Source organism: Schistocerca piceifrons, chromosome 1, assembly GCF_021461385.2.
Source record: "Schistocerca piceifrons isolate TAMUIC-IGC-003096 chromosome 1, iqSchPice1.1, whole genome shotgun sequence".
Lineage (NCBI taxonomy): Eukaryota > Metazoa > Arthropoda > Insecta > Orthoptera > Acrididae > Schistocerca > Schistocerca piceifrons.
Genome location: NC_060138.1, coordinates 999,809,255 through 999,953,433, shown reverse-complemented (window position 1 = coordinate 999,953,433; position 144,179 = coordinate 999,809,255). Strand labels below are relative to the sequence as shown.

The following is a 144,179-nucleotide window of genomic DNA, read 5'->3' as shown; positions in this document are numbered from 1 at the left end:
TCACAGTTCACGGTTCGTCATCGAATCCTGAGTCCCCACGTGTTACTTCTCATGCGGTAGTATCGCCATTTTTAACAGGACAACGCTCGTCCACACAGTGTACGAGTTTCTATGAACTGTATGCGTAATGCTGAGGTATTCCTGTGGTCAGCAGTTTCCCCAGATCCCTCCCCCATAAAACCTGTTTGGGACCAGTACACACGTCAACTCTGTCCCAGCGCCGGTATCAAGGATATGAAGGACCAGTTACAACCGCTGTGGGCCAGCTTTCCTCAGGAGAGGAAACAACGGCTGTATGATATCATTTCCAAACGAATAAGTGCACATACCCAGGTCAGAGCGGGTGCAACGTCACACTCATAAGTGAGTTAGCACTGCCAAGTTCTTTGTATATTTGACTCGATATTTTAATCACTAGAATAACATCAAATACCCCCTCACCCCGTGAAGTTTCATTTTATTTCAGCCTCCTCTTCTGGATGTTTCACGTTTTTTTGTCGGCAGTGTATTACTAACTGTTTCAGTATTGTAATGTCACAGCAAAGAATTGCTTAAAAGCCCATTGCCCTGAATTAGCTTGCACGACCAAATACTTCCTCTGTATTTATAGATTGATTCTAAAATAATTCTTTGGAATAAGGGAAAAAGAAGGAAGTTTAGGATTAAATTTCGCATCGACAACTATGCCACTAGAGACTAAACTCAAGCTCTATTTGGGGAAGGAAACCTACTATGTCCTCTTCAAACAAAACCAGCTAGGCATATGACTGTAGGGATTTAGGGGAACCACGGAAAACCTAAGTAATCGTGATGACCGGATGGCGATCTGAACCACCATCCTCCGGAATGCGACTGTAGAGTACTAACCACTGTGATACTAGCTCGATGCTTTTGAGTTCACATGTTTGTACTTTGAAGTATCCTGATGATGACATGGTTTGGAGCGTAACGTACGCTTCTCGTACTGCGTGCTAGCAAAAGTCGTAAAGTTGCATTGCATTGCCGACTTCTAGACACCGAGAGGCAAACTATCTGATCAAAAGTATCTGGACACCTGTTAGTGAACATTAATACGGAGTGTGTCCTTCCTTCACCTTTATGACGACTTTAGCTCTGCGGGGAACACTTCCAGCGAGGTACACTATGTGATCAAAAGTATCCGGACATACGTTTTTCATATTGGGTGCATTGTCTGCCACCTACTGCTAGGTACTCCATACCAGCAGCCTCAGTAATCATTAGACATTGTGATAGAGCCGAATCGGGCGCTCCGCTGAACTCACGGGCTTCGAACGTGGTCAGGTGATTGGGTGTCACTTCATACGTCCGTACGCGAGATTTCCACGCTCCTAAACATACCTAGATCCACTACTTCCGATGTGACAGTGAAGTGGAAACGTGAAAGGACACTTAAAGCACAAAAGCGTACAGGCCGACCTCGTCTGTCGACTGACAGAGATCGCCGACAGTTGAAGAGGGTGGTAATGTGTAATAGGCAGACATCTACACAGACCATCACACAGGAATTCCGAACTGCATTATGATCCGCTGCAAGTACTATGACAGTTAGGCGGGAGGTGAAAAACTTGGATTTCATGATCGAGCGGCTGTTCATAAGCCACACATCATTCCGGTAAATGCCAAATGACGCCTCACTTGGTGTAAGAAGCGTGAACATTGGACGATTAAACAGTGGAAAAACATTCTGTGGAGTGACTAATCACGGTACACAATGTGGCGATCCGATGGCGGGTTGTGGGTATGGCGAATGCCCGGTGAATGTCATCTGCCGGCGGGTATGGTGCCGACAGTAAAATTCAGAGGCGGTGGTGTTATGGTGTGATCGTGTTTTTCATGGAGGAGGCTTGCAACCCTTGCTGTTTTGCGTGGCACTATCACAGCACAGGCTTGATGTGTTGAAGAGCAGTTCGGGGATGGCGACTGCATCTTTCAACACGATCGAGCACCTGTTCATAATGCACGGCCTGTGGCGGAGTGGTTACACGACAATAACGTACGAGTCCTGACCTGAATCCTATAGAACAATTTTGGAATGGTTTGGAACGCCGATTTCGTGCCAGGCCTCACCGACCGACATCGATACCTCTCCTCAGTGCAGCACTCCGTGAAGAATGGGCTGCCATTCCCCAAAAAACCTTCCAGCACCTGACTGAACGTGTGCCTGCGAGAGTGGAAGCTGTTATCAAGGCTAAGGGTGGGTCAACAGCCTATTGAATTCCAGCATTACCGATGGAGGGCGCCACGAACTTGTAAGTCATTTTCAGACAGGTGTTCGGATGCTTTTGATCACATAGTGTGTCTGCAAGTCTGTGGAGGAACGGCAGCCCATTCTTCCTCTCGAGCCAAAACCAGGGAAGATACTGATGATGGACGCTGGTGTCTGCAGCGAAATCGACGTTTTAATTCAATCCGAAGGTATTCAGTTGGGCTCAGTTCGAGACTCTGGGCACACCAGTCTGTTTCAGAAATATTATTGTCCACGAACCATTACCTCACATTTTTTCTTTTATGGCATGGTGCATTGTCATGCTGATACAATCCTCGCCTCCGAGCTGTTCTTATACTGTACGTAGCACACATTGCTGTAAAATGCGCCCACATCCTTTGGCATTTAGCGTTTCCTTAGGCGCAATAAGGGAGCCACATCCTACCGATGAAAACATCTCCAAACTGTTACACAGCCTCCTCCGTTCTTTACTGTTGGCACTACGCATAATGACAGGTAACGTTCTGCAGGTATTTCCCAAGCCCATACCCTTACATCAGATTGAATAAGGGTATAGTGTGAATCATAGCTCCAGATCACTCGTTTCCAGTCATATACTGTACAGTGGTTCGCGTTTTGTACCACCTCAAGCGTCGCTTAGCACAGACTACAGAAAACTGTGGAGTATGAGAACTTGTATCACAACTGTATTTAAATATCTGCGGACAGTCGTTGTGCTAGATGGACTACTGGTAGCACTTTGTAACTCACGAATGATTCCTTCCTCTAATTTCATGCGTTTTTTCACAGCCACCCTCTGCAAAGCTCGACGGTCCCTGTCCGCTAGTCCATGAGTTCTGACTGGTCTAGTTTTATCTGTGGTTGTTTTCACTTTGTAGTCTCACAGCCAACAGTCGATTTGGGCAGCTTTATAATGCTTACAGTGTCCCTGATGGATTCGTTACTCAGGTCACATCCCAAGACTAGTCCACATTCGAAACCGCTGAGCTCCCCTGACGGACCAGTTCTGCTGTTACTGTCTCTGTACTGACAACACATCATTCCCCACCTCATTATATACTAGCGGGTTCTCCTCTCACGTTATCTAGTGGTTAATTACACATTACAAAGGGGTGTCCAGGTAGTTGAGCCACATCACTGGAAGGATTTTATGGCATGTGCACGTTATTGCATATAACCGTTCATTATATAAAGGCCACTCAAATGAAAACGAATCAGCTGGGAAAAAAGTAAGCAAACTGTTTATTATTTCAAAAGCAGTCGCCCTACATGTTAATACATTTATGTCAATGTGAGACAAGATGGTGTGCATATATATACCGGGTGATCAAAAAGTCAGTATAAATTTGAAAACAGAATAAATCACGGAATAATGTAGATAGAGAGGTACAAATTGACACACATGCTTGGAATGACATGGGGTTTTATTAAAACAAAAAAAAAAAAAAAAAATACAAACGTTCAAAAAATGTCCGACAGTTGGCGCTTCATCTGATCAGAATAGCAATAATTAGCATAACAAAGTAAGATAAAGCAAAGATGATGTTCTTTACAGGAAATGCTCAATATGTCCACCATCATTCCTCAACAATAGCTGTAGTCGAGGAATAATGTTGTGAACAGCACTGTAAAGCATGTCCGGAGTTATGGTGAGGCATTGGCGTCGGATGTTGTCTTTCATCATCGCTAGAGATGTTAGTCGATCACGATATACTTGCGACTTCAGGTAACCCCAAAGTCAATAATCGCACGGACTGAGGTCTGGGGACCTGGGAGACCAAGCATGACGAAAGTGGCGGCTGAGCACACAATCATCACCAAACGACAAGCGCAAGAGATCTCCCACGCGTCTAGCAATATGGGGTGGTTCTAATAAAACACCATGTCATTCCAAGCATGCGTGTCAATTTTTACCTCTCTACCTACACTATTCTGCGGTTTATTAAGTTTTCAAATTTATAATGACTTTTTGATCACCCAGTATATATATAATATTGACATATTTGATTTTTATGAATTTTGCAACGAATAAATTGTCTTTTCTTGTAATTCACAAGTTACGAAAATCGTGAGCCAGTGGTGTCGTGATCTTACGTCGAATCTGGTATTCTTGGTTATGCTCGTCTTCTTCCGCCATAAGTTTTCCTCTTTCTTGACCGTGTGTATAATATTAATTCTTAATCGGACTTCCTCTTCTGATGCAGGCAACTTGTTGACATGACACTGGGATAATGCGCGGAAGAAAAGAAAACTTTCGTGGTTTTGCACAAAAACGAACTCTCAGACTTCATATATTCATAGGATTATTATTCAGATAACACATTGTACTACAAGGAATTCGTCTTCTCGCCACGAGAACTAAAGAGAGAGTCTCTCTAACGATTGACAAAAAATTGAATGGAGTTTTTATCAGTTGTTATTCGCCTTCCGGGGAAGCAAATTACATCTTTTCCGGCGCTTACAGCGGCCGCGCTAATGATTATTATCATTCGTTTTAAATTTTTGTCGTAGCTCGTTGGGACTTTTCCTTATGTACCTATACAATAGTCAATGGCTTCATGGAAGAATACTTGCAGTTGCCTAAGGAACCATGGTTGTAACCAGCCTTGCAGCTCTACGTACGAAGCAAATCGACAGCCACAAATGTCTTTCTTTAGGTTTCCAAAGTTATGGAAATCACATGGAGCGAGACAGGAACTGTATTAAGGATATGTAAGGGCTTCCTAGCGAAACTTCTGCAGCGTAGTCGAAGCAACCTTGGCAAGATGTGGGCCTCGATCTCTTCCCATGAGATTTCTACATTTTTGGAGCTCTGAAGCTTTCGTGGTCGTCGGTTTATTGTGGACGAAAAGGTACATGTCTGGGTGAAATCGCGGTTCCACAGATAACTGCAGATTTTGTCTAGAAGGTACTGACCGTCTATCTCACAGTGGCATAAATGTGTCAATCGTTATGGCTATAATAGACAGTTTATTTGCTTTTTACCTTCAGTCTCGTTTTCATTTGACTGCCTCTTATAGATGCTTCTGATGAATGCCAGCAGACCGTAAGAGATGTGATAGTGTCGATGGTGCTAATAGCTGCGAAGAAGTGTTAAGATGAAGCCATAAGCTGACAAATGCCCTTCTCCCTTCGAATACCACAGTAACCAAGTCTGATGTGTGCTTCGTTAAGGTGAAGCCATATGGTGACAAATACCCTCCTCCTTTCGAAAACCACAGTAACCAAGTGTAATGTATACTTCCGACATCTGGATCATTATTAACAGTGTCTCCTGCTTTCACTATGGGAGACACAGAAGAGATGTTTGTAATTCTTCCCCGGATATCAGCATACGCTTTATAATCATGAAGTACACACCCCATCCGACCTAGCTTTGATAGGATACGGAACGGTTACAACTACGATGAATGTCATTGCGTTAATTTGTCTGAGCCATGGAGGAGGATACATGTTACAGCTCACCTTGGACCAATTGATAATCGAGGGCATTCTTTTCTACAATGATGGACGAAATAACAGCAATCGTGAATTTTAGCTATTGAGGTTCACATTCCGTTCCTCGCTCGATCAGAGTGAAGTCCATGTCATTACGAAATGAACAGAATCTGTGAATTTGGCACTATTTCTTTTCGTGTTAATTGTATTGTGAAATGTAGATTTTGGATCGAATAAAGATTTAAGCATAAATTCGATGAAACGCATGTGTATAATGCCGTGGCGTTTTGGATTCCATGACTCGAAAGGTATTACTGGTTACATCACACTTTCCTAATGTTGGAGACGAAGATGCTGTTTGAAATACGCAATAATGACTTGCTAAGAAACTAGTCTAAAAAATTTGGTGTTAAGCAACTGCGAGTTACGAAAGTGGGCGATGGGATTTCTCGAACACTGGCGACGTAGAATCAGTGAAATGAGGTGAAACGTGAAATGAGTACGATAAAGTGTTCTTGTCGGCGAGTGAAGCCACTGATATGATGCAGAGTTTCGATGAGTTGCTCAATCGTCATCTTGGGGTCTCGAAATGATGAGCAAGCAACTCTCTCAGAAGTTGCATCATGTGGACGGCTTGAGTCGGCTGGAGGCGCTAGCGAACTTTACCATATCAACTGCTGAGAAAGCTTACGAACGAATGTTTTATCGACTCGTGGTAAACTAGAAATTGTTATTTCAGAGACTTACTACTTACTACTCTATTGAACGGGATCTAGACGGTTTAAGAAGTTCTCCTGCTCGCAATAAAATTCTTTAAAAATGGTTACTTTGTAAATGGCCAATTAATTATCTCGAACTACGTAGTAGTTTTAACTCTCATTATAATGCTGATAGCGACGTAGTTACCCACGAGAAAGCAATGTTATGTCACAAGTCAGAATGTATCACAATTTTTTGTGGTGACGGATTTAATCAATATTACAAAGGAATCACTTGTTTAAGGTCTTAGTTTTCGTGGTAGAGTTTGGGCAACCCGACCAAAGAAGTGAATGTTATGATGATGCAATAGCAAGAAACTACAGGCACAAAAACAGCACGTAGGTAGCTCACTACAGCTATACGTCAAATAGCTTCACTATAATTCTACTAATAAAAAGTTCAATATTCTTCCCTTTTGCATCCGTCTACTTCGTAAGCGAATTCGGCACTTATTACGACTTGAATATTTCCTCCTTGTTCAGCAACTTAACGACATTGCGTTAATTTCTCATTATTGTCTCCTCTGTTTCTTTTGTCTTCCCTTTTCTTCTCCATTTTTTTTCTTCAGTACGATTTTGTTTCCCTTTTGTTAATAATATTTTCTCTTATTCATTTCAATTTCATTCCCTTAAAGGTTATTCTCATTTCTCGTTGTCACATTATCTTTTTTTTACTGTTGCAAAGCTGACATAACGTAATCACAACATGTACAAGTTATCTCTTTACTCCTGGTGGGATTCGTCTACAGTATCCCATGTTTTTGACTAAGTTCTGCTAAAAGTGAGAACTTGCCTGATAACTTCCTGTCCGGTACGTGATAACGAAGCATCAAATTCCTGTTCCTACCAGTAGAGTGAAATTAAGTGTACTTTTTCTACACCATCACATTTGACATGATTCATCATTAAATCAACATACAGTATTATAAAACTGGGGGGGGGGGGGGAGGCCGGGAAGGGGAGAACACCGGTAAGATGAGAGTCGTATTTAGAGACGAATGTTACGGTTCTCAAATTGTGTTCAATTACAGCACACCGATGAATAATAAAATTAACATTAAAAATGTGGCAAAGAGTGCTTACATTATTAAGTAAGGACAACTGCAGAATACATTGGTTGGATAACTGAATAAAACTAAAAAGGAATTTATGTATAATAAGAAGTATTAGACAATAAGGATATAGACGAGTAATGATGCAACAGCAGTTGAATGTGTGGTGTCACCGCCAGACACCACACTTGCTAGGTGGTAGCCTATAAATCGGCCGCGGTCCGTCAGTATATGTCGGACCCGCGTGTCGCCACTATCAGTGATTGCAGACCGAGCGCCGCCACACGGCAGGTCTAGAGAGACTTCCTAGCACTCGCCCCAGTTGTACAACCGACTTTGCTAGTGATGGTTCACTGACAAAATACGCTCTCATTTGCCGAGACGATAGTTAGCATAGCCTTCAGCTACGTAATTTGATACGACCTAGCAAGGGGCCATTACCAGTTACTATTGATACTGTAATAATGTACGGTCAAGAGCGACGTTCACCATTAATGGATTAAAGTTAAGTATTCCACCAGCTACGTCCGTTTTTTCTAAATTCTAATTTCCTTGTCCTGTTCCAGACCTCACGCCAGCCTGCGTGAGCTAAAACGCGTGCCTTTCGGCTTCCTCTTGTAACCCGGTGTTGGCTCTCCTGCCAACCCACAACAGAACGTTTTGGCGTTACCTGAGCGTCAGTATGGTTGATCGCAAGGCTCGGTTGCAACGATTCACTCATGTTACCACCGCGACTCGCAAGTACCAAAACGATTGAAATAGCTGCCCATCGTAGTAGTTCCTTTCATTCTTCTTCCGAAGCATCAGCATTCATTAAAAACATCTACTAAAATGGTCCACTGACCGGAGATCCATCGGCATGGCTCCACACAATAACAATGACAAATCTGTGTTTTGTCAACTTAACGTCCAGCTAAAAAGTGACAGCGGGTGTTATGACTATGTCCTGTTTATAGACTCGTATCCAGCTGTGCAGAATTGAAATAATTTTTGTGACCAACCTAACTGCTCTTTGTGCAGGAAATTGCGAAGGATCCACTCTGTGACATTTGGTTGCCAGAGTGTGGCGAATTTTTACTGATAATTTCATCTTCCGGGAATATCCGTGCTCGTGAAGCTGGGCTCTTGCGCACAAAGGCTTCTCTGCCATCGGACTCATGATTTTGGCGATAATTTGTAAGTTATTAATGCCAATATTTACAGGAACACAAAAATCGGGGAAAATATCTCTATTTGTATGGAAGTTCATTACGTTATCGTAATCTCTCGGGAAGATACAAAAATTAATATTCAAATTACCATGTTGTTGTTGTTGTGGTCTTCAGTCCTGAGACTGGTTTGATGCAGCTCTCCATGCTACTCTATCCTGTGCAAGCTTTGTCATCTCCCAGTACCTACTGCAACCTACATCCTTCTGAATCTGCTTAGTGTATTCATCTCTTGGTCTCCCTCTACGATTTTTACCCTCCACGCTGCCCTCCAATACTAAATTGGTGATCCCTTGATGCCTCAGAACATGTCCTACCAACCGATCCCTTCTTCTGGTCAAGTTGTGCCACAAACTTCTCTTCTCCCCAATCCTATTCAATACTTCCTCATTAGTTATGTGATCTACCCATCTAATCTTCAGCATTCTTCTGTAGCACCACATTTCGAAAGCTTCTATTCTCTTCTTGTCCAAACTATTTATCGTCCATGTTTCACTTCCATACATGGCTACACTCCATACGAATACCTTCAGAAATGACTTCCTGACACTTAAATCAATACTGGATGTTAACAAATTTCTCTTCTTCAGAAACGCTTTCCTTGCCATTGCCAGCCTACATTTTATATCCTCTCTACTTCGACCATCATCAGTTATTTTGCTCCCCAAATAGCAAAACCCCTTTACTACTTTAAGTGCCTCATTTCCTAATCTAATTCCCTCAGCATCACCCGACTTAATTAGACTACATTCCATTATCCTTGTTTTGCTTTTGTTGATGTTCATCTTATATCCTCCTTTCAAGACACTGTCCATTCCATTCAACTGCTCTTCCAAGTCCTTTGCTGTCTCTGACAGAATTACAATGTCATCGGCGAACCTCAAAGTTTTTATTTCTTCTCCATGAATTTTAATACCTACTCCAAATTTTTCTTTTGTTTCCTTTACTGCTTGCTCAATATACAGATTGAACAACATCGGGCAGAGGCTACAACCCTGTCTTACTCCCTTCCCAACCACTGCTTCCCTTTCATGTCCCTCGACTCTTATAACTGCCATCTGGTTTCTGTACAAATTGTAAATAGCCTTTCGCTCCCTGTATTTTACCCCTGCCACCTTTAGAATTTGAAAGAGAGTATTCCAGTCAACATTGTCAAAAGCTTTCTCTAAGTCTACAAATGCTAGAAACGTAGGTTTGCCTTTCCTTAATCTTTCTTCTAAGATAAGTCGTAAGGTCAGTATTGCCTCACGTGTTCCAGTGTTTCTACGGAATCCAAACTGATCTTCCCCGAGGTTGGCTTCTACTAGTTTTTCCATTCGTCTGTAAAGAATTCGTGTTAGTATTTTGCAGCTGTGACTTATTAAGCTGATAGTTCGGTAATTTTCACATCTGTCAACACCTGCTTTCTTTGGGATTGGAATTATTATATTTTTCTTGACGTCTGTGGGTATTTCGCCTGTTTCATACATCTTGCTCACCAGATGGTAGAGTTTTGTCAGGACTGACTCTCCCACGGCCGTCAGTAGTTCCAATGGAATATTGTCTACTCCGGGGGCCTTGTTTCGACTCAGGTCTTTCAGTGCTCTGTCAAACTCTTCACGCAGTATCATATCTCCCATTTCATCTTCATCTACATCCTCTTCCATTTCAATAATATTGTCCTCAAGTACATCGCCCTTGTATAGACCCTCTATATACTCCTTCCACCTTTCTGCTTTCCCTTCTTTGCTTAGAACTGGGTTTCCATCTGAGCTCTTGATATTCATACAAGTCGTTCTCTTATCTCCAAAGGTCTCTTTAATTTTCCTGTAGGCGGTATCTATCTTACCCCTAGTGAGATAGGCCTCTACATCCTTACATTTGTCCTCTAGCCATCCCTGCTTAGCCATTTTGCACTTCCTGTCGATCTCATTTTTGAGACGTTTTTTTTCCTTTTTGCCTGTTTCACTTACTGCATTTTTATATTTTCTCCTTTCATCAACTAAATTAAATATTTCTTCTGTTACCCAAGGATTTCTACTAGCCCTCGTCTTTTTACCTACTTGATCCTCTGCTGCCTTCACTACTTCATCCCTCAAAGCTACCCATTCTTCTTCTACTGTATTTATTTCCCCCATTCCTGTCAATTGCTCCCTTATGCTCTCCCTGAATCTCTGTACAACCTCTGGTTCTTTTAGTTTATCCAGGTCCCATCTCCTTAAATTCCCACCTTTTTGCAGTTTCTTCAGTTTTAATCTACAGGTCATAACCAATAGATTGTGGTCAGAGTCCACATCTGCCCCTGGAAATGTCTTACAATTTAAGACCTGGTTCCTAAATCTCTGTCTTACCATTATATAATCTATCTGATACCTTTTAGTATCTCCAGGGTTCTTCCATGTATACAACCTTCTTTCATGATTCTTAAATCCGTCAGTTAAATTTTAGCTTTGTTCAAAATGTTCAAATGTGTGTGAAATCTTATGGGACTTAACTGCTAAGGTCATCAGTCCCTAAGCTTACACACCACTTAACATAAATTATCCTAAGGACAAACATACACACCCATGCCCGAGGGAGGACTTGAACCTCCGCCGGGACCAGCCGCACAGCCCATGACTGCGGCGCCTGAGACCGCTCGGGCCGGCCGCGGTAGTCTAGTGGTTCTAGGCGCGCAGCCCGGAACCGCGCGACTGCTACGGTCGCAGGTTCGAATCCTGCCTCGGGCATGGATGTGTGTGATGTCCTTAGGTTAGTTAGGTTTAAGTAGTTCTAAGTTCTAGGGGACTGATAACCACAGCAGTTGAGTCCCGTAGTGCTCAGAGCCATTTGAACCATTTGAACAACACAAACCAATGATACTGAAATCCCCAGATGTCTGTAGCGGCAGTATATCGGTCCATGCGCTTGTGGAGCAGTGATTTCATAACTGTGCGAGCTGCCGCGTAAATAGCTAGTCTCTAAGTGGGCCACATGTATTTTATGGAATGTTCTAGGAACCAGTGCAATCGTCCTGCACAGATCACCGAGTACAGCGATACTTGCCAGACCAATTTGCTCAGTAAAGGTGTACAACAGTCGCACGTTAAGCTTTCTCGCGTATACCAATGCAACACGGTGGACTCGCGTTGTGGAAGCCAAGTCTGTGCGAGAATCACTGAACCAGATCTCGCCAAGAGCAGCCTCCTTCCCAGTGTCGTGTTTTTGAATCATTTCCACAAATGGTATATCACAACACTGAACTGCTCTCAAAAATGGTTCAAATGGCTCTGAGCACTATGCGACTTAACTTCTGAGGTCATCAGTCGCCTAGAACTTAGAACTACTTAAACCTAACTAACCTAAGGACATCACACACATCCATGCCCGAGGCAGTATTCGAACCTGCGGCCGTAGCGGTCGCGCGGTTCCAGACTGTAGCGCCTAGAACCGCTTGGCTAAATTGCTCTCACTACAGGGGGCTACGCAACATAGATACGGATAACAAAACAGATTTTACCGTAAGCGTTTGCCAATTTTATTACATCGTTCAGTAAAGTTAAGACACGCCAAGATTAAGGCAGTGAGTGACAGCAGTTTGACGATCATCATTATTATCCAACACAAAAGCTACTGCCAGGATACGTTCTCTGGCTTGTGTTAGTACACATTTGAAAGATCTGTTGCTTTGGTGTCGTTTGCAGTTATTGACGCTACGGCAAAAACGTTAAGGTTAGCCATGACAATATTTTACGTTCTTAGCATTATGATTTTTGACTCAAAGGAATATTCGCTGCGCGGAGTGGCCGTGCGGTTTGAGGCGTCATGTCACGGACTGCGCGGCCCCTCCCGCCAGAGGTTCGAGTACTTGTTCTTAGCATAAGTTAGTTTAAGTAGTGTGTAAGGCTAGGGACCGATGACCTCAGCAGTTTGGTCCTTAAGGATTCACGCACATTTAGGAATATTCCTTACGAGTAAGTTCTGTAGCTACTCGTAACAAGACAAAAATTTTTCGAAGTGGAATTTTCAGAAGAAGAAGTCCTAATTTCACTTCTCCATCCACCGTTAAACTTTACATTATTTAATACATGTAGCAATCATAAACAACTTTCCAGTACTGGATGTGTCTCCCAGATGCCATAAAAATGGTTCAAATGGCTCTGAGCACTATGGGACTCAACTTCTGAGGTCATCAGTCCCCTAGAACTTAGAACTACTTAAACCTAACTAACATAAGGACATCACACACATCCATGCCCGAGGCAGGATTTCGAACCTGCGACCGTAGCGGTCGCGCGGTTCCAGACTGAAGCACCTAGAACCGCTCGACCACACGGACCGGCCCAGATGCCATAATTTCACTCTAACCTTTAGATGCATAGTTACCTGTACTCGTGAAAATGCATGTGAGAGGTCCCCTACCTTAGAACAAATATAAAAATCTATTTATTCAAGCAACATTATCAAACTATTATGAGTTTCGATGATACAGAATGAAAAAGGAAGTATTTATTATGATATTGTGACCTTCGTTTTGTTTCTTGAAGTGCAATATGATAAATTACGTTATTATTTTTCCAACATTAAACAACAAGCTCTTAGTTTTACTGGGCCTACACCAGATGTTCTGCTCCTAGAAAATACCCACTTTACAAATAATTATATTATGTTTTTGTAAATATTTTCTGGGCAGTTTCTGTATGTTTCATCACATTTTCTCTGTAATCTATGTGCGCCTATGGAATACGATCTTTTCGGTAATCTTCCATTTCTCAGAATCTTTGGCTGTTGGCGACTGACACCACAAACGTGCCACGGCTTGTAGAACATTCTTTGGAGGTGTGGGATATTGACTCTATTCCCCAATGAGTACGTACCATTTTGTGTCTTAATACTCGAGAAAAGTTTTCTTTTAGTCAAATTTACCTTCAGGTTAGTTGGGATGTTGCTGTGAAAATGAAACCAGAGTATTTGTGGATGCTACACCTATTACTTTTGTCCATAAGTCAAAAGCCTATCTTCTTGACTGTCTTATGCATTTGTATCTACATGCCTCCTTATGCAGAGTATCGGGTCCTGACTTAGTTTTATCATTGAATAAAACTATCTCTGGTTTCTTCTTGCGTCCGTCATCTACTGTGGCCCCGTGTTGCAGAGAACGGAACCCAACATAGAGTTGTTAAATTGTCTTTAATACTACATGTCGAAGATGAAGCTTCTCTCGGCTTGGAAGTCTTCGGTTCTGGAGGAATTTCCTTCTTGTTTTGTCTTCAAGTTACCATTGCTGTATGCTTTACCTGCAACAATTCTTCAAATGGCGGAACATTTGCGAAAACATTACCTGCTGTAATATTTGTTGAGGTTCCTCTCTATGCGTTTCTTAGTTCTTGTAGTGTGATAGATACAACACAACACTGCTTGGTTTTGTCTGATGAGGGTACAAAAAATGCATTTGTTTCCTCGGACGCAGGATTCTGCCAATATTTTGATCTTCATGCTGGCAAAATATCTACCGTCTAAATTAGTACATCACACGGTCTCCTACAATATTCTTTGCGAGGTATAGAATTCCATGCGTTCTCAGATTACTAGTTACACTACCTTTGACCGGTTTCGGTACAATTTTCATTATACTTGAGTTTTGCTGCATGGTGATAGTGTTTTACTCCGCTGTGTGCCATCACGACTACTTTGCAATGTTCCCAAATTTATAAGGAAGAGTGGTTTATTTGTTACGGAAAAGCCCGCAGAGTATTTGGATAAGTTGTGTTGCATCCTGTGGATCAGTCTCCCAATTTTAATTTCTCTCGGGAATTGCAAGATTTAGTTCGTTACTGAAACCGCCAACGTTTGGGTTTGTAAATATCGGACTCCTGTCAAATGTACCTACTTCACAGCCACTTTTTATTTGACAGGATGCGTGACAGTATGTTGGTTGTTGACGTCATCCCCACTATCTTCACGGACCACTGCACAGTGCCTGTTACTCTAAATCACGCGCGACAGTCGGTGAAATTGTTTCGATTGACTTGGATGGTGAATGTGGTGCACTTGCAGGATCCCTCACAAAATGAGATGGTCAGGGAAGAGTGGGAACGTGGTCTCTGTTCAACTGCGCGATACGCTTCCATTTTGGAATGATGGGTTCAACTGACAAAGCCGAGGCTCCGACAAATGTTGATACGATTCTTCGTTGATACAGCCCGGGAATTACGGACGACGAAAGAATTTTACTTCTCTCATACATGACCTTCATGATAGCGGTCATCAGGCTCCCATACGGTCTGCGGACGTCAGGCTTGTAAAGTCATGAGTGTTACAGTTGAAGCGGCGTCAAACGGAAGGATCTGATTCGACATCAGACTCGTCGTAGACGTGCCTGTGACTCTCAAGACGGACGGCAACTTTGAGGCGGCACTGAATTACATATTGAATGCCTTCCATCAGTTCTGTGTTTGGCGGTATGAGTTACTCGTTCCTGTCGATATATCACCAGATTTGCTTGTTCGGACTCTGGATCATAGACTTACCTCGGCACATAATTCTGCGTTTTTAGATGTTTTCCAATGTGACGATGTTTGTGACGTTATCGTCATATCGCCTGTTCATAAATCGCCGGGACTGGATGGCATGTCAAAACAGTTTTGTTTTGACCTTTGTTGGGTACTATGTTTACGTTGCTTTTGAACGAAGTGTTGAAACGAGGGTCGCTGGCCGGTTCTTTCAATGATGGCAATAATGTGTTAATTCCTAAAAGTTCTAGTCAAGCAGCAAGTGGTAACTTTCATCATATTACCTTATTAAATTATAGTTATGAGACTGTGGCGAGGGTGGTGAACAGCCAGCAGTCTGCGTTGCTGGAAAAAGTTGTTGGTGACAATCAAAGATGTATTCCTGGTCGTACTATTCCGATCCCGGTAGTTGAATGTCGTGTTGTTGTATCGGTGGCCGCTGTTGCTTCTGTTTCTTGTGGTCTCGCTCTTTTGGATTTTGACAAGTCGTTTATCCGTGTCAGTCATGGCTTCTTGTTGCAGGCACTGGAAACCACTGGGTTCACTGTTAACGCGCGAAGTATCTTGCCTAATTTATTTACGCTATCCAAGCATCGGTGGCTGTCAGTGGTCAGATGACACCCCCCGATTAATACCCGTAAGCGTTTTCCTGAGGGAAATCCGCTTTCAGTATCTTTGTGTATTCTATCACTTGAACCCCTTCCTCGAAGGATCGCCGCTCATCTCGTATCTGGTGCCCGCATCAACGAACGCAAATGTCCTCTGCTGAAGTTACGAGGTTTCGATAACACTGTCATTTCATCTGCGACTGTGGTCGATCGACATAAGTCTTTGGTAGTCTTAATTTATCCTTCTCCAATTAAAATCGTACACCCAATTAATTGTTTACGGGGAAGACACAATTCCCTTAAACTGCTTCAGAATATTCGGATCCTGGGTACCTATGTCTAGCGCAAGGCTTACTATAGCACACACATATGTTTCTCCTTCTTGCAATGGTGACTAGGTAACTGAAACAGCTCTGTAGTTATTTTTTATGGATGGACGACATTTTGCGTTTACGGCACGAGGCAGTTGAGGGTGCGCGTTCTCTCGGGGATTTGGGACTTTCCGATATCTAATTGAAATCGTCTGTATTATTTCTTCGGCTCACCGTGCTGATTATCTCTCACGCAATCCACACATCCACGTCTCGGTTGTTTTATTGTCTGTGGCCGGGCAGTTTTTATTTGCCTGTCGGTGCGGTTGATTGAATTTCCAAGTGAAACATATCCGCGAATTTTATGTTCCTGTCAGGTACTGAGGGGCTGATATTCTACAGAGCCGCATCTCACTGCCAAATTTTTGACAATACGTGGGGAGTGGGAGAGGGATTGACTGTATGATGCCTGTTGGAGCATCACCGCAAACTACTTGGAAGACAGTATGGTTTCATCTTAGCCTTCCTGTTCTACCAATGGCGGTGTCGAACTCTTGGTATAGAGTGGTCCACAACCTGTTATCCATCAACACTCGCCTATTTCGTATTGGACTTAGTGTCACGGACCAACGCAGTTGCTGTCTCGTCATAGATATGCTACGACATAGATTTGTCATAGCCACCAAGCGTACTGACACTGACTTAAAAGACAATTATATACTTATATGGATATGGTGTCTGATCTTTCGGACAACTATATAGTTCTGGCAATACCGGCCATGACCTTCGTCTTCTGTGCGGATGCAGGATGCACAGACTTGGTAAGAATGTCTTCCACGAGTAATGAGTGTGTTGGGTAGTGACACTACGAATGTAGTGTGTGGACATAAGTTGAGAGTGTAGGTCTCGTCCCCGGGTTCCCGTGTTCGATTCCCGGCGGGGTCAGGGATTTTCTCTACCTCGTGATGACTGGGTGTTGTGTGCTGTCCTTAGGTTAAGTTAGGTTTAAGTAGTTCTAAGTTCTAGGGGACTGATGACCATAGATGTTAAGTCCCATAGTGCTCAGAGCCATTTGAACCATTTGTGGGTCTCGCAGGAGGCGTGCGTGAGATAGTTTCTGCAGTCGCACTATCCTCTGTGCCCTCGGTGGCTCAGATGGATAGAGCGTCTGCCATGTAAGTAGGATATCCCGAGTTCGAGTCCCAGTCGGCGCACACATTTTCACCTGTCCCCGCTAATATATATCAACGCCCGTCAGCAGCTGAAGGTATTACACTACTGGCCATTAAAATTGCTACACCACAAAGATGACGTGCTACAAACGCGAAATTTAACCGACAGGAAGAAAATGCTGTGATACGCAAATGATTAGCTTTTCAGAGCATTCACACAAGGTTGGCGCCGGTGGCGACACCTACAACGTGCTGACATGAGGAAAGTTTCCAACCGATTTCTCATACACAAACAGCAGTTGACCGGCGTTGCCTGGTGAAACGTTGTTGTGATGCCTAGTGTAAGGAGAAGAAATGCGTACCATCACGTTTCCGACTTTCGTAAAGGTCGGATTGTAGCCTATCGCGATTGCGGTTTATCGTATCGCGACATTGCTGCTCGCGTTGGCCGAGATTCAATGACTGTTAGCAGAATACGGAATCGGTGGGTTCGGGAGGGTTATATGGAACGCCGTGCTCGATCCCAACGGCCTCGTATCACTAGAAGTCGAGATGACAGGCATCTTATCTGTAAGGCTGTAACGGATCGTGCAGCCACGTCTCGGTCTCTGAGTCAACAGATGGGGTGGTTTTCAAAACAACAACTATCTGCACCAACAGTTTGACGACGTTTGCAGCAGCATGGACTATCAGCTCGGAGACCATGGTTGCGATTACCCTTGACGCTGCATCACAGACAGGAGCGCCTGCGATGGTGTACTCAACGACGAACCTGGGTGCACGAATGGCAAAACGTCAATTTTTCTGATGAATCCAGGTTCTGTTAACAGCATCATGATGGTCGCATCCGTGTTTGGCGACATCGCGGTGAACGCACATTGGAAGCGTGTATTCGTCATCGCCACACTGGGGTATCACCCGGCGTGATGGTATGGGGTACCACGGGTTACGCATCTCGCTCACCTCTTGTTCACATTGACGGCACTTTGAACAGTGGACGTTACATTTCAGATGTGTTACAACCCGTGGCTCTACCCTTCATTCGATCCCTGCGAAGCCCTACATTTCAGCAGGATAATGCACGACCGCATGTTGCAAGTCCTACACGGGCCTTTCTGGATACAGGAAATGTTCGACTGCTGCCCTGGCCAGCACATTCTCCAGATCTCTCACCAATTGAGAACGTGTGGTCAATGGTGGCCGAGCAACTGGCTCGTCACAATACGCGAGTCACTACTCTTGATGAACTGTGGGCAGCTGTACCTGTACACGCAATCCAAGGTCTGTTTGACTCAATGCCCAGGCGTATCAAGGCCGTTATTACGGACAAAGGTGGTCGTTCTGGGTACTGATTTCTCGGGATCTATGCACCCAAATTGCGTGAAGATGTAATCACATGTCAGTTCTAGTATAATATATTTGTCCAATGAATACACGTTTATCATCTGCATTTCTCTTTAGTGTAGCTATTTTAATGGCCAGTAATGTAATAACTTCGTAAAAGACAATTACGGCTTCTAACTCGATCAGTTGAGACTGCCTTTTCGGCTGATATCCTCTTGCGTCCAGACTCCTACTTTACGAAGACAATGTCAAATGCAGCTGACAATTGCGTGGGTGTTGGGCCGCTATACTCATTACATTGTAGATGGCAATTACAGGCAAATTGTTTCGAAGTTCTTGGAGTCCTGTTGGTATTGTTTAAATTAAAAAAAAAATTTTTTTTTAAAAAAGCGAGTAAGCGCCTGGTTTCGTGGGCACGTGGTCACTGGATCGAGTCTCGCTGGCAGTACTTTTTATTGTTTTTATCGTTTGCCCTCCTTATGAATCAAGGAACAAAGGAAATTTTTCTTCTCTCACGTCTCACGTATGACTTCAACTTTCGATTCGAAAATTCTTGTATAACGCTGTTGTGAGTTTTAAGAAAACATGGTAGCAGGCTACAGATCCAAAGGCCTCGGGTCGATCCCGGTCACTCCCAGGATTTTTATCTGTCTCTTCCTTCACCTATGGTACTGTTTGGTTCAAAATGGTTCAAATGGCTCTGAGAACTATGGTACTCAACATCTAAGATCATCAGTCCCCTAGAACTTAGAACTACTTAAACCTACCTAAGGCGCTTCAGTCTGCAACCGCGTGACAGCTCCGGTCGCAGGTTCGAATCCTGCCTCGGGCATGGATGTGTGTGATGTCCTTAGGTTAGTTAGGTTTAAGTAGTTCTAAGTTCTAGGGGACTGATGGCCACAGATGTTAAGTCCCATAGTGCTCAGAGCAATTTGAACCATTTGAAACCTACCTAAGGACAACACAAACATTCATGCCCGAGGCAGGATTCGAACATGCGACCGTAGCGGTCGCGCGGTCCCAGACTGAAGCGCCTAGAACCGCTCCGCCATACCAGCCGGCCGGTACTGTTTGTTGATGTGGAAAGTGCTGAAGTGTACCATGGTTCGGAACCCACGTTAAGTTGTAGGTCCACCTATAATTGTCTTGGTAAGTCAGTTCAAAGGTCGGGGGAAGGCAATAGCATACCACCTCCGACAGGACCATGCCTGGTAAAGCACTGTGGTGTTCAAAACTATATTTGGACTGATGATTCTTTGCTTTAGGGAAGAGAGAACGCATCCCTTCTTACACCCTTTTTAATACTGCTGCACTACGATTCCATCGGGCGCGATGAACTGCACTTGCAGCGGTTAGCGTAATAGCATCACAGAGAAGGAAGCAGGCGTCAACCTGAAGTCCAGACGTCGGTCTATAACAAGGTGTACTCAGAACAAAAGGGCGCTTATTCAGGAACGAAGAGGAAGTGGCAAACTAGCGACTTTGAAGTCATAAGTTGGGCCACTGCTGTGGAGACACTATGCAATGGAATCTACTATTGTTCAAAATGGTTCAAATGGCTCTGAGCACTATGGGACTTAACTTCTGAGGTCATCAGTCCCTAGAATTTAGAACTATTTAAACCTAACTAACCTAAGGACATCACACACATCCATGTCCGAGGCAGGATTCGAACCTGCGACCGTAGCGGTCGCGCGGTTCCAAACTGTAGCGCCTAGAACCGCTCGGCCACCCGGGCCGGCGATCTACTATTGTCGCTGATAGCACACGTTGTTGACATACCGACCTTACCTCCGTGCTAAGCTTCTGCAGTTGCTGATTAGACAAGTAAATCTGAACGAATGAACTCATCGCCACCCAACGGTAACGCACATCCACTATAGCCTGTTGCCCCTTCCGGGGCTGAGGGTGCCGTTGTTGGAGAAGTACTGGCCGGCAGAGTCTCAAAAATACCCCGTCCCCCTTTCCGCAAATCAGACCCGCACTCTCAGATGTTTTCAGATGCTTTCTGTACACCTCCTTATCGTCGTGTGTTCATGATACTGATCACTGCTGTCTCCATCAGCTGTTGACTTCGAGGTGGAGATCACCGTAGTGGCAGAGGAAGTATCCAGTCACCAATAAACAACTTCGTCTCCGGTGCAACAGGCAACCGCCTCAGCTGGGGACCGTATGCAGACAACTTGGCGCCTTGGTATCTTTACATCTTCTTCTGGGTGATAACCTCCTGTTGGCGGCGACCTCTCTAGTGGGACGCGTGTTCGACCCTTGGCTAGGGCGCCCCGAACTCAGTGTTGCTGAACACCGGTTCCTGAGGGTCTTCATTGCCTGTGAAAGCGTACGCATTCGACTTCGACCATGCTGGATGTTACGGTTTAAACGGTGCCTGTCTCGGTATGGTACGCGGCCATCATGAGTTAGTCAGACTGCCAGGAGCCACGTTGACACACTCCCTGTCGCTGCTGACGCGTGCAGATGCTGTGCTGACTCCCGTTTTCTGCCCACGGCTCTCGGCAACCATCGACATCACCGATGTGCAATAGTCTGCCGTTTGCTGTAATCCCGTCTCTCTACTAAACTTCGAGTAAACGACTGTCGTAAACAGGGTGTTTCACTGACGGCTAGCCGAGCGGTTCCAGCCACCTCTACAACACACGTCCCATCTAGGCAGCACTTTCTCCTGACCTACAAACGGCCGATTCCTCGGCCGCCCTGGGGTCACAACCTGACCAATACAATGCTGGCACTTCCTCCTTGGCTTTTCATTTTTATTGTTCCCTCATGCATCCTGTACATACGAGTATCACCCATTTTTCCCTATAGCTCACTCCTAATTTTCTTAGAATTTCGAACTTTTGAATCATTTTACATTGCCGAACGCTTTTTCTGGGTCTGCAAACCTTAGGAAGGCGTACTGATTTTTCTTAAATCTGGCTTCCATTATCAACCGTAGCGTCAGAACTGCCTGTCTGGTGTCTTTACATCTCCGAAAGCCAAAACGATAGCCATATGACACACCCCCAACTTTATTTTCCATTCTTATGTACATAGTTCTTGTCAACAACTTACTTGCATGAGGTGTTAAGCTGATTTTGCAATAGTTCTCGGATTTACCTGCCTTTGATATCTTGGGGATGGTTTGGATGACGTTTTTCCGAAAGTCTGATGGTACGTCTCCAGCCTTATAGATTCCGCAAACCAATATGAAGAATAATCGTTTCGTTGCTGCTTCCCCTATTGACTTCATAAATTCCGAAAAAATGTTTTCCATGCCTTCCACCTTACGAGATTTCAAATCTACTAAAGTTTTCGAAAACTCTGACACTAATACTGGATCCCCTATCCCTGCCACATCAACTCCCATTTCACTTTTATCGTGTTATCAGTTCCTCCCCTTCGTAGAGACATTCAGTATATTCTTTCCATATATCTGCCCTCTCCTCTGCGTTTAAAATTGGAATTCCTCTTTGAGTCTTAAATCAGATGCAGTTGCTTTTAAATTCACTAAAGGCTATTTTGACTGTTCTGTGTGTTGAATCTATCCTTCCGATAATCATTTCTTTTCCCATTTCTTCACATTTTTCCTGCAACCGTTCCGCTTTAGATTTTCTGCACTTCCTAGGTATTTCATTCCTAAATGAGCTGTACTGATGTATTTCTGTCTTTCCATGAACATTTTTTTTACTTCCTTTCTTCACTGATCAGTTGAAGTATTACTCCCATTACCCAAGGTTTCTTTGAAGTTCCTTTCTTTCTACATGCATTTGTCTGTCCAGCTTCTTTCTTGTCTTTGTAGAGATGTCCATTGCTCTTCAACTGAGATCCTACTGTGTATTTCATTACTACGGCCTCTGACTTACAGGATTTGCAAGGCACGTCATCACTCTTCAGAACTTCCGTGTGCCTTTTTTTCCAACATTGATTCTTGTGATCGATTCTCTTGAATTTAAGACTACTCTTTCCATCATTACTAAATTATGATCTGAATGCATCTGGATACACTTAAAATCTAATATGTGTTTTCGGAATCTCTGTCTGACAAGATATAATCCGGCTGGAATCTTCCCGTGGCTCCAGGCTGTTTCCACGTACGCCTGTTCCTGCAATGATTTCTGAAAGTGTATTCGTTGTTACTGGCTGAAATTCGTTGCAGAACTCAATTAGTCTTTTTCCTCTCACAGTCATACGAGAAAGTCACAAAATTTTGGGAGGTTCTTTTAAGTAGGTCATAGAAGAAAACGAAACTCATTTATGTTAGTACAAACACTAAATATACTTTATTTAACGCGTTACACTGACGATGCATCTTCATCTTCTCCCCTAGTTATACATTTACGTTAGATATGTTACAAAACAAATAATGTTTGCAAAACAGTCTCTCTTAAAAATGGGCTCCTAATTTGGGGAGGTCGTATGATCATTGCATATAAACCAAGTAATCAGACATTTCGCATCTGCAGCTCCCTTAACGACACCTGTCACAAACAGTCTCTTGGCGGTATAGCCAGCATGTGCTTTATGTGCCTTCTCAGGCATTTTGAACACCGAATCCAGTTCTCTCCACTGTGATCGTCTCAGAAGAGCCTTGCACAATAGATGTACTCCGCATCTTCATTGTCTTCGCTATCGTCGCTTTCATCAGACAGTTCAGTATCATCTGCTTCGTACTCCAATGAAGATTCAATGATCTTCCGTTTCTTGCCAGTCTGTTTGATACGTCTTGGTGCCTGGTTTGATGCTTCGCACTTACCACGTCCTGCGTTCTCAACTTGCTTCCGTGGTACCACCCTTTGTTTTGAGTCCACTAACCGATACTTATAAGGAAACCCAGTGATCAGCTGAGCAGAACCACTGTGGGATCTTCTGGAACCGTTTGAGGAACAGCACTTTCTTTAGATTCCATTGTTTCAGGAACGGAATTTTCTTGTATCCCCGTGAAGTTCCTTCTTGTGGATCCTCATTTGCAGATACACTGTTCTCAGGAGGACCAGCCAGTTCTTCTGCAACAGTAAATTCATGGGGTCGGAAATTCTGACGGTGCATGCGAACAAATCTGCCTTCCTGAATCAGTTTGCTGCTATTTATGCTGTCTCTGCCTGTACGTAAGCTTTTTGAAAAATATAGCTTACTTGGTAGACAGCTGCAACACGACCAACATGACACTCGATCCAGCTCTCAGTCTCCTGGGTATAAAATGTCTTCAGTGACCTCACAAATGAAACGTCCAATGGGTGCATTTTATGGATGTTATGAGGCGGCAGAGACGCAATGGAGACGTGGCTGTCTCTGGTCAACTTGATCACGTGAGTATATCTGATATGGGCGAAGAGTCCATTCACGATGAGAACCGCAGGATCAAATGTAACATAGCGAAGCACCATCCATTAACTCAAATTTCATATTATTCCGTTGGGAGATCATCAGAGACGGTATGAAGTGTCCCGAAGGGTTCATGCATGTCACTACAGTAATGAGTACACCCCCTTTCAGCAACCCGTAGAGAAGCGATTTGCTTTCTCCCCTTCATTACGACAATTTTAGAGTGCTTATGCTGCACAGCTGTAATACCAGTTTCGTCACCATTAAATAATCTAGCTGGGTTGCTCTTGACTGAAGCTAAGTCTAGCTCTTAAATGTTATAAACTTCGCTGACAGCTATGGCTGTGAAAGCCTTAGCTCTGACGAATGAAAGTCCTTTGGGAGACCTAACAGAGAGTTTGGGATCTTTTAGGAAATTGCTTCAACATCTTTAGCAGCTTCCAGTTTTTCTTTCGAAAATGGGTTTTCAATGTTTCTTTATAGCAAGCTGACAGGCAACCCTTGGACACCTTTCCTAGAGATACCATAAAATCGCTGTTCAGTTTCTTCGAGTTATCTTCCAGTTCTCGAGGAAAAATAGGTTTCCTTCCCATTTTGATGTTCATAGATTCGTCTGGACATTTGTTGTCTTTAACATTGTGTTACAGTGTTGTTTGAGAAACATCGAAGATGCGAGGTGCTTCATAGCTCCATATTTCTATACTGCGCAAAAATGCTAAAATGACAGCCTTCATTTGTTTGGTGTCCCAACCTTTTTATGTGTCATCTACAAAAGAAACTTAGACTATTGTTAGAGACTCTTTCTCTGTTTCTATTAAAATACTTTCTTTGGTATGCCATTCAGCATACAAAACGAAAATAAGTTTACAGATGCCTAAGTAGGATTTACCTAAAATTAATATTTTAGAACGCAAATATGATTAAGCATAAAACTATATGTACGAACCTAAAGTTCTAACAAATAATTTGGGATACCAGTTTGGGGAGCTCCATATTAGGAATACTAGATTTCCCCAAATTCAGGCACCTGCACATGCTTACAAAGCGTGTTCCATTAGTGCACTTCGCAGTTCGTGTACAACGAAACTACACTCCTGGAAATTGAAATAAGAACACCGTGAATTCATTGTCCCAGGAAGGGGAAACTTTATTGACACATTCCTGGGGTCAGATACATCACATGATCACACTGACAGAACCACAGGCACATAGACACAGGCAACAGAGCATGCACAATGTCGGCACTAGTACAGTGTATATCCACCTTTCGCAGCAATGCAGGCTGCTATTCTCCCATGGAGACGATCGTAGAGATACTGGATGTAGTCCTGTGGAACGGCTTGCCATGCCATTTCCACCTGGCGCCTCAGTTGGACCAGCGTTCGTGCTGGACGTGCAGACCGCGTGAGACGACGCTTCATCCAGTCCCAAACATGCTCAATGGGGGACAGATCCGGAGATCTTGCTCGCCAGGGTAGTTGACGTACACCTTCTAGAGCACGTTGGGTGGCACGGGATACATGCGGACGTGCATTGTCCTGTTGGAACAGCAAGTCCCCTTGCCGGTCTAGGAATGGTAGAACGATGGGTTCGATGACGGTTTGGATGTACCGTGCACTATTCAGTGTCCCCTCGACGATCACCAGTGGTGTGCGGCCAGTGTAGGAGATCGCTCCCCACACCATGTTGGCCCTGTGTGCCTCGGTCGTATGCAGTCCTGATTGTGGCGCTCACCTGCACGGCGCCAAACACGCATAAGACCATCATTGGCACCAAGGCAGAAGCGACTCTCATCGCTGAAGACGACACGTCTCCATTCGTCCCTCCATTCGCGCCTGTCGCGACACCACTGGAGGCGGGCTGCACGATGTTGGGGCGTGAGCGGAAGACGGCCTAACGGTGTGCGGGACCGTAGCCCAGCTTCATGGAGACGGTTGCGAATGGTCCTCGCCGATACCCCAGGAGCAACAGTGTCCCTAATTTGCTGGGAAGTGGCGGTGCGGTCCCCTACGGCACTGCGTAGGATCCTACGGTCTTGGCGTGCATCCGTGCGTCGCTGCGGTCCGGTCCCAGGTCGACGGGCACGTGCACCTTCCGCCGACCACTGGCGACAACATCGATGTACTGTGGAGACCTCACGCCCCACGTGTTGAGCAATTCGGCGGTACGTCCACCCGGCCTCCCGCATGCCCACTATACGCCCTCGCTCAAAGTCCGTCAACTGCACATACGGTTCACGTCCACGCTGTCGCGGCATGCTACCAGTGTTAAAGACTGCGATGGAGCTCCGTATGCCACGGCAAACTGGCTGACACTGACGGCGGCGGTGCACAAATGCTGCGCAGCTAGCGCCATTCGACGGCCAACACCGCGGTTCCTGGTGTGTCCGCTGTGCCGTGCGTGTGATCATTGCTTGTACAGCCCTCTCGCAGTGTCCGGAGCAAGTATGGTGTGTCTGACACACCGGTGTCAATGTGTTCTTTTTTCCATTTCCAGGAGTGTATTTATGTCATTTCAATCTTAAAGCGGTGTAGATTTAATGTATGTCTAATATTTAATCACGTATTCGTCTCTTCGTAATATATTTCCAGCTTTCTAACAACGAATGAAACCTTCAGGAATGTGAACAATGCTATCCTGCTTGTAGCAATACAGTACAATGGCACTCTGTTGAAAACGTGTACTTCCAAGGTCAGTCACATGCCTGCCCGCTAGTTCCAGTCTTCGTCGCATGATGGCATCACCTTCTTGACGGAAATACATGACCTTCCCTCATTTCGATTCAGCACCTCCAAAACTGTTATTCGATCGAATATCTAACCTTGATAATTCTTCTCTAAAACCACATTACAAAAGCTTCATCCGTCTTCTTGTCTGAATTGATTATTGTTCATATTTGTCTTCCATACAAGGTTACACTCCAGACATACTTTCACGAAAGACATCCTAACATCTGCATTTAACAATTCCCTATTTTCAGAAATGCTTTTCTTGCTAGTCTGCGTTACATATATCCCATAATTCGACTATCATCAGTTATTTTGCTGCCAAAATAACAAAGCATACCTCTTGCTATAGTGATTCCTTTAGTGGCTCATTTCTTCATCCAGTACCCTCAGAATAGCCACCCACATAGTGCCATAACGCTTTCTACTATTCCCTCCCCAGAGTTATTAGATTTTCATCTCCCTTTACTTGCTGTACACTGAGGTGGCAAAAATCATGGGATACCTCCTATTAGCGTGTTGGGTATCCTTTGTTGTGGAGCGATGCAGCAGCTCAACTTGGCATGGACTCAGCAAGTCGTTGGAAGTTTCCTGCCACGTTGCCTCTATAGGCGTGCGTAATTGCGAAAGTATTGCCCAAGCAGGATTTTGTGCACGAACTAACCTCTCGATTGTGTCCCATAAATGCTCGACGGGATTCGTAATCAGCTGGTTTGGGTGGTCAGATCATTCACTCAAACTGCCCAGAATGGTCTTCAAACCAATCGCGAACAATTGTGACCCGGTGATATGGCATATGGTCATCCATAAAAAATTCGTCGTTGGTATGGAACATTAAGTCCAAGTAGCCAATCATGACCATTTTCAGTTAACGATCGGTATACTTGAACCACAGGACCCAGTCCATTCAATCTAAACATCACCCGCACCATCATGGAGGTACCACCATCTTGCACAGTGCCTTTTTGACAACTTGCATCTATTGCTTCGTGGGGTTCTGCGCCACACTCGAACCCTTCCATCTGCTCTTACCAACTGAAATGGGGATCACCTGGCCAGGACATGGTTTTCCAGTCGTCACCCGCACCATCATGGAGGTACCACCATCTTGCACAGTGCCTTTTTGACAACTTGCGTCTATTGCTTCGTGGGGTTCTGCGCCACACTCGAACCCTTCCATCTGCTCTTACCAACTGAAATGGGGATCACCTGGCCAGGACATGGTTTTCCAGTCGTCTAGAGTCCAGCCGATATGATCATGAGCTGAGAAGAGGCGCTGCAGGCCATGTCGTGCTGTTAGCATAGGCACTGCTGTCATAGCCCATTAACACTAAATTTCACCGTATTGTCCTAACGGATATGTTCGTTGAACGTCCCACATGGATTTCTACGCTTATTTCGTGCAGTGTTGGTTGTCTGTTAGCACTGACAACTCTACGCAAATGCTGCTGCTGTCGGTCGTTAAGTAAAGGCCATCGGCCACCGCGTTGTCCGCAGTGAGAGGTAATGCATTGAAATTTGATATTCTCGGCACACTTTTGACGTCGTTAATCCCGGAATATTGAATTCCTTAACGATTTCCGAAATGAAATATCCTATGCATCCAGCTCCAGCTACCATTCCGCGTTCAGAGTCTCTTAGTTACCGTCGTGTCGCCGTAATCACGTCGGAAACATTTTCACAAGAATCACCTGTGTATAAATGACAGATCCGTCCATGCACTGCCCTTTTATACCGCGTGTACACAATACTACCGCCATCTACATTCGCATATAGGTATCTCATGACTTTTGTCACCTCGGTGCAGCACCTATTCGCTAACTTGATATACAGTACTTTCTCCTCTGCTTGTGACGTCGCCATATATATATCTGAACTACTGTGGACCAGTTGTTTTGCATCGTTTATGAATTGCACTTGCTGTTGATAATACCTGTTGCTGCATTCTTCTCTATTTGACTGATATTACTAAAGTTTATGTATCGATAGTATGTGGGTACCACTGGACATTGGCCTTGGGGTCTGAAAATGATTATTTCTAAAACCAACAGAAAAATGCAACTAGTGCTCACATTTTATTTTAAATCAATATTGCAATTGCGGAACCTGAATCAACGTGCTACATATGCTGGACAAGGAATTAACTATTGTTGTTGCCGCTGGTTTGCTGTCGATCCCGATGAGGATAATCCTGTCACTGAAGTGTTCACTATAACTCAGTCTGTCCTACCTTCCTATTCGTAACGAATCCTGCTTCAGTTAAACCATTTTCGACTGCTGTTGGTGTGACCCTACATTCGTCTGATCAGAAACCTTATCTTCTCTCTATTTCACTTCACTGATACCCACTATATCTTGAAGCTATGCATTTATTTTTTCAGATTTTCAAGTTTGCCCTGCCACTTTCGTCCCCTACCACTTTCAAACTTCTAATGTTCCACGCTCCGACTCGTAGAATGTTACTCTTTCGTTGATTATTCAGTTTTCTCTTGGTTACCTCTCCTTTGGCTCTCCCAGAGGTCTGAACCGGGGAATAATTCGGAATCTTTTTCCGTCGGGGAGATCATAATGACTCATTTTCAGTTACAGGCCACGTGCCCTGTGGATACACTTCATGTGTCTATAACGCAGTAGTCTCCATTGCCTGCTGCGCGTTCCTGACGTTGGTCATTGCTAATTCTCCCTCCAGTTAGGGCAGTTTCCCACCCGCAGTGCAACACGGTGCCCGACGATTTTATTCAAAATTTAAACCTTATGTAGATTAAAATGTAACTGTAGGCTGTCAAGTATGGTTACTCCACCGTCATGTACTGACTAACATCAGTATGTTAGTGTTGAATTTGTATTTTGGTGACTTTTGGTGACGTATGTAAGTTTAAAATGCTGCAGGCTTTCTATTTATCAGTTCCAACTCCAGTCCCCCTTTTATTGTGAGTGACGAAACTATCTGAAAGGATTTTTAGAAATACTCTCTTCCACGCGAACCAAAAACATGAGGATGGTATCTTGCTTGATATTGTTAGTATTGCCACTATGTGGTACAGTCCAGAACCGCGCTGCTGCTACGGTCGCAGGTTCGAATCCTGCCACGGGCATGGATGTGTGTGATGTCCTTAGGTTAGTTAGGTTTAATTAGTTCTAAGTTCTAGGCGCCTGATGACCTCAGAAGTTAAGTCACATAGTGCTTAGAGCCATTTTAACCATTTGAACTGCGTGGTAGATTTTACTGAAGACATAGGTGCTTAAGAAGAGTGATTTTTTTCTGATTTTTCCATACATCAAAAATAACGCAGGGTAATGGCTGTATCAAACGACTTCATTAATTTTAGCCTTTGTTTTTTGGAACTGTGATTATTTAAGCCTGTGACGAATTATGCTTTTGGTGTTGGATTTAGTTTTATTCTACCTTGTGATCAGTTAATTACACTCCTGGAAATGGAAAAAAGAACACATTGACACCGGTGTGTCAGACACACCATACTTGCTCCGGACACTGCGAGAGGGCTGTACAAGCAATGATCACACGCACGGCACAGCGGACACACCAGGAACCGCGGTGTTGGCCGTCGAATGGCGCTAGCTGCGCAGCATTTGTGCACCGCCGCCGTCAGTGTCAGCCAGTTTGCCGTGGCATACGGAGCTCCATCGCAGTCTTTAACACTGGTAGCATGCCGCGACAGCGTGGACGTGAACCGTATGTGCAGTTGACGGACTTTGAGCGAGGGCGTATAGTGGGCATGCGGGAGGCCGGGTGGACGTACCGCCGAATTGCTCAACACGTGGGGCGTGAGGTCTCCACAGTACATCGATGTTGTCGCCAGTGGTCGGCGGAAGGTGCACGTGCCCGTCGACCTGGGACCGGACCGCAGCGACGCACGGATGCACGCCAAGACCGTAGGATCCTACGCAGTGCCGTAGGGGACCGCACCGCCACTTCCCAGCAAATTAGGGACACTGTTGCTCCTGGGGTATCGGCGAGGACCATTCGCAACCGTCTCCATGAAGCTGGGCTACGGTCCCGCACACCGTTAGGCCGTCTTCCGCTCACGCCCCAACATCGTGCAGCCCGCCTCCAGTGGTGTCGCGACAGGCGCGAATGGAGGGACGAATGGAGACGTGTCGTCTTCAGCGATGAGAGTCGCTTCTGCCTTGGTGCCAATGATGTTCGTATGCGTGTTTGGCGCCGTGCAGGTGAGCGCCACAATCAGGACTGCATACGACCGAGGCACACAGGACCAACACCCGGCATCATGGTGTGGGGAGCGATCTCCTACACTGGCCGTACATCACTGGTGATCGTCGAGGGGACACTGAATAGTGCACGGTACATCCAAACCGTCATCGAACCCATCGTTCTACCATTCCTAGACCGGCAAGGGAACTTGCTGTTCCAACAGGACAATGCACGTCCGCATGTATCCCGTGCCACCCAACGTGCTCTAGAAGGTGTAAGTCAACTACCCTGGCCAGCAAGATCTCCGGATCTGTCCCCCATTGAGCATGTTTGGGACTGGATGAAGCGTCGTCTCACGCGGTATGCACGTCCAGCACGAACGCTGGTCCAACTGAGGCGCCAGGTGGAAATGGCATGGCAAGCCGTTCCACAGGACTACATCCAGCATCTCTACGATCGTCTCCATGGGAGAATAGCAGCCTGCATTGCTGCGAAAGGTGGATATACACTGTACTAGTGCCGACATTGTGCATGCTCTGTTGCCTGTGTCTATGTGCCTGTGGTTCTGTCAGTGTGATCATGTGATGTATCTGACCCCAGGAATGTGTCAATAAAGTTTCCCCTTCCTGGGACAATGAATTCACGGTGTTCTTATTTCAATTTCCAGGAGTGTATTTGCAAGCTTCAACGATAATAACTGCCATATGCTAGTATCACGCAGAACGAGTCAGTTTACAGTCACAATACAGTATACTCTCTCACTCAGTAACGTGCTAACCTGTTACGTTAGTCTGAAGAAACCTTAAATGTTTTTCTCTTACATCCAATGATCTGTACTTTGATCTCTCTCTCTCTCTCTCTCTCTCTCTCTCTTACAACACACACCCACCACACAGAAATGTGTGGGAGTTACCAAGTAGATATGATTTCAGCTAACTTTATTTTCTATTAAATTCTACGTATCGCTCGGTAAATGGTCAAACATTTTTATTTCTGAATCTTTCTCTGCTACAGTAAACTTGTGTGATGTGTAAAGTCATTTCACCCTCTAGAACTGAGTTTATGAAAGTTATTGGTATTTTCGAACTGCGATTTACTATGGATAAGAAACTTTATTAGGTAGCAAATGTTCTGTGAAGCTATGCTATGTAGCGATTTCAATTTGTTTTACAACTGATTTATCTTTTTATGATTGCTGTATGGAAACTTAATAATTTTTTCTTTTTGATAACTTTATAATTATTCGACCCTCATACCAAAGATTCATTCCAAAAGTTTTAACATTGACGGACAAAAGATGATTTAAGCTCTTCGTTTATTAGTTTTACTAATAGTTGCCTTTCGTTCTTTTCATGTCCTGGTGATAAGACATATAAGGCAAGTGCTCTGTAACTTCAAGTGAAATTGTGTTAAATAATGGAAGCAACTTCTGAAACAATACTATTTTCTCATTTACGATACCATGGATCCCTGCTCCTGTAACTCTGGAAGATGATAAATATTTAAATTTTGCATAGAGAATTTAGATGGAGGCGACGATCTTCACGACCTCGCTGCTCAACAATAGAGGTACGTGAATGTGTTCATCTCTTTTCCTTCGTGGCCGCCAATGTCAATTTCAATATCTAGTCACATTTGCCACGACATTCAGAACCTGCAATCTTCTTTTCATTTAATTACTAAGTCCGATTGTTTTCTTTCTAATATGAATAAATGCATTTTAACCACAATTCTTTTTACCCAGGCCATGGGGAATGATAGTACTAAGAATGTACGTGCCTCTATCCCGATCGTACGTTTGCATACAACTGAGTGTGTACCGACGTAATCGTACTTATGACACAGTTCCCTGACAGTATTAATTCTTATTTTGAACCACTCGCTCGCAAATGTACGTGTCCTCTTGTTTCGTGTTGTCAGTCGGGTGTATTCCTTAATAATGTTACTTTTAATATTCAGTGGCTTAGTTTCCACAATTGACCTTTGCCTCTGTCGAAAAGGCGCTTCATGCGAAATATTTACTACGCGACGTTCATACTAACTCTCATTTCAAAGTTATGACACTAAGTTTATAACAATTTAAGTGGAGTTAAAAGGAAAATTTTTTTCACATTTTCGGATTTTTATCTCATTATAAAATTTGCAACTTTCCGAATAAAATTATACGTATGTATATCACTTACGAACTCACGCGGGAAGTATTTTACTTTATTTAATTTTTTTTAATGTAGTCTACACCAGTTGAAAATGTTAAAATTTTTACTTGCATTACTTCAAGAGCTAATAAAATCGGTAATTTGTTATATAGAAGGCTTTGGATTGCTGTGTTATAAAGGTTAATTTACGTGTTTGTATTGGTCATATCCAGAAGAGGATGAGCACCAGGTTGAGGAAGTTGAAACAAAGTTTGAGAGACAAGAAACTCTCTGATGCTAAAACCATAAGAGGCAAGCTGGCAGACAAATTCATGAACTACAGCAGTATTATGGGATGGCCATTGGAAATAATACTGAGGATTTGTTGAAAATGAAGCAGGCAGTATGGGCTACCTTCTTCCACGGACAGTCAACTGATGAAACACCAGTACACCAACTTTGCCCTCCTGGATCTGGTTCATGGTGCAATTAACGCAATGCCCAGTACTCAGACAATTCATACAACCATAAACATTCCATCCCAGCAGCAGTTATGGATATCTTAAAATCTGTTTACAGAGACCTAGCAAATCCTGAATTACTGAAGAAGTGTATGCATGGTCAGAGTCAACATCCCAATGAGTCGTTCAATAATCTTATAAGGACTCGCATACCAAAAAATGTTTGTGTTGGAATGAAGACACTAAGGTGGGGGGTCAGTGATGCTGTTAATGCTTTTAATGATGGCAACATTGGTAGGGTGAAAGTGCTTCAGCATATGGGAATTAATCCTGGAGCAAACTGCATCAAAGAACTTGAACGGATAGACAAGGTTCGCATTCATAAAGCGGAGTATAACACAGTTGGCCTCTAAGGAGCCCAAAAAGAAGAAAAGAAAAGAAAACTTGGAAGAAGATCAAGAGGATGATACAAAGTATGGTGCAGGGTGTTTCTGAGTGGCTAAAAATAAAAAATTAAGCATATACTGAGTTAAAGTCTTTTGAAACTTTAGAAGCCATTCCTGAAAATTTATATTTTCTGTTGCATTTTCCCCTAAATCTAAGAACTCACTTCGAGTAGAGAATTCAAATTTTCAGGGAGTAATAACATGCATATCTTGAGTCTATTGAACTAAAAGAACAACATAATGTTATGTATAATTAAAATTATTTAGGATAACGTACAAACAGACAAACACAAAACTTTAACCGTGTGATTAAAAAATTGTATTTCGGGAAGCAGTGATTGAAATGCAATTATTGTAGTTCAGTAGACTCAGAAGATACAGTTTAATGTCCTGTAAAAGTTTCATGTCAATGGCTACAGTGGTTCCTGAAATACAGGGAAGCAAAGTCACTAAATTTAACATTAGGTCTGTTTATAGATAAATCTTCTGCTACCAGTCACGATTTTGTTTATGTAAGATGTTTTGGATGATTGAAGTGTACAACAAGTTGTGTGTGATGTTTAGTGTGTGTGAGACTCTGCACAAATGGACCATTAGAAACGAAGGAGACTCTCACACATTGACAATATTTATAGAAATGACATAATTCACACAGAAAACGCATTTGAAAATGGGAATCATTTCCCGAAACGCGTCGTGCGAACAGTAAATAAAGAAAATCGTGACTGGTAGCAGAAGATTTATTTATAAACAAACCTATTGTTTTCACAGTCGCTTTCAGAAACCATTCATAATGGATCAAAACAGAAATTTAACATTGTCGGAATAGAGCGTTCCAACTCCCCTTAACAGGGCGGTTACATTACCTCAACTCCCAGTTATATTCTCCTCTTCTTTTGATTCAGGATTGTTCGAAGGGATAAGATCTATTACCCACTTATCCACCAAGCTAGTAGGAATTAAATCGGTGTATACGAAATGATTCTATCAAACGTTCCTGTTGAATTGCAATCTCCAGGCCCTATTTAGTCGTGTTAGATAACGTGTTACTCTCTGTCTGCAAACCTTCGTGGCGAGAAGACTATTTTGCAAAATTTTTATGTCGCACGAGCAGGTCGACCATATTGCGAGGTACGGAGGCGTCATCTTTCCACGACAAGAAACTCCATAGCAACTGTTTCCTGGCACCCAGATGAACTTCCGTCCTCAAGAACATGTTTTATGGATAATTATACAGGGTGTAACGGATATAAGAGCAGCAAATATTTTTGTGTGTGGCCCCATAATATAAACACCCATCAGTGTATTGGTTGGTTTTTCTCTGTGTCGAACAAACTTCCCACAAACACGTCACAAACTTTATGACCAGACGTTTCCTGCACGGTCGAAAGTGCACCAATAAGAGGTATAGACTAACCGATTTGCGTCCATGTATGCACACTGCTGCGCCTTATCTGCTGCACAGGGGAAAATGTGCATTAATAGCTTGCTCTTGTCACATGAACTAGAAGTTACTGGCCAACCCAAAAACATACTACTCCTAATAGCTATAATTATTATTCAGCAGATGACGCAACTACTGATGTAATTTTATTCAGTACACCGTCCTCAGTCACCACAAGAAAAACAAAATATCAGCACTTATACCCGTTACACGCTGTTTCCACCGGAAAAGTGTCTGATATTCTTTCAAAACTAGAAGCTATGAAGAGTTTTTTGTGAACATATGAATCACTGGCAACGTTGATGTATAAAAGGATCTCAGGTGGCTAATCTTACCATAAGATTACAACATAAATACCAAGTACTGCTGGAAGAATTAGATTTCAAGTTACAGCTTTCTGTTTGCTAGGACCGGTAATAGTAATGAGGTGGTTTACTTCACTTATATTTGAAAATGAAAGATAGGATAATTTAGATCTAAAATTGAACAATGTGTTCTGTGACATTGGACATCTTATTTAAGACTGTTTTCTTGGGTCTTATTTACGCGCGCGCGCGTGTATGTGTGTGTGTGTGTGTGTGTGTGTGTGTGTGTGTGTGTGATGTTTGTTTTACAGATATTAAAGTGCAAAAAAAAAAAAAAAAAAAAAAGAGATGCTGTGCCTCAGTTAAAAATTAAGGAAAAGTGTCTATGATAATGTGAATCGAATGAGTGCTGAATAAACCGATCATTTCTCTTTATCTTTTTATCGTCTCTTAGTGCTAAACGAGACAAGAAGTCGAATAATATGACAATACGCAATGCTTGTTGTTATCTGGATCGGTAGGAAACCAAATAAAACGTTCCTGTCCTATGTCTGAATTGCGTGTAAATATAATGGTTTCGTCTCCAGTGCCTGAATGTGAAATATTAAACTCGTATCCTATATCTGAATTGTGTGTAAATACAATGGTTTCGTCTACAGTGCCTGAATATGAAATATCAAACTGGTATAAGACGCATTGCACAGTAGATACAAAATATGTGAAATAGTGTATGATTTTAACGAACAGTTAATCGCTACTAGACTCGCTATAGGATATATGGGACTGTATGTCACCCTTTGTCTTCGTTTCAATTCTGTAACTGTACATAAGAGCACAGTCACAACACTGAACTCTATAAACTTATCTCACAGACACTTCTCCAGTATATAACTGGTATACTGGGCTGATGAGGGGGAGAAGGATCTTACCATGGCATTTCACTACGTACAAACCACTCAGTTTCGAGCAACTGTCTGGCAACACAGACCTTCGTCGGTAGCTGTAAGTGGATGTTAAGGGGGGTAGGACGTGAAACGGACCGACTTGGAACAGGAGAGGCACCACAGGATATTTTAATTTACACTGTCTATACTTTTACAAATAAATTCATAAAACTTTGTTAGCATGACCAGGAAGGATTCAGGATTCACACTCATAGCAGAGGAAGTTCAAAAACATAACAAAACAGTTTTTTTTACATGTGAAATTTTATCATTTTGTCACTTGGTATTGGCTGAATTTGTTGCTGTAGGTACACTTTTCTTCATAAGTAAGAGAGATTCTTCGATGAATTTTGCACAGCATACAAACCATACTTACAGGTGTATCAAACTCTAGAATTTCCCAAATCTGTTAAAAATTGTGGTAAAAATTGAGATAATTAACTATAAAATTCGAGTATTCTCTAAACACGAAGTTTAAAACGTAACAGCCCATTCATTTTTCCGTAGATTAAATAAATTCTAGAGTTTCACACACCTGTAAGCTTGGTTTGTAAGGTGTGCAAAATTCATCGAAGAATCTCTCTTACTTACGAAGGAAAGTGTACCTATAGCAACAAATGCAGCCAACAGTAAGTAAAAAAAAATCATGAAATTTCACATTTAAAAAATATTTTTTTCGTGTTTTTGAACTTCCACTGCTATGAGTGTGAATCCTGAATCCTTCCTGGTCATGCTGACAAAGTTTTATGAATTTATTTGAAAAAGTATAGACAGTGCAAATTAAAATGTCCTGTGGTGCCTCTCCTTCTCGAAGTCGGCCCGTTTGATGTCCAACGCCCCTTAACTATAGCAGGAGATGAGGCAAATATCTGCCATATATTTCTCTCTGCGTTTTCTGTCGCTGCGCAGGTTGTCCAAATTAAAAAGGTAACCTTAAGTTTGCCTTTACAAGATGTTCAACGTTAGTTCGAGAAAGCTTTGATGATCGTGTGTGTCACACTAAGTAAAGAACTGTAAAGCTGAAAGCATGAAATTTGACTTCAGACGACGGTCAAACAAAATAAACATTGATGTACTCCTAATATGAAATATTAACAAAAAATTCTCCACTTTGAATTATAGAGATGTGGCAATCGGAAACCTCCCTTGCTGCCCACTCATAAAAGGGCTATTTGTTTGCAGGAACACGTCTGTAGTTGTGGTGCACTTAGAAATCTCCTACAACAATATCTTAGATAAAACAAAACGGTGCAGACCATTGATAATCGGCGTGCTGCGGTACTGTAGCGAGTGGATTTCAATGTTTACGAGGATTCACGCACCTACCAACAAACAGAAAGCCAATTACGCAACTTTAGTTTACTAAGATGATAATTAAAGCCTTACGACTACACGTGGTGCAGTCGTAAGTGACTAGCAAGCGGGCCGATCCGACTGGGTGGGAATGAACTTTCTGACTCTTGGTTTTCGTAGTTTTGCGTTTCTGGACTGCTGACCGTGAGTAGCAACTATCGTGTGTAAGTTTTTGTTTTCATTTTGGGCAACTCAATGTAGCTGACTGTAATGTGTCTTAACGTTTATTACACTAATCAGAAACATTTTTGTTTCCAAGACTATGAATGGTGTTCCCTGCTGTGTCGTCGATTATGATTTCGGAAATTAAATTGGTTTTTGACTATCGGGCTTAGTTTTCTTGCGACACGCTACCCTCTCTCTATACATCGAAATCCATGAAAACGCTTGGTTAGTCCTCTGTGAGCACATTCTGTTGATTTATTATTGAGCAATTATCGTAATATGTACAAGGAATAACAAAACGGAGCCTCGGTTCAGAAATGAAGGTGGTTTGACAGCAGTGCGGATGAATTAGGAATGGACACTTAGAATCACGTTGTGTTTCTACCGACTTGCATCTCAGCATTGAGAGTTCGGACAATCGTTGGAAATGACTGCTTGTCCTTATTTCGTGAAGGTTTGTGGTTTGTGTTTTGTGATAATGCAGTAAAAGAAATCCTACAAAGCTGTGTAATTGGCGCAAATTCGTTTCAGTATGTCTGTGGAGAGTTAACTCAGAAAATGAAAAAAAGGGAAACTTAATCCTCCTGTAAAGAAGTGCGCTACGAATTTTATTTCGGCAGTATTGTTGGTGACCATTGCGAGAATTGGGCTCCACACACATTAAACCAATGAAAGAAACACGTTTTAATTTCCACATGAATGGGTTCAAATCTAGTGAGCTTGGTGGACACGCAGTTTGGGACAATCGACCATTTATTCGGTTTTCTCTAAATGTGTTGTGGAGTATCCGAGTAACCTCAAGAGCGATGTGTCTCGTCGTGCATCAAAACTGTTGAGCCTAAAGCATCTTTTCCTACAGAGCTAGGATCACACGCTGGCGAAGCAGATCACAGTAACACGTACGTGTACGCTGCGTATCTTTCGTCCTTGGGCTCTGAGATTCTCAACGAAAAATGGACCAATCATGAACTGTGCCGTAAGGCCACATAACACAGTGACGCGTCCGCTATTCAGGAGACCTTTATGAAATTTCGTTGGCTTTGCCGATGCCAAAATGCGACAGTTGTGAGTGTTTACTGCCCTAGTAAGCGTGAAGTGTGCGTCATCACTCCACAGAATATTCCAAGGCCACATGTCATCAACTTTGAACCTTGCGGTAAACGTAAAGGCAAAGTCAACTCGAATGTCTGCGTCACGTGGCAAAAGTCGATGAATAATGTGAACACTGTATGGATATCATTTCACAACTGTCGGCAGCACTTTTTGAACGGTACACCATGGAATGTTCAGCTGTCGCGACGCAGCTCATGTACTGCTTGAAGATTGCACACTGCGTTTAGCTGTGGCAGCAGCGACTTCTTCAATAATTAGTGGCGCTACTGCTTGTTGGTCATGTTCAACGCTGGTGTGGAAGATGACCTCTCCATATTCCTTTAATGCGTCGATAGTCGCGAATAGCAGCAGCACTATTGCTGTTGTTTTGATAATTTAGTCTTGCCAGTAAAGCTCTCATCACCTTGTCCAGGCCCCTGTTGACTGTCTGAAACTGTAATTCATACTGATGCTTGTGTTCCAGTTCTACACCGCTGCTCCAGTACCACCGGCTAACGGAAGGTCACGACACTAACACTGATAACAAAGCAAATCCTGCAGCGCAAAATGAAGGTACCGATGAGATAAATTATTTTCGGTCTACACTGGCTCAAGTAGCGGAAATTTAATTGTAACCACTGTGTACTACGTTCCTCATAGACTGGTTAAAAAGATCATGTGGCAATTGCTCTTACTGTGGTTTGGACAGAACCAACGGGCCACCCAACAGACTCTTAATTTCGCCTGACAGAAACGGATAGTCGTTTTGAAAACAAGGAAAACTGTGTGATACCAGAATTTATCCTCTGCCTATAATGCCCATACCTCACAATGAACAGCTGCCAATACCAGAGACTCCTGAGAATGTGACAGTGAATGGAGGTGAATACAGTGTCAAAACCGCAAAAGACAGAGAGTTACACGTGTGCCTCTTGTTGACACCGAAATTTGTATCTACCTCCACTGACAGTGAGCTTTGTGGAAGACACGGACAAAACGCAAGTGGATTCATGTATCTGCGAGAGAAGTTCCCAAGGATCAGTGAAACAAAAATAAAGGAAGGAATATTTTGAGTACTTCAAATTAGGGAACATTTCCTTACTTATTGAGTGATGACGAAAGAGTGATATGGTTGTATTTTACGAGGGTGTGTAAGACCTTGTAATGTGACAACGTGCCATTTAGTGAAGGCCAGGCATAGTCAAGGCGCAACGGTAGAGAAAGTGGACGCTTATGCCATCTGTGGGCCAGAATCGAAGGCAAAGCGGAAGTGGTTCCGCCTGGTGGCAGCTAAATTAAAGAACGCTATGCGGGAGACAGTGTCTGGCTTGTCCTGCACTCTGACAGCGAAATAACAAAAGAATTAAACTAAATAATATTGCTGCGTGTAGTAAAAATATAAATGTAATATAATAATAAATGAAAAGCACCAGTTCGCTTTTGTTCTACAATATTACTTTTATTGCTAACCGGTTTTCGGCTTGGAAGCCGAAAACCGGTTAGCAATAAAAGTAATATTGTAGAACAGGTAAATGTCTGAAGATGGCCTTATAAGCCGAAAACCGGTTAGCAATAAAAGTAATATTGTAGAACAAAAGCGAACTGGTGCTTTTAATTTATTATTATAATGTTGTTCTACCAAGAACCGACGTAAGATTCTGTTAATATGAATGCAATATTACTTTAATATATGAAAATGACTGTAATTGAATATTGTAATGCTCCGGTATTTTTAATTGTAAATAGAGAATTGGCGTAATGTAAAATAATGTTTAGGTGTGGGGGGAATCCACGAGAATGAGAACAGTGTACAGGTTGGCGCGTAATATTGGCGGTAGAAGTAAGTTGGTGTAGTAGCTCTGAGGCAGAACAAGTGTTAAGTGGCGTAAAAGTGACTGCCATTGTGTGCTACGGTAACGTTGCTAACAGACCATTTAGAAGTCAACTGAAAATAGATATGGACTTCGTTTATCGTATGGCTACAAGCTAAATTGACACTAAGGCTTGTAAGACGCGGTATTTCGAAGGAGATGGACTGTGAGCGGCAAAATAGTACGGTTTCCCGCTCTGGGGTACATGGCACTGAATTTTGTAATGCTGCGTTAATTGCGACGAGTTGCTTGTGCCAACGGCGAGGTTTTAAGGGACCAATAGCTGCACCCAACGGCGTATTGTGATCTCAATAACTGATGAGGTCCATTGGTCAGCTCACTTCGGCAGCAACGAATTAGAAGTTATCTTACAGGAGTATTATTATGAACAGTGGTGGTTATACCGATGCCATTACCAGTACATTTATATTCTGTGAATCAGTTTGTGTAATGGTCAAACCAAGTTCTTTACAGTGTGTAAAGTTTGGAGGCAATAATAATTTCGTGGTTTAAATTGCATTCCCCGAGTATAATCAATTATTTAAAGGAAATAGCTCATCATTACCCCATATCCAGTGATTTCTATGTGCTGCAACATCAGTGAAAAGTTATGGTGCGTGAGTATCGGTGTAGCTATATTGCACCAGCTCGATGTGGTGGCTCTTCAGTGCCTTGCCATAGTCAAAAACTACTCGGTTCCGGTCGAGCAACGTAATTCTCAATTAGTGTTTTCAGTAACTATATTGACAAGCAGATCTACACTCCTGGAAATGGAAAAAAGAACACATTGACACCGGTGTGTCAGACGCACCATACTTGCTCCGGACACTGGGAGAGGGCTGTACAAGCAATGATCACACGCATGGCACAGCGGACACACCAGGAACCGCGGTGTTGGCCGTCGAATGGCGCTAGCTGCGCAGCATTTGTGCACCGCCGCCGTCAGTGTCAGCCAGTTTGCCGTGGCATACGGAGCTCCATCGCAGTCTTTAACACTGGTAGCATGCCGCGACAGCGTGGACGTGAACCGTATGTGCAGTTGACGGACTTTGAGCGAGGGCGTATAGTGGGCATGCGGGAGGCCGGGTGGACGTACCGCCGAATTGCTCAACACGTGGGGCGTGAGGTCTCCACAGTACATCGATGTTGTCGCCAGTGGTCGGCGGAAGGTGCACGCGCCCGTCGACCTGGGACCGGACCGCAGCGACGCACGGATGCACGCCAAGACCGTAGGATCCTACGCAGTGCCGTAGGGGACCGCACCGCCACTTCCCAGCAAATTAGGGACACTGTTGCGCCTGGGGTATCGGCGAGGACCATTCGCAACCGTCTCCATGAAGCTGGGCTACGGTCCCGCACACCGTTAGGCCGTCTTCCGCTCACGCCCCAACATCGTGCAGCCCGCCTCCAGTGGTGTCGCGACAGGCGTGAATGGAGGGACGAATGGAGACGTGTCGTCTTCAGCGATGAGAGTCGCTTGTGCCTTGGTGCCAATGATGGTCGTATGCGTGTTTGGCGCCGTGCAGGTGAGCGCCACAATCAGGACTGCATACGACCGAGGCACACAGGGCCAACACCCGGCATCATGGTGTGGGGAGCGATCTCCTACACTGGCCGTACACCACTGGTGATCGTCGAGGGGACACTGAATAGTGCACGGTACATCCAAACCGTCATCGAACCCATCGTTCTACCATTCCTAGACCGGCAAGGGAACTTGCTGTTCCAACAGGACAATGCACGTCCGCATGTATCCCGTGCCACCCAACGTGCTCTAGAAGGTGTAAGTCAACTACCCTGGCCAGCAAGATCTCCGGATCTGTCCCCCATTGAGCATGTTTGGGACTGGATGAAGCGTCGTCTCACGCGGTATGCACGTCCAGCACGAACGCTGGTCCAACTGAGGCGCCAGGTGGAAATGGCATGGCAAGCCGTTCCACAGGACTACATCCAGCATCTCTACGATCGTCTCCATGGGAGAATAGCAGCCTGCATTGCTGCGAAAGGTGGATATACACTGTACTAGTGCCGACATTGTGCATGCTCTGTTGCCTGTGTCTATGTGCCTGTGGTTCTGTCAGTGTGATCATGTGATGTATCTGACCCCAGGAATGTGTCAATAAAGTTTCCCCTTCCTGGGACAATGAATTCACGGTGTTCTTATTTCAATTTCCAGGAGTGTATATTGTTCTTTAGTTAAGCATTCAAGGAAATTGCTGCCACCACAGAACGCATTGTGCCTTCAGCACAATGCAAGCTCAATAACATTAAATTCAGTAATTACAATTTTTGTAGTTTACATTAACCCAAAACAAGTTCAAATGTTTATCATGTGTGTTTATATATGTGAAATGATTCAGGCTGTGGTAGTTTTTTAAATGAATAATGTCCTACTACTAGGCAATATCAAACATACAGAATTAAGAGCTCCCTGTTCAGTCACTTCAAAGAGATTATCAGTGCTACTAATAATCAAATATAGACGTAAAAATAAGTTGGTTACGCGTCATTATCATGATTTATTCCAAAAATTCCGTGTAGTAGTTGGAGCACCATAAGGTGTATATTCAAACCTATTACACGCGAGAGCCGCTTTCCGGAAGTCCCGACGACGCATGGTCTAATAATAATACAGTAAATTCGGGTAGTGGCATCGCAACCTTCTTGGCCATCGTCACGGCAGAGAACTATCGCTATGTTTTACAAGAACTACTGAGAGCATACCATCTTATGGGATTGTACTTAAAGTACATTTCTTGAATGATTATGTGTACTTCTTCCCGGATAATCTTGGCGCCGCTGGTGACGAACATGGAGAACGATTTCAACAGGACATTTCTCAATTGGGTAAGCTTTATCAAGGCAGATGGAGTACTGCAATGTTGTCCAGGTAATGTTGCTCCTTAAGAAGCGACATTCCCGAGGTAAAGAATCGCAGGAAATCGGAAAGGAAATATTCTTATACATGGTTTTTTATTTTTTTTTCGCTCCTGTGTTACCCATTTCTTTGATTCCTTTGTGTAGTTACATATTTTTGCTGTTTGAAGTCTTGCTTCGGGAAACTGTAATTTTTCCAGACACATCTGATACATAGTCTGCTTGCTCTAAACATGTACAAAAACCATTATTACATGACAACTGAGGCCACTACAGAAAGTCTGAAATTAGACCTATATTTAGTGGCGAATTATTTTTCGGAAAAAGTGTAACTGAAAAAAAAGCTTTATTAAAATTCCAGTCTTGGACCAGAATGTTTATTTGTAACGACGTTATTAATTTCGGTTGGTAATGGCCTTGTTCAGAACTGATTACAAACGTGTTGCATTACACATATCACATCTTTATGTGTGATACGTGTAATGCAACACATTTTTACTCAGGCCTGAAGGTGGTCATTGCCGACCGAAGTTAATAAATTTACTACAAATAAACAAGAGTGGAATTGCAATAGAGCAAATATTTTCTTGGATCGCTAGAAACATTTTTTGTAACTACGTCACAACTTGAAAAAAAAATTGACCAATGTTATTAATATAGTACGGGACCAGCATCTGGTAGGTGAACTGTGTGGAAATGTCTTCTGCAGTGGAGCGAGCAGCATAGCCACAGAGAACCGGCGACGCCACAAGTCTCGGCCACAAGTCGCCGCTACAACTCGCCGCTACAAGAAGTCGCCGGCTGCCACCAGCGTCGCGACGACCGCCGCCACTGCCAGGACGGCGCCGGGCGCGAGGCCCGCCCCCGCAGCTGGCGTCGCCTTCGTGGCGTTCAGTATCCGGATCTCAGGGCCGTCGTCTGCAAACCAGTGTACACAGTAGCATCCTAGTCCTCAGTCTTCGTTTTAGGTTACTACCCAATATTCTCCACAACGGGAAACTTCTTGCAACGTTTGCTGGATTTCAGAACTTTTGTATTTCCACAGATCTTCAAAAACTTGAACAACTAGTGCTCCCCTCCCAGGCCACGAAGTGAATCCCAGTATCTACCAAACTTACCCAATCTAACAGACTATTTTCTCCTCAACACACAAGATGCCTAGTCCCACTAGCTTTCACTTTAAAAACTTTCTATGGGCAACCTTTTTTCAAATTATTCAAGTCCTACTCTGTTCCTAGTAATTCATATAGTAGAATCCACAACCAAGACCATCATAACTATTACACTCATTATCTTTGGAAACTATGTATTTCCAATCTTTCTTCAATTATCAAAACAAAAGCAAAAAGAGGATAATGGAATGTAGTAGAATTAAGTCGGGTGATGCTCAAGGAATTAGATTAGGAAACGAGACACTTAAAGTAGTAAAGGAGTTTTGCTATTTGGGGAGCAAAATAACTGATGATGGCCGAAGTAGAGAAGATGTAAAATGTAGACTGGCAATGGCAAGGAAAGCGTTTCTGAAGAAGAGAAATTTGTTAACATCTAGTATATATTTAAGTGTGAGGTAGTCGTTTCTGAAAGTATTTGTATGGAGTGTAGCCATGTATGGAAGTGAAACATGGACGATAAATAGTTTGGACAAGAAGAGAATAGAAGCTTTCGAAATGTGGTGCTACAGAAGAATGCTGAAGATTAGATGGGTAGATCACATAACTAGTGAGGAGGTACTGAATAGAATTGGGGAGAAGAGGAGTTTGTGGCACAACTTGACTACAAGTAGGGCTCGGTTGGTAGGACATGTTCTGAGGCATCAAGGGATCACCAGTTTAGTATTGGAAGGCAGCGTGGAGGGTAAAAATCGTAGAGGGAGACCAAGAGATGAATACACTAAGCAGATTCAGAAGGATGTAGGTTGCAGTAAGTACTGGGAGATGAAGAAGCTTGCACAGGATAGAGTAGCATGGAGAGCTGCATCAAACCAGTCTCAGGACTGAAGACCACCACCACCACCACAACAACAACAAGAACTTCAATTATCGCCGACTGAGCAACCAAAATAGCATGACCACTGTCTACAGCGAGTATTAATGCCACCTGGTGGCGTGGTGGGCACGTGATGGGGTGAGAGAAGACTAGAAGTGGAGGAGAGACGATTGGAGAATTTTTCTAACGACGACACGGGCCGCAAATGGGAAAATACGACGACACGGGCCGCAAATGGCAAAATACGTCGACATAAGCGACATTGACAAAGGGGAGATTGTTACGGCTGGTGCCTGGGAAGGTGTATCTCGGGAACGGTGAAGCTGGTCGACTGTCTGCATTCTACTGTAATGAGCACCCACAGAGCGTATTAGAAGGACGGTGAAACCACGGGTGGGCGACTAGGTGTTAAACATCTGGAGGTTACAGGTTCGTCCACTCTGTAAAACAGGATAGGTAGCGATTTGTGGTAGATCTGACGACAGAGTACTATGGAGATGTAGAAACAAGTGTTTCTGGGCACACAGTTCAGCGCACATTGTTGAACGCGGGGCTCTGAAGCAGACGATATCCTCCGCGTTCGCATTTTGAGCGAATGGGTTCGTCAGTTGCGTTTGCAGTGGCCACATTATCATCGAGATGGGCCGTAAATCAAAGGAATCTGATTTCCTGGTAGGATGAATGACGTTTGGACTAAGTCGATGGTCATGTCTGGACATGCCACCATCCACGCGAACAGCTGCGCGAAACAAGCACAGCGCGAAGGACGCCGGCTGGTAGGGGCTGTATTATGCTATGGGAGGTATTCACCTGGACTTCCACGGGACCTGTGGTAGTATTCGATGGCACAATGACAGTGGTGGACTTAGAGAACATTACTGTGGACCGCCTGCATCCCTTCACAGTTGGTGTCTTACCCACAACGATGGAATTTTCCAGCAGGATAACGGTCCATGTCACAAGGCCAGACACGTGTAGCAGTGAACTCTCATTGAAGTCTTGGCCACCAAATTCGTCTAATCCTAACTCCATGGAACATATCTGGGATGCTATCGGACACAAGATCCGCATCCATGAATCACCATCCCGTAATTTACGAGAGTTGTTTAAATGATTTGATACCGCCTACAGCCCTCATTTTTTCCTTATTCGTTGTATTATTGCACAGTTTTTGTTTTACATCATATTAACGCCTGAATGACGTCCACTTCATTGTGCTTCTGAGTGCAGATGTTGTTGTCACAAAACCAGTATCACTGGCACCGTTAGTACGTGTTGATATCAGAGTTTAAAAGTTACAATGTTTCCTCGTGCCATCGCACTAGACTTACACATTATGACACTACATTAGTTAATAGTTACTGTTAGGCTTATGACGGCTACGACACCGACACTCACTAGTGCAATCGCAGCGGAGACCATTCAAATTTGACATTTGCAGAGATTTGTGTAGCACACTGTGCCATCACTGAATTATTTACGGATATTTGAAATAAGGTCTAAGATTGAACTTTTCCAATAGGGCAGCGAATAAAGAAAAATCAAAGCTGAAGGCAATATCGAATGACTTAAGCAATTCATCGCAGCTGTGGACCCGATTTCAAAGAAGATTACGGAAATTTCTTGACTTGTGGGTAGGCATCCGGTGCCACATACATCCTGAAACCTACCAGAGACTTGTTCAATCCATGTCACGCACAATCGCTGACCTGCTGCTTGCCGATGGTGGACTGTTACGCCATTAAGCAGGCAGAAGTAATGCTTCGGGTCTTCACTGTGTGGTGCAGGGCCTTTTCATTAAAAAGACACCGTCTGTGTAACAATGATGATCTCGTCCTGATACGTGAAACGCCATCTGGGAGACGTTCATTGTCAGGGACGGAGGACCATAGCCTTCACAGCCATGTACACAGTAGCAACCTAGCATCCTACCTTTTTTCATGTTACTGCTCAGTATTCTGCACAATGGGAAACGATCTTCCAACTTCACCTGGACTTGAGTACTCCCGTAATTCTACAAATATTGAAATCCTTCGTTGCGCTTACCACATGTCCCGAAACATTTGTTTTCGTCCCATCTAGGTCACGAAATATTTTCCGATATACAAGCAACTTACAAAATGTAACAGACTGAGCTCTTCCCTTCAGACACCTACCCTCCTCCCACTTTCCCTTACGATTCTTTTATTTAGGAAACTTTTTCTAAGCTAATCAGCTTCTATCCTATTCCCAACAATTTATCTCCTAAAATCTTTAACGCAGGTCGCCATAGCTTCTTCGTCCCTCCTCTTCCAAACCTACATATTCCTACTCCTTTTACCATTCTAATCACCACATACTGGTGCAAGGTATTATCATAAAGACGTCATAGTTAACGTGTATTCACAAACTCAGTATTGTATTTAAAATAATGTATCTTAACACATTCTTTAAATGTTTATCACAATTGCATATATTTTATGTAAAGTTTTTGCTGGACATTGGTTATAACTTAAACCACTGAGATCCCAACCAACACCCATGTGTGGCAAACGGGATTAATGACAATAACGAGAGTAAGCTTACTGAAACAAAAGCTGGTGCATTCTCTTTGCATGTAGAGAAAATTATCTACAACTTGTAATATTAATGCAAACTCTTATATTTTTTTATGATCATATAATCGATTCAGAAGTTATGATAAGTATTAGCAAGTGATATTAAATGATGAAATTTGACTAGTGTAAATAATACTATATAATAATAATCAGTATAAAAAATATAGAAGGCGAATGTATCGATAGGCCATAGCTGGGATGCAATACAACAGTCTGTTGGAGCGTTCGGTTCGATAGATACTTGGCTGCGTAGTTACACGAAGCAGCCAATGCATGTCCAAAAAATCACCGATTTAAAACACATTCAGTTAACAAGCGATGTGTATCAAGTGAAGATAAGGACACGTAGGGCGGCTTCCTGATTTCTGTGAATGGAGCCTTTTTTTTAAGGCAATGAATGCGGAGATGAGTAGGGTATAAGAAAATTTACTCACATTCAAGGGCAGAGAGGAGCAGAAGTTCTGGGGTAAGAAGTATTAGACATACGTTAAACATAAGATGGATAAAATACCAATACGTTTCACTTTTATATAAAAATTACTAATTCCTACTGTGTCCAATGCTGTTGGAAGTTGACTGTATGTTGGACATCTCCCACATTCACATATCTGGTAAACAACTGATTTAGTTGATATGTTTCGGCTATCTGTACAATACATCTAAAATTGTAAGGTGTCGTAAGGTAGCGCTTATTTTACATCACATCATACATGAAATCCAAAAACCATCGATTTCATTCCAACTGTCAGCGTACCTTTGTAGCTCCGAGTTTCGTCCACACTGCTGTTATAAATGTTTAAACCTTGAGAAACATGAAATCTTCATTTCCTTCGCTTGTCTGCCAAGATCCATTTGGAGCTTTTAGAGATATAATATGTCTACTGGATAATCTCAACTACTGGGACAAAGGCCTGAATAGATCCTAAACTGATGTGAGCGTGTAGGCTTCCGGAGCCAGAGTCAGTTAACGTAAAATTTTTCTGGGTATTGAGCCATGTCATGTAAACAATAGTCGTTAGCAATAAAAGAATGCAAAACAAGTGGGACATATATAAGCAGTGCGCTTACCGCATGTGAAACGATCATTAATCGAATAAGGAAACATCTTAAACGGATTGGTGTCCAGTCTGTCTTCTGCAGGTCATGTTCACCAACGACAGGACAGATGCCCTGCACACTGCAGGCCTGTACAGAGTGGACTGTGAGAGTGGAGAAGTCTGCATTGGTGAAACCAGCAGCTCAGTGGTAACGCACATCTAGGAGCACAAGCGCCACGTTCAACTTGGGCAGGCCAGAAATGGACGGTGACCAAAGAGAATCCCACGAGAAAATAAAAAAAATGTTAATCGAAACTTGTGCATTTGCCAAGAATCCAGGGATGGCGAAGCGCAAGATCACAGAGTCCACCGGAATACTGAAACATCCTAATAATGTGAATATAAAACGTGAGTGTTGCACGATCATGGCTGCCAGGCATCTGAGGCCGCAGGCCCACACAACAATTTGAGACACGAGCATTGCCATCGAGAAACTGGGACTGAACGACCACGTGAAGAACACCTCATTCGCCCGTGATTGCCAATCATCGCTGATAATACATGGAGCGATAGGAAACAGCAGTCCCTCTCTTTTTGCGAAAAGAAACTAATGTTTAAAAAGTTTTTCACTCCTTTCACCGTAGGAGACCTATAATGTCACCCGTTCTTGAAATTGTGACGTAATGTCATGTTCAGTAGAGGGCTCATAACGATATATGAAAAAGGTATATCCTAATTAATACGAAAACTGTCACGGGTGAAAATAGGGATAACGGAAGCAGAAAAGTTCCAATGAAGATGTGCCCACAAATGAGCGGTCATGAGCTACCCCTAATTCAATATGACACATTTTACTAGTTTGTACAAATGTATTTAAAATGTAGATTGACATGACTAGGGATAACGATATGCACGTATCACGTTCACAAGGCATAAAAGGGCGGTACATTGGCGGAGCTGTTATTTGTAGTCAATTAATTCATGTGGAAATGTTTCCGACATGAATATTGGCGCATGACGCGAATTAACGGACTCTGAACACGGAATCGTAGCTGGGGCTTGACGCATGGGACATTCTATTTCTGAAATCTTTAGGGAATTTAGTATTCCGAGATACAAGCGTCAAGAAGTACTGGGAATACTAGGTTTCAGGCATTACTTCTCACCAGGGATAACGCAGCGGCCGACAGCCTTAACTTAATGACCAATAGCAGCGGCGTAGTATTGTCAGTGCTAACAGACAAGCAACACTGCGTGAAATAACCTCAGAAATCAATGTGGGACGTACGACGAACGTATCCGTGAGTACATTGCGACGAACTTCGGCGTTAATGGGCTATGGCAGGAGGCGAACGACGCGAGCACCTTTGCTAGCAACACGAAATCGCCTGCACCCCTATCTCTTGGGCTCGTGACCGTATTGGTTGGGCCTTAGACAACTGGAAAACCGGGACCTGGTCAGATGAGTCCCGATTTCTGTTGGTGAGAGCTGATGATGGGGGGAGGAGGGGGGAAGGGGGGGTTCGAGTGTTGCGCAGACCCAAGTTGTCAACAACGCAATGGTAGTGGCTCCATAATGGTATAGACTGTGTTTACATGCAATGGACTGGGTGCTCTGGATGTTCAGCTACTTGGAAACCATTTGCAGCCATTCATGGACGTTATGTTCCCTAGCAACGATCGGATTTTTATGGATGGCAGTGCACTGGGCAGTGCAGTGGGCCACAATTGTTCTCGATTTGTTTGAAGAACATTCTGGACAGTTCGATCGAACCGTTTGGCCATCCAGATCACACAACATGATTCCTATCGAACATTTAGGGGACGTAAGAGAGAGGTCGATCCGTGCATAAAATCCTGCACTGCTAACACTTTCGCAATTATGTACGGTAGGGGCAGTATGGTTCAATATTTCTTCAGGAGACTTCGCATGACTTATTGAATCCAATGCCTCGTCGAGTTGGTGATCTACGCCGGGAAAAAGGAGGTCGGACGCGAAATTAAAAGTTATCCCATGACTTTTGTCACATCGCTGTAAACTCTCCAAGTAAGTCCTTGTCCAACAGAATTTCAGCTTTGTACAATGTTTGGGAAATGTGGTAGACGCATCATAGGGCTGCATCACATTTTGCTCCTAACGTAAGGCGACATCTATCTAATAGACCAGTAAGGTCTCAGAGAGATAGGTCGATCAGGGCTTGTACATTGGCATCCAAGATCAGCTGACTTAAATCCTCATTTATCCCTGTGGGGTCATTTCAAGAATGAAGTCTACAACACTCTCGTTCATATGGTCGGAGGACTGGAGCAGCTAATTCTATAGTCTTGTCAAGATTTAAGAAATGACTCGACGATTATTTGAAAGAATTTTTATCTCAATGAAGACAAGAGAGCATTACTGAATCGAAATGCGAGAACAACACGAGGAACACTTCCTGTGATACCACGAGCCTGCAGTAAATTGTAACAAGCAACGTTCTGTAGCGGTGTTGGTAGTGCCGAGCGCACTTGATCTCTTTGTTGCTATCGATTCTGCTCGCGCTAGCTTTCCCTCTGGTGGTTGGGCGAGGCGACGACGCTTGGCCGGGAGTGTACGCACGTGGGGGGCGCCGCGGAAGGGATACATTCCGGTGCTAGGCTTCCTGTGGAGGGAGGGGGAGGCTAATTGTTGGCTCGCAGTAATAGTAGTTTAATGTCCGTTTTGATGGGGGAAATGTAAGTGCTGTGCGTAGGTCCAGCATTGCTCGAAGGCGGCGGCCTCGACTATGAAGAGTGCTCTGTCACACTGGCTGGGAACTTCTGACCGTTGAAGGAGGCGAGCTTGCTTCGGAATTATAATAAACTTCGTTAAGACCGAGAAGGTTATGTCCTTGAATCAGTACGGATTTAGAAAGTATCGCTCTGCTCGCCCTTTTGTCATTTGATGTACTGAGAACTGTGGATGAAGGACAACAAGCAAATTCTATATTTCTAGATTTCTTAAAAGCATTAGACACGGTGCCCCACAGCAGGCTGTTAACGAAGGCACGGTCATATGGAATAGGTTCCAAGATAAGTGAGTGGCTCGAAGACTTCTTAAGTAAGAGAACCCAGTACAATGTCCTCGATGGCGAGTGTTCGGCAGATACAAAGGGATCGTCCGGAGAGCCTCAGGGAAGTGTGGTTTGACCGTTCCTACTTTCTGTGTACATAAATGAACTGACGGACATGGTGGGCGGCGATCTGCGATTCTTTGCTGACGGTGCTGTGGTGTACGGTAAGGTGTCGAAGTTGAGTGAATATGAAGGGATTCAAGATGACTTAGACAAATTCTGTTGTTGGCATGATGAATGGCAGCTAGCTCTACATGTAGAAAAATATAAGTTGCTGCGAATTAGTAGTAAAAAAATCATAATGTTCGGTTCAAAATGGTTCAAGTGGCTCTAAGCACTATGGGACTTAACATCTGACGTCATCAGTCTCCTAGACTTAGAACTACTTAAATCTGACTAACCTAAGGACATCACACACATCCACGCCCAAAGCAGGATTCGAACCTGCGACCGTAGCAGCAGCGCGGTTCCGGACTGAAGCGCCTAGAACCGCTTGGCCACAGCAGCCGGCTTAATGTTCGGATACAGTACGAGTAGTGTACATCTTGACACAGTCACCTCGTTTAAATATCTGGGCGTAACGTTGCAAAGCGATATGAAATGGAGCGAATATGTGAGGACTGTGACAGAAAGGCTAATTGTCGTGTTCAGTTTATTGCGAGAATTTTAGGAGAAGATATGGGACGCTAGTGCGACATATTGTTGAGTACTGCTCGAGTGTTTGGCATCCGCACCAGGTCGGATTAAATGAAGACATCGAAGTAGTTCAGAGACGGGCTGCTAGATTTGTTACCATGAGGCTCCAACAACACGATAAATATCACGGGGTTGATTCGGGAACTCAAATGGGAATCCCTGAAGAGAAAGCGACGTTCTTCTCGAGGGACACTATGGAGAAAGTTTAGAGAACCGGCATTTGAAGCTGCCTACAGAACTATTCTACTGTCGCCAACGTACATTTGCATATGGACCACGAAGATACGAGAAACTAAGGCTCATACGGAGGCTTAATGGATACTTGTTCTGTTTGTGAGTGGAGCAGGAAGGGAATTGACTGGTAGTGTTGCAGGGTACCTCCCGCCACGCATCGTATGGTGGCTTGTGGTGCATGTGTGTTGTGTATGTGTGTTGCCTGCACATATTGTGCACTGTGGTGAGGTACGTGATTACTGGCTTTAAATTCATGTATCCTGGTTCATTATGCGCCTTCTTCGTAGTTGTGACATCGTTTCCGTCTGATACTGTGTGCCAAAGTCACTTGTTTGTTTTTGATATCTAAGAGCGGACTCGAGGTTTGTGGCAAACGTGTGAACGTAAATGTGGAAAATTGAGTTTGTGGTAAGCATGTGAACGTAAATATGTAAAACTGTTATTTATTGAGCAACGTGGCTGTCTTATGGTGTGTGTAAAGGATGGCTTTCTGTTACGTACCTTGGTAGATTATCTGCCCTGTTCTCTGCCGCAAATTGGCAGTGTTTAAAGGTGTTTATTATTTGTTTGAACTGTGTTCTAGGTGGCTAATGTCAAGCTTACCCATAGTTTGCTTGCCTCACATGTTATCCAAAGTATGATTTATGAAAGCAGCGTTAATTCAGTTTATTTTCCTGGTGCTTTAAGTGCTTGTTAGTCTTACTTTACACACAGGCTTTGCAACTTATACTGTTTGATTATTTTTATATGTAGCAGGACACGTGATCCATTATTTAAAGCTTTACTATCACGGACTTCACTGTATGCACTAGTGCTGTGACCGACGTCAATCAGAACTGGTAATACTTTCATTAATAGTGGTATATTTTTGTAAGATAGCTGGCCAGTTGCGTGCCTTAGATCCATATTACTTGCCGTTTATTATTTTTATGAGCTAGTTCTCTGCCTATTAATTACTTGTCAATTGTTTATTTGATAGTGCTGTGTGGACCCTGCATAGTCTGTCGGTAGATTTGAGCGGCTACTGCCTTTCTTTGGTGTCCTGATGCTAAGTGTTGGTTTTGCCTAAAGACGTCCTGTAATAAGAACTTATTGTTTAATTATTTGTGGAATTATTGTGTTTTCATCAAATTTCAGGACAAATCCGAAGGCACCTCCGCAAACTGTAAAGCTTGCATCAGCACCCATCGACTGTTAACGTTGAGTTAATGGCCCGCAGGCGGTTCTTTTAAACCTCTATTAAAATTCTTAGTAAACCTTAAAATTTTGTTTTGGTTACAATTTTAGTTTTAATATTCATGTTCTTAAGCTGTAATTGTTCTTGCTACTTTCACTGCAACAGGTACCTCACTTGAATTTTTCAGTTATCGAAATAGAAAATATGTTTCAGTAAAGAAAAACCTGCAATACAAGCTTCGGGTACTGTTTGGTTGGCCATTGTGCTGCAAATCTCACAACAGTTGGTTACTAATGGATTTCTTACATTTCACGCGAATTCCAAGCAAACCTTAAAACGCCTTCACCGATTGTAAACTTATTTCTCGTGGCCACGTGCAGCTAATTTAGTTAACCTGTACGTGTTTACTACTGAAGCTCAGTGTTTTTAAGGTTTATAGTCCCTTTAAAATTTGGTGTTGCCTTCATCGCAGTTAGTAAGTTCAATGAGCCATACGGTCATTTGATGAAACTGCCAAGTGTTAATCAATGGTTTCAGCTTTTAGGTCTTTAATCTGCAATTATTCTTTGTATTTGCAATCTCATTATAATGCGCTTTTGTCATTGGGCCTTAAGCCGTTGGTGCAGTTGTTAACAATAACTTTTGGATTTACCTACCTGATAATAACAGTTTTTTTGGCTTTCCTACGAAACTGCCATTAATTGGGCCTTAAGCCAATGTTGCAGTTGCTAAATTTATCATTTGGTTTCCTTTACCTCCCACGAACAAAGCCACAAGGCGATTAACTGTTTAGCATCAGTTTGATTTGTTCTTCTATGTTTGTCACTATAACATTTCAAAATAAATTTTTGTTGTGTGAGGCACTTGTTATTTACCAATGAAACTTTTATTTAATTGTAGTCGGTTTAATTTCTTGTTAACTACTTGTGATGGGGATTCCCTTGTTGGTGTACCGTTTACTGTGTGATTTTAATTGTTTTAAATAAACTATTGTTTGAATGTACTTTACTTGGAGGCCCCAGTACCCTTCCATTCCGCAAACAGCTCCCTGCCTCTTCAAATGTATTCCTTGTTACAGTAGGCAACGGCTGAAATATGAGACCAGTTCATCGACTTACCGAAAAGTTTTATTTCAGATACACTGCTCTGCAAAACTTAGGGACGAGATAAATTAACGTAATTTGTTAATGAATGGAAGTGCGGAGCATGTCGACAGAGGTCTCCCAGTCGTGCACAGAAAGTTGAACGTCACAAGGCATGAGGTCAGCGTGACCATAGCGTCAAATGGGGCTGGCCCCACAGCACGTGTCAGTTGAAGGAACGGGAAAAAACAGTTTGTGTCAATCAGCAAGCAGTTACTGTGCACTGTGGTGGCGTTCTGTATCACAACATGGCTCGTGGACACCTTTTGGATGACTTCACACCAGGAACAATCATCGGCAAACGGGAAGATGGACGGAGTGTGACGAATGTTGCCCAGGAGTTTGGTATTGGCCACAGCACTGTTTCACTTGCATGGGGAGCGTTCCGAACCACAGGCACTGCTGCAGGGCACGTTATCTCGCCCTGCACGGCGATTGCATGGGGATGGTCTCTCTGCCCGACTAGTGCTCTATGGAACATCAGCAAATCTGCAGCACCCTTTGCAATAGTGCTAAGAGGACAGGGACTGGACTAAGGAGAATGTGGGTCGCGTGCTCTTCTCGGATGAGAACAGGTTCAGTTTGAGTGGTGAACCCAGACGTACAGTCATATTTCGAGAGGTGGGAACGTGTAACGCACGCAGAAACATTGTCGAACATGATCATTTTGATGGTCCAAATGTTACGGTGTGGCGGAAGGGGGCATAATGTTGGATTTCAATACTGACCTCGAAATCTTTGAACATGAACATTCACCGATCAGTGTTATTGTGACTCTGTACTCCTTCCTCATGTGCGTTTTTTCAGGGGTGCATTCGGCCCTGACTTCATTTTTACGGACGACAAGTGCGTCCGCATCGTACAGCACAGGTGTAGGAGCTCTTGGAACTAGCTGATATTCGGCGAAGAGACTGGCTTGCCCGTGTCCCCGACTGAAGTCCCACCAAACACGTGTACGATGAGTTGAGGAGACGTGTATATTTGTACATAATAGGTCAGTACTTCAAAGTCAGTAGCGGCTAGGAGCCACCCATTCTCGAACAGTTCGTTTGTGAACGCCTATTTGCTGGAACGTTTCTGCTTCTACTAACGTATGTTTTCTACTGTGTCGGTTTTCGCTGTAGATTGTGATACACCTTTTGAATGTGGACCCTGGGTAACACACAACACCAGCAGACCCACAGGAACGCAGCTGTAACCGTAGCTGAAACCTATTCTTTTGGAGGGGGAGGGGCCGTAGGATAACGTGGTTCATCAGTGTTCTGACCGGTTTGATGCTGCCCACCATGACATTCTATCTGGTGACAACTTTTCATCCCAGATTAGCAGCCGGCCGCTGTGGCCGAGCGATTCTAGGCGCTTGAGTCGGAAACCGCGCTGCTGCTACGGTTGCAAGTTCGAATCCTGCCTTGGGCATCGATGTGTTTGATGCCCTTAGGTTAGTTAGGTTTAAATAGTTCTAAGTTGTAGGGGACTGATGACCTTACAGCCGTTTGAACCAGATTGGCACTTGCTGCCAACGTCTTCAGTTATTTGTTCGATATTACCCTCTACAGCTGCGTCTAGGATTCTCCAAAAGTCATAAGACATGTCCTATTATCGTATTCCTTCTTCGTTTGTTTTCCAAATGTTCCTTTCCTCGCCCATCCTTTGGAGGACATCCTTATTTCCTGTCTTATCAGTACATCTAATTTTCAAGGTCATTCTATAACACCACAAAATCAAATGGCTCTGAGCATTATTGGACTTAACATCTGAGGTCGTCAGTCCCCTAGAACTTAGAATTAGTTAAACCTAACTAACCTAATCACAGCTTGACTAGAAGAAGGGATCGGTTGGTAGGACACGTTTTGAGGCATCAAGGGATCACAAATTTAGCATTGGAGGGCAGCGTGGAGGGTAAAAATCGTAGAGGGAGACCAAGAGATGAATACACTAACCAGATTCAGAAGGATGTAGGTTGCAGTAGGTACTGGGAGATGAAGAAGCTTGCACAGGATAGAGTAGCATGGAGAGCTGTATCAAACCAGTCTCAGGACTGAAGACGACAACAACAACAACTAACCTAATGACATCACACACATCCATGCCCGAGGCAGGATTCGAACCTGCGACCGTAGCGGTCGCGCGGTTCCTGACTAACGCGCCTAGAACCGCTCGGCCACACCGGCCCGCTATAACACCACATCTCGTACCCTTCTGTTCTCTTCTTTTCCTGTTTTTCCACAGTGAACGATTAACTTCCGTAAAATGATGTGCTTGAAACGTACATTCTCAGAAATTTCTTTCTCAAATTAAGGCTTAAGGCTGACACAAATAGACTTCTTTCGGCCAGGAATGTTCTCTTCGTCTGTGATAGTTTGCTTTTTGTGTTCTCCTTGCTTCATCTGTCATGTATGATTTTCCTTCAAAGGTGTTTCCTTTGTGAACTTTATTCTCCCCAATTTTGATGTTAAGTTTATCGCTGTTCTCATTTTCGGCAGTTCGGGCAGCTTTCGCTTTCCTTTGGTCTACTCTCAACCTATGGTGTATTCTCATTACGTTGTTCATTCCATTCAATAGGCCCTGTAATTCCTCTTCACTTTCACTGAGGATAGCAGTTTGATTAGTGAATCTTATAATTTATATCCTTTCAGCCTGAACTGTTCTCTTATTTTTTCATTACTGCTTCGATAATTGAACAATAGCAGCGAAAGACTGCATCTCTGACTTTCTTTAATCCTAGTTCACCGCATTTTCTGGGTCAACAAAAATCTATATATGTACCTCGACTTTGCTGAAGTCTTGCTTCCATTAGCAAGCGCAACGTAGTACCTTACTCTCTGGTATCTCTACCTCTCCTAAAGGCGACCTGATGCACAGATACACTGAAGCACCAAAGAAACCGGTATAGGCATGCATATTCAAATGCAGAGATATGTAAATAGGCAGAATACGGCGCTGCGGTCGGCATCGCCTATATAAGACAAGTGTCTGGCGCAGTTGTTAGATCGGTTACTGCTGCTACAGTGGCATGTTATCAAGATTTAAGTGAGTTTGAACGTGGTGTCAGAGTCTGCGCACGAGCGATGGGACACAGCATCTCCGAGGTAGCGATGAAATGGGGGTTTTCCCGTACGACCATTTCACGACTGCACTGTGAATATCAGGAATCCTGCAAGAACGGGACCAACGACGACTGAAGAAATTCGTTCAACGTGACGGAAGTGCAACCCTTCCGCAAATTTCTGCAGATTTCAATGCAGGAATATCAACAAATGTCAACATGCGAATCATTCAATGAAACATCATCGATATAGGCTTTCGGAGCTAAAGGCCCACTCGTATACCGTTGATGACTGCCCGACACAAAGTATTATGCCATTATGCCTCGTCTGGCCCCGTCAGTACTGACATTAGACTGTTGATGACTGGAAACATGTTGCCTGGTCGGACGAGTCTCGTTTCAAATTGTATAGAGCGGACGGAGGTGTACGGGTATGGAGACAACCTCATGAATTCATGGACCTTGCATGTCAGCAGGGGACTTTTAAGCCGATACAAGATCTGTAATGGTGTGGGGCGTGTGCAGGTGGAGTGATATTGGACCCCTGATACGTGTAAATACGACTCTGACAGGTGAAACGTACGTAAGCATTCTGTCTGATCACCTGCATCCATTCATGTCCATTGTGCATTCCGATGGACTTGGGCAAATACAGCAAGACAATGCGATAGCTCATACGTTCAGAACTGCTACAGAGTGGTTCCAGGGACACTCTTCTGAGTTTAAATACTTCCACTGGTCTCCAAACTCCGCAGACATGAACGTTATTGGGCATATCTGGGATGCCTTGCAACGTGCTGTTCATAAGAGACCTCCACTTCTCGTACTCTTACGGGTTTATGGACAGCCCTTCAGGATTCATGGTGTCAGTTTCTTGCAGCGCTACTTCGGACATTAGTCGAGTCCATGTCACGTCGTGTTGCGGCACTTCTGTGTGCTCGCGGGGGCCCTACACGATATAGGCAGGTGTACCAGTTTCTCTGGCTTTTCAGTGTAATCATTCCTTAATTTTCTTTTCCGTTCTTCTGTATACTATTCCTGTCCGCAACTTAGATGTATGAGCAGTTATGCTGATTGTGCGATAGTGCACTTACTTATCTCCCGTCGCTATCTTCGGGACTTTGTGGATATTCTTCCGAAAGTCTCATGGATTCCGCTCACCAACTTAAATAAGTTTTTGATTGTCACTTCCCCCAATGATTTTAGAAAAGCAGACGGAATGTTATCTACCCCTTTTGCCTTATTCGATCACATGTCTTCCAAAGCTCTGTTAAACTCTAAAACATGAATGGCATGACTCGATTCTACATCTAGAAAAATTTTACGTTAAGATCGGACACTTTCTCTACTAGGACTTCCTACACTCCTACCAGGACGAAATCGTAGTGTGTTTAGCGCTTCCTAGCATATTCACAACAGAGTTGGTATGAAGGCTAGTCTCAGCCTCGAGAAGTTTTCCCGCATTCTCCGACGGACAGCCTGCATGTCGGCCGTGACCATGCGGCGCAGCTGCCGGTCTATGGCGACCAGAGACAGTCCCGCGCTCCTTCTCGCCTGCGACAGCTCCGCCACCACAGGGAGGGCCCACGGTGCGTGACCAGGGTGCACCTGCGCGCAGGCAGAACCCGGCACGCAGCCGCCGCCGTACACACCTGTCGGCTCGGTGGTCGTATCCATCTCTGGGAAGCACTCTGGTATTTCCGTCTCGTTAGACGGGCTTCCCTCGCAGCTGCCAGACGTCAGCTCCTTGAATTCTGAAACAAGGAAAACGACTAGCTCACCAAACAAAAAACTACTCATCATGTTGAATGGACACACAGGCCTGAGGACTGAAGCTAAATATTTGGCCAAATTATAGGTAGGGTCGCCCAAGTTGCTGACAATGGGACGCAAAGGAATAGCACTCTTATGAATCTTGGGTAAACGATACAATCATACAAAAGAAAGGACCATGGGACTTTTGGACACAGTGTGTATCGGAAACCTATTCATACTGACCGCTGTCTTCATGTGACCAGCTGTCATCCACCACACCAACGTATTGGAGTTTTGCGGACTCTGGTGAAAAGAGCTTATGCCATTTCTGACAAGGAACATTTGAAAGAAGAACTTGATCATTTGAAGATAGTTTTTCATCAGAATGGATATACGGAACAACAAACGTGCCGTGCTCTTCAGTTTGGTCCGTCACGCGAGCCAATAGAGAGTACTTTTGAAGCTGTTGCTTATTTACCCTTTGCGGGAAATATATAATCAAAAATTTCAAGAATTTTAAGAAAATATGAAACGAAAAGTGGTTTTACGCCGGTGGCCAAGAATAGAGCAGGCACTCATACTTGACAGAAGACACGGTTTTCTATGCATCTTTATGTGCACACTGTGCACCAGTGACTGAAAAGAGCGACATGACGCGATTGATGGGCATACTAGAAACACTGCTCAACACATACGTATAAAGCCTCATTGGGTTTTCACTGTGTTTTCCATTTCCCGACCAATTGGACTTTTATAAACGAATTGCCCTGTATAATCAGAATGTCAGTGAAAAAATAGTTAAGGATTGAAAATAAAAAAGTGGGTATCAAAATGAGCTAGAAGTGCATATATGAGAACCAATTAAATTTTTTGAAATTGGAAGTAAACCAATACGATCAGACATCACACATTAGAGCCTACTCATCTCAAACAAAAAAATATCATAAAATATAAAAACAAGAAAATATTCAACAGGTAATGATACGCTATGTGATCAAAAGTATCCGGACACCCCTAAAAACATACGTTTTTCATATTGGTGCATTGTGCTGCCAGGTGCTCCATATTAGCGACCTCAGTAATCATTAGACATTGTGAGAGAGCAGAATGGGGCGCTCTGCAGAACTCACACACTTCGAACGTGGTCAGGTGATTGTGTGGCACTTGTGTCATACGTTTGTACGCGAGATTTCCCCATTCCTAAACATCCCTAGGTCCACTGTTTCCGATGTGACAGTGAAGTGGAAACGTGAAGGGACACGTACAGCATAAAAGCGTAAATGCCGATCTTGTCTGCTAACTGACAGAGACCGTCGACAGTTGAACAGGGTCGTAATGTGTAATTGGCAGACATCTATCCACACCATCACATAGGAATTCCAAACTGCATCAGGATCCACTGCAAGTACTATGACAGTTAGGCGGGAAGTGACAAAAATTGGATTTCATAGTCGAGCGGCTGCTCATAAGCCACACATCACGCTGGTTAATGCCAAACGATGCCTCGCTTGGTGTTAGGAGCGTTAACATTGGACGATTGAACAGTAGAAAACGTTGTTTGGAGTGGCGAATCACGGTACACAATGTGGCGATCCGATGGCAGGGTGTGGGTGTGGCGAATGCCTGGTGAACGTCGTCTGCGAGTGTGGTTAGTGCCATCAGTAAAATTCGGAGGCGGTGGTGTTATTGTGTGGTCGTGTTTTTCATGGAGGGGGTTTGCACCCCTTTTTGTTTTGCGTGGCACTACCGCAGCACAGGCCTACATTGATGTTTTAAGCACATTCTTGCTTCCCACTGTTGAAGAGCAATTCGGGGTTGGCGACTCCATCTTCCAACACGATCGAACACCTGTTCATAATGCACGGCCTGTGGCGGAGTGGTTACACGACACTAACATCCCTGTCATGGACTCGTCTGGACAGAGTCCTGACCTTTGGGATGATTTGGAACGCCCACTTCGTGCCAGGCCTCACCGACCGACATCGATACCTCTCTTCAGTGCAGCATTCCGTGAAGAATGGACTACCATTCCACAAGAAACCTTTCAGCACCTGACTGAACATATGCCTGCGAGAGTGGAAGCTGTGATCACGGCTAAGTGTGGGCCAACACCCTATTGAATTCCAGCATTACCGATGGAGGGCGCTACGAACTTGTAAGTCATTTTCAGCGAGGTGTCCGGATAGTTTTGTTCACATAGTGTATATGTAAAACATAGCGAAAACCTGAGAGACAATCGAAAATGTGTATCTGAGCTAGGGGAGGAATAATTAACAGCAATAATATATTGTCAGAAGTAACAAGTGGCACAGTGTCACCTGACAGGGAATTTTTCTGAGGTGTTTGTGTATTTCTTCCTTTTTCTTAATTAATATTATCATTTTATCAGAAATGGACTGGCATACAAAACAACTGAAGCACTCAGATGACATGGTCAGATATCAAGGTAACTTCGTACAGGTGGGCACCAGCGTGTGGTAATGACCCCATGTTGGACTGCATGGCAAAGTGATGACTGGAATACTCGTCGTCAAGGTTCCACTCGATCACGTCTTGTAAGTAGGCTGTTTAGGTTTTTGTAGGCTGTTTAGGTTTTTTTTATTGGTAACGCCACCTCTGTATGAAAATCACTGGCTGTGCTGTGTGCAGTCTGTGGCTGCTTTGCATTGTAATACTCGCCATTGTAGTGTTAGGCAGCTGGCTGTGAACAGCGCGTAGCGTTGGGCAGTTGGAGGTGAGCCGCCAGCAGTGGTGGATGTGGGGAGAGAGATGGCGGAGTTTTGAAATTTGTCATGAACTGCTATATTTATATATGATGATATCAAGGTAAATACATTGTTTGTTCTCTATTAATATCTTTCATTTGCTAACTATCCCTATCAGTAGTTAGTGCCTTCCATAGTTTGAATCTTTTATTTAGCTGGCAGTAGTGGCGCTCGCTGTATTGCAGTAGCTTGAGCAGCGAAGATTTTTGTAAGGTAAGTGATTTGTGAAAGGTATAGTTTAATGTTAGTCAGGGCCATTCTTTTGTAGGGAATTTTGAAAGTCAGATTGCGTTGCGCTAACAAAATATTGTGTGTCAGTTTAAGCACAGTCATGTATAATTGTTCAAAAGGGGACGTTTCATATGTCGACCCTTAGCCGAGGATACCTCACTGGAATCTTCTGATTTTTTCTTGTAGTTTGTGTAATTAGTGTAGATTTTGTTTATTGCTAGCGCGTAATTATAGAGAGAATTTCCTTTGTAGTTGTAGTTTTTCATTGTTGTACAGTAAAACAGTTGTGGCATGCATGTAGATTTGCAGCAAGTTTTTCGCAGCTGCGCTTGCAATTAACTAAATATTATTTTCAGTGCTATGTTAATGTGTTCTCTTATTTTTGCTCTTCAAATTGTGCTTTTCTGTGTTGTCGTGTGAAATATTGTGACAATAATGGCGTGTGAAAAACGTAATACTAGGCTCCAAAGTAAACTGAGAAATGACAGTGAAGACGAAAGCAGTGTGATAGCGCCGCAGAGTAATGAATTAACAGACATTCAAAGTAGTAATTTGGTAACTGTGCATAGGGAAATGGAGCAGGCGGCAAACAATGGCGTGGACAGTGAAACAATTAGTGAAGAGGGACGCATTATCGATCGATCGGTCGGCAACAGCTTGCCTCAGGAATCGGGAATGACAGGACACAATTTTGCAAATACTGTAGACTCAGGTTTTGGGTTCTCACCGTTTTCTCAAATGAGTCAAGACACATTTTCTGCTTGTCAAAATGTGAATGTTGCCGGTGCAACTTCACTGCCGAAAAGCACTGAGGAACATGTTTCAGACACCAGTGCATTGTTATTACAATTAATGCAACAAATGGGACAAAAGCTTGAAAAGTTAGACACAATGGAACAACACCAGAGACAAACACAGCAACAGTTAGACACAGTGGAACAAAATCTCAAAAAGTTAGACAGTGGAACAAAATCTCAAAAAGTTAGACACTACACTTGAACAAACACGTGAAGATTTAACCACTGAGCTACATAACATCGAATCGAAATGTCAAAAGGTCTGTAATGACGTAAAAACACAAATTTGTGAGCATTTCCAACCTATTTTTTCGCGTCATGAAAATGTATTACAGAATCACGAAGCAGCCATAAAAGAACTGCAGACTATTGTTCATGAAAATCATGAGACCTTGCAAGCTAAAATTGACTCAGTTGCATCTACCGATTCGGTTACGCAACTTGCAAGAACTCAGGAAAACTTAAAGGACACAGTAGATACCCTGAAAATTGGTTCAGAAAGACACATGGAGGAAATAAGTACACTATCGGAGAAAGTAGCCGAACTTTCGGATCAGGTCACTAACTTATCTACAAAGGTAGATGATGATCTGAATGACACAAGACCCGTAGCCTTCACTGACACAGAAGAGTATGAACAAATAAGAAAATTCAAACAAAATCAAAATCAAATCAATACACAGTACAAAAGAGAAATCCGGGAAGTACAAGATCAGTTGATGCAGGTAATACAAGAATTACGTATTTCAGAGGACACTCGCGCTCCAATACGGGAAGAAGGACATAGAAATACGGAACAAACACAAAATAATAACACAGGACACTTCGGAAATTATGAAAGAAATTGGCAAGGCGCATTGGATTTTGAGATGGAACCGCCGAAACGAAGTAATAATGACCGACATGCGACTCGCCGACATGACGATTTTGACTATAAGCTGTTCATTACTACACGTAAATTCAAAACATTTAAGAATTCTGGCAACGACATTCATCCACAAGCATGGCTCCATCAATTCTCTCATTGTTTTCCTCCCAACTGGTCGTTAGAACACAGATTAGAATTTATGTGTGGCTACTTAGAGAATGAACCAGCTGTAAGAATGCGATCGGTCATTCACGATTGCCATAGTGAAGGAGAATTTTACAATGCCTTCCTCTCAGCATATTGGTCTCAAGCCACACAAGACCGAGTAAAACATGACATCATAATGATGAAACATTTCGAACAATCTGAATTTTCCAGTCTTGTGAAATATTTTGAAGACATGTTGCATAAGAATCAGTATCTTTCAAACCCATACAGCCCCTCAGAACTCATCCGCATTTGCTTACTCAAATTGCCTGAACATTTACGACATATTATTTTAGCAGGACGTTGCAAAGAAGACATTGAGGCTTTTCAGGGACTGTTACAAGAACTGGAAATTGACACAGACAGTCGCGGGATGCGAAAACAGGAAAACAATCACTACAGGTCACACCCGTCACAATTCCGTGATGACAGAAACAATAACTGGACATGACAGGTCTATTCTTACAACGCAAATCGTGACCAAAATAGACACCACCCGTACGACAACCGTTGGCAGAGTAGTAATAATTACAGGGAAAGATCACCTCTCCGCGGTAGTGACTATCACAGAGACAATCAGAGAAACAGACAATATGGGAACCAAAATAATTATTATTACGGGAGACAGAATAACTTTAAACGCAACGGTCCAGCGCGCAGTTACGATTCAGGGAGAAATTCTCCACCACTTAACCGACAAGAAAGAAACTACAGGACCTACCGACATGACGACAGACGATGTGATCGTAACGACAGACCTGAATTGCATCAGAACTGGCGGGATTCAAACAGAGCAGGGCCTTCTCGTCACGGTGAATTTGTAGAAGTTAGGTCTCCAAACCCCAATAACGATGCGCGCCAACAAAGAGACCATAGGCAATGACTCACACCGCTGGCTGCCACAAAACGTACTTATGAAACTGACGACGCAGCTGCCGTAGCTAGTAATTACGTAAAAATGGAAGACATTAGGGACATCTTACTCCAAGAACACGACGTAAAACATAACAACATTGCATATCCTGTGATTCACATTACAGTAAATGACGTAAAATTTACGGCAGTACTTGACTCTGGCAGTCCCATTTCAGTAATCAGTGAAACAGCCTTTAGCAAATGCAACAAATCGAACGATTGCCCCACACTTCCGTTACGTAAGATTAAATTACAAGGTGCAATCTTTGGAAAAAGTGTAGATGTACGCCAACAAACCAACTTAGAATTCTTTTGTCAAAGCCACAGCTTCTCTATGAACTTTCTTATTGTTCCATTATTGTCGACGGAAATTATACTGGGAGTAGACTTTTTGAATGAATACAAAGCAATCTTAAACTTTCACGATGCTGAAATAACTTTAGAAAAAGAAGGTAAGTCAGTAGCTTTGAAATTTGAAGATTGGCTCTCAAACCATGACGAAGAAATTAATCGGCTTTACCTCCTGTTAGACAACAGTTCGGAATTTTAGACGGAACTTGACGCTAACAATCATTCTGCAAGTACTGACAGGGATGATATCGACGGCGCATTTGACACTAATAAGTTACTTCAGAATAAAATTCAAACAATTGAGAATTGTAATGACACTGATAGGCAGGACCTTTTTGAGATTTTACAAGCATATTCCACAGTTTTTACTCACAAAACAGGAACAATCAAGGGATTTCAATACCAATTTCGTGTTCGTGAGCATACTAAATTTTGTATTAGACCATACGTAATTCCAGCACATTATAGGGACCGTGTTAGAACAGAAATACAATCTATGCTTGACGAGGGCATTATTGAGCCTGCAGTAAGCTCATACAACAATCCGTTACATGTTGTTGAGAAGAAAAATGGATCGATCAGGCTTGTCTTAGATTCGAGACAAATCAATACTATCATTATTCCTGAAACAGACAGGCCGCAGACGATGGAAGAACTTCTTCAAAATTTTAATGGTGTAAAAGTGTTGTCTTCCATTGATCTCAGATCCAGCTTTTATCAGATCGAACTTCATCCAGAATGTAGAAAATACACAGCTTTCCTTTGTTTCGGCGTTTGTTATCAGTTTCGGAAACTTCCTTTTGGTTTGAACATTTCTTCAGCAGCATTCATTCGCGGGCTAAATTCCATATTACTTGAATTCTTAAAACGTCACATCACCTTATATGTAGACGATATTCTGATAGCAGAAGCCTCATGGGAACAACACAATCGCATCCTCAACAGCGTGTTACATATTTTTGCAGAATCTGGAATTACAGTTAACTTGGAAAAGTCTGAATTCGGTAGGACAAAGTGAAGTTTTTGGGACATATTATTTCTTCTGAAGGCATTCAGCCGAATCCTGAAAAGTTAGAAGCAATCAGAGCCATTCCAGTTCCATCTACAAAAAGACAAGTCCGCAGTTTTCTAGGTCTCGTAACTTTTTACCGTCGTTTTCTGAATATGCAAATTCTTGTTACACCAAAACTTTGTTCTCTCACTGGAAAAAATACTATTTGGAACTGGGACGAACAAGCACAGTTGGAATTCAATTCTTTGAAAGAATCGCTACTTAACGCGCCAATACTAGCTCATCCAGATCTGTCACAAGATTTCTGCCTTAGCACGGATTCTTCTAAAGTCGGTCTTGGTGCCCATTTATTTCAAGAAGCCATAGAAAATGACACTACCGTTCAGAAAACCATTGCTTTTGCTAGCCGAGTGCTAACAAAATCTGAAAAAAATTATTCCGTTACTGAATTAGAAGCTTTGGCTATCGTTTGGGCATTTAACAAATTCCGTTTCTTTCTTTCTGGTAAGCACGTAAAAGTATACAGTGATCATCGTGCATTACAATTTCTTATGTCTTCAAAATTAAATCATGACAGGTTAAAACGTTGGGCATTGTTTCTGCAAGAATTCCGCTTCACAATAGTCTACATTCCCGGCAAGGAGAACATTGTTGCGGACGCACTGTCACGCGCACCAGCTGGGCTTGAGAAAAGTAACACAGAAGGCAACCTCGAGAAAAATTTCAGTATTCTTTACATTCAGAAAGTCGCCTTTGAAAACTTCATCACCACATCTTTAAAGGACATTGCTCATGAACAAGATAAAGATCCGATTTGGAAAGACATCAAGAGCAAATGGCATGAAAAGACACACACACACAGATTCGGCATTATTACCTGGTTAGAAACAACATACTCTTCAAACGCTGCACTGTTGATGACAAGCTATGGGTACTTTGCGTTCCAGACGATTTTGTTAATAAGCTCATTTGGTACATTCATTTCAGCTACGCACATTTTGGTCCACGAAAATGTTATCATATTCTTCGAACGACTTGTTATTTTAACAATATGGAAAAGAGAATTCGAAGAGTCTTGTCTATTTGTAAACTTTGTCAAAAGGCGAAACCATCTACTGTCTCACATCGTGCTCCGTTATTTCCTATTATTCCTTCTAAATTAAAAGAATTTGCTGCTGTTGATCTCTTGGGACCGCTTGTCAGAACATCTAATGGATTTTCGTACGTTTTAGTCGCTGTTGAACTTACTTCAAAATTTGTTTCTTTCATTCTGTTACGTAAAGCCACTGGACGATCTGTATCCAACGCCTTTGTTAAAAATTTCTTACGTGAAGTTGGACACGTTAGCAAAGTCATTTCAGATAACGGACCTCAATTCAGATCTGCTGTTTGGTCACGCATGCTTCGGAATCATAAAATCAAACCAGTTTTTATTTCATTGTACTCACCACATTGTAACCCGTCTGAACGGATTATGAAAGAAATCAATAAGCTTTGCAGACTTAATTGTCACAGAAAGCATCAGCATTGGGACAGATATTTACACTTGTTTCAAAATGTGCTGAATGAAATGCCTCATGATTCCACTGCTTTACCACCTACTCTTGTACTAAAGAATGAAGAACCACCGAACAGAATCAGAGAGCTTGTACCTTTCCCAAATACATGTAAACTTCGACACAAAGACATAATTGATATGGCTCTTAAAAATATAAAATCTGCAGCAGACAAAAGGAGAAAACTACACGGTAAAGCAAATGCAAAGAAACTGTATATTGGTCAGAAAGTTCTCATTAAAGCTCATTCATTGTCACATAAGAAGAAACACTTGAGTCACAAATTCTTTCTCGTTTACAATGGACCTTACAGAATCCGACGTATACCACATGATAATTGCGTTGAAGTTGAAACTCTGCGTACTAGGAAGAGTAAAGGTTTACACCACATTTCACATGTAAAACCGTTTATTGAAAGATAATCTGCTTTTTAACTATGTCTTTGCCATATAACTTTTCACTTTACATTACTAGTATGCTTTGTCAGACTTAGAATCTGTTAATATGCAACAATGTTTGAAGTTAAATATCCAGTCAAGAACCTAGAGAACTTATTTAAACAGAAATTAAGAATGCATTGTTATAGTGAACTGACGACACATCGTTATTGTGTGTGTACATTCTTGTTTGTTAGTGGCACGATTATGTAACGACCATAAGGCTCACATACTTAAAACATATACTGGTACTGCTAATGAGATTTTAATGCAACATTTTGGTTTACTTGAAAATATATTCTGGATTTAAAGTACTTTCTGTGAGATACCAGATGACACAGTGGTTAGTTTATGTGACAACTACACGATTTTATCACGACGCTACTAATGAGTGACAATATACAATGTTGCTTTTGCGGTGTTTCTGTTTTATATCTGCACAGTTTTTCTGTTTTATTCTGGAAAGTAAAACATGTTTTAGTAGTAACTTTTGTAGTATAGCTACAATGAGACAGGGTTTTCTGTAGCACAACAATACGTTACAGCACAGTACGTTCTTTACCACAACAATAAGCGTAATAACTAAGATATCTATACGCAAAGCATTTCACTTTCGTTTATCATGAGGTAAGCACATTGTCTTCTGCAGAACTTAGCTTTCGGAGGACGATAACTACGACACTTCCACAGAGATTATCTTACAGCAAGACGCATATTTAGCGCTACAGGACACATATTTGAGTGATTAATTTTGTACTTAAAACATTTATTTTTAAAGATTTTTGAATTACAAAGAAAGTTTTCCGTGATACATTTCATTCCATTGCTGTAATCTGTAACACCTGAGGGTATAATTACAATAATCCTCAGGGGGGTACACGCTTACTTTGTGTACCATGTGTTTGGCAAGCACAAAGAGCCCTAGCTGATATGGTATTTGCTTATACAACTTTACACTTCGGTACCATATTTCTCTAACACACAAATTACACAGCTATCTGATCATTTAACTGAGAGATAAACATTTTTTTACTACATTAGTGTCACATGTTTACGCAATACACAGTTGGGTAACTTCACACTTATGAAACTGTATTTTGCCTGTACTTTGTAAACTGTTCATATTTTTTCGGAATCATTGTGATACTATGAGAGCTTTGAATGATGTATTTGGTAAGGGAGCATGATTTTAAAGTACGTTTGAGGTAGATGACACTATTGAAATGAGCAGAGAATTTTTTTTAGGTTTTGAAATTATTACAGAAAGCTACGACGTTTTTGAGATTTGACTGAGGTGTTATGATGTTATTATTACGACGACGATGTGTACTATGCTGTTGAGATATGTTTATGATCAATAAGATGAGGCTACCATATATGAGGAATAAGAAGTATGTTGGAAACCAAGAATCGTGCTTTAAGAGTTATGAAATGTGCGTAAATGCGTGACTGTATCACAATGCTGACGAATATTTTATTTGGACACTTATATTTATAGAATTTTCTTTCTACAGATTTGCAACGCTAATTCTTGACCTGTGAAATATTTTTATGTGAGACTGTCACTGTAGCGGAAACTGCTGTCGTAAATATTTCCGTAAGAAAGTTAAGTGACCACCTGCACGTAATGCGTCGCGGGCACCCACCTGGGCGACAGCCGCCCGAAAAAAAGCCATTAGCCTTTCAGCGGCACAGGTAGAAAACAAAGGGGAGGCCATTATACTCGCTATTGACATTTCCTTGTTGAAAGCATACTGTGGAGCTCGTAATTTATGATATTTACTGAAATGCCTAATGAAATGACGAGAAATATTTTTACATCTGCACACCTGATTACGACAAGCGTCTTTCTACGAGAGTTGAGAGAATTTCTACTAACTTATGAAATGTCACATGACTATTGAATGATATTTTTATGCTTTGGTTTGCGTAATTGCTTATTTCATTTGATACCTGTTTTCCAGCTGTGTTACAGCATTAGTTTTATAAAATAAACTTAGATGCATTTGCTAATGTGAACACTTTCTGTCAACAGATCTATTAAATGATAATTTTGTAATCCACATTCTTTAAAAAAAGGAGCACTTGGAAAGGAAAGAACAATAAGAAGGGACTAGTAACAGTAACTGGACACATAATTTTCTTTTCAAGTTCATGGTAATATTTTTTTTATAATAAGTTGTTGTGGTGCACCACTTTAATTTACATAGACATTAAGATGTGAATATACACTTCCCTTATCTGCATTGTTGTTTTTACTGTAATATCTTTTCTGCTTGAGCTTTGTCATGTATAGATATAAGTTTTATATTTTTTATATTTGCTGCTGCTGTTTGCCGGGCATAGTGCTACTGAATTTTAAATTGTGTTCCTCTGTTAAGCTAGTTTTACTACTGTCTTATTTTTCTTGCTACTGTACATTGGCTCATATTAGTTGTAATGTTGCATTGCTTGGTAATTTATATTTACTGTAGCTTGCTTTGCAATTTTCCATTTTTTTGCATTGCTGTTTGTGTTAATTTGTTATGTGCTGCTGCATTGCCTCGTCCCTTAGTTTAGTATCTGAGCTCAGTAGATTTAAGTTAGCTTAAGAGGAGACTATATAAGAAACTAACTATTATAAATTTATAAGAAATGCATTGAGAAGCTATCAGAAAATGGTCTGGCAAAATAAAAAGGATACTGTACAGTGGAGAAAAACTATTATTGACAGAGGATGTGAACAGAATACAGAAAGCAGAGAGAAAAACTATTTTTGACAGAGGATGTGAACAAAATACAGAAGGCAGGCTTAGATAGGACTTTTGGGAATAATAATGAATGAAGGGAGATCTCCAAGAAGCAAAGAAAGTTTTGTTTGCAAAATACTGCAATGAAACAAACCCTGTCCTTTCCTTTTGTGTTATCCCACTATGTGTTTGGGTACCCTTGTGCATATATGTTCTTCCTGTCTTTATATGTTTACCTCATCAGACTTTTGTTGTAGAATTTTTCTCATACTCAGCTACATGAACTATGATGAGGAATACTGTTATCCTCAAATATAATTTGCATTAATAATATGTTATTTACTTTGTAAAGATGTTAGACATTATTAATTCTGTTTTGTTTTAATGCTCATGTGTAAAGTTGATGTTTCAAAAGTTATTCTGATCTTTTATGTATTTACTTATGTCATAATTCCTGTAACACTGATGTATATGTTTATTTCTATTCTTTTGTAAAGCTCCTATTACTACAAATGTTATCTGTATTATTATGTTTTTAATGATGTGTTTTGTGCCTTTGTTATTGTGTCCTTATGTTATAAAATTGTAATTGTCACCAGTTCATGATATTATTAACTTGTTAGTTACATTTCACTGCACACGTTTCTGTTGGTCATAGTATATGGACAATATGTGAGAAGTAGGGACTGATAGTGTTTGCACGTGTGTTAATGATTCAGCAAGGGACTGGATAACAGCATTGCTGGTTCTAAGGACAATTTCAAAAACTTTGTGAGTGCACAAGTGGTGGTTTATGGACTTGCTATATTGTCCGCAAGACTCTTCAGTGGTGATTGTGCACCTGCACAGTCACAACAGACGGCTGCTGGCCATCTCTTCAAGGACTACAGTGGGTCTACATCTTTGATGATCCATCAATACCATTATTTCTACAAGGACTGCAGTGGGTCTGCACCTCTGGTGGCCCACCAATACCGTAATCTCTACCAGGACTACAGTGGGTCTGCTCTGTGATGACCTACCTACCAATATTCTTCAAAACTTCGAATGACTCTGCTGTGGGTTTGCTCTGTTGTGACCCATTACTTGTCTGCATGTCGAGAGTCAGCACTGTCTTTCCGTTGGAAGAACAACACTACTTCTTCAAGACTGCATGGAAATCCACTACTTCCGTGTGCATTTTCTTCTACTGCTCAGACTTTGAGAAAAACACTACTATTTTACCGTAATGAACGATCAGGACTGTCTTTGTGGACTGTGAGAAAATTTGAGCTTTTGACCAACATTGTATCAATAAGTGTGTGCATTCTGTGAGAAAATTTGAGCTTTTGACCAACATTGTATCAATAAGTGTGTGCATTTGATTTCTTTGTTATTGTAATTATGAAAAATTTTTTCAAATCTGTATTGGCCACTGCCCAAGCCAATTTGTAAATTTTTTTTGTGGGGAGCATGGGGGCTATGTAAGTAGGCTGTTTAGGTTTTTGTAGGCTGTTTAGGTTTTTTTTATTGGTAACGCCAACTCTGTATGAAAATCACTGGCTGTGCTGTGTGCAGTCTGTGGCTGCTTTGCATTGTAATACTCGCCATTGTAGTGTTAGGCAGCTGGCTGTGAACAGCGCGTAGCGTTGCGCAGTTGGAGGTGAGCCGCCAGCAGTGGTGGATGTGGGGAGAGAGATGGCGGAGTTTTGAAATTTGTCATGAACTGCTATATTTATATATGATGATATCAAGGTAAATACATTGTTTGTTCTCTATTAATATCTTTCATTTGCTAACTATCCCTATCAGTAGTTAGTGCCTTCCATAGTTTGAATCTTTTATTTAGCTGGCAGTAGTGGCGCTCGCTGTATTGCAGTAGCTTGAGCAGCGAAGATTTTTGTGAGGTAAGTGATTTGTGAAAGGTATAGTTTAATGTTAGTCAGGGCCATTCTTTTGTAGGGAATTTTGAAAGTCAGATTGCGTTGTGCTAACAAAATATTGTGTGTCAGTTTAAGCACAGTCATGTATAATTGTTCAAAAGGGGACGTTTCAGTCTGAGCACAAGAAGAGGATCGCCGTACTGTGCACCAAGCACACTGTGACACCCTCACATCTGCGCCTGCCATCTGAGAACAAGAAATGGATTCTCTGCAGCATACTGCGTTATCCCGCACGTTTGGTCGGAGGCTAGCAGTAGGTAGTATAGGGAATTACCGTCGCAGGTGTTGGCTGCCGTTAACACACAACACAAATAGCTGCGTTGTAGTGGTACCGAGGCCTGGAAGCATGGATTGCTGATGAAGGGCCTCGCATTGTGTCCAGTGATGGATGACAGTCCTGTACACCCTGGATGACTGTCGTCGGCGCGTATGGTGGTGACCTGGAGAGAGGTCCCATTCTAGAGTAAGATTTTCACTCTACAGCGGAGTGTGCGCTGATATGATACTTCCGGGCAGATTAAAACTGTGTGCCGGACCGAGACTCGAACTCGGGACCTTTGCCTTTCGCGGGCAAGCGCTCTACCAACTTAGCTAGCCACGCACGACTGACGCCCAGTCCTCACAGCTTTAGTTAATTTCATATCAGCGCACACTCCGCTGCAGAGTGAAAATCTCATTCTGGAAACATCCCCCAGGCTGTGGCTAAGCCATGTCTCCGCAATATCCTTTCTTCCAGGAGTGCTAGTTCTGCAAGGCTGACAGGAGAGCTTCTGTGAAGTTTGGAGGGTAGGAGACGAGTTACTGGCGGAAGTAAAGCTGTGAGGACGGGCCGTGAGTCGTGCTTAGGTAGCTCCGTTGGTAGAGCACTTGCCGGCGAAAGGCAAAGGTCCCGTGTTCGAGTCTCGGTCCGGCACACAGTTTTTCTGCCAGGAAGTTTCAGGTCCCATTATTTCATTGTTTGGAGAGAGAAACAATGGTGTTACTCCTGGAGCCTTGGAGTAGTTGTTTTAAAACCAAGAATCATAATTCGTAATTTACGTGACACCATGTTGTTAATGCTACGTTAAAAGATAAAGTCAAATGAAACTATTTGGTTCCAGAGACCTTTTAAAGTCTCAAACATTTTTGATGTGTGTATGCAGCCAGAAGCGAAGAATGAAAACATGTACCAGGACCAGGTATGGGAGAGCTACACTAGCGCTAGTGAGCGGTCTAGTTATTTTTAGTAAGTCTGTGACTCTGCGAGTAGAAATTATACTTCCCAAGCGATTGTCGCTCAGAGTCAGTGTTGGGAATGGCTCAGTGTTAAGAAGCAAACCCGCATTCAGGGAAACGCCCGATGAATTCCCCATCACACAAGCGATTGTCGCTCAGAGTCAGTGTTGGAAATGGCTCAGTGTTAAGAAGCAAACCCGCATTCAGGGAAATGCCCGATGAATTCCCCGTCACATCAATTAGGATTTAGGTTTTCCATGGTTTTCGCCGAGCGAGGTGCTGCATTTGTATACCACTGGACCCCGCATTCAAAGTTTTCAATGATCTCTTTAAATCGCTTAAAGTGAATGCAGGGATAGTCTATTTGAAATGGTGCGTTCGATATTCTTCTATACCCTCCCGCAATCCGAGAGAGCGCCCCGACTCTAATGATTTCGTCGACGGGACTTTAAACTTTCCCTGAACCACTTAAGGGGAGGTTCACTATCTTTTGGTTCAAAAAATTGAATTTTTTAAAATTGCATTTTTGGATCCATAAAATTGCTTAGAATACACGTCTGAAACGGTTTTTCCAAATACGGAACGGAAATGTTTGTTATTCACGGTTGAACCAAAAAATGCACCTGCCTGAAATCGGCCTTCTTTCTCGCACTAGTTTTTTTTTATTTCGGAGGGCGAGTTATTGTACCGGTGCTTGGGAGGAAACACACAAAATTCAAATGAAAGTTTGAAAGTATGTGTTTGGAAGGGCTGTACAAGCAATGATCACACGCACGGCACAGCGGACACACCAGGAACCGCGGTGTTGGCCGTCGAATGGCGCTAGTTGCGCAGCATTTGTGCACCGCCGCCGTCAGTGTCAGCCAGTTTGCCGTGGCATACGGAGCTCCATCGCAGTCTTTAACACTGGTAGCATGCCGCGACAGTGTGGACGTGAACCGTATGTGCAGTTGACGGACTTTGAGCGAGGGCGTATACTGGGCATGCGGGAGGCCGGGTGGACGTACCGCCGAATTGCTCAACGCGTGGGGCGTGAGGTCTCCACAGTACATCGATGTTGTCGCCAGTGGTCGGCGGAAGGTGCACGTGCCCGTCGACCTGGGACCGGACCGCAGCGACGCACGGATGCACGCCAAGACCGTAGGATCCTACGCAGTGCCGTAGGGGACCGCACCGCCACTTCCCAGCAAATTAGGGACACTGTTGCTCCTGGGGTATCGGCGAGGACCATTCGCAACCGTCTCCATGAAGCTGGGCTACGGTCCCGCACACCGTTAGGCCGTCTTCCGCTCACGCTCCAACATCGTGCAGCCCGCCTCCAGTGGTGTCGCGACAGGCGTGAATGGAGGGACGAATGGAGACGTGTCGTCTTCAGCGATGAGAGTCGCTTCTGCCTTGGTGCCAATGATGGTCGTATGCGTGTTTGGCGCCGTGCAGGTGAGCGCCACAATCAGGACTGCATACGACCGAGGCACACAGGGCCTACACCCGGCATCATGGTGTGGGGGGCGATCTCCTACACTGGCTGTACACCACTGGTGATCGTCGAGGGGACACTGAATAGTGCACGGTACATCCAAACCGTCATCGAACCCATCGTTCTACCATTCCTAGACCGGCAAGGGAACTTGCTGTTCCAACAGGACAATGCACGTCCGCATGTATCCCGTGCCACCCAACGTGCTCTAGAAGGTGTAAGTCAACTACCCTGGCCAGCAAGATCTCCGGATCTGTCCCCCATTGAGCATGTTTGGGACTGGATGAAGCGTCGTCTCACGCGGTCTGCACGTCCAGCACGAACGCTGGTCCAACTGAGGCGCCAGGTGGAAATGGCATGGCAAGCCGTTCCACAGGACTACATCCAGCATCTCTACGATCGTCTCCATGGGAGAATAGCAGCCTGCATTGCTGCGAAAGGTGGATATACACTGTACTAGTGCCGACATTGTGCATGCTCTGTTGCCTGTGTCTATGTGCCTGTGGTTCTGTCAGTGTGATCATGTGATGTATCTGACCCCAGGAATGTGTCAATAAAGTTTCCCCTTCCTGGGACAATGAATTCACGGTGTTCTTATTTCAATTTCCAGGAGTGTATTTTTACTTGGCCGATGAAGTCGAAAAATCGATGAAAAAACCCTATTTTTTTCAAATGGCTGTCGTTTTCAGAATGAGATTTTCACTCTGCAGCGGAGTGTGCGCTGATATGAAACTTCTTGGCAGATTAAAACTGTCGCGAGTTCGAGTCTCGGTCGGGCACACAGTTTTAATCTGCCAGGAAGTTTCGGCTGCCGTTTTGTTTCCTATGGTACAAATAACTGAAGTGAGGTACAACTCCTAAAGAATCTTATACACTTCGCTTACGTCAACTCAATTTTGAATTCAGACGAGTTGGCTGACCTGTGAAATACCGCGCGTGGAGGTCAACATCGAAATTTTGTTTCCTTTCGACGGTACTTCCGCCTTTGCTCTTCGATATTTCCGGTCGAAAAAATTTCAGTTTTTTCTTTTTTACCAAATTTGATATTGATATCTATCACATATCCAGAGAAAAAAATTCTCAAAGAAAGATAGTAAACCTCCCCTTAAGGCAAATATCTCGATAATTCCTCGTATGCTTCCTCGATATTGTAAGGATGCGATTTCTTTCAGGTAATAGTTCGCTAGTTTTCAATGGTACGGTCACGTTTATTGGCGTTCCTGGATTTCCCATAGTTTTTGTGAGGCCAAACCTCTGACATGAAGTACCTTTTTGGTAGAGATCCTGCTTTAAACTTGCACTGTGTCAACCATGAGGCAGTTATAATCATAGAGAACTTAAACAAAGGCTACCTATTAGTATCGACTGCATCCTCAACACAAGCAGGACACAAAGGTAACGCGACATACTTCGACGCGAAATAACCGGTTGTGAGTGATAAATGTCTTGTCATACCTGTCTTATCTCCTAGCTAGAGATAGTTACGACCGCGTACACGAAGCCCGAAGTGACGTTGCGCAAAAGTCCTCGGTGCCCTTTACCAGCCGGGACGGGGGCTTTTGCCTTTCGCAAATACGTACTTCTGTCGGAATCGGCGGCACGCAGCATGCAGTTGCACCAGAGCATGGTGCAGCTGTTGGGGAACGTCCAGATCTCCCCATCCTCGTCGACGCCGCACACGGGCAGCAGGATCTTGGAGCAGGGAGGGCAGTGTGCCGTCGCAGGGGACTGTGCGTCTGCCATCATGATCACACCTGTAACAAAGGAAAACAGCCGCATCTGTAACGTTTGCTGACTGACATGCCGTCTCCGCAGAGCCTTCACACTGCTCTCGTTGGGAAATGATATTGTCTGTTACTGCTCTTTACCGTCCACCTCTTGACTGGAGGTAGCAAACACCTAAAAGTGTGACCGGTCAAAAATCAAACTTGTTAACAATAAAGATTTGTTACCAGAATCGATAGAAAGGCAAATACACAGACGGCAATGGACAATGAAATGCTCCTGTCGGAGCACGAAAAAGGCGATTACGTTCCTCTTTAAAAGACTTCCAGAAAAGCGAAGAAACAGCTGCCTCGTTCCTCATTCTACCTTCCACGACAAAAATTTTGGCATGCGACCATAGTCGCGCTCTTTTGGCACAGAATCCTTTTACCCAGTCTCCCTTTGTTGTTAAGTCTTCATAAGTACCTACATCTAAATCTACATACATACTCCGCATGCTACGTAGACTACATTGCGATGGGAACCACGTACCGCTTCTAATCATTTCCTTTTCCGTTCCACTTGCAAACAGACCGAAGGAAAAATGGCTAAATAAAAGCCTCCGTGCGAGGCGTAATTTCTCGCATTTTATCTTCATGGTCGTTACGTGAAATGCACGTTGGCGGCAATAGAATCTTTTTGCAGTCGGCCTCAAATGCCGGTCCCCTAAATTTCCGCAACAGTGCCTTGCGAAAATAGGGTCGTCTTTCTTCCAGGGATTCACATTTGAGTTCACGAAGCATCTCCATAATACTACCGCGCTGATCGAACCTACCAATAACACATATAGCAGCACGTCTCTGAATTGCTTCGATGTCTTCCTTTAGTCCGACCTGATGGGACTCCCATACACTCAAACAGTATTCGAGAATGTGTTACATTAGTGTTCTATACGCCGCCTACTTTGCAGATGAACCACACTTTCTAAAAATTCTCTTAATGAAACGAAGTCGAGTATTCACCTTTCCTACTACCAACTGACGTGCTCATTCGATTTCATATCGCTTTGCTACGTTACGTCTACATGTACACTGGTGTCCAAAATTAAAGCAACAAAAGAAAATTGTGCAAGGTTGCGTTTATTTTGCCCCAAAGCAGTATAAATAGGTGATAGCAAAGTAGAAACAATGTAGAGAATACAGAAGGTAAAAAATTGCAACAGGCGTAACAGTAGACGAAAATGTTCTTAGTTTTTTCCAACTTAACAGATTTGCACACACACAATGCGACAACTGGTTAATGTGCTCAGTATTGGGCGTGACCACCTGCGGCACCAATACAGGCCTAACAACGACGGGACATGCTTTGAATGATGTCATCAATCTCATGTTGAGGCAATAACGCCCATTCTTCCTGCAGAGCTGCTCGCAGTCTTGGAGAGTGGTTGGTGGTCGCTGACATGATGCAAGCCATTATCCCAGACATGCTCTATGGGATTCAATTCGGAAAAGGGAACAGGCCACACCATGCGTGCAATATCTTCCGTTTCCAAGAAAACATCAACCCCCCGTGCTCCATAAGGTCAAGCATTATCGTCCACCAATACGAAGTCTGGGCCCTCAGCACCTCGCAACAACCGCGCATGAGATCCCAAGATCTCCTCAAGGTACCAGACAGCGGTTAAGTCTTGCTGATTCACCCACACAATTTCATGAAGAGATCTACGAGTGGTCGACATAATCCTTGCGCACACCTTTATGGGTCCTCCTCGATATAGGTCTCTTTACACAATGTTTTGGTCCAGAAATCCTGTTCCACGTGCCCTCCAGATGCGAATCCGTCGAAAATCATTCTGCAGACCAAATCGGGACGCATCTGTGAAAAGAACATTGGACCACCGTCCGTGTGATACGTTGACGGCTCCACTCTAGACTTTCCCTACTGTGAAGACACGCCAGAGGCAAACAGACAGCAGGTCCCTAACAATAAAGGCCACTCTACTGAAGCCTTCTGTACACCGTTTGCCTCGATATAGCACGTCCAGGGGATGCTGCGAGGTCAGATACCAGTTGCAGTGCAATAGTAAGGCGGTACCGTGGGGCCCTTACGGCCAAATAATGGTCCACTCTTTCTGATGTCACACGTGATCAGACCTGTACTGGTCTCCGGGACACAGTTTCGGTTTCTGTAAACTGTCATCTCATCCGAGAAACAACAGAACGATTCAAAATGGTTCAAATGGCTCTGAGCACTATGGGACTTAACATCTGAGGTCATCAGTCCCCTAGAACTTAGATCTACTTAAACCTAACTAAGCTAAGGACATCACACACAGCCATGCCCGAGGCAGGATGCGAACCTGCGACCGTAGCAGCAGCGCTATTCCGGACTGAAGCGCCTAGAACCAAAATGGTTCACATTGAGCCAATGGACCACATCAGTTTGCGACTCTCCTGCTTCCATTCTTCCTGTGGCCCTCCACAGCAGAATCTGTAGGCGTCTATTCTGAGCCATACTGCACCGTCTGTAACTGTGTGCCCAGCGATTGAGGCTCTGGGACTACCCTGCAAATACTACCCCGCTTGATAGGTGCCCTGACATCATTGCTGGCGTAGTTGTCCGTTGATCGGAATGCTATCTTCGGTGCAGAACACGATCGTAACGACGCCTGTTGACAGTTTGTATGATTGTATCGTCAGTTAGACACAGGATGGAGAAATAGCAGTTTTTTGCTTTAATTATGGACGGCAGTGTATAATCGCTGTGACTTTCAAGTAGCATCATAGTTATGGTGAGTTCGAACGTTACAGGATTGTTTTTCCTACTCATTAATTTACATTTTTATACATTTAGAGCAGGCTGTCATTTATTATACCAACTGGTGAGTTGGTCTAAGTCGTCTTGTATACTTCTAAAGTACTCCCGTATACCCTGTCACCGTTGAGTGGTGGTACGGGACTCTGAGTCCCACCGCCACATCTACATCTACATGGTTACTCTGCAGTTCCCACTTAAGTGCCTGGCAGAGGGTTCATTGAACCATTTTCATACTACTTCTCTACCATTCCACTCTTGAATGGCGCTTGGGAAAAAGGAACACCTAAATCTTTCCGTTCGAGCTCTGATTTCTCTCAATTATTGTGATGATCGTTTCTCCCTACGTAGGAGGGTGTCAACAAAGTATTTCCGCATTCGGAAGAGAAAGTTGGTGATTGAAAGTTCGTAAACAGATATTGCCGCATAGAAAACCGCCTTTGTTTCCATGACTGCCACCACAGCTCACGTATTATATCAGTGACACTATTACCCCTATTGCGCGATAATACGAAACGATCTGCCCTTCTTTGCACTTTTTCAATGTTCAAAAATGGCTCTGAGCACTATGGGACTTAACATCTATGATCATCAGTCCCCTAGAACTTAGAACTACTTAAACCTAACTAACCAAAGGACAGCACACAACACCCACTCATCACGAGGCAGAGAAAATCCCTGACCCCGCCGGGAATTTAACCCGGGAACCCGGGCGCGGGAAGCGAGAACGCTACCGCACGACCACGAGCTGCGGACTTTTCAATGTCCCGTGTCAATCCTACCTGCCAAGGATCCCATACCACGCAGCAATATTCCAGCAGAGGATGAACGAGTGTAATGTAGGCTGTCTCTTTAGTAGGTTTGTCGCATCTTCTAACTGTTCTGCCAACAAAGTGCGGTCTTTGTTTCGCCTTCCCCACAATATTATCTATGTGGTCATTTCAATTTAAGTTGCTCCTAATTGCAATTCCTAGGTATTTAGTAGAATTGAAAGGCCTTAGATTTGTGCGATTTATCGGATTTCTTTTAGTATCCATGTGGATGACCTCGCACTTTTCTTTGCTTAGTGCCAATTGCCACTTTTCGCACCATACAGAAATTCTCTCTAGATAATTTTGTAATTGGAATTGATCGTCTGATGATTTTACTAGACGGTAAATTACAGCGTCATCTGCAAACAATCTAAGGGGGCTGCTCAGATTATCACCTAGATCATTGATGTAAATCAGGAACAGCAGAGGTCCTATGACAGTACCTTCCGGAACGCCAGATATCACTTCTGTTCTACTCGATGATTTGGCGTCTATCACTACGAACTGTGACCTCTCTGAGAGGAAATTACGAATCCAGTCACACAACTGAGACTATACTCCATACGGACGCAGTTTGATTAATAGTCGCTTGTGAAGAATGGTATCAAAAGCCTTCTGCAATCTAGGAATATGGAACCGATCTGGGATCCCTTGTCGACATCATTCATTACTTGATGGGAATAAAGAGTTAGCTGTGTTGCACAAGAACGATATTTTCTGAATCCGTGTTGGTTCTGTATCAATAAGTCATTTTGTTCAATGTGATTCATAATGTTCGAGTATAGTATATGCTCCAAAATCCTACTGCAAATTGATGTCAGTGATATGGGTCTGTAATTCAGTGGGTTACTCCTATTTCATTTCTTGAATATTGGTGTGACCTATGCTACTTTCCAGTCTTTGGGAACAGACTTTTCGTCAAGTGAAAGGTTGTATATGATTGCTAAGAAAGGCGCTATTGCGTCTGCATACTCTGAAAGGAACCTAATTTGTATACCATCTGGACCGGAAGTGACTTGAGTTGTTTTAATTGGTTCAAATGGCTCTGAGCACTATGGGACTTAACATCTGAGGTCATCAGTCCCCTAGAACGTAGAACTACTTAAGCCTAACTAACCGAAGAACATCACATACATCCATGTCCGAGGCAGGATTCGAACCTGAGACCGTAGCCGTCGCTCGGTTCCGGATTGAAGTGCCTAGAACCGCTCGCCCACAGCGGCCTGCTTGAGTTGTTTCGCAGCACCTAAGGTAACTACTTTTATGTCACTCATGCTAACAGCTGTTATGGTTTCGAATTCTGGAATATTTACTTCGTCTTCGTTCACGAAGGCATTACGGAAAACTGTATTTGGTAAGTCTGCTTGAGTGGCACCATCATCGGTAACATTTCCATCGCTATCGCGCAGTGACGGTATTGCCTTTTTTTGCGACTGGTATACGAACAGAATCTCTTTGGGTTTTCTACCATATTTTGAGACAATGTTTCATTGTGGAAACTATTAAAAGCATCTCGCATTGACGTCCGCACTAAATTTGCAGCTTCCGTGAAATTTAGCCAGTCATGCGGATTTTGCTTTCTTCTGATTTTGGCATGTTTTTTTCGTTGCTTCTGAAACAGTATTCTGACGTGTTCTGTGTACCGTGGTGGATCAGTCCCGTCTCTTCTTATGTTATGCGGTGTGAATCTATGTATTGCTGTCGATACTGTATCTTTGAATTTGCGCCATATCTGGTCTACACTTGCATAATTAGCTTGGAAAGAATGGAGAATCTCTCTTAGGAAGGCATCAAGCAAATTTTTATCTGCTGTTTTAAATAGATATAGTTTGCGTTTATTTTTAGTGGTTGTGGTTGATATGGTTTTGAGCCTCGCTACAATGACCTTGTGTTCACTAATCCCTGTATCCGTCATGACGCTCTCTATTAGATCAAGATTATTTGGGGCTAAGAGGTCAAGTGTGTTTTCGCAACCATTCGTCTGGGCTCATGAACTAATTGTTCAAAGTAGTTCTCAGAGAAAGCAAACAGTACAATTTCGGAAGATGTTTTCTGTCTCCCACTGGGTTTGAACATGTATTTTCGATAAGAAATCGAGGTCAGATTGAAGTGTCCACCAATTATAATTGTATACACCTCCAAAGTGTATTGCAGTGACGCAGCGGCACTGCCCTGTGGTTAAATTTACTGCCGCACCAACACAATTAGACCGGGAAACACCGGTGATGCTGTGTTGTACCGTATAACATTAAAAAAAATTCCCGTATACCACAGCATCATCAGTAAACAGCTGTAAATTGCTGCTTACTCTGTTTGTGATAACAATTACGTATATATAGAATAAAAGCTGTCCTGCCGCACTTCCCTGGGACACTCCTGAGGAAACCTACGTCTCTGATGAACATTCGTCATCGAGGACAAAGAACGGGATTCTATTACTTAAAAAGTCTTCGAGCCAGTCACAAATTCAGGAACCTAAACCGTATGCTCGGACCTTCGTCAGCAGTCTGCAGTGGGGCATCGTGTCAACCGCTATCCAGAAATCTAGGAATATGGAATCCGCCTGTTGCGCTCTATCCACGATTTGTAGGACATCGCCTCCCTCACACTGCCACTATCTATACAGGGTGTTACAAAAAGGTACGGTCAAACTTTCAGGAAACATTCCTCACACACAAAGAAAGAAAAGATGTTACGTGGACAAGTGTCCGGAAACGCTTACTTTCCATGTTAGAGCTCATTTTATTACTTCTCTTCAAATAACATTAATCATGGAATGTAAACACACAGCAACAGAACGTACCAGCGTGACTTCAAACAGTTTGTTACAGGAAATGTTCCAAATGTCCTCCGTTAGCGAGGATACATGCATCCACCCTCCGTCGCATGGAATCCCTGATGCGCTGATGCAGCCCTGGAGAATGGCGTATTGTATCACAGCCGTCCACAATACGAGCACGAAGAGTCTCTACATTTGGTACCGGGGTTGGGTAGACAAGAGCTTTCAAACGCCCCCATAAATGAAAGTCAAGAGGGTTGAGGTCAGGAGAGCGTGGAGGCCATGGAATTGGTCCGCCTCTACCAATCCATCGGTCACCAAATCTGTTGTTGAGAAGTGTACGAACACTTCGACTGAAATGTGCAGGAGCTCCATCGTACATGAACCACATGTTCTGTCGTACTTGTAAAGGCACATGTTCTAGCAGCACAGGTAGAGTATCCCGTATGAAATCATGATAATGTGCTCCATTGAGCGTAGGTGGAAGAACATGGGGCCCAATCAAGACATCACCAACAATGCCTGCCCAAACGTTCACAGAAAATCTGTGTTGATGACGTGATTGCACAATTGCGTACGGATTCTCGTCAGCCCATACATGTTGATTGTGAAAATTTACAATTTGATCACGTTGGAATGAAGCCTCATCTGTAAAGAGAACATTTGCACTGAAATGAGGATTGACACATGGTTGGATGAACCATTCGCAGAAGTGTACCCGTGGAGGCCAATCAGCTGCTGATAGTGCCTGCACACGCTGTACATGGTACGGAAACAACTGGTTCTCCCGTAGCACTCTCCATACAGTGACGTGGTCAACGTTACCTTGTACAGCAGCAACTTCTCTGACGCTGACATTAGGGTTATCGTCAACTGCACGAAGAATTGCCTCGTCCATTGCAGGTGTCCTCGTCGTTCTAGGTCTTCCCCAGTCGCGAGTCATAGACTGGAATGTTCCGTGCTCCCTAAGACGCTGGTCAATTTCTTCGAACGTCTTCCTGTCGGGACACCTTCGTTCTGGAAATCTGTCTCGATACAAACGTACCGCGCCACGGCTATTGCTCCGTGCTAATCCATACATCAAATGGGCATCTGCCAACTCCGCATTTGTAAACATTACACTGACTGCAAAACCACGTTCGTGATGAACACTAACCTGTTGATGCTACGTACTGATGTGCTTGATGCTAGTACTGTAGAGCAATGAGTCGCATGTCAACACAAGCACCAAAGTCAACATTACCTTCCTTCAATTGGGCCAACTGGCGGTGAATCGAGGAAGCACAGTACATACTGACGAAACTAAAATGAGCTCTAACATGGAAATTAAGCGTTTCCGGACACATGTCCACATAACATCTTTTCTTTATTTGTGTGTGAGGAATGTTTCCTGAAAGTTTGGCCGTACCTTTTTGTAACACCCTGTATAAGTCTCTGTCCCACTGTCTCCTTTTTCTAAAAAAAAAATGGCTCTGAGCACTATGGCACTCAACTGCAGAGGTCATTAGTCCCCTAGAACTTAGAACTAGTTAAACCTAACTAACCTAAGGACACACAAACATCCATGCCCGAGGCAGGATTCGAACCTGCGACCGTAGCGGTCTTGCGGTTCCAGACTGCAGCGCCTTTAACCGCACGGCCACTTCGGCCGGCTCTCCTTTTTCTCCCTTTGCCTCAACGTTCTGTGTTTTTCCGATTATCATTTCTTTCATCCCTTTCTCTCTCTCTTGTCCGTACCACTGTCTCTTTCTCTTCCACTTTCACTGCCTTTCTGTTCCGCTGTCATTGTCTTTGTCCCATTCTTTTTCTTTTGCATTAGCACTCTTTCGTTCTTGATTACAGTCTGCTGTATTTTGCTTAAAATACCATTGTCTTCTCTCCAGAATCGTGCTTGGAGAGCGTTTGCCCAGATTTAGACTAATAGAGCGGGAAGCCTTAACGCATGGGTATAGGGGATGAGAGAAACTGAGCAATTTTTTTAACACGTGGGTGTAGTGCGATGGAAGAGAACTGGCAATCGGTATCTCCTCTTTCTTCGGCTGCCACCGCTATTGCCTTCATCCATCTCTCTTCCTCCTCCACCGTCACTTTCTCTCTCCACAATCACTGTCTCCTCTCTCTTTTTCTCCCACGCAATCTCTCCTCTCTCTTTCACCGTTACTGTCTCTCCTCTTCTCTCTTTCAGCACAAAAAAGCGCGAATATATTCACATGCTAAAATTTTTATTAAAGAACGTGGAATGAGGACGATGGCTGCTGGTTTCCCTCTTTTCTGTCAGAGGTTTTGAAACTGGAACATATTCGTCTTTTTTGTGCTCCTTTCTTTTCGCGCTAGAGCAGGGTGTACTGTTCATATAAAACGAATTTACAAGTCAGCAAACATTTGAAAGTTTATTTATGTGGTCCGACACATATTTTCTTTGGCACATATGAGCAACAAATAATCACGCATAATAAAAGGTTAACACAAAATTATTTGCGTTAGATTTTTTTCTTTATACTATGGCAACTCAGCGAAAGCGCCCGGCTTATGATTTGTTTCTTAAATGGGAATCAACGTTCGTTTCTTCCAAATACAAATTGAGTACTACATTAAACTAATATCCCAACCCATCGCCTGAGGAATAAAAACAAAAGGTTTTTAAAGCTGTACTAAAAATGTACTTTGAACAGAGTAGCGAACGGACAAACACCACACGCCGAAATAGAGGTTTCCTCTAGTTTAAAGTGAGTGCGTTACACTCATTCAACTTAAGTTCAGAACAATGCACAATATTTACAGAAGAAATATATTGGCTACTCGTTCAGTATACTCAAAACTGCGTTGTTTTATTTGCAAGTTTGCAAGTATAAAGAATTTTGTACGACAAAATATTTTTTTTACTTCAGTTAAAACTACATTTACGCCTCAGACAGGATATTACATGCATATTTTACGCGAAGAAGTACGGTAACTCTGAACTTCTGTATCTCGTAACGTATAACGATAATCGAGAAAAGTATCAAGTTTCGCGAGAACATCATCTCAAGAAAATACGGTAACAATTTCGACGGTTTCCCAGGAACAGAAATTGTAGAAGTGGGCATCCCCACAACTGATACTTATGGTACCCAAAAGTCGTAGTTTTCCGTGTATATCTTGATAACGGATAAAGATTTTCGAAAACGGAAAATAGCGTTTCTAGATAAATGTCAGAATAACATTTAGTTACAGTTTGAGCCGTTTGTTATGGTTAGTTATTTAGATAACTGAGGCACACGGTGCAAAAAAACGGCTAAAACCGGTTTTTGCTGTTTTCCCAGGAACCACCCATGAGCAAATGGTGCACTTATAAGCCGCCTAAGGGCCTCCCTCGGCCACACCTAATGCAAAAGAACCAACAGATTTACTCAATTTGCTTGGGCTGGAGGAACAGTGTGATGTTTAAATTTTAACCCTGTACTGTAGGATCCCCGTTTTTCTGAGAGATGTAAAGACGGTCAGGAGGCCGAGGGCTGTCCAAAACCACTTGACTCCTTGTCCCCGTGATCAACAGAACCAGAGATAAGGCCCCCTTAAAAATCGTATTTTTGTGCGCGGTTTTTGGAACATGTTAGTCCCGTGCAGTGTCCTGTACGAACCAATTGAACTTCCATCATCAACACGAATGAGAAATGCTGACACGAAAGCTGCATTCGTTGTAGCATGGGTTCAAACAGGCTCTGAATGACGCCTTCAGGGATTTTTCTTTGTTTTCTTTTTTGCCGTATCTGAAACACGCGCCAACAGACTCGTCTCGTAACTCAACGCTTCTCAAACTACATTACCAGACTAATTAACATAAATTATTTTTTGGATCGCAAATTGATACAAGAGTGACCGATTTCGATTGTCATATTCCACAAACATGACGTTGTCAAGTATTCGCTGGTCATCGGGGCTCAGTTCGAAGCGGAACTCATCGCTGAAGACAGTTCTACTCCCGTCAGTAAGATTTCAGCCCGAAGACGTGTCTGCAAACGCTCCGCACGTCGTTGGGATACTAACGTGGCTGTCGCTCACCATATGGTCCGACAACAAGAAGTGATGGTCTGGGATGCCATTTCTTTTCATAGCAGACGTCTTTGGTTGTCATCCCCGGCACCCTTACAGCTTAGCGGTACGTCGGCTATGTTCTGTGCCCCATTTTGTTGCCCTTCATGGCAAGCCAACCTGGGCTTATATTTTAGCAGGACACTGCCTGCCCGCACATGGCGAGAGTTACTTGTCTTCGTGTTTGCCAAACTCTTCCTTGGCTAGGAGGGTCCCCGTATGTCTCCCCAATTGATAATATTCAGAGCATTGTAGGCAGGACCCTCCAACCAGCTTGAGATTTTGACGATGTAACGCACCCAACTGGACGGAGTTTGGCACGATAGCCCTCAGGAGGACATCGGGCAACTCTATCAATCAATGCCAAGCCGAATAACTGCCCAAGGGTGGATCAATGCCTTATTAACTAGCTCGATTTGTGAAACTTTTCTTCTCGAATAAATCATCCAAACTGTAATCATTTGTTTGTCAGTACAAGTATACCACATCTACCTACTTCCGTCACTTTTGGATAGTTCCTTAGTGGTGCGTCGTTTTTTTGTCCTAGACTTGTGGGCCTTAAGATTATAATGAAATGGTGTGGTGGCCCTCAACTACGTACCCACAGACTCAGAGTTGCAATTTTAAAAGTTTTGGCTGGGATACGTAGTTTCTGCATTACAAGCCAAATACTGCTGAGTCTACAGTATACAATATGAATAGACACATGAACCGAATGGTCGAATGTTCCTTTCACTCGGCAATTGCGAATTTTTAATGCAACATAATAATTTCTAAATGAATGATTGCAATTAAATAAAATCTGCAGGTACTATCTTAACGACTTTAAATGATGAATACTATAGCAGAAGTACCTTTTAGAATGCCGTTTATTACTGGAAAACTGTTATTGGTGTTGATGGTCCAGCAATTAAATAAAATATAAGTCGAATAACAGGGAAACAATAGATTCATACTTCACGTAATTAGTTATGAACAACAACATAGCTCGCGAGATATTCACTTCCAAAAGCATACTACGTCTTCACTGCAGAAGCCATGGAAATCTCACCAGTACACATGTCGGCGATACGAAATATTTGTATCTCCCGCTACCACTCGCAAAACTGCTCCACTCTCCAAGCCTTGCCGGCTGTTGTGGCCGAGCGGTTCTAGGCGCGTCAGTTTGTAACCGCCTGACCGCTAGGTCGCAGGTTCGAATCCTGCATCGGGCATGTATGTGTGTGATGTCCTTAGGTTATTTAGGTTTAAGTAGTTCTAAGTTTTAGGGGACTGATGACCTCCGCTGTTAAGTCCCATAGTGCTCAGAGCAAGCTGAACTATTTTTCTCCAAGTCTTTCCCACGACTGTGTGTCCGTCGCGCTGTATCTGTCCAGGACTCTCTCCCATGCCCTGTGCGACTGTCCGTCGTGCCAAACTGTTCAGAACTCCCTGTCCTCTTCCCAAACGATCCTCCTCCCCCACTTCCATACAGTCTCTCCACGTATTTCTTTTGGAACGATCGCTGTGATTGGCTAGAGCACTCCTGCCCTGTCTCCAAGCCAACGCACACTCACAAAAATAATGAAACACATTCGAAATACTGGATTCACATTTAATTAACTTGAAATTAAATAAATATTCCTGGGGCTGGACCATAAACACTCTCTAACACACACTATTAAATTAAATAAACATGTATCAAAGGAATAGAACAGAAGTAAGCCAGTAGCCTAATGTCTCTGTGCTTTCTAAGACACAGTAAATAATTGACCAATTTCTTCATGAATAGTATGTATCGGATATAAACAAATGTATAGATGAATAAATATTTTTATAAGCACGTTGCTACCATTTTTCGTGTGCCTGTGGGATACTTATGGCCTGACGCAATCGATAGTAATAGGCTACTTGACCTCCAATAACTCATGTGCTATTCAAGTTGCCTGTAATTTATACCAATTTAGGTTTACAGTAATAGCTTTCTAGAGTTACGTCCATCGACAAAATCGGATGGACCGTTTAGAGTTTGGAAATTCGTTGCTGGGTGTTACTTGTGTAATTTATCGTCAGATTAAACTAATAAAGATATTGAAAATATGACTACACTATCAGAATCGTCGTGCAAATAATGTAATGAACATGTTTCTTTTTAAGGTATCTGGCTACTTTTAATTTCTATACGACCTGTGAAATGTCTGCCATGATGGGTTCACAAAGTCCGCCATCTTTGACACTCTCGGCATACAAGTCTCTTTCATCGATGCAGCGTCACCAAGGAATTCCCAACCACGTGGTCGGCCTGGACCCCGGCTAACGTTCGGCACCACTCGGCCGCCGACGAGCCGTGGCTTGACGAGAGGCCCCAGCATGGCCAAGCCAACTCCGAACTTATTTTCAGGTCGCCACAACTCGCCTGTTACCTCACAGAGTGTAGTCACGGTGTGACAGTCCATGGTGCTTCTGACATCGTCGCACTGTCCGTATCGATACTTATCTTGCTCCAAACAACACCGTTTCTTGATTCAAGAGGTGTGGCGACCAACGCGATCAAAAAAATCGCTGAAGGATGAACCAAATTCTCGAAATTCTTCGACACTGCAATTTCGGAATTACGAACGTGCTGGTAGACGTTTCCTCTTCGTATACCAGGCATAAAACGACTTTCTTAGAAAAAAAACATTAAACGCAATTTCTGCAGCTAAGAGGGGGGGGGGGGGGGGGGTAAATCTCCTTTGTGCTGTAGGGGTCGCCCACTGCTGGATTGGAAACCCCTACTGTTTTGTCTAGACGTAGACCGAGGATCCGTGTGACGCTGTTAGAAGCAGCAAAACATTATTGAAGATTATTCCATTTATTACTCAGAATACCAATCGTCTGCCATGTCTGCTGCGATGGCTGTTGGCTACGTAATCGGGAGAGGCAGCTGCTGAACCCAACCGCAGACTCAGAGCTGCCGAGGGCGCTTCATCAGCTCGGATTGGAAGTCGATGACAACTTGTTACGTTGGTTTGAACCCGCTAGCGAGGTAATCACGTCCCATCGGCAGTCCTGCTTGGAGATGACGACATGTGTGTTTGAGTCACACGCCATTTCGGGGAGTACTCAATCATTCTCAGGTTACTGCCCAAGTTGTCCTGTCAGGTGGACCGCGATGTCGGACATCGTGACGTCGTGCTTAGTGCTGAACCTGGCTCGCCGATACGGTAGACCGTCAGACTTGTACGACGGTGGAGTTTTAGGGCAGCTTCTACCCTGGACCGGAGCGATGTTGGTAGACCTGTGGAGTACCTATCAGTGCTGGCTCCTGTGCTGACTTCAGGAGGGGATGCCGGACTTCATTATCTGTGGCTACGGATCGCTGATCTTCTCCTGAGGCAGCAGGTGTTAAGACCAACACTACAACAATCTCACATACAAGATGTTACTATGCCTTAACTAGAGAATCGAGGGCGCATGACATGAACGCCATCGGTCCTACTGATCGGGTGCTCTACGCTAGAGGGGGAGGAATATTTATGTCGTCGACGGGCGGCTCAACTCTGTGACGTCATTCATAATAACAGAAGCGGTTCTGCTCTTCTCGAGTCGTCAGCGGTCTTACGTTCCGCTGTTTAACGAATTTATTACAGAGTCGTTACTGCTTAGTCAAACTCCTGCTAGGCGATGTTATGTCCTCCATAGTGTCTCTTGCATAGCTTTACGAAGGCAGTCGTTCTGCATTCTTCTCACGATTTTCTGCTGAGCTCTCTCGCAGTCTCACTTTAGGGTGCGAGGTCACCGTTTTCCTGGCCGAGTAATGGTGCTAAAATGTTTGCGCTTCCCGGCTGGCGGCTATTGATACTTCCACCTGATGAGTAATGCCATTCGAACTTAAAATTTTCCTCTCCCTCTTCCTTACTAATCTGTCGCATAACAGTGATGAAATTCAAATCGCTTGCAAATGGTTGGTTGCTTTGGGAAGCGGACCAAAAAGCGACGTCATCGGTCCCATCGGATTAGGGGAGGATGGAGAAGGAAGTCGGCCGTGCCCTTTCAAAGGAACCATCCCGGCATTAGGCTGATTTAGGGAAATCACGGGAAAGCTAAATCAGGATGGCCGGACGGGGGTTTGAACCGTCGTCCTCCCGAATGCATCTGCATATGTATGTAGTACACTTAACGCCAATTTGAGTTTCGCCTTCGTGATGTTGGTTTAATGACCATCAGTCTATTTTTGTTCATTTTATAATCGTATTATATATAGTCTTTTCGCTAATACAGTTCGCAAAATTGTAGCAACTGGATTAACAGATAATAGGAGATTATCGAACAGTGTTTTGGATTGAGAATTTAACTACAGATAAGATAGTTGCTGTGAGGCAAATTTGAGAGAAGCACTAACATTTTAACAAACACATTTTGGCGACATTTATTTTTGTAAGGCTTTTTTACGATGGCCTTAGGCTGAGTTTGCTAACATCTGGAGTGAATATCGGACTCCGAGGAAAAATGGCGCATGGTGAGAATATGCACAGTGAGAACAAGAGAAAATGTCAAATTCTGCAGAAAGACGGACAATGACTTTGACATATGTTCAGGTATACAGTGAGGTGGGGTTAGTGCCATGTGGTGGGTAACATAGTACCTGCGAATGTCTTGCGATAAATAAACAGAAATGAGATGGGGAAAGCGCCATCTTGAGTGAGAAAAACATTATGGAACCGCACTCAGATGAAATCGTAGGTTTATCATAGTCGGAAGCGGTATGAAGATAAAGAAATAAAAGGCATGTTAATCTGAAAATCAGTGCTGAGAAGACTGAATTCAGTTGCGTTGGAGAGAATCGTCATAATGTTTCCTGCTGCAAGTAAGAATTGTCTGATTTTCTAGTTCAAGAACAACTGCATAAAGCTGTAGATAAAACAACGTGTTTATAATGAACTCAGAGGCCACTTCTGAGTTAATCTGTATATGATTTAACGCACTTGGCTCAAAATGGCTTTGAGCGCTATGGGACTTAACTTCTATGGTCATCAGTCCCCTAGAACTTAGAACTACTTAAACCTAACTAACCTAAGGACATCACACACATCCATGACCGAGGCAGGATTCGAACCTGCGGCCGTAGCGGTCACGCGGTTCCAGACTGTAGCGTCTAGAACCGCTCGGCCACCCCGGCCAGCCATTTAACGCACTCCCATTCTTACTGCAGTAGGTGTGAATAATGCAATAATTGTTCCAGAGGTGCTGCACATATCAGAGACGTTGGATACCACAGATCGTTAGCCTAGTTGCAGATATAGATGGTTGGAATATAGGAGACCAAGAATTGTTTGTATTACATGGTGCGACAAACAACAACGTCCGAAATTGAAGGCAAGAAGACTTCTATAAGGAGAACTTACGGCTGTCAAACTGGAAGACTTTCGGACCTTAGCTGTTATTTTGGGAATGCCCGAGGGAACTTGCTTGCTTCGGAGTAAAAAGGTGAATGAAGTCATGAAAATGAATCGATGGAAAAAAGCCTAAGAACGCTGTTTCTGTGGGAAGACTGTGAGTTCGGCATAAGCACTTAAAGGTCGGTAAACGTCGAGAAGTATGTAAGCGTTCATGGTTCTCAATTCAGACTAGGGTCTATCTAATACAATAAACATACTGTGACAAGTCAATGTGTGATTAATGTACCAATTGTACTAAAACTCCGAGGAAGATTTGGTTCAAATGGTTCAAATGGCTCTGAGCACTATGGGACTTAACATCTGTGGTCATCAGTCCCCTACAACTTAGAACTACTTAAACCTAACTAACCTAAGGACAGCACACACATCCATGCCCGAGGCAGGATTCGAACCTGCGACCATAGCGGTCGAGCGGTTCCAGACTGAAGCGCCTAAACCGCACGGTCACACCGGCCGGCGAAGATTTACAGTGTTGACAATTGCCTCCAAGAAATGCTATTCATTTACTTAAACTACCAGGCTAACACTCGTTTTGCAGATGTCTGTCGTTCTCAGTAATTTCCAGAATTTTTCATCTAAGCTGAAACCCCACAATGTTTGATGAAACGAGCATTACCTATACCTGGGTGGCGTCCAAGAGTTCTCGTTGCGCCACTGATAAAATAAGTCAAAAAGTGGCAGAGGAATGCTTGGTACGTCTTCTTCCCGTTTTCTAAAAGCCGTAATTATAGGCCCGTATTGCCGACGTTCTACCCGTTATGCAAATATGGAACCTCTTTACTCTCGCGTGTTGCAACATTAAATTTATTTAAAATTTTTACTATTTATTTCAAACATTAATTTTGTTGCTGAATTTCTTGCGACAAATATGTCGGCAGTAGTGACAATTGGTTTAACTTGCGACAAACACTCGTGTAGGAGGCTTGTGACCGTTATATGACTAACTCGACACGACGTTAATACTGCTTCAGGTCGCTAAATAAGATGGTTCCACTGGTTATAAAAACTTCATTGACGCATTTGGGGCATGATGCACCATCAGAATATCAGAAATAAACTTTATGCAAAATATAGCGTCAAGTACAGACTGTGTTAACTTCGGTCTGTACAATGTCATCACACTCTTCTTGAGCGAAAATATTTTCTTTAGGCAGCAACATGCATTACGTGGGCAAAGATCTTATAAAACTCAGTTTGCTATCTTCATCCAAGAGTACTAGAGGTCATTAAACACATGCCCCCAGGTTGGCACCATACTCCTTGTTGTGGATTGGCAAGAGAGCCAACCCACTGTGAGAGGAAGCCGAAAGGCACGCGTTTTAGCTCACGCAGGCTGGCGTGAGGTCTGGAACAGGACAAGGAAGTTAGAATTTAGCAAAAAAGGACGTAGCTGTTGGAATACTTAACTTTAATCCGTAAATGGTGAACATCGCTCTTGACGGTACATGTTTTACAGCATCAATAGTAACTGATAATGGCGCCTGGCTAGGTCGTAGCAAATGACGTAGCTGAAGGCTATGCTAACTATCGTCTCGGCAAATGAGAACGTATTTTGTCAGTGAACCAACGCTAGCAAAGTCGGCTGTACAACTGGGGCGAGTGCTAGGAAGTCTCTCTAGACCTGCCGTGTGGCGGCGCTCGGTCTGCAATCACTGATAGTGGCGACACGCGGGTCCGACGTATACTAACGGACCGCGGCCGATTTAAAGGCTACCACCTAGCAAGTGTGGTGTCTGGCAGTGACACCACACTCCTTAATATCCTGAAGACAATCAATAAAGCTCCAAACTGATGATCAGTAAACAAAGTATGACCCTGCGGAATATCAGCCCAGGTCTATGATTAGGTTTAGAACTTCTTAGCTGATAGAACTCAACACAGCGTTCTTAACGGATCGAAATCAAGAAATATAAAACAGATTTTTCGGGTACCCTGAAGAAATGACTTGAAGGCAATATTATAGAAAGGAAAGAGAAAGCCAAGCGGTCTAGGGCGCTGCAGTCATGGACTGTGCGGCTGGTCCCGGCGGAGGTTCGAGTCCTCCCTCGGGCAGGGGTGTGTGTGTGTTTGTCCTTAGGGTGATTTAGGTTAAGTAGTGTGTAAGCTTAGGGACTGATGACAATTAAGTCCCATAAGATTTCACACACATTTGAACTTTTTTTTTTTTTTTTTTTTTTTTTTTGCCGGCCGGAGTGGCCGAGCGGTTCTAGGCGCTACAGTCTGGAACCGCTCGACCGCTACGGTCGCAGGTTCGAATCCTGCCTCGGGCATGGATGTGTGTGATGTCCTTAGGTTAGTTAGGTTTAAGTAGTTCTAAGTTCTAGGGGACTGATGACCTCAGCAGTTAAGTCCCATAGTGCTCAGAGCCATTTGAACCATTTTGAACATTTTTTTCTTTTTTTTGAAAGAGAAAGTAGACGAATATGAGAAAGGAAATACGATACAGCGGGAAGAATTTGGCAGACTATTGAAAGTCTTAAACAAGACCCCTGGAGTAAACGACATCCCGTCAGACTTGAAGATAAATGTAATAACTCAAATTCCAAAGAAAGATGCTTTCCGGTGTGAATATTACCGAACTATCAATTTAATAAGTCATGGTCGCAAAATGCTAACACGAAAAATAACTGGTAGAAGCTGACATCAGTGAAGATCAATTTGGATTTCGGAGAAATGTAAGAACACGCAACAAATTCTGGCTCTACGACTTACCTTAGAAGGCAGGTAAAGGAAAGGTAAACGTACGTTTATAGCTTTTGTATAATTAGTGAAAGCTTTTGACAGTGTCAACTGTAATACATTTTTTGACGTTATAGAGGTAGGAGGGATAAAATACAGGGAGCGAAAGGCTATTTACAACTTGTACAGAAACCAGAAAAAAGTCCTTAGAGTCGAGGGGCACAAAAGGGAAAGCAATTAATTAAAGGGAGTGAGACAGTGTTGTAACCTATCCCTGATGTTATTCAACCTGTACAGTGAGCAAGCTGTAAAGGAAACGAAAGAAAAACATGGTTCAAATGGCTCTTAGCACTATGGGACTTAACATCTAAGGTCATCAGTACCCTAGAACTTAGAACTACTTAAACCTAACTAACCTAAGGACATCACACACATCCATGCCCGAGGCAGGATTCGAAACTGCGACCGTAGCGGTCGCGCGGTTCCAGACTGTAGCGCCTAGAACCGCTCGGCCACCCCGGCCGGCCAGAAAAGTATGGAGAAGGAAATAAAGTTCATGGAGAAGAAATAAAAACTTTGAAGTTTACCGATGACGTGGTAGTTCTATCAGAGGCAGCGTAGGCGTTGGCAGGGCAGTTGAACGTAACGGACAGTGTCTTGAAAGGAGGACATAAGATGAACATCACAAAAGCAAAACAGGGGTAATGGAATGTATATTAGAATTAAATCAGGCGTTGCTGCGGAAATTAGATTACGGAACTAGACACAAGAAGTGGCAGTTAAATAACTGATAATGAAAGAAGCAGTAAGAACGTAAAATGTATACTGGCAATGGCAAGAGAAAGAGTTTCTGAAGAAGAGAAATTTGTTAACATTAAACGTGAATTTAAGTGTTAGGAAGCCTTTTCTACAGGCATTTGTCTGAAGTGTAGCCTTACGCGGAAGTGAGACGTGGTAGACGTCAATCTCAGAGAAAAGAAAGTAGAAGCTTTTGGTTTTGTTACAGAAGAATGCTAAAGATTAGATAGGTAGATGGTGTAACCAATGAGGAGGCACTCAACTGCAATGGGAAGAAAAGAAAGTTCTGGCATAACTTTACTAAAAAAATGGTTGTTAGGACACATTCTGAGACATCAAGGGTTGGAAGGAAGAGTCGAGGGTAAAAACATAGGCGGCCGATGTGGCCCAGCGGTTCTAGGCGCTACAGTCTGGAACCGCGCGACCCCTACGGTCGCAGGTTCGAATCCTGCCTTGGGCATGGATGTGTGTGATGTCCTTAGGTTAGTCAGGGTTAAGTAGTTCTAAGGTCTGGGGGACTGATGACCTTAGAAGTTAAGTCCCATAGTGCTCAGAGCCATTTTTGTAAAAACATTAGGTGGGGGCCAAGAGATCAATACAGTAAGCAGGTTCAAAATGATGCCGGTTGCAGCAGCTTTTCGGAGATGAAGAGGCTTGCACAGGACAGGGTAGCATGGAGAGTTGCATTGAAGCGGTACTGTTAGTACACTTCACCACTATTTCCGATATGCAAATGATATCAGAATACCAATCAGGTAATGTTTACAGTCGTCTATGACATGAAAAGAGTGTTTCTTCTCTTGTAATCATAAACCTCGGCCATTGGACCTGGAAATGTGCACCACTGTGTTTTATTCCGACAAGTACTCCTATGTGTCACGCTTCCTCGTCCTGTCTATATCCTACTGTGTATAAGAGCATGAAACTCCGCGATCAGGTACTGAAGCCTACGCGGTAGTTGACCGACCGCCATGTCATCCTTCATTCATATTCGGATGTGGTATGGAGGGGCATAGGGTCAGCACACCACAGGCCCAGTCGTTGGCGACGTTTCGGCGTTGGAGCCCCTACCTCTTAACCAGGTAGCTTCTCAATTGACATCACGAGGCTGAGTGAACCCAATTCAGTCCTCTCACCAAAGAAAAATCCCTTGCAGTACCAGGAGCCAAGCCGGCCGCTGTGGCCGAGCGGTTCTAGGCTCTTCAGTCTGGAAACGCGCGACCGCTACGGTATCAGGTTCGAATCCTGCCTCGGAGATGGCTGTGTGTGATGTCCTTAGGTTAGTTAGCTTTAAGTAATTCTAAGTTTTAGGGGACTGATGACATATGTTAAGTCCCATAGTGCTCAGAGCCATATGAACCATTTGAACACGGTATTATGCATGTGTATCAGTTTCTTTGGCGCTTCAGTGTATTTGCTGAAGGAGAAAGAGGGAATTTGAGAAAAAAATGGTTTGAAAGACATCGGCGAACGCGGAAGCGAACCAGGAGCCGAAACGGGGCCCCGACGTGAGCGTCTGTCGTGTTGACCACTCAGATATCGAGACTGACATTAATGTTACGGGAATGTAATGGGATGCAGGTAGGTGATGTACTAACCCAAAAATAGATAGCAAGCAGTAGGCTTGTCAAAGCTTAGCAGGAGAAAGTTAAGCACAGAGTTTGCTTCAGAGGGCTGTAGAAAGATCGATTCGGACGAGAGTAGAGGGTGTAGGTTGGTCTTCAGCCAGTGGAGACCAGCGGTTTAATAAGGGACAGCTGTCGCCGGAAAGAAGGCATGTTCTGACACTGACCGAGCGAGGTGGCGCAGTGGTTAGCACACTGGACTCGCATTCGGGAGGACGACGGTTCAATCCCGTCTCCGGCCATCCTGATTTAGGTTTTCCGTGATTTCCCTAAATCACTTCAGGCAAATGCCGGGATGGTTCCTTTGAAAGGGCACGGCCGATTTCCTTCCCCATCATTCCCTTACCCGAGCTTGCGCTCCGTCTCTAATGACCTCGTTGTCGCCGGGACGTTAAACACTAATCTCCTCCTCCTCCTGTTCTGACACTGCTGCTAGTGGGGTCGCGCTAAAGTCGTCCTCCTGCTGAGCTCCAGTTGGTATGTGATAAGAATTGAAAATGAGTTACAGCGTTGTGGACTGGACTCACGTTGCGTTATTCAGGGTTGATTTGATTAGTGAAGAGCCAAATGTCGAGGTCATTATTATTATTTTGGCGGAGTAAGTTGATGAGTGGTGGTCATTGCCACTGTCTTCGAACAAGTGCTGACCATCAGTCTTGCACCTTACAGGACGTGCTCCAGACTAATACATGGTGGTATTTACGAAAGCAGGTGGGGATATTTCTTCGCTAACATAGTTTTGTGCAGTGGAGGTAACTTTTGAAGTGGTCTTCTTTGTAATGGAGTCTTGGGCACCAGGTCGCGCCATTGCTGGTATAGCACAGTAATTGCGGAAAATACATAGGTGTGAACTCGATCAATGGTATCGAACTTTCAAGAAAGGTAATAGAAAGCGGGCTAGAATGTTTTCAGTTTTTGGACGAATTCGTGGCACTATCTTTGTAGTTTGTGTCCGCGTCATGTGTCATTGCAACTTCCGAAAGAAAGCAGTAACGGTTAAGATATTGTGACTGGTGGGTGTTTAACTGTGGTCAGTGATTATTAGAGGTAGCATGAATTGCGGGATAGACATCTTACTAGATTAATTTGAGTGTTCGGTTGATTCTCTTCGTGGTTCGTGGTGGAGACGTTGTGCTGTGCTTGTGTATGCAGCTTGCAGCAGTGTCTTGACCAAGGTAGCCAGCTACTAACGCAGTATCCTAACGGGTACTAAAAGTAATTTGAGACGTTTTGATATTAATTTTGAATACGTTTCATTGTGAGCGGGAGAGAGCCATACGATTAGCAAGGATTCACGTGGTGCCTGTGCCCATAATTTTTTATTAGCTATCCCCCTCTTTCGATTTCAGTATTAGAAGTATAACGCCTTCAGCCACGTATACAGCAACATTCAAGCGGATTTTGCGTGAGTCACAGCAGTTCTGAGCATTACCACAAAAAGTGCATAGTACCCTCCGTCAAATGGTTCAAATGGCTCTGAGCACTATAGGACTTAACTTCTGAGGTCATCAGTCCCCTAGAACTTAGAACTACTTAAACCTAACGTCACACACATCCATGCCCGAGGCAGGATTCGAAACTGGCGGTCGCGCGGTTCCAGACGTAGCGCCTAGAACCGCTCGGCCATCCCGGCCGCCACCCCTCTGTCAGTTCATGTCATTAGGTAAAGTGATGAAACATTTTCTGTATTATTTATTCTAATAAAAGCCTCCCCTCTGAACGTGTGTTTGCTCATTAATTCAATCTTTACCACTTGCTTCACGAGCTTACGTAAATAATGCACCCTGAGGCATCTTAAATGTAGAGCTTTCGCATGACGTACGTTAATTCAATTCGTTTTATCAGTAGCGCGCTGCTGCTTTCTATGCGTGTATCTGTGAGTGTCATTGTATGAAATTGGTGTGTTGTTCTGAGAGTGTTTCCCCCTTATGACTTTCTGATAGTGTGATCAAGGGATAATTCATGGATAAGAGACCGATTAAGGGAACTTCATTTACTATTAATTCCTTATAATTAGAGCTTACGTTATTCCAAGTAAGAAATAATGTAGTTCATATTCAGAGAGAATGTTGTTTGTTACAACATTCATGGTAATTACGTGCTGCTCATGAAGTTCCTAACCCCCTCTTTATTAACTGGATGACGCAAACAAAATATAAACCCCATAAGAGAAAAAGTGACAACGCTATTAAACGAAATTAAATCAAATAATTAATAAAATTCCGATAGTTGAATATACTGTCAGTTTGGTTAAGGGCATGTTTCAAGCAATGCATTGGGTGAATGTGCGACTAGTGTTATCCGTTGCATTTCTTAAGTTATTGATTCCAAAGATCATAAAAAGTAACTTAAAGTCGGCCCATTGAGAATAATTAAACAGAATTTCACGGAATTTCACGGAACCTCATCATACGGGAAGAGGCAAAAAATTTCTCTTCAAAAGTGTTGCAGAGTAATACAAAGGTAATAATGACGACACAAACATACCTACAGCCAAACCAAAAGGAAAGTAAAAAACAATAACAGACCATTATGGTAACCATGCAGGATCAAACCACTCATCAAACTGATGACTAAAACAACAAAGGAAGCGTTATACGTCCATTACCATTCACTATTATTGTAAATGATCTGGTGAAAGTAGGAATTTGCTTCCCTCCTCACCCGCAGCAAACAATTCTTCGGATACTAAACTCACATAAGGTCCCATCAGACAGACAAACGTATCGATTCAGAACATGTAAGGCATACTTACAAGTAAAGTGCACGCCAAATAACTTGGGCCAGTACCTGTGCAGACTGCGTGGCAATGGAGTGAATAACGGAAGTGGTAGAGGCTCCGTTGTTAACGGGCATAGTATGATATGGGACGAACAGTTCGACAGCTGAAGACCACACGTGGACGGATATGTCGTGTAACTTGTAAGCTACAGCCGGAGAATGTTCATAAACAAAACACCAACGAAAGCAGAACAGTTCTGGGCAAATGCCTGTAGAAGAAAATCTCACGAATTTACAATGAGGTAAAAATGTGGTATAGTGGACAACATTGCTTACTACGATACCAACAACGTAAAAGGAAGATCATGTGCCACGTGGAAATTATGCGTCAGTCCCACTCAACATTACCAGCATATAAAATTTCTTCTACACTCGGTGCAGGGATTGGCAGTTGACGAGAAGCTTAAATAAATGAAGCGTATTGCTCAAAAATAGTTCGAGAGACATCTTACACTTCGGTTACAGCGTCGGAGGTAAATTATTACAAATATTTTAGCAACCGTAAAATCTCTAGGAGTATCCATCTGAAGCAACATAAAATGAAAGTAGGACACAAAACTACCAGGGGCGTTTGATAAGTAATGCAATACATTTTTTCTTTGGCCGATTTCGGTTGAAAAAATGCAGTATTTGTTGTGCGGTATCACAGAATGTCCCCGCTTCAGCACCTATAGTTTCATGATGCTCCGATAGGTGGCGCCGTTATATATACACTCGTGCTCATAAATCAAGGATAATGCTGATACATGGTGAAACAACGCTCTGGTGGGCGATTTGCGGGTTTACGTCACCTAGGGGTATGACCATGCGGTGCATTTGACCTGCGGTCGTCGCACGGTGGCGCTGGCAGCAGTCCAAATACGCAGAGGTGTGTTGGTGCATGTCGGAGTACGGTGCAGCGAGTAAGTGTGCAGACGTGCTAATGGTGACTGTGTGTTGAAAATGGCTCAAAGAACACACATTGATGACGTTACGAGGGGTAGAATACTAGGGCGACTGGAGGCTGGTCAAACACAGCAGGTCGTGGCACCGGTCCTCCGCGTGCCACAAAGTGTGATCTCAAGATTATGGCAACGATTCCAGCAGACAGGAAACGCGTCCAGGCGCTACTGTACGGGACGTCCACAGTGTAGAACACCACACGAAGACCGATATCTCACCATCAGTGCCCGCAGACTGCCATGGAGTACTGCAGTTAGCCTTACTCGGGACCTTACCGCAGCCACTGGAACAGTTGTCTCCAGACACACAGTCTACAGACGACTCAACAGACATGGTTCATTCGCCCGGAGACCTGCAAGGTGCATTCCACTGACCCCTGTCACAGGAGAGCCCGTAAAGCCTGGTGTCAAGAACACCGTGCATGGTCATTGGAACAGAAGTCCCAGGTTATGTTCACAGGCTAGTTCAGGTATAGTCTAAACAGTGATTCTCGCAGGGGTTTTAATGTGGCGTAAACCACGAACCAGATACCAACCCCTTAATGTCTTGAAAGGGACCTGTATGGAGGTTGTGGTTTGATGGTGTGGGGTGGTATTATGATTGGTGCACTATACCCCTACATGTCTTTGAAAGCGGAACTCTAATAGTTCAGGTGTATCGGGACGTCATTTTGCACCAGCATGTCCGCCTTTCCAGGGATGCAGTGGGTCCCACCTTCCTCCTGACGGATCATAACGTACGACCCCACCGAGCTACCATCGTGGAGGAGTACCTTGAAACAGAAGATATCAGGCGAATGGAGTGGCCTGCCTGTTCTCCAGACCTAAACCCCATCGAGCACTTTGGGAATGCTCTCGGTCGACGTATCGCTGAACGTCTTTAAACCCCCACGACACTTCAGGCTCTCCGTCAGGCACTGGTGCATGAATGGGAGGCTGTACCCCAGCAGCTACTCGACCTCCTGATCAAGAGTATGCGAACCCGTTGTGCGGCCTGTGTATGTGTGCATGGTGATCATATCCCATATTTATATCGGGGTACATGCGCAAGAAACAGTGACGTTTTGTAGCACATGTGTTTCGGGACGGTTTTCTCAACTTATCACCAATACTGTGGAGTTACAGTGTGTGGCGTGTGTGTTCCCTATATGTCTATGCTATTAGCGCCAGTTTTGTATAGTCCCACGTTGTGTGGCACTTCATTCTGCAATCATCCTTAATTTATGAGCGTGAGTGTAGCAGCAGAGAAGCGTTCCAAGGAGACAGCCGTCACTGAGATTCCTTTCGCAGAAAACCAGAGTGTCGTAGATATTCACTGCCGCTTACAGAATGTGCGCGGAGACCTGGAAGTGAACAAAAGCGCGATGAGTTGTTGGCCGTCTGTCATCATCGCAACCTGCTCGATCTTCCGGGTGCCTGCCGGCCGCAGACAGTTGTTTCTCCTACAATGTTGGAAACTGTGGAGCTCTCATCCGAGGCGATCGACGGATCAGAAACGAACAATTCGCTGCACAACAGCACAACTGGACGTCTCTGTTGGTATTGTTGACACAGTCAATGGTATGTGGCCGCTGGATCCTCGATGCTTAACAGGAGACCATAAAGAACAAGGAAGGACCGTACGTGTCGATATGCTTGCACATTACGAGGCTGATCGTGATAATTTTTTTGTCGATCATCGTCACAGGCGATGAAACATGGGTTCATCACTTCGACCCGGAAACAAAACGCCAATCTCTGGAGTGGCTCCATACCACCTCTCCTACTGATTAAAAGCTCAAAGCCGCACCCTCAACCGGTATAGTCATGGCGACCGTCTTCTGGGGCTCTGAAGAGGATATTCTGTTTGACGTCCTGTCCCATGCTGCAACGATCAACTCAGAAGTGCACTGTACTACCCTCAGGACTTCAGCGTGTTCGTCGTCACAAAACTGCAAACGAGCTTCTCTTTCTCCATGACAAGGCTTCACACCAGTCTGCGCACCTGAGAGGAGCTCACAAAACTTCATTGGACTGTTCTTTCTCATCCACTCTACAGCGTGGACCTCGCACCTCCCGACTTTCACATGTTTGGCCCAATGAAAGATGCACTCTGCGGGAAGCAGTATGTGGGTGATGGGGAAGTTATTGATGTAAGACGTTGGCTCATAAGTCGATTGGTATCATGCGGGCATACAAGCCCTCCTAGTAAGGTGGCGTAAGGCCATCGTATTGAAGGGAGATTGTGTTGTAAAATAGGGTTTTCTAGCCGAAAGAGTGGGGAATAATACGGTGTATTGGAATCCTGAATAAAACAAACATGCTTTCAGAAAAAAAATATGTTGCGCTAGTTAATGAGCACCCCCTTAGTTAAAGTAGAATCGCAGACAGATTCAATACAAGAATCCTAAGCAAATGCAATTAATCAACTAAAGAAATGGCTTACAAAATACTCGTCGATGGATTCTTGAATACTACTCGTCTGAGACCCTTGCCAGGTAGGATTAACAGAACAGACAGAGAAGATCGAAAGAAGAGTGGCGCGTTAATTAGGTCTTATTTCAGTAAACGCGTGAGCGTTATGGAGCAACAAACTCCACTGGCAGACGCTACAAGAGTAGCGCCGTGCACAGTGTTAAATGACGAGAGTATGCGTTCCTAGAAGAGTCGGGAAACATGTTACTTCCTGCCACCTGCCACCGTGAAGGGAAAATGAAATTTGAGCTCACTCGAGGACTTAAGACGGTAGTTCTTCTTGTACACCATTCACGGGTGGAACAGGAAACGGGAAAGTAACAGTGGTAATGACCTTCTCTAGGCAACACAACGAAAAACGGCTTGAGTAGTATAGTTGTTGAAGCGGAGATCAACAATGTGTAAGTGCTATCTTCCGTGGCAGTGCGAGTGTGGTGCGAAAGCAGTGGCGTAGTGCGTGGTCAGATACGGAGGCGCTACTTTACCGAGTGCGACGAGCGCGGAGAAAACCTTTGCTGGCCCCATGGCTGTGGCGGCGGAACTCCAACTAAACGACAGACAAGTAAGCGACCCGGCTGGTACCAGCGGCGTGGCCCTGCGATAGCGGCAGCGCGCATATCGCCCGTCGTGCAGCCTGCCACAAGTCTCATGCGTCACGAGCCCCTGCAGTACAGACATATTCGAGGCTTCATAATGAAACGCTCTTCTCTAGTAACTAAGTAAGTCAGGGTCTGCAGTGTATATCTGTGTCTCTGACAACTGGCAATTCCATAGTGAAAACTGATACAACATAGACACGTGTTTAAAAGTTTTACTGTCGTTCAGAATAGTCAGCACCATTATACAGGGTGGACCATTGATCGTGACCTGGCCAAATATCTCACAAAATAAGAGTCAAACGAAAAAACTACAAGGAACGAAACTCGTCTAGCTTGAAGGGGAAACCAGATGGCGCTATGTTTGGCCCGCTAGATGGCGCTGCCATAGGTCAAACGGATATCAAATGCGTTTTTTTTTTAAAAATAGGAACCCCCATTTTTTTTACATATTCGTGTAGTACGTAAAGAAATATGAATGTTTTAGTTTTACCACTTTTTTCACTTTGTGATAGATGGCTTTGTAATAGTCACAAACATATGGCTCACAATTTTAGACGAACAGTTGGTAACAGGTAGGTTTGTTAAATTACACGTTTGAACATTTTATTTCGGTTGTTCCAATGTAATACACGTGCATTTGTGAACTTATCATTTCTGAGAACGCATGCTGTTACAGCGTCATTACCTGTAAATACCACATTAATGCAATAAATGCTCAATATGATGTCCGTCAGCCTCAGTGCATTTGACAATACGTGTAACGACATTCCTCTCAAAGCCAGTAGTTTGCCTTCCGTAATGTTCGCACATGCATTGACAATGCGCTGACGCATGTTGTCAGGCGTTGTCGGTGGATCACGATAGGAAATATCCTTCAACTTTCCCCACAGAAAGAAATCCGGGGACGTCAGATCCGGTGAACGTGCGGGCCATGGTATGGTGCTTCGACGACCAATCCACCTGTCATGAAATATGCTATTCAATACTGCTTCAACCGCACGCGAGTTATGTGCCGCACTTCCATCATGTTGGAAGTACATCGCCATTCTGTCATGCAGTGAAACATCTGGTAGTAACATCGGTAGAACAATACGTAATAAATCAGCATACATTGCACCATTTAGATTGCCATCGATGAAATGGGGGCCAATTATCCTTCTTCCCATAATGTCGCACCATACATTAACCCGCCAAGGTCGCTGATGTTCCATTTGTCGCAGCCACCGTGGATTTTCCATTGCCCAATAGTGCAAATTACGCCGGTTTACGTTACCGCTGTTGGTGAATGACGCTTCGTCGCTAAATAGAACGCGTGCAAAAAATCTGTCATGGTCCCGTAATTTCTCTTATGCCCAGTGACAGAACTGTACACGGCGTTCAAAGTCGTCGCCACGCAATTCTTGGGGCATAGAAATATGGCACGGGTGCAATCGATGTTGATATAGCATTCTCAACACAGACGTTTTTGAGATTCCCGATTCTCGCGCAATTCGTCTGCTACTGATGTGCGGATTAGCCGCGACAGCAGCTAAAATACCTACTTGGGCATCATCATTTGTTGCAGGTCGTGGTTGACGTTTCATATGTGGCTGGACACTTCCTGTTTCCTTAAATAACGTAACTATCACGCGAACGGTCCGGGCACTTGGATGATGTCGTCCAGGATACCGGGCAGCGTACATAGCACACGCCCGTTTGGCATTTTGATCACAATAGCCATACATCAACACGATATCGACCTCTTCCGCAATTGGTAAACGGTCCATTTTGACACGGGTAATGTATCACGAAGCAAATACCGTCCGCACTGGCGGAATGTTACGTGGTACCACGTACTTATACGTTTCTGACTATTACACCGCCATCTATCACAAAGCGAAAAAAGTGGTCCAACTGAAACATTCATATTTCTTTACGTGATACAGGAATGTGTGATAAAAATGGGGCTTCCTATTAAAAAAAAAAAAAAAAAAAAAGCAGTTGATATCCGTTTGACCTCTGGCAGCGCCATCTAGCGGGCCAACCATAACGCCATCTGGTTTCCCTCTTCAAGCTAGACAAGTTTCGTTCTTTGTAGTTTTTTCGTTTGACGCTTATTTCGTGAGATATTTGGCCCGGTCACGATCAATGGACCACCCTGTATATATTCCATTGCCAACTTTGTGAAACTCACGGGACACCTTTAGCAGCTCCAGTTTTGTTGATAGTTCGAATAGAGCGGTCTTTGGTCCGAAGAATCTCTCTAACCGTTCTGGAACGAATGCCACAAAGTTCTCCGTCCGTTTTAGGGATCCAGTCGAAGTCACAACGGCTTAAATCCGGGGAGTGCGATGGTTGGTCAGCACTTCCCATCCCCACCACTCCATATTGCGCCATATGTGCCCGAGCATTGTCCTGCAAAGCGATCGGTTCGTTCTGCAGAGAGTGTTGGTGCACCTTTTTCAAAGCTGGTCGCACGCTGCGTTCCAAAAATGAACAGTAATACAGCTTTATTCTTTGAAATTGTAAATGGGGGGGAGATAGGCGATCCGTTAGTTTTAAACTTGTATTGATAAAAATCGTACCTCAAGATCGGAAATTTTTTTGCAAACTACCTATTTCGGCACATTACCGAGCAATCTTCGGATCAATCTAAAATGATGTTCAGTGTATGACACTCATTACAAATCGTCGTATTTTGTAGAACTCAGTCGCCCTAATTAAATACAAAATTCTAAAGCGAAAATCTTATTTGGTTATGTAAACTGATTAGTGATTAACGTTATCAGTTTATATAACCAACCAAGAGGTTCACTTTAGGATTTTTTTAATTAACTAGGGCGACTTAGCTCTAAAAAAATACGACGATGTGTAATGTGTCTCACACACTGCACATTTTAAACTCATCTGAAGATATCTCGATAATGGGCCGAAACCGGTAATTAGTAAACAAAATTTGTGATTTTGACGTAGGAGTTTCATTCACACATGTATAAATACAGCTTATTTACATTCTGCCGTGGGGGGGGGGAGTGCATGTGTTAGGATAACACCATCACATTTATATTCAAGAACCGCCATAACATTCACATTGCTCATATCTACATGACTATTCTGCACTTAAGTATCTGGCAGAGTGTTCTTCCAGTCACCTTTAGATTATTTCTCTACCTTTCCACTCCCTAATAGCGCGTGGGGAAAATGAAACATTTAAATATTTCTGTACAAGCTCTGATTTCTCTTACTTTATTATGATGATCGTTTCTCCTTGGCGAGAATAGCACATTTTAACATTCAGATGAGAAAGCTGGTGATTGAAATTTCCTGCAAAGATCTCGCCGCAACGAGAATTGCCTTTGTTTTCATGATTCCCATCTCATTTATCATATCAGTAACTTCCTTTCCCCTATTTCGCGGCTATACGAAACGAGCTGCCCTTCTTTGAACTTTTTCGATACCTTTCCATCAATCCAATGTCGTAAGGATCGCATGTAGCACCGTAATACTGTAGCAAGTACAAACAAGCGTAGTGCAGGCAGTGTTTTGCCAATAAAACGTAGTCTTTCGTTTCAGCGTAAGCTGTTTGTAGTTGTTTCTTGTTAGGAAAAAATTTCGGTATTCGGAATGATCTGTAATGAGACTCTGTAATGAGACCACTCGTTCGACTGGCGTTTCAGTTATGGCTGTTACGAGTTGGCCCACGTCTCATCAGTCGTAATGGTACGGCGTAAGACAGCCTCTTTCTCGCGCTCATATCGTTCCATCTGGGTATAAGCAGCGTCGTGTCGTAGCTATTTCTGCAGTTCTGCGCAGTCCATCCTTATGCAATTTTCCTCATGCCCAGACGTTACTTCAGCATGCGAAGCACAGCTGTATGTACTAACCTTGTCTCTTGGTTCAGTTCAAGAATCGTTTCGCACTGATCACTATCTAGTAATGCGGTAAGAGCAGACGACCCTTGGTGACACCGCTCTGTTGCACGTCTTCTGGCACATTTTTTATCCAACTCTGTTTTTATTGTTTCGAAAACACCGTAACAGCAATACATTAGACAGTCTGCATCACGAGTTTCTGTTTTTCTTGTCACTGTCTATGCGCGTGGTTGGGAAGAGAAAGTCCATTTGCGCTGTGGTAAAGTAGGTGTATATAACTAACATGTGTTGTAAGCGGCATTATTTCATTCTGGTGCACTGAGTCTCTACGGCAATGTTGGTGCTATTAAAGGTCCAATCCTGATAATGTAGACACCTTGTATTAGGTCGTCGTCTCTATCTTTCCTTCTCCTGCGCTTTCCGTATTAAACAGATTGTGGTCTGTTATGGTTTCCAACCTTTTCTCGATCCGCCAAGATCTCTTTTCTCTTTTGGTTTAAAGTTCCTTATTTGACTTGGCAATCTCTCTAGTTCCATTCTTTTTGTTTTTATTCAGTTTTCCTTTTACGATCCAAATTTTCAACTTCTTTCGAATATATTCATTTCATATTTCATTTATTATTTTACATTCTTTTACTGCTCTAATAAATCTCATTTCTATTTTTTCGTTTTTCTTGGGTTTTATTCAATACCCACGATTCACTTCCGTATAACCGTGGTGGCAATGCGATTGTTTTGTAAAAATTCAGTATTGTTTCTTTCCGTGTTTAATGTTTGAAGTTCTGTTGATTGTTACGTAAATACTTCAAAATCTATTCAACTTAATCTACATGTCTTCTTTGTATTCTTACGATATTTTACATCCAAGGCAGTTAATATATTTTACCCCTTCAATTGTTTTTTCATTAACTACTTTCTTATTTCTCAATGAATATTTTCACAAAATGACATTGACTTAGATTTGCAAGAAGAAATCTCTATATTTTTTCTGTACATGTTTTATGTAGTTCAAAAATTTCTTTTTGAAAATCATCACTGTTACATCATCAGCTGTACCGAATTTTTTACCTGTATCACGGCGTTTATCCTAGAATTATATCTGTAAACTGCATCACCAGTGTCGTCACTGTACATATTGAACAACGCTGGGGAAAAGCTACAGTCTTGCCTCACCCCTTTACTTATTTGTATCAGTTATGTATACGCGTCTTCTGTATTTAAGACTAGCTGACAAATCTTGCATTGCCCGAGTATTACTATCCCAATTTTCTAAGAAACGAAAACAAAAAATGATCTATGTTTGCTGTGTAAGATCGAAATAATACCATGTACTCTTACAATAGGCTCGGTATGAGATGGTCTCAGACAGTTTCTCTACGCTGGGTGCAGCAGGTTGGCATGTCTACGATTCGATTTTCTAAACGTCTCTATAGGAACGGCTCTTCATAGCTCGATAGACGTCTATTGTTATGCCTACAGCCGCTTGCGCTTCGCAGTTCAAAGCTATCAAAAGCGCTGCCGGGTGTCAGCTATTTCCATAAGTTGATTCGATTGAAGGAGTGTCTTAGAAGTAACGAATTAATGATTAAAACTCCATGCATGATGCGGCAGTTTTTAAACATTTTAGTGTTTACGATGTCATATCTCCTGAACTATGTGTGGTACCACGATATAATTTTGTATGTACATTTAGCGGCGTATGTGGATACTGTCTGCGAAATTTATTGCGGATAGAATTAGTAGCAAAGTAGTAATTTAAACTTCACCCATGATGCGGCAATTTTTTTCGCGAATGTCATTGTTTATGACGTCATATCTCCTGAACTGTGATAGGTAAGTTTTCTTACCCTAACAGTGATTGTTGACTGACACTAAGGGATATGTGCACCAAGTTTGGCTGTAATCGATCAATTGGTTTAAGAGAAGATGCGGGACGTACATACACATACACCTATATACATCCATTTTTATAATATGTATGGATAACTTATCTTTCTATATATAGGCTTTTGATAGCTGGTATAAACTGTACAGGATAACTTCTGTTCTCCATTATTCTCCATAACTTTCCTCTAGCCACATTATGGAAAGCCTGATAATCTTTTCTTGTTTTCTACAATCCAGTGAAGCAATTCCATTGTCGGTCGCAGGTTCGAATCCTGCCTCGGGCATGGATGTGTGCGATGTCCTTAGGTTAGTTAGGTTTAAGTAGTTCTAAGTTCTAGGGGACTGATGACCTCAGATGTTAAGTCCCATAGAGCTCAGAGCCTTTTGAACTTCCATTGTATTTTTTTTTTTCTTACAGTTAGTGTAAGGTGTTGTTGGAGCAGTGTTAACAGGAAGAGAGTCGGAGAGCGAGCAGATGCACTAATGTCTTGGTTAAGAATGTTAACGGGGTACAACGTATCTATTGAACAATTTTCTGTGACTGACGGAACACGGCCTTAGAAAATGGCGGAATGTCGAAAGGCGTAAGGCAGTTTTAGAAATAATAAAAAGTGCGGTCAAGACATCTGAAAGTTATTAAAGTGCAGATGTTAAAAGCAACGAAAATGCGAATTGTGACTGGAATGCATGTCGCAAAGACAGATTGAACGCAGATGAAAAAGGCAGGTATATAGCCAGAAATAATTCGGTAATAATTAGCGAGTTTGATTCGGATTCTGAATGCGAAATAATTGGGATTCAAATAAGTGTTAAGATATCAGTTATAAGAGGGGATGATGAAATTACTGTCCACACCGAAAGTGTATAAGGAGTTGATAACACCTATTGAAAGGAATGAACAGTGTAGTGAGTAAACAATGTAAATCGAGAGTAAGCCGCGAAAAACGAAAGTATTGAGGAGTAGCAGAAATTATACTAGCGATAAGCTTGACAGCAAAACGGAGGACCACGAAGTAGTCAGAGTTAAGTAATTCTGCTACCTTGGAAGGAAAATAACACAGGGTGGACGAAGCAAAGAGGACGTAAAAATCAGATTAGCGCAGGGCAAAGAGGGCATTCCTGGCCAACAGTCGTCTGTTAGGATCAAACGTTGGCCTAATTTGAGACGAAATTACTCAGTATGTACAGTAAGAGACAGAATTCCTGAGACCCTTCACCTTTTCCTTACGCTAACTGTAAAGCATTACTGTCTGTTGCACGGTACAACAGGCAAGGAGACACAATGCTACCGGCATATTGCCACCTCACATGTGTCCCTAACTGATTTACAGTAAACAATATTTGAGATACGAACTGGACAGAAGTTCGAAGAAACTGAGATATTAGATTTAATGGAGGAACAGCTAATTTTCAAGATCAGTTTTGTTATGCTACAAAACATGGAAGGAAAATAGTCATCTACAAACATCACAGCCACTAATATCAACACTACCTGTGACGCGTCCTGTTTTGTGTAACGTGAGACAGAGCTCGTAATTTTCAGTTTGCACTGAGACTTCCTTTTCTACATCCCTGTCATCTTAGTTTCAGTGAAAAGAGACAACAATAACATGAGATGCTGAAATTTGAACATGCTCAGTCATTTCTGACCCATTACAATAAATCGGTGCCTACTTAATATGGAATCCCATGAATTAGATTGTGAACAGCACACATTCGACAGTAGCTAATACATTTGATGACAGCAGACCTACTAGATCTCCATTCGGTGGGTATCTAATTCACTGATAGTGGTAACTTCAAAGGAGGATGATACGAAACCTGTACGTATATTTCTTTATCGGTATTAACTCGATTTTATGTCTACATGGAACCATGTTATATCTTAAGGTATTCGTTGCAATAGTAGTAAGAACCAGGTGAACTTTTCCTGTTGTTTCTGATTGTCGATTAACTAAAGTAAAAGCCACTAAAAAGCTCAAAGTGTACTTGGGTGAGTAGAGCTAATGACTAAGACGCACATTCGGGCTGGCTGGCATAATCAATGACGTGGATATAGAATCCCAGGCGGATTTCGCCTTCACAGCCCGACAGAGTGCCATATTAAATGACGTGACGACACCAGCATGTGTCCGTAGCTGTGGTTCTCCCTTTTTGATCGCAGCACATGTCCAGTTAACTAGCATGTGCTGCATTAGCACCTTTGCTGGTTAAGTATTAACAACATTAATTCATAGCGGAACAGACCCGGAGGGATCCAGCTATATACCCTCTGTCACGCAGAGTCCCACCATTTTGGGACTGGCACATGGCGGTTTGCACCCACCAACTCTGTCAAGCACTAGGACGGGGACAGCTGTTTAGTGTGTCAGGACACCGGTGGTTTTTTCTAAAGTGAAAATTTCATTCTAACTGTTGTGTCCACTATTTTCAACACTTGCTGTAGACATAACAAATAAAATATTAATTTCAGTGTAATTCATCATCTAGCTATGATGCGAGTGATGACAATTTATTTTATCGATGCACTAGCCTTTTCCCCATATCTTCACTCATGTACGCATTCGACTCATATATTGCATGCATTTCCTAGTCCTCTTTCTCTGTATGTGACTCTTCCTCCCACCGTCTATCTGTCCAGCTCGTCCTCCATCTATCTGTCCATTTCTTCCTAACCCACTCTTTCTATCTATGCATCTCCTTCTTTACCCTCTGTTTGTCCATCTCCTCCACCACCTCTCTCGAACTATATCTTCCACCATCTCTGTCCATCTATATCCTCCTCCCCTTCTCTGTGCTCATCTCCTCCCCCTCTTTCTTTTCCACCTGCCAATTACCAACCTACCCATCCACTTGCCTCCTCCCCCTCTCTATCCATCCCCTACTGCCCCACTCACTGTATAACCATGCCCTCTGGCCCCCTCTCTCACTCTTCATCATTTCTTCTATCAATCTCAACCGTTCCCAGATGGTACCAATCTGTACATGTGACCTCTGCAAAACAGGTTACCGAGCGAGGTGGCGCAGTGGTTAGCACACTGGACTCGCATTCGGGAGGACGACAGTTCAATTCCGCATCCGGCCACCCTGATTTAGGTTTTCTGTTAAAACAAATGGTTCAAATGGCTCTGAGCACTATGGGACGTAACATCTGAGGTCATCAGTCCCCTAGACTTAGAACTACTTAAACCTAACTAACTTAAGAGCAGCACACACATCCATGCCCGAGGTAGGATTCGAACCTGAGGCCGTAGCAGCAGCGCGGTTCCGGACTGAAGCGCCTAGAACCGCTCGTCCACAACGGCCGGCTAGGTTTTCTGTGATTTCCCTAAATCGCTCCAGGCAAATACCGGGTTGGTTCCTTTGAAAGGGCACGACCGACTTCCTTCCCCATCCTTCACTAATCTGATGAGACTAATCTGGTCTCCTCCCCCAAACAACCCAACCCAACCCAACCCAAAACAGCTTGATACAGCGAGCCGATACTACTCCCACAATACACCTGTTTTGTTGGACAACCTACATGTTAAGGGGCCTGAAAAGTCTTTTTACCTGTGATGTGTAGGCGCCCGCATAAAGCAGGTCGACAAAGCAGGCCAATAATACTCAACACAACATGCCTGTTATGCAGGGGAGCCCACGCTGCAAGGGCTGGAAAACCATTTCTTGCCGCTGACATGCTGGCTGACCTGCAAAGTAGGTCGATAAGGCAGATATAGTAATAATTGCTATAACCTGCAACTCAGTGAGCTATGTTACTTTGGTTATTGTTAGAAATATCTACTCCACATTGGCAGATGGGTCAGCTGTGGAAGAAAATTGGTTGCCGTTAGAACTATGTTGCCCACATCACGATACGTAAAAAGAAAAAGTATACTGTGAGGAAACGGAAGTACTGCGTAAGAGGTAAAAATAGCGTCTCCAGAAAGCGCACATAATGAGGAAACGAATTTCCTAATTCCTGAAGTGAGAGTTGTACACTTAAGCTTTCGGTTCATTTGTAAATGCCATGCATAATTGTCGACAACTAGATATGTTAATCAGCGATTGTGTATCTTTGCAATCACAGATAATTAATCCAAAATCGGTATTTTTTAAAAAAGTCAATGGTAACCATATGACAGTATACTGAGACCTAATATCAGCACATACAATTATTTGGAATGACAACTCAAAGCAAAGAGATACGTTTATGTATTATTTCTGTCTAACTGTCATAACATTGTCAACAAACGCAATCATTAGTGGCTCGTGTCCTGCCCTTAACATGTTTTTGCATTTCTATAGACTGTTACCTACGGTTTTGTCATCACAAAGAAAACTGCATATCTGATTTTAATAATATTGAAGGATCGCAAATACAATGAAGAAATTATTCAGGTCATTCATAGTCTCGTTCCGCAACCTTCAAAAACCTGGAGTATAAGAAAGTAAACAGTGAACTGCTTAACTCCAAACGAATTTCTCAGAGTAATTTATTTGCTACTGTATAATGACAGTTTTTCTTTTTTTTTCTATAACGTTTTTGTGTGTAACTAACAAATAGAGTGTTCATTTGCTGTGCAACCTGTCATCTCCCCCTCCTCCTATCTATTGTCCACATTAAACAATGCCCGGTTCAAGTACCTAATAAGTAAAGTCTTTTATGAAGATTTGAGAAAAGCGAAGATTACAATAAACTTTCAAGTTTACTTTGTTTGTCATGTTTAGATGGCTCCAGTTCTTCCTGTCTAAGGGTCTGATTCTTGAGGCTGAAACACTAACATCAGGTTCTCACGGTTGGCTTGAACTAAATAAATTGGAAGATTGTAGTTGCAGAATTTCTTTTACTTAAATATATTTTCCACTGATTTGCTTACATTTTAGTATATCATACAGTATTTTGATTTTTCACATTAACAAAGCCGAAATTACATCAGACGCAAGCTTACGACTCTCTCACTCTGCGGAAATAACAACGCTCCAAAGGGTACACAATTTATCTTAACAAATGAATTCCTCATAGTTTTCCTTACATTATTAATTTCGATTATTATTTCTTAAATGAATTCAGAAATAAACATAGTAAACAGTACAGGATTATATAATTAATAATAGAAATTTGAAGTGTGCAAGTAATTCGTAATCTCAAATATTTCTATAAAAATGAATTTAACTGTACATTCAGAACTAGTGCTTATCGATTATAACATCGAAACTAAGGTGTGTATAAAATAATTCCTTTTCACAAATTTTAACTTGAAATATAATATACTGTGTATAAAATTATATGAAAATTTTCATAAAAGCAGCTGAGGTAATACTGACCGGTCCAAAGTTAGAAAAATAATACTGGTGTCGACAACTACTGTTGAGGAAAAGTAAAGCTAGAAGAGGACGTCCAGTTACAACCCTCTTATGTCATTGTCGAATCTAAACTGTCTACATTTAAATTGGTAGTTGGAGGCATCACCTTGAAATGTGCCTATTACCACTTTCACAGTAAATTTTATGTCTTTATGTATCCTATCGTGATGTTTATATTTTCTCTGCTGATCTATGAGATCTTTATGTAATCAGTTTCAAAAGATCTCTTTGGCAACCTCTTCGCTTGATCACTGTGACAAAAATATGCCATCGGTGAAACGGTTTTGCTGTCGATCGAATGTATTCGTTGTCTATTAATAATTCCCAATTACTCTTGATCGCTTTTTGTCTGGACTTGGAATGGTTAGAGCCGAAAAGTCACAGTATGCCGCCTTTCTGATGTTGAGAAGGAAACTTTAAAAAAAAAAAAAATTATGATAAAAGCAGTCCAAACCATATACAACAATTTTATGTTTTTTAAAAAACTGGCCTGTTTCAATCAGTGTTTGAGGAGTTTTTCACTTCGTCCTAGAGCTGTTCATATTCCGTGCCATTAAGCATGGAGAAGCGGTGTGAAGATGATCAAACGCTGGTCGAACTGATCGAAACCAGTCACCTTCACTAAAAAGAAAATTATTGTATGCGTCTAGACTGTTCTTGTTATAAAAGTACGCAAGGATTGGGCGTGACTAACTCAATTTATTTACCATGATGAAGGTTAGCTGGAAATACTTTTTGTATTAACCGGCATGTAGATGTCCGATGGCATGTTTCCGCACACTGCATTAGGTCTTCGAAATTTGCTGTCAGAAACTGTTTGGGAGTTCGTTATTGCGTCATATACTGCTTTACTTCATTCGGTGTTAGTATAAATTCAAAGATGTTAACCACTTTTAAAACATAAGATTAATTTTTCAAGGAATCAGAGCCACGTATTTCAGTCGATGATGTTTTTTTATAAACTTTAATCTTGGAATTGGTTGGAATATCCCTACGGGTCTGCAAAGTTTTCTCTTGTCTTTAAAGTAAATATATTGCTTGTTAAACTTACGTCCGTCAATACACTAAGCAGATTCAGAAGGATGTAGGTTGCAGTAGGTACTCGGAGATGAAGAAGCTTGCACAGGATAGAGTAGCATGGACAGCTGCATCAAACCAGTCTCAGGACTGAAGACCACAACAACAAACTTACGTCTTAGGAATTAATTTACCAGAACCATGTCATTCTTTTTATTTGATCTACGAGGGTTGGAACTTAAAGCGTGGCAACTATGTATTCACAACCGATACAAAAGAGTTACATGTTTGCACCTGTTACTGTCCTTCAAAGTAGTCACCAGCGTTGTGTAGGACCCGTTGCCAGCGATGTGGAAGGCGTAGTATACCGTTAGCAGAGCCTGTTCTGTTGATGGTGCAAATGGGGCGGTCTGCTGCCTGTCGACTCTCTGGAACAGTTCTGAAGCGAATGCCACGAAGTTATTCCTTCATCTTCGGAATGAAATCAAAGTCACAACGACAAGTCGTATTACTATTCGTTTTTGGAGCATCACCTGCGACCAGCTTTGCGAAAGAAGCGGCGACACTTTCTGCGCAACCCACCCATCATTTTGCACGACAATGCGCAGGCGAATACAACGCAATCTGTGGCTGTTCTGTTCGGTCCATGGGACTGGAAAGTATTGTACCATCCATCATACTCCCCGAACTTAAGTCCTTGTGATGAAAATAAAATTTCTCTGCATGCTAAGGAGGTTTCAAACGCTGATAAAAGGTAGATTGTGCTGTGCTGGGCTGCTGTCTGCCGCTATGAGCCAAGTTGTGTCGCCTCGCTTATCTGATGCAACGTTAAGCAGAAAACTAGTTAGAATTGCAATTGATCACTCTGAATTCTGAATTCGTGTATACACAAAAGAGGTGACAGCCTCATTGGGGACAGCTGGATACTGTAAGCGGAAAGTTAACACACGTTCACAGTAATATATTGCATTTACGGACCTATTCGTTTACGTCCTACTTACGGATGAAAGTCTGTCCTTTGTGACTATTTTATACTTATTTTCGAGTCAGATCGCAAAACTAAGTTTGCTCTCTTCGTCATTAAAAATGCACATTCTGCGTATCTTCGAAGTTCGAGGGTTTCGCTTTTAGTACCTACGAGGGTAGTTTGTGCTTCATTACACAAACGCACACACACACACCACACACACACACACACACACACACACACACACACACACACACACACACTTGGATTACCCAGAGGTGGAGGACATCTTCTGGCGCGTGTTACATTATTTGACTCGTGTGAAAAGCGGACATGTGACCTTCGGTTTACCTACCCATCAGGCAATACGAAGCCATAGAAATGTTAAAGGAGAAACACAGACTTCGCGACATTCGTCGTTTTTCGAAATTAATCTCGAAAAAAATTTGGAAATTTGTGGTAAGTTCTGTGGGACCATACTGCTGAGGTCATCGGTCCCTAAACTTACACACTGCTTAATCTGACTTTAACTTACGCTAAGGACAACAAACACACACACACCCATGCCAGAAAGAGGACTCGAACCTCCGATGGGGTGAGCCGTGCGAAAAGTGGCAAGGTGCCCCCTACACAGGGCGGCTATCCCGCGCGGAAATTAATCTAGAGTCGGAGCCCCACTACTTCCTTTATATTTTAAACTGCGTTTCGTTTGCCATAATATCAATCTGATGGTACTGCGAAGATAAATTAGTTCAATTTATAACCCACCAGTAATAACAAAACCTTTCAAATATATTTGGACACAACAGCTCGTATGTGCCTGTGTCTCCTCGTCAGAACTATTTCTGTACGGGACTTTCCTCTCAATACAACAAAAGAAGCTTCCCAGACACGCACCACCTGATGCCAACCGGTGTCCACCTACCTGATGGCGTATCTTCACGTGTTACCTACAGTGCACATTCCTGCATTCGCATTCGCCTGCATAAAATTATTATTGTTGCTTGTACTACTCAAATAGACAATATTTCAAGATAATGTTATGATGGAACCCTATTTTTGAAGAACAGAGTATGCGTAATGGCTCTGAGCACTATGGGACTCAACTGCTGAGGTCATTAGTCCCCTAGAACTTTGAACTAGTTAAACCTAACTAACCTAAGGACATCACACACATCCATGCCCGAAGCAGGATTCGAACCTGCGACCGTAGCGGTCTCGCGGTTCCAGACTGCAGCGCCAGAACCGCGCGGCCACTTCGGCCGGCATATGCGTAATAAAAGGGTGCATAAAGAGTGACAATTATTGAACTATATGAAACAAAACGTAAATTAATTACAAACTACGACGTGTACACACTTTATTCAACATGTAAACGCCACTCCAGATATTCGGATTCCTCTCCGGCAGCCATTGCTGATGATTTTTATTCACAATGTAAGTAGTGGCGCGATTCGAACCCGAGCCCGAGGGGCTTTTCACTACTAATCAGAGACGCTACCACTATACCACGGGTGCAAGTGAATGAAGCAGAATAATTCTCAGACACCCCACGAAGTAAGCAGACAATCACGCCCGCCCGGCTAGCCGCGCGGTCTAGCGCGCTGCTTCCCGACCGGGAGAGCGTGCTAGTCCTTGGCACGAATCCGTCCGGCGGATTAGCATCGAGGTCCGGTGTGTCGGCCAGCCACTGGATGATTTTTAAGGCGGTTTTCCATCTGCCTCAGCGAATGCAGGCTGGTTCCCTTATTCTGCCTCAGTTACTCCATGTCGGCGATTGCTGTGCAAACACTATCTCCATGTATGCGTGTACCATTATTACTCTACCAAACAAACATTTGGAATTACACAATTACACCTGACTTGTATGAATATTTCTGTGGGGGGGGGGGGGGGAGGGGGGGGGGCGAACCGCACAATAACCCTAGGTTCGGTGTGGGGTGGCTGTGGGGTTGGTGGATTGCTGTGGGTTTGTGAACCACTGAGGTTTACGGCAGGGCGAAGCCTCTCCATCGTTTCTAGGTCCCAGGTTTAATACGCACAGAGATGCTGACAGTCAAAGAGATGTCAAACATGTTCTGGGATGTTGCCTCATCTGAGTTACGCCGATGAGAGGGAGAATAAATTCGCACAGCTGGGCTATTCCTTGAGCATCTTGTACTCGTAGTTTGAAGATGAGACCAAATGAATAGCCCAATGAGTTTCATTCGTTCTTCTGTAACTATCGGCTGGCGCTAAAGTGCAGTTATAAATAAAAGTTAGATTCGCCGACTGCATCCTGCGACCGTAAATTAAGAACAGGGGGGTCTATCTGGGTGGTCGTTCTCTCCAGCAGCTTTAAGCAGAAAAGTTCATTCAGCCAACGCGATTTGATTTTTTTTTATTTTCCAGCATCATCTGTAGTTGTACTCTAATCATTGTGAGTAGATAACTTTTCGTTCTTTAAACCACTATAAACTTAAAAACAAATTTTCTTTAGAATAATTTCATTGACGCTCTCTGAACGTTATGAATAACCCAAAGTTTCAAATCAAGAAAGTAAAGTGGGGTAAAATATTGCAGTGAAAAGAAAGCAGAGAGTACGTGCATTACAAATTCGATTCCAGCCTCTGTTAACTTGAAGAGAGATACAAATCTCAACAGAACTTGTCAAAAGGCACAAAAAAACGCTGTCAGTAATATCTAGAAAATGTTGTCACGAAACGAAAGTACTGCTCGTTCTGTTGTTGTGGTCTTCAGTCCGAAGACTGGTTTGATGCAGCTCTCCACGGTACTCTATTTTGTGCATGCTTCGTCGTCTCCAGCCCACATCGATGTGGACCTGCTTACTGTATTCAAGTCTTGGCCTCGCTCTACAATTTTTACTCCCCACACTTCCCTCCAGTGCCAAACTGATGATTCTTTGACGTCCCTTCATTGAGTCAAATTGTACTGCAAATTTCTCCCCCCCCCCCCCCCCCCGATCAGCAACAACTCATTAGTTCTGCGATCTACCCCTCTAATCTTCAACATTCTTCTGTAGCACAACATTTCAAAAGCTTCTCCTCCCTTTCTTTTCTGAACTTTTTTGTCGTCAATTTCTCACATCCGTACAAGACTATACTCTAAACAAATATCTTCAAGAAACGCTTCCGAGCACTTAAACCCATATTCGATGCTAACAAACTCCTCTTCGTCATAAATGCTTTTCTTGCCATTGACACTCTACATTTTATATCCTCTCCACTTCATCCATCATCAGTTACTACCTGCCAAATAACAAAGCTCATCTGTTACTTTAAGTGCCTCGTTTCCTAATCTAATTCTCTCAAAATCATCTCATAGAATTCGACTACATTCCATTATCTGTGTTTTGCTTTCATTGATATTCATTTTATATCCTCCTTTGAAGGCGCTTTCTATTTGATTCAACTGCTTTCCCAAGTCCTTTGATGTCTCCGAACAAACTCCATTCTTTTTTTTTTTTTTTTGTAAGTCTTCAGTCTCCTGACCGGTTTGACGCGGCCCGCCACAAATCCCTCTCCTGTACCAACCTCTTCATCTCAGAGTAGCACTTGCAACCTACATCCTCATTTATTTGCTGGTTGTATTTCAATCTCTGCCTTCCTCTATGTTTTTTTCCCTCTACAACTCCCTCTGGTTCCATGGAAGTAATTCCCCGATGTCTTAACAGATGTCCTATCATACTGTCCCTTCTTCTTCTCAGTGTTTTCTATATATTCCTTTCCTGTCAGATTCTGCGCAGAACCTCCTCATTATCAGTCCACCTAATTTTCAACGTTATTCTGTAGCACAACATCTCAAATGTTTCGATTCTCTTCTGTTCCGGTTTTCCCACAGTCCATGCTTCACCACCATATAGCGCAGTGCTCAAAACGTACATTCACAGAAATTTCTTTCTCAAATTAAGGCCTGTGTTTGATACTAGTAGACTTCTTTTGGCCAAGAATGTCATTTTTACCATTGCTAATCTGCTTTTGATGCCCTCCTTGCTCCGTCAGTCATTGGTTATTTTGCTGCCTAGGTAGTAGAATTCCTTAAGTTTATCTACTTCGTGACCGTCAATCCTGATGCTAAGTTTCTCTCTGTTCTCATTTTCTGCTACTTCTCATTACTTTCGTCTTTCTTCGATTTTCTCTCAATCCATATTCTGTACACATTGCATTGTTCATGTTACAGAACTCAATTGGTCTTTCTCCTGTCTCATTCCTTGTCCCAAGCCCATATTCTCCTGTAACCTTTTCTTCTACTCCTTCCCCTACAACTGCATTCCAGTCTCCCATGATTATTAGCTTTTCATCTCCCTTCACATACTGTATTACCATTTCAATATCCTCACATACTTTCTCTATCTCTTCATCTTCAGCTTACGGCGTCGGCATGTATTCCTGAACTATCGTTATTGGTGTTGGTTTTGCGGTCGATTCTGATAAGAACAACCCCAAAACCGAACTATTCAGAGTGACACACTCTCTGCCCCACCTCCCTGTTCATAACGAATCCTACTCCAGTTACACCATTTTCTGCTGCTGTCCATATTATCCTGTACTCATCTGACCAGAAATCCTTGTCTTCTTTCCATTTCACTTCACAGAGCCGTACGATATCTATATTGAGTCTTTGCATTTCCATTTTCTAGCTTCCCTAACACTTTAAAATTTTTGACATTCAACGCCCTGGCAAGTATAACGTTGTCCTTTCGTTTGTTATTCAATCTCTTTCTCATGGTCACCTCCCCCTTGGCAGGCCCCTCCCGGAGATCCGAATGGCGGACTATTCCGGAATCATTTTACCAATGGAGAGACCATCACGACACTTTTTGAGTTACAGGCCACGTGTCCTATGGATATACGTTATGTGTCTTTAATGCAGTGATTTCCATTGCCTTCTAGATTCTCATGCCGTTGATCATTGTTGATTCTTCCACCTTTAGGGGCAGTTTCCCACCCCAAGGACTAGAGAGCGCCCTGACCCTCTGTCCGCTCTTCCACCCTCTTTGACAAGGCCGTTGGCAGAATGAGGGTGATTTCTCATGCTGGAAGTCTTCGGCCGCCAATGCTGATTATTAATCAAAATCTAAGCGGTGGCGGGTTTCGAACCCGGGACAGAGGATGTTAAGATTATTAATCAAAGTCGCTACCCTTTTTTCCAGCAGTCTATTCAGTTTCCTTTTTTTCTTTCTTTTTTTTTTAAAAAAAATGGGGCTTTACTGGCGCCGAAAGTGAGGGGAGAGTGCAAAGTGGGCAGGGGTCGCTACCCGAGGCCTTGCTTCTATGTCCAGTTCCCACCTTCAAGGAACCAAGGAAAGCGTAGTGAACGTGGAGCAGAGGTACATTGAACATCGTTTATTTGTTTATTTACCTTTTCCTTCTTTTTTATTTTTATTTATTGTTTTTAATATTAATACCACCGAGAATACCAGGAAACCGGCATCGCGAGGAGGAGGGCGCAGCAAGACATCAGACTCATTGAGACTATCAGCGTATAGTTCGTCCGAGAAGAACATTCCGACGACCAGAGAATATATCGATTCTAAGTGTGGAGGAGGTGGGGATCAACTCTTCATCACGGGAGAACCCCAGCTGTGGGGTAGGTTAAGGAAGACACTGTATTTTGGATTGCGGACAACTGCACAATGACGTTCATCAAGGATCTGCCAAAAATCAAAGATACTTTTCTCGCCGTCAGCAAACAAATAGTGAGCTGCGTGTCCACAAATCCACTTCACAGAGCTCGCCTTCGCTTGCGGGAGGTATCCCACGTCTGGAAAGAGGAGCAGTTGAATAGGCATCTGATGAGGAGTCGTACGGGTGATTGGGGACAACATCCGACCCCTAGACCACAGGTGCTGTATTCATTATACAGTGATCAAAAGATTAGAAAATGTCATCTACTCGTGATGATTGCAATAAAACCGTTGCTACTGATTTATGAATAGAACCGAAATGCAGCTGATGAAGGAGCTTGTCAACCTGCGGTACGATTAAGACGGAGAGAAATCAACGTAACAGTAAGATTACGTGAATCCGTGGTATATGTTTTTTCTCTCCGGGAGACGTCACATTGGTCAAAGATGGTTTGCTTGATTGTTTTAGTCGGGTGTGTTGCTGTTGTTTCTTGCAGCGTTCCTCGACTGTTCTGATAGCCCATACCACGTAAGACACTCCACATTCGCATGGAATGCGGTACATACCCTGGTTCCGGATCCTTTGATCGTAGATACTTGAAATAAAATTTGGAACGCTAATGATTTCGGGCACACAAGGAAGACAGTTTTGGAAACATCAGGAACATTACCGTTCGAAGATCACAACACAATATAAGTTAACATAGATTGTGGGGTACTTCGTCGAGTGTTATAGACATGAAAGATTTATCATCTTCTGGATGATAATTTGTCATCGAAAGGATTGTGTTATTTACTAACGTTTTTTGTGTTAGAGTAATGTTACGCTATTATTAAATGCTATTTCCACCAACATTTGAGGTTATATGAAACAAATTGGTTACACATGTATCATTCAAAGTACTGTATTTTCTATCGCTGGCCCATACTTTCTCCCATCTTTCGGGCAGTGTGCGAATCCTGCGTCGAAAAAATTGTTCATCTTTGGAAGCGATCCACGAATCGATCCAATTTGTGACTTCTTCATGAGATCGGAAGTGTTGGGCAGCCAGGCCATGCGCCATTGATCTAAACAGGTGGTAGTCAGAGGGATCAATGTCTGGAGAATAAGGCGGCTGGGATATGGCTTCCCATTTTAAGGTTTCCAAGTACGTTTTCACCCCTTTCGCAACGTGGGGTCGAGCGTTGCCATGCTGCAAAATCACATTATCGTGCCTCTCGCTGTAGTGCGGCCGTTTGTCTTTTAATGCTCTGCTTAAACGCATTAATTGCGTTCGTTAACGAGCACCTGTTTCACTTGGTTTTGACAGCTCATAATACACGACGCCGAGCTGGTCACACCAAATGCAGAGCATGATCTTGGAGCCGTGAATATTCGGTTTGGCCGTCGACGTGGGAGCATGGCCGGGATACCCCCATGATTTTTTGCGTTTAGGGTTACCGTAATGAACCCATTTTTCGTCCTCGGTCACAATGCAATGCAGAAATCCTTCCCGTTTTTGCCTCTGAAGCAACTGTTGACAAACACACAAACGCCGTTCAACGCCTCTTGGTTTCAGATCACACGGGACCCAAGTTCCTTCTTTCTGAATCATGCCCATAGCCTTCAGACGTTTTGAAATGGCTTGCTGTGTCACTTCCACTAATCGTGCCAATTCTTATTGAGTCTGACGCAACTTCATAAACATTCTCTCTTCCACCACTATGCCGGTCTACGACGTTAAAGTCACCGTTCTTGAAGCGTTGAAACCACTCACGACACGTTCTTTCACTAATAGCGTCATTACCATACATACGTGAGAGCATTCGATTTGACTCGGCCGCTGTTTTCTTCATATTGAAACAAAACAGTAACACCTCCAGCAAATGACGAGAATTAGGCTCGTAAACAGACATTTTCAATCAAGAACCACCTTATGATGCAGACACAAATCGATTAATGTTTGAATAGGGTTATGTTGACCGATGTCCAAGCTAACTGCCTGACGCCTGTGATCTGTTTCTTTCGACCGCTACTTACCTTGTCGCCACCTATTGGCAAACGGCGGAAGCAAAGCTGTACACCTTGTACATAAAAAATTTCGTCTGATTTCCTCGGCTTGGGCACCTTCACCAAATTCCTTTGAGTCGCTTTTGTTGGATGTTTCCCTTTTCATTAAACGGGTAAAGGAGTTAGTCAGTGATCTCTGGCAATTCTCACACCGGAGAAAGAATATCGCGTACTGTCAGTTATGTTCCACTAAACAGCTGTCACGGAAATGTATTCTAGTATGTTGTTTTGTGACACTACTTCCATTCTTTACCATTAATTAGTATTTCGGCACGAAAGAGAAGGCTATGCGATAATTTGAACAATGAGGAGTGTCATTTAAGTTGGTGTGAGTCAGTTTTATCGCAGTATGTTCTAGTAAAGCTATCTTCTTACCTTGAGCTCATAAACGAGGAGATAACAAACATGTAATGCCCACGTCGCCATGCAGGTTTAGTTCCACATCCTCACCGCATGTACACACCGCCACATAAGAAAGCGTCACTACATTCTAACACGAACGCAACTAAAAACTTCTTACATCGACTGTGGACAGTGACTCAGGCAGTTCCATATTAGACTTTTTTATTTAGTTCTGTTTGTGTTTAGTTAGTTTTATGAGATTATGGAATGTTCATTTATTAGTTTCGAGGATTAGTAGGGTACTGTGGAACGACTTTGGTTACGGGCTATCGACACAATTGAGTTTCATTCATGTTTTCTGCACAGTTGCGGAAACTCCTGTACGTAGAATTGAGACACATACTGTTTGCTGCCTGGCAGGGCTTTCTTCTTTTCATTATTAAGTGTTCAAAGATTTCTCTTATGCATAACTCACACTTTTTTCAGCTATAAGCAAATCTGGAGAAAATTATATTGGCAATTTTTTGACGACAATTACATTTAATGTATTTACTTATGTGAACAGTTACGCATTAGTTAGAAGAAATTTCATTTAGATCATGCGTTGCTGCGGTTAAATGCTGTGGTTAAAATGCTTAACGATTCGAAGTGCTTTTTTAATGATAATTTTGAATGTACTCAACAGTTTATTTTTATGGTAATCGGGCAGCAAAATCAGCTTTCTAAAATATACGCTATCGCAAACGTACATGTTTCTAAAATATTTCTCCCGGGGACTTGTAACATAATGATGTACAGAAGTTAATGAACACAGCTGTTCAATATGCCACATAAGATTTTTCTTCCATTTAAAAGTATCATGTGAGAGCCGGAAATAAAATATTGCAGCTTTGCCGCAGTAGTAACACCGGTACCCGTCCGATCACCGGAGTTAAGCAATGTCGGCCTAGATTAGCACTGGGATGGGTGACCATCCGGTTTGCCGAGCGCTGTTGTCAAACGGGGTGTACTCAACCCTTGTGAGGCGAACTGAGGAGCTACTTGACTGAGAAGTAGCCGATCCGGTCTCGTAAACTGACTGTGGTTTTTGTGTTGTGCTCCACAAACCATGTAGACAGTAAGAGGTAACATAAAATACCAACAACTACGTCTCTTATTTATAATTTTTTTCAATTAGTTAAAATAAACTTTGGAAGCAATTGAAACAGAAGAGCATTTCAAACGGAAGTACAAGCAAAATATGACGCAGTAAAGAAAGAGCACTTGGTAGTTTTCAGACACTATCTCTGTTTACAAAGTGTGACAGTTTATATGTGGTTTATTACGACAGAGAAAGGAGCCTATGACCTTTGCAGACAGTGACGCAGGTTACCACAAGGTTGTAACACAACACACACAAGTCATATTAACACATGTAAATCCACCTTATGATGGAGGTTTAAAGCTTTGATACGCGTCGCGTATATAAAAGTCACAGGTAACAGTAAATTTGTCATTTCATTCGATATTAATAACAGTCACGATAAAGCCTAAATTAAAATGTTCACCTTTAAAGAAAAAGACAGTGATAAATATTCAAATCATTATTTTTGAAAATGTAATGTCTTCATAAGGTCAACTGAAGAAAAGTACATTGCTACTTATACCAGCTCTAATCGCCAATTACTAGAGTAATTAGTTAAAAGGTGAGAGTGCGGGGTTATTTTTGTTCCGCTTCCGCCCTTCAGTTGCAGCCTCACAGCTGGTTAGTTCAAATGGCTCTGAGCACTATGGGACTCAACATCTTAGGTCATAAGTCCCCTAGAACTTAGAACTACTTAAACCTAACTAACCTAAGGACATCACACACATCCATGCCCGAGGCAGGATTCGAACCTGCGACCGTAGCAGTCGCATGGTTCCGGACTGCGCGCCTAGAACCGCGAGACCACCGCGGCTGGCCTCACAGCTGGTTTCTTACATTTGTGCATGTGCATCCTGCACTCCAGGTAACGCACTCTTCCAGTAGAAGTTAGAACACAAAGAGACTTGACCATCCGGTGTTGCGTACCTTGCAACATTTACAAACTTGAACGTTGATAGAAAGGAAGCCAGACTTTGCTCCCGGCAGATAGTCATCTCATGACGAAGAAGATGATGAGCACTCTCGCCGTCATTTTTCAGCGCCATATTATTCGAAATAATGTGTTTCCTTCTTATTGTACTCCAAGCTATATCAGTTACATTGCCTTAGAGATGATTTTCCACTTATTGATAATAGCCGTTCAGCATATGGAGGAATTCGTAGTCGCTGTCTGTTAGTGCGAATGTTTTCCAAAATTTATATTTTAGGGATTTCCTCTTGTACTTGACCTGCAGGCATCACACACATATAAATTCTTTTCCAGAAGCGTTTCTGACGAAGGATGGGAAAAGTGTATAAATACGAATCAAGAAAAAAATTTCAAAGCACTTGATGTCAATTCGATGTTAACAATTTAAAACTGGAATTAAACACTATGAAGTCAAGGAGTATTTGGATACCGTGGGCACACTGGCTGTTTTTTGTAGGACGTTGGCCGCGTGAGTGGTCGCATGCTTAGAGGCGCCATGTCATGGATTGCGCGGCCCCTACCCCGGAGGTTCGAGTGCTCCCTCGGACATGGGTGTGTGTGTTGTTCTTAGCATAAGTTAGTTTAAGTAGTGTGTAAGTCCAGGGACCGATGACCTCAGCAGTTTGATCCCTTGGGAATTCATATACCATTTTTCTTATTTATTTATTTATTTTTTGTTTTTTGTAGGTCGCTATCAGTGTGGGCACGACGTAATTTATTGGCTTAGCTCGTTGTTATCAAAGGTCGTACCTCGCAATTGAAACCCAAACGTTTAATCAACGGAAAAATGCTCCTATTGGAGCACAAAAATTGCGAATATGTTCCTGCTTATTTAATAGATTCTGACTGAAAATGGGGCGTATACGCGTCGCGTATGTCAGGAATCCGGTAAAACATCAAATCTCTGACATCGCTCCGGCCGCAAAAAGATCCTGCAAGAATAGGACCAACGACGACTGAAGAGAATCTTTTATTGTGGCAGAAGTGCAACCCTTCCGTAAATTGCTGCATATTTCAATGCCGGGCCATCAACAAGCGTCAGCGTGCTAATCATTCAACGAAACATCATCGATATGGGCTTTCGGAGCCGAAGTCCGACACCTGTACCCTTGACGACTTTACGCCTCGCCTGGGCCCGCCAACACCGACATTGGACTGTCGATGACTGGAAACTTCGGTCCGAGTATCGTTTCAAGTTGTATCGAGCGGATGGACGAGTACGGGTATGGAGACAACCTCATGAATCCATTGACCCTGCATGTCAGCAGGGGACTGTTCAAGATGGTGGATGCTGTAATGGAATAGGGCGTGTGCAGTTGGAGTGTTAAGGGACTCCTGATAGGTCTAGATAAGACTCGGACAGGCAACACCTACGTAAGCATCCTGTCTGATGACATGCATCCATTCATTTCCATTGTGCATTCCGACGGACTTGGGCAATTCCAGCAGGACAATGCGACACCTCACACTCCCAGAATTGCTGCAGAGTGGTTCCAGGAACACAACACCCTTCTGAGTTTAAACACTTCTGCTGGCCACCAAAATCCCCAGACATGAACATCATTGACCATATCTGGGATGCCTTTCAAAGTGCTGTTCAGAAGAGATCTCCACACGCTCGTACTCTTACGGATTTATTGACAGTCTTGTAGGATTCATCGTGTTAATTCCCTCTAACACTAGTTCAGAGACTTGTCGAGTACATGTCACGTTGTGTTGCGGCACTTCTGTTTGCTCATGGGGGCCCTACACGATATTATGCATGTGTACCAGTTTCCTTGGCTCTTCAGTGCATTTGCAGAAGGAAAAAGAGAGAATTTGAGAAAATTGGTCTGAAAGACATCAACGATCGCGGAAGCGAAAAAAAGAATGTTAGAGGAATGTTCAAAGGATTAAAAAAGACAAAATGAGAGTGCCAGTCTCGGACAACGATATGCAGTGATAAAGAAAGAAAGTTGACGGGGATGGGAGTGAAATCATGGAAACAAGGGAAGAATATTCTAAAGAACTATTGAAATCTTGGGGAAATCCAGGAATTTGAATAAGAGGAACAGGTGGAACAAGGTGAGGGCAATGATGACGAAAAGAATCCAACATTGGAAGAATTGGTTGTAGCGGTTAAGGAGATGAACTACAGGGCTGAGGGGGAAGATAAGGTACCAAGTTGAATTTTCATGTATGGTGGTGTAGAGCTATAAAAGAAAACGTCTGAACTGTTTCGAAAAATATGGAGAAGTAAAAAAACACCAACAAAATGAAACACGTCCATTGTTATACCAATATATAAAAAGGCCGATAGAACAATCTGCAACAATTATAGAGAAACAGCAATGGTAAATGCTGCCTGCAAAATACTTGCTAGGATGCTGAACAAGGAATTACGACCATACACAGAAGTCACAGTTGGGAAATACCAGAGCGGGTTGTTGAGAACTTAAAGAGCAGCAACACATCAGATGTTCTCCTTTAGATTAATAATGGAAAGTTAAAAGTTTAATATAACAGAGCATCATCTGCATATGTATTTGAAAGAAGTTTATGACAGTGTCAATTGGTACGGTCTTTTCAAGAATCCGCATCTGTCCCTGAAAATATTTCATAGTCCAAAATACGATTTCGAAATTTCTTCTTTCTTTTTCTTATGCCTTTCCCCATGGTACAGGGTAGGCGTGTTTAATTTAAGGGGTGACGAGCTGCCCTTCCTATCGCCACCCCATCCGCCGAGATGAAATATGTATACCCGAACTACTTGTAGTGTGATGCATTTGAAAAAGAGCGAAAATTTTCGAAATGCCTGCGAATCGTGTACCTGAGGCCGGACCTAGTGCCCCTAGAGGCTAGGTATTCATTTGCTTGGTACGTGAGTGGCGACCTCGGGGTTCCTGAGCTGGGGACTGGCACAGAGTAACATATCTTTGTCTGTCTGACTGGTAAGCTCTGCCAGTCCCGTCACTGTAAGCTTTGGACATGCTTCAGCGCCACCGTGCGGCGCGACGGTGGAACGTTGTGTGTCTCAGGGAATGGGGGTCTTGGCTTGACTGCCCGGATCGCGAGGATGGAATAAGCCTCTATAAAAAAAACCTCAATCTCAAGGTGTGCTGCACGCTGATGAGATGCATGGCTGTTGAAGTGGAACAGTCGTTAGCGGACAACCTCTGGGGAACCTGCCGCTCCTCTGTTGTATAAGGCTTACTCATGCACGAGGGGCTCTGTCTGAGTGGACCTTTATTTCCCTAGCTACTCGTGGGACCGAGCTGGAACCCTCGAAATCTTCTTCTTCTCCTCTCAGCTGGAAAGGTGTACCACCTGGGAGTACCCACACCCATTCATCCAAAAGAATGAGGGAGGCTAGTCCTTCTGATAATCAACTTGTTATCAGAAATGGGGCTCAAGGAGTCACGCATCACAACGTCTTTGTAGTGATCAAGAGGAAGGAGGGGACGTTTGAAAAAGTGTCCCCCTTCTATATCCATAAAGGCTTAGAAGGGCTGGCTGGTACCCTATTATTTATTCGTGTCAAAGTACCAGGACACAGACTGTGGTGATATAAAAATATACATATTTGTATACATGAGTAATTCAGAGACATATAAAAGTAATAAAATGACCACACAGGGAAAAGAGAGTAAGAAATCAATATTTACATAATACACACAATAGTAAGAAATCAATTTTTACATAATAAACACATTTAGACTAGTAGTGTCCAGTATTTGGCAACATTGACTGCGTTGCTGTAAGCCAAGGCCAGTTCTAGTCCTGTAAAAGAGTATGGGCAGAGACGACACTTCAGGAGATGGCTTGTAGTTTGTTCATCTCCACACTCGCACAGTGTGTCTCTGTCTTGTGTGATGCCCCATTTCTTCAAGTTGTCCTTCGTTTTTGCAACGCCGGAGTGCAGTCTATTCAAGGACTTCCATGTGCACCATCCTTTTTGGTGACCAGGTGGAAGAGTTTCTTCAGTTACGTCTCGCTCTGGATGGACAGGGTGTCTTTTTTTTCACAGTTCAACCCTGGCTATACTCTGTAAATTGGAACAGAAGACTGTAGAAATTTCTTCCTGGGCTTCAGTCGAGGTGGTGGTGGCTGATGTTCGTACAAGGGATGGGCCGGGTTATTGCAGACCTTTTGTCTCTCGTTGCTAGCAGCTATCTCGCGTCTAATATCTGTTGGGGCTACACCTGCAAGTGTATACAGCTTCTGTATTGGCGTTGGCTTCAGACAGCCTGTGATCAGCCGGCAGCTTCCATTCAGGGCGGTGTCCATCTTTTCTGCGTGTGCAGAATTGTACCACACTGGAACGGCATATACGGCAGCGGAGTAGCAGAGTGCCAGGGCAGTTGTTCTTACTGTCTTGGGGCGGGCACCCCATCCAGAACCAGTCACCTAGCGCAGTAGGCAATTTCGCAATGAAACCTTGGCTTTAAGATTGCTGCAGTGTGCCTTGAAGGTCAGGGAGCGGTCCAGGGTAACACCAAGCTAAACCGGAGCGCTGCATTGTCCCAATTCCTTTCCGTTTCAGTTCACATGCAGCTGTCGAGAAGCTTCTCTGTTCTTCAGATAAAAAGCACATGTTTTAGCTTTTTATGGGTTTGGCTTGAGATGATTTTCCTGATAATAATCTTAGAGAATCTTCAGAGAAGCAGTGAGATTTTCTTCTACTGTCTCAAAATCCTTACCCTTACAGATCGACTGCATATAGGAAGCATCTTGTGTGGAGAAGAAGTGGTTGGTCATTGGTGTAGATATTAAACACCATTGGTGCTAAGACACTGCCTTGCGGGAGCCCGTTCTTTTGTATTCTCTACCTATTCCACCTGCCTTGAAATTCAGCAAAGGAATCTAGAACAGGGTTGCATCGTTTTGCGTAAGCCTGAAGTCCTTGGTAAGGTCGTGAATCTGTTGATGTTGTACAGTGTCATAGGCTGAAGAGAAATCGACAAAGGCGGCTCCAGTGATATTTCCGAGCTGAAAACCATCTTCTATGTGCGGTGTCAGGTTAAGGGTCTGTGTACAATAGTTCTTTCCTGGCCTAAATCCAGGTTCAGCCTGTAGTGTTATGCGGTTCAATAACAGTCTTTCGAAAACCTTGTAAAGATGGCACGTAAGTGATATTGACCTGAAGTTTTTTGCGTCTGTTGGCTGCTTTCCAGGTTTCAGAAGAGCAAAAACTTTAGTCTTCTTCCAGATTTTAGGGATTTGACATCATTCCAGGCAGTTATTGAAGAGCTATTGAATCCTTCCAGGTTTCAGAAAAGCAAAAACTTTAGTCTTCCTCCAGATTTTAGGGATTTGGCATCAGTTCAGGCAGTTATTGAAGAGCTGTTGAATCCTCCCAGGTTTCAGAACAGCAAAAACTTTAGTCTTCCTCCAGATTTTAGAGATTTGGCATCATTCGAGGCAGTTATTGAAGAGCTGTAGAATCCATTGCTTGCTAAGGTTTCCAAAGTGATGAATCTGCTCCATACGCATATCATCTAGTCTGGCTGTCTTGCCTGTCTTATTCTTTTTTATGGCGTCTCCCGACACTTTGATAGTGAATTGGTTGCACATGTTAGATGTTTCTTGTTCGACATTTCGTTGAAGCTTAGATGGTCTTCTTGTTTCATTTGTTTTGCCGTTTATCAAGGGTTGATGTGCAATATGGTTAGGTGCATGTTGGAGTGCAAGGGGCCTTTCGTGGGGCATTGTTCAGAGATCTCATTAACTTCCAGGACTCTCTGCTGGTTTTTGCCATGTCCAGTTCTTCCATCAGCTTAACCCAGCGTTCTCTCTTTATTTCGCCCATAGACTGAATTAGTTGTCAGCCAGTTTTAATAGTCTCATCACTAAATGGGTTGTCTTCATAGTGGGAGATATATTCTTATAACTTACCTACTGTACTGGGGTCTAAGCCCTGTATATACTGAGACTTACAGCCTCTTGGAACTGACTTACGAGAGCGTTCTTGCACATCAGTAGTAAAAACATCATATTTCTCTGGAAGAGGTTGGATGTCTGCTACCATTTCATTTAAGCATTTTGTGAATTTCGCCCAATCCGCTTTTTTGAAGTTATGTTGTTGTTGTTGTGGTCTTCAGTCCTGAGACTGGTTTGATGCAGCTCTCCATGCTACTCTATCCTGTGCAAGCCTCTTCATCTCCCAGTACCTACTGCAACCTACATCCTTCTGAATCTGCTTAGTGTATTCATCTCTTGGTCTCCCTCTACGATTTTTACCCTCCACGCTGCCCTCCAACACTAAATTGGTGATCCCTTGATGCCTCAGAACATGTCCTACCAACCGATCCCTTCTTCTGATCAAGTTGTGCCACAAACGTCTCTTCTCCCCAATCCTATTCAATACTTCCTCATTAGTTATGTGGTCTACCCATCTGATCTTCAGCATTGTTCTGTAGCACCACATTTCGAAAGCTTCTATTCTCTTCTTGTCCAAACCATTTATCGTCCATGTTTCACTTCCATACATGGCTACACTCCATACAAATACTTTCAGAAATGACTTCCTGACACTTAAATCTATACCCGATGTTAAAAAATTTCTCTTCTTCAGAAACGCTTTCTTTGCCATTGCCAGTCTACATTTTATATCCTCTCTACTTCGACCATCATCAGTTATTTTGCTCCCCAAATAGCAAAACTCCTTTACTACTTTAAGTGTCTCATTTCCTAATGTAATTCCCTCAGCATCACCCGACTTAATTCGACTACATTCCATTATCCTCGTTTTGCTTTTGTTGATGTTCATCTTATACCCTCCTTTCAAGACACTGTCCATTCCATTCAACTGCTCTTCCAAGTCCTTTGCTGTCTCTGACAGAATTACAATGTCATCGGCGAACCTCAAAGTTTTTATTTCTTCTCCATGGATTTTAATACCTACTCCGAATCTTTCTTTTGTTTCCTTTACTGCTTGCTCAATATACAGATTGAACAACATCGGGGAGAGACTACAACCCTGTCTTACTCCCTTCCCAACCACAGCTTCCCTTTCATGTCCCTCGGCTCTTATAACTGCCATCTGGTTTCTGTACAAATTGTAAATAGCCTGCCGCTCCCTGTATTTTGCCCCTGCCACCTTTAGAGTTTGAAAGAGAGTATTCCAGTCAACATTGTCAAAAGCTTTCTCTAAGTCTACAAATGCTAGAAACGTAGGTTTGCCTTTCCTTAATCTTTCTTCTAAGATAAGTCGTAAGGTCAGTATTGCCTCACGTGTTCCAGTGTTTCTACGGAATTCAAACTGATCTTCCCCGAGGTTCGGTAATTTTCACATCTGTCAACACCTGCTTTCTTTGGGATTGGAATTATTATATTCTTCTTGAAGTCTGAGGGTATTTCGCCTGTTTCATACATCTTGCTCACCAGATGGTAGAGTTTTGTCAGGACTGGCTCTCCCAAGGCCGTCAGTAGTTCCAATGGAATGTTGTCTACTCTCGGGGCCTTGTTTCGACTCATGTCTTTCAGAGCTCTGTCAAACTCTTCACGCAGTATCGTATCTCCCATTTCATCTTCATCTACATCCTTTTCCATTTCCATAATATTGTCCTCAAGTACATCGCCCTTGTATAGACCTTCTATATACTCCTTCCACCTTTCTGCTTTCCCTTCTTTGCTTAGAACTGGGTTTCCATCTGAGCTCTTGATATTCATACAAGTCGTTCTCTTATCTCCAAAGGTCTCTTTAATTTTCCTGTAGGCAGTATCTATCTTACCCCTAGTGAGATAAGTCTCTACATCCTTACATTTGTCCGCTAGCCATCCCTGCTTAGCCATTTTGCACTTCCTGTCGATCTCATTTTTGAGACGTTTATTTTCCTTTTTGCCTGCTTCATTTACTGCATTTTTATACTTTCTCCTTTCATCAATTAAATTCAATATTTCTTCTGTTACCCAAGGATTTCTACTAGTCCTCGTCTTTTTACCTACTTGATCCTCTGCTGCCTTCACTACTTCATCCCTCAAATCTACCCATTTTTCTTCTACTGTATTTCTTTCCCCCATTCCTGTCAATTGTTCCCTTATGGTCTCCCTGAAACTCTGTACAACCTCTGGTTCTTTCAGTTTATCCAGGTCCCATCTCCTTAAATTCCCACCTTTTTGCAGTTTCTTCAGTTTTAATCTACAGGTCATGACCAATAGATTGTGGTCAGAGTCCACATCTGCCCCTGGAATGTCTTACAGTTTAAAACCTGGTTTCTAAATCTCTGTCTTACCATTATATAATCTATCCGATACCTTTTAGAATCTCCAGGGTTCTTCCATGTATACAACCTTCTTTCATGGTTCTTAAACAAAGTGTTAGCTATGATTATGTTGTGCTCTGTGCAAAATTCTACCAGGCGGCTTCCTCTTTCATTTCTTAGCCCCAATCCATATTCACCTAGTACGTTTCCTTCTCTCCCTTTTCCTACACTCGAATTCCAGTCACCCATGACCATTAAATTTTCGTCTCCCTTCACTATCTGAATAATTTCTTTTATTTCATCATACATTTCTTCAATTTCTTCGTCATCTGCAGAACTAGTTGGCATATAAACTTGTACTACTGTAGTAGGTGTGGGCTTCGTATCTATCTTGGCCACAATAATGCGTTCACTATGCTGTTTGTAGTAGCTTACCCGCATTCCTATTTTCCTATTCATTATTAAACCTACTCCTGCATTACCCCTATTTGATTTTGTGTTTATAACCCTGTAGTCACCTGACCAGAAGTCTTGTTCCTCCTGCCACCTAACTTCACTGATTCCCACTATATCTAACTTTAACCTATCCATTTCCCTTTTTAAATTTTCTAACCTACCTGCCCGATTAAGGGATCTGACATTCCACGCTCCGATCCGTAGAACGCCAGTTTTCTTTCTCCTGATAACGACTTTCACTTGAGTAGTCCCCGCCCGGAGATCCGAATGGGGGACTATTTTACCTCCGGAATATTTTACCCAAGAGGACGCTGCATGCCCTCGGGAAAAATTACGGATGTAGTTTCCCCTTGCTTTCAGCCGTTCGCAGTACCAGCACAGCAAGACCGTTTTGGTTATTGTTACAAGGCCAGATCAGTCAATCATCCAGACTGTTGCCCTTGCAACTACTGAAAAGGCTGCTGCCCCTCTTCAGGAACCACACGTTTGTCTGGCCTTTCAACAGATACCCCTCCGTTCTGGTTGCACCTACAGTACGGCTATCTGTATCGCTGAGGCACGCAAGCCTCCCCACCAACGGCAAGGTCCATGGTTCATGGGGGGGTTTGAAGTTATATCTTCTTCTAAATGGGACAGATTGTGGGCGTACTGCTGATACAACTTGGCACATGATGGGTATGTGCTGTGTATTGGGTAAAGTTTCACAGACATTCTTCACACACTGCTGTGATATAGCCGCACTGACAAAGATTAAGTCTGGATTGTATCCGTGTCTCCACCGGCAGCCGTTGAAAGATACAGGTAGTTTGCTGTCGACAACTCTTAGTATTCCCTATTGGGTTTGTACAAGGTATTTCAAAAATGACCGGTATATTTGAAACGGCAATAAAAACTAACTGAGCAGCGATAGAAATACACCGTTTGTTGCAATATGCTTGGGACAACAGTACATTTTCAGGCGGACTAACTTTCGAAATTACAGTAGTTACAATTTTCAACAACAGATGGTGCTGCAAGTGATGTGAAAGATATAGAAGACAACGCAGTCTGTGGGTGCGCCATTTTGTACGTCATCTTTCTGCTGTAAGCGTGTGCTGTTCACAACGTGCAAGTGTGCTGTAGACAACATGGTTTATTCCTTAGAACAGAGGATTTTTCTGGTGTTGGAATTCCACCGCCTAGAACACAGTGTTGTTGCAACAAGACGAAGTTTTCAACGGAGATTTAATGTAACCAAAGGACCGAAAAGCGATACAATAAAGGATCTGTTTGAAAAATTTCAACGGACTGGGAACGTGACGGATGAACGTGCTGGAAAGGTAGGGCGACCGCGTACGGCAACCAGAGAGGGCAACGCGCAGCTAGTGCAGCAGGTGATCCAACAGCGGCCTCGGGTTTCCGTTCGCCATGTTGCAGCTGCGGTCCAAATGACGCCAACGTCCACGTATCGTCTCATGCGCCAGAGTTTACACCTCTATCCATACAAAATTCGAACGCGGCAACCCCTCAGCGCCGCTACCATTGCTGCACGAGAGACATTCGCTAACGATATAGTGCACAGGATTGATGACGGCGATATGCATGTGGGCAGCATTTGGTTTACTGACGAAGCTTATTTTTACCTGGACGGCTTCGTCAATAAACAGAACTGGCGCATATGGGGAACCGAAAAGCCCCATGTTGCAGTCCCATCGTCCCTGCATCCTCAAAAAGTACTGGTCTGGGCCGCCATTTCTTCCAAAGGAATCATTGGCCCATTTTTCAGATCCGAAACGATTACTGCATCACGCTATCTGGACATTCTTCGTGAATTTGTGGCGGTACAAACTGCCTTAGACGACACTGCGAACACCTCGTGGTTTATGCAAGATGGTGCCCGGCCACATCGCACGGCCGACGTCTTTAATTTCCTGAATGAATATTTCGATGATCGTGTGATTGCTTTGGGCTATCCGAAACATACAGGAGGCGGCGTGGATTGGCCTCCCTATTCGCCAGACATGAACCCCTGTGACTTCTTTCTGTGGGGACACTTGAAAGACCAGTTGTACCGCCAGAATCCAGAAACAATTGAACAGCTGAAGCAGTACATCTCATCTGCATGTGAAGCCATTCCGCCAGACACGTTGTCAAAGGTTTCGGGTAATTTCATTCAGAGACTACGCCATATTTTTGCTACGCATGGTGGATATGTGGAAAATATCGTACTATAGAGTTTCCCAGACCGCAGCGCCATCTGTTGTTGAAAATTGTAACTACTGTAATTTCGAAAGTTTGTCTGCCTGAAAATGTACTGTTGTCCCAAGCATATTGCAACAAACGCTGTATTTCTATCGCTGCTCGTTTAGTTTTTATTGCCGTTTCTAATGTACCGGTCATTTTTGAAACACCCTGTACATATCGTATATTACCCGTCTCTCTCTATAGCATACCCCTGTTTTTCCAAGAATTTCGAACATCTTGCACCATTTTACGTTGTCGAAGCCTTTTTTCAGTTCGACAGGTAGTTCATAAGATTCTGCCCTTGTAATCACGGCTTCACCATCTTCGTTGTCTTCACTGTGTCCCCACTGGCAGCTACGGCTGTTGAAGTTGCCCACAATGACACGGATCTTCTCCTCTCGCGCTGTGCCTGGTTCGGGAAAGTGAAAGGGAACAAAAAATGGTGAAAATGGCTCTGAGCACTATGAGACTTAACTTCTGAGGTTAGCAGTCCCATAGAACTTAGAACTATTTAAACCTAACAAACCTAAGGACATCACACACATCCATACCCAAGGCAGGATTCGAACTTGCGACCACAGCGGGAGCGCGATTCCAGATTGAAGTGCCTAGAACCGCTCGGCCACACCAGCCGTCGGAAGGGAACAGCTGGTGTTTTGTATACAGATGTTATTATACAGTTAGATAGTTCAACTGATAATATTTCGATGTCGTTGTTGTCTGTGTTAGTGGTAGATATTACTTATAGTTCTGGCTTTATGAAAATAGCACTTCCGTTTATATCATGTCTCTCATCTACTAAGCGCATTTCTGGGCGTCTTGGTCGCCTTTGGATAGCACTCCTGTGAGTCTCTTGAACACAGAGAACATCGCACTTATTGATTTGACACAGTTGTTGTAGCAGAGTTTCCTAGTTTGAAGTTATGCTTTCTATGTTAATTGATATGACTTCGGCTTTTGCCCCAATAGGGGCCGATTGTCATTAACTGTTGGTACTTCTGGAGTGGAAAGATCTGCCGGTTCATCACCGCTATCCAGGGGACGCCCGAGTGTGGGTTATACACTCTTCTGGGAGGCTCTTTCCGTGACCCCCTGAAGTCTATTAAGCGGTTGCGAAATGGTTCCTTGCTTGTCAAGACTAACCGAGCAAAGCAGGTGGAACTTCTTATTATGTCACAGGAAGTGGGTGAGTACGACATCATTGTTAAGTTGCATAACTCATCTTAACTCAGCAAATATATGGTAACCTGCTGTGATAATATGGACATAGACGTTGCTGAACTGAAACAAGAATGGACACCACAGGGGATCATAGATGTGGAACAAAGGTCACGCGAGACCAATGGAGAGACTGAGAAGACTGCCACTTTTATTGGGACCTTCAATTCTCCAATGCTACCTGAACACATGATAGCAGGTTTCCTCCGACTTAGGGTTCGGCCCTATGTACCTAACCCTACGCAATGCTTTAAATGCCAGCGGTATGGCTATACAATGCTACGTTGGAGAGGCAAAGCGATTTGTGGGATGTGTGGAAAGGCAGCCCATGAAGCTGAGACTGACTGTCTGTTTCCAGCAGTCTGCATTAACTGCTCTGGGAGCCACCCAGTCTGGAGCCGAGCCTGCCCTGTTTTTGCAGACGAACGCAAAATTCAGGAAATCAAAGTGACCAAGCGGATCCCCTACGCAAAACCCAAAAAGGGCTGGCAGACAATGAAAACCCCTGTCTTTGCCACTTCTTTTGCCTTCTTGGTGCAGAAACTTGTCATTAAGGTCGACGCTTCGACTCAGACGACGTCCAGTGTACCATTATCTACCACTAGCACCTGTACTTGCACCTGCATGTGCCAAAGCCGAGTGAAAGACATAGCGATCCAGGCAGCTATGATGGAAGGAACCAGTAATGCTTCCGCAGCGCGCAGCCCAAAGGCAACCAAAAAGCAGAGTGCCTCTCAATGCCAACTTTCTTCAAAGAAAGGTGACTCTCACCGCCCTACTTTACCTTCATCCTTGCTGGGAAAGGGAGCAGGGAAAGGAACTCAACATTCGAGTCGAAAGCTGACCTGAGCACCATCAGACGTCATTCGGAACGCCTGACTGATAATGAGGACATCGTGGATTTTTATGCCTCATCACCAGACCCAGTCAGCCCCATCACTCCACATCGCTCTACAAGCGCCTCATCACCTCAGCGCAAAGAGAGGGGTAAATCAAGACCACATTGATGAAATATCTCCCATACTCCAATGGAATATCAATGGATACAGAACTTATCTGGAGGAATTGAGACGCCTTTTACAGGACAGACCCTTTTGCCTCTGCCTTCAAAAGACTCATTTTAATGAGACTGACACACCTGTACTTGGAGTCTATCACCTTTACAGAAAAGACGACCTCACCTATTCCCTTAACAACAACACTACAAGCGGTTGCTGTTTGGATAGTGGCCCATGTTGACTTCACTGTGTACTCTTTGTACCTACCACCTCATAAGCCTCTTGACAGTGTGGTCCTCACTCATCCTCTTGATGAACTCCCCCACCCCTTTCTCCTTTTGGGGGACTTCAATGCATAGAGTGCACTATGGGATTCTAACACCAAATGCCCCATCGGTTGGGTACTTGAGGGTATCCTACACACAGGAGATCTTATACTGCTGGACATGGGCCAAGCCACACATTTTAGCACCGATACAGGTTCGTCTACTGGCATAGACCTCTCATTCTGCTCACCTGCTCTTGGGGTCACTGCTCAGTGGGCAGTCGCCAATGACTTTCATGGTAGGGATCATTTCCCTATCTGGATCCATCTGCCTGATGGAGCACATGCTGAAAGAACGCCACCGAGATGGTTGTTCAAAAAGGCAAACTGGATGCTTTACAGGCAGTTAGCTGCTCTCGAGCAATGTGACGGCATCCAAGACTGGGTGGATCACATTATAGCTGTGATTCGGCATGCCGCTGATGCATCCATCCCAAAGTCTGTGGAAACGCCTAGGAAGCAACCTGTCTCTTGGTGTCGTTTTGCAATCAGGCATAGGAGGGCAGCTATGCACAGATTCAATCGATGCCCTACAGATGAGAATCTTGCAAACTTTCGAATGGCGCGTGCAAAGGCGAGGAGAATAATTCGAGAGGGTAAGCAGAGGTCTTGGCAAGAGTTCCTGAACTCCATCAATAGGTCCACACTCGCTAGTAAAGTACGGGAAGCCATCAGGAGGATATCAAGGCACAACTCTCGACCGCCAATAGCAGTTGTACGAATATAGGGGTCTGTTCTAACATTGACCAGGGATATAGCTCAGACAATGGCTGAATCATATAAATCCATTACGGCCGATTCCAGCCAGGATCCAACCGTCTGTCATTATTGGGAGGCACAGGAGATGGCTGATCTTGATTTCCATTCCACCGACATGGAAGAGTACAACCAGCCTTTGTCTCTGTGGGAGCTGGATTGTGCATTGTCAGTTGCTTGTGATAGGACCCCTGGAAAC

At 43.3% G+C, this 144,179-nt stretch overlaps 1 protein-coding gene across 1 annotated transcript; it reads right to left on the bottom strand.

Moving 5' to 3' along the window:
* Positions 1–43,998: 43,998 nt before the first annotated feature.
* LOC124795326 lies at positions 43,999–106,615 on the bottom strand. The gene is made up of 4 exons (XM_047259305.1): positions 106,529–106,615; positions 78,746–78,919; positions 60,581–60,682; positions 43,999–44,839 (listed from the first exon to the last, which is right to left on the bottom strand). The coding sequence occupies exons 1-4, from the start codon at positions 106,566–106,568 to the stop codon at positions 44,706–44,708; spliced, it is 450 nt and encodes a 149-aa protein (XP_047115261.1). The 5' UTR covers positions 106,569–106,615; the 3' UTR covers positions 43,999–44,705.
* Between the last annotated feature and the right edge of the window lie 37,564 nt (positions 106,616–144,179).

Excerpts from the sequence above, each read along its gene's own strand:
- LOC124795326 (XM_047259305.1), bottom strand. The coding sequence starts at position 106,568 with ATGGGGCCAGCAAAGGTTTTCTCCGCGCTCGTCGCACTCG. Across the intron at positions 60,683-78,745 it reads TGCCGCCGATTCCGACAGAA|AATTCAAGGAGCTGACGTCT; the intron begins GTACGTATTTGC and ends TCCTTGTTTCAG. Across the intron at positions 44,840-60,580 it reads TACGACCACCGAGCCGACAG|ACGACGGCCCTGAGATCCGG; the intron begins GTGTGTACGGCG and ends ACTGGTTTGCAG.